Source organism: Odocoileus virginianus, chromosome 16, assembly GCF_023699985.2.
Source record: "Odocoileus virginianus isolate 20LAN1187 ecotype Illinois chromosome 16, Ovbor_1.2, whole genome shotgun sequence".
Taxonomy (NCBI): Eukaryota; Metazoa; Chordata; class Mammalia; order Artiodactyla; family Cervidae; genus Odocoileus; species Odocoileus virginianus.
Window position 1 is genome coordinate 58,446,333 of NC_069689.1, and position 144,179 is coordinate 58,590,511.

Sequence of the window (144,179 nt, forward strand, 5' to 3'; positions counted from 1 at the left end):
ACTCTATGTGCTTAAGGGTCTCTCCACGCTTTAAAAATGAAGTCAGAACATGGCCAGAATTCATCATCCCATCCTTGCCATTAGCATCCTTTCGGTCTAATGTTCAATTCAGAGATGCAGCTTCTCAGCACTACATGTTATTTTTATGAAGACAGAGCTAACCACTTCTGCATAAACCATAATTCTTCTCCAGTGATGAGGGTGAAGTCTTATTCAAAAGAGTCAATCGTATTTCATGATGGATTTAACCACTTGTCTCACATTATCCCAATTAGAGAGACCTCGCTTGTCACCGAAGATCAAATTTCTTTCATTCTTCTGCAAAGAATATTAACAATGTTGAAAGCTACTACACATTTGATCATAACACCTTATCTTAGAATCATCCTCCTGATGAACTGTCTTCATTGTTGCTTATGAAACTGAGACCTAATTTCCCCCACTGAGCATCCAGAAAACAGATTTGTGGTTTTTAAAATATATTCTTCTTTACTTTAATAAAAGACACAAATATCTCCAAATGTATGCAATAAAGTAATGACAACTTTGAAGAGTAAATAATTTTAAGATCTTAAAAATAAAGTGATCAGAAAAAGAAATGACACATGAACATGTTTTTGGATCACTATGAAGTCCTAGAACAGCATTGTGCCTTTTAAATTGTCTGCATTCTTATTTCAGTTTAGCAGAAGTTTTGCTTTATAGGAATTGTGTTTTTTTAAATGCAAAGCAGTTTGTGATTTTTTAAATCAATATTTCATTTATGATTCATGTTTTGCTAAAATGGATAATGTAATGTCTTAATGGATAGAAATGGATCACTGCAAGGAGGTCAGAAAGCAATGACTGCCATTAATAATACATGTCCTACAAGGTAATTGACAGACAATGAGTAGGCGAGTCACTTGGTTCCTGCACAGGCTTGCTATATGGGATGTATACAGAAATAGCTGCTGATTTTAAGATCAGCACATGTCAGAGAGGCACACACATTTGTGTGCATCTTATCGAGTCTTTGCCCTCAGCAAATACTTTCTCTACTCATTCAAAAACCAAACACAGTTAATTATAGAAGAACTGCATATGATTAGAGAAATCCTGAAAATAAAATGTGCTAGCAGCCCTAATTGCGTGAGGCACTGGGCATGATGTACCTTTGCTAGATGATTACATTTTCTGGGTTTCCTACATACAACTCAAGCGTTTATAGTTTACCCTTCTGACAATGCTCCAGAGTCCAACTTTGAGAAATATGTGCACATGCAAAATAGTATATATATATATATATATATATATATATATATATGCACAAATAACACACTTTATATGAACACATTTTTTATTTATTTACTTTTTTGCCACACTGTGCAGTGTATGTGATCTTAGTTCCCTGACCAAAGGTTGAACCTGGGCGCATTGTGGCGGAAGTGTGGAGTCCTAACTACTGGACTGCTAGGGAAGTGCCTGGACACACATATTTAATATGCACCCTATATACACTCATACTTTCAAAATTATATATATCCACACAGTAAATATGTCTCATTAAATATAACTATCATTGAAATTATGGCTTCCCAGGTAGCTCAGTGGTAAAGAATCTGCCTGCCAATGCGGTAGACACAGAAAACATGAGCTTGATCCCTGGGTCAGGAAGATCTCCTGGAATGGGAAATGGTAACCTGCTCCAGTACTCTTGCCTGGAAAATTCTATGGACAGAGGAGGATGGCAGGCTACAGTCTGTGGGGTTGCAAAGAGTTGGGCATGACTAAGCACACACAACAGAATTGTATATGTAATCACATCACACACAAAATTTTGAATACAAGCCTTAATTGAACTTTATGGAGAGTGTGGCCTCTTCACTGTGAGTAAAACTGCCCTGGCCTCCCTGGAATGGCATGACTCCTTTTTTAAAAAGTCAATATAAATGATTATTTTTTTAAAAAATTGAAGTATAATTGATTTACAATGTTGTATTAGTTTCAGATGTACAGCACAGTGACTCAGTTATGTATCTTTTTCAGATTCCTTTCCCTTATAGCTTATTACAAAATACTAAGTATAGTTCCCTGTGCATATCAAAACAAAACAAACAACCCAATCAAAAACTAGGCAGAAGATATAAACAAACATTTCTCCAAAGAAGGCATAGAGATGGCCAGTGAGCACATTTTAAAAAATGCTCAACATCGCTAATTAGAGAGTAAAAATTACAATGCAGTATCACCTCGCACCAGTCAGAATGGCCATCATCAAAAAAATGTACAAATAATAAATGCTGGAGAGAGTGTGGAGGAAAAGGAACCCTCCTACACTGCTGATGGAAACGTAAGTTGGTACAGCCCATTAAAGAACTTGAAGAGCCAAACCAATGTTCTGTATTCGAGTGTTGTTTCTTCCTGGTATTTAAATTCAGTAATACTCTTCATACTCTGCTGCTATGAAAGTGTGTTGCTTAGTCATGTCCAACTCTTTGTAACCCTATGGACTATAGCCCACCAGGCTACTCTGTTCATGGATTTCTCCAGGCAAGAATACTGGAGTGGGTTGCATGCCCTCCTCCAGGGGATATTCTCGACCCAGGGATCAAACCCAGGTATCCTGCATTGTGGGCAGATTCTTTACCATTTGAGCCACCAGGGAAGCCTGATCACAATTAAACATGCTTCTGGGATGAGCTTTGGATAGAGAGCTATCAAAGAAGGTGGGGTAAACAGGAAGGAAATCCTAAAGGGAGTGAATATATAAGTATAGCTGATTCACTTTGCTGTACAACAGAAACTAACACAACATTTTAAGCAATCATATTCCAATAAAAAGTTAATAATGAAAAGAATTTGGCTCAGGGTTAATTCAACACTCTCTGGTTCACAGCAGAGATCTATAACATATTTCTGTAAAGGGCCAGAAATTTAATATTTTAGGCTTTGTGGGCCATTTAATCTTGGTCACATGTTGTTGTTCCTTGTCTTTGTTTTCAAACACCTTGAAAATGGCACAAGCCACCCTTAGCTTCAAGACTGAACAAAAACAGCTGTAGTTTTCCTACCTGTGGTTTGGAGTGTAAACTCTGAAAGACTGCCTGGGTCCAAAACCTGTCACTTCCTAAGTCAGATACATGTATGTGTAAAACTGAATCACTTTGTTGTACACCTGAAACTAACACAACATTGTTAATCAATCAACTATATTCCAATAAAAATAAAAAGCTGAAAATAATTTTAAAATAAAACTAAAAATATATCTGAATCACTTTGCTATATAGCAGAAATTAACCCAACATTGTAAATCAACTACACTTCAATAAAATAAATTTTAAAACTAACCAGACACTTTAAAACTAAATTTAAAAACTAACAAGCTATGTTACCTTTGGTGAGTTACTTAACTATTCTGTGCCTTAGGAAGATGAGCAGTCGTAATAGCACTTCCCTCATAGGATATGGTGAGGATTTAACAATTTAACACATAGGAAATACTTAGGAGAGCAATAAATTGATGCTCTTATCAATAGGTTTAGGAGGAAGGGTTGGTTTCCCCAGTTGTTCAGGGCCCCAAACTTCCCCATAGAAGCCATAGCAAAATGTCAACCAATTGTTCTTTTCTTATGGCATATAGTGCACGGGAAGGATAAATACTGTCTGCTCAGAGTATTAAAATAGTTCCCATATGCAGAGTGGGACAAAAATAGCTCTTACCTTACAGGGCTGTTTTGCAGAATAAATGGGCTGATGAATATGAATTTGCTCATTATGATGTATAGTCTAGTTATTATTGTGGAAGAGGCCTGATTATAATTACTAATTAGGCAAGAGCTTTTGGCAGAACCTTCTTCTGGGTAATACCCCTGATGTAATATATTTGAAGCATGTGCAGCTGATCCATGCCTCTTCCTCTTTTTCCTTCCACTCTGCATTTTCTTAGATTGAGAGCTGGGTTCTAGTCACCCCTGTGACCTCGACACCCAGTAAAGGACCAAGAGCAGTGCTGTAGCTGAGTAAAAAATATTTTTTAAATGAAATAACTTTATTTTTAAGACACAGTAGGAAGATTTTCACATTTGTGTGCTTGCTTGAGCTTTCTCTTTTTTAGTGACATTTTTAAATCAAAAAACACATGCAGTACAAGATGGCTGTCAGAATAAACACACATGCAACACCCAATATACCTAGTAACTACAGAAGAAATACATGCAAACGAACACACCATCCATGCCCACACTGGAAAACAGGATGAGGCTGACAATCAGACATGTGCTGTGCTTAATTTCTCAGTCATGTCCAACTCTTTGCGACCCCATGGACTGCAGCCTGTGAGGCTCCTCTGTCCATGGGGATTCTCCAGGAAAAAATACTAGAGTGGATTTCCATGCCCTTCTCCAGGGGATCTTCCCAAACCAGGGATTGAACCCAGGTCTCCTGCATTGCAGGTGGATTCTTTACCATCTGAGCCACCAATCAGACCTCACAAAGTTAAAAATAAATAAATAAATAAGGTCAGCATGACACCACCTCAAGGCCTTTGAGCTTGCTCTCCCATCTCTCAAATCCATTTATATAGTTCTATTTCCATGGGCGCGTGTTCAGTTGCTTTAGTCATGTCTGAATCTTTGCGACCCCATGGATTGCAGCCCGCTAGTCTCTTCTGTCCGTGGGAATTCTCCAGGCAAGAATACTGGAGTAGGTTGCCACTTCCTTCTCCAGGGGATCTTCCCGGCTCAGGGATCGAACCCGTTTATCCTGTAGCTCCTGCATTGCAGGTAGATTCTTTACCACTGAGCCATTGGGGAAGCCCTCCCTGTTTAAATATCAAAAAATCAAAAATGAAATGAAATGAAATGAAATAAAAAAGAGAGAGAGAAACTCTAAAGATTCCTGAAAGGAGAAGAGAATATGGGATCCAATAGGAAATGGAAATCATAGGCTCAAGTGTGTGCAGGGAGGATGGTTGAAAAGATGGAGCTGCTCTGGAGGTGCTGCCAGCCCAGAGAGCAGACAGCAGAGGTGTAGATAGGCAGGTGATCTAAGGCGTTCATCTGGATGCTTGTCTGGGATAGCAGAGAAGAGCTGAATGTGTTGGCCACTCTGTTTCATTGCCTTGGGCCAAGCATCACATGACAGGGTGCTAGCATCTGAGAGACAAGACAATATATTGTTCCACTGGCAGCCTTAGGAGGATTGGGGAGCTCCTCTTCCCAAAGGAATCGTGACTGGAAGGACATCCCACTCATACAAGATCTAAGACCACTTTATTTGGATGTGGAAAGTAAACCATCTGTGGTTCCTATCTGAATGCATTATGAAAGTGTATCCTTCAACAAAGCAAAATTATTATTTGGAATATACAAAGATATTTGTTTCAAAAAGAAATTAAAAATCTCAGTGGAAACATGGGCAGAAGTTATGAACAGGTAGTCCTGTTTCTAAAAATGAAATACAAATGACCAATGAATGCATGGCAAGATGCCCAGCTTCCCCAGTAAGGAGGAAATACCAATTAGAACCAAGAAATGCAATTTTGTACTCATCAGAGTAACAAACTCGTATAAAATTTGGATGATGTTGCAAAGAAATGAATATTTTTATTTATCACTTTTGTGAATGTAAATTTTCATAGCTACTCCACAGTCCAATGTTGGCAATGTCTTATTAGAATGAAACAGTGAATATTCTCTGTGACTCAGCAACTCCCTCGGTTTTGACCTTAGAGATACACTTGCAGGTGCCCAATGTGAAAGTTCAAGCAAGTTCATTCCAGCAGTGTTGGAGCAGATAAGACCAGTAACAAATGTAAACACTGGAATAAATGCACCACAGTACATCCTGACTCTGCAGGGCTTATAAGGAAATGGTCTCAGACCTATGTGCGTGAAGGTGGGAAGTTCTTCAGACGTATTATTAAGTGAGGAAAATAGAATTCATGGAACAAGAAGTATAGTATAACATGATTTAGGTATAAGAGCAAACTCTCCATACAAAATGTAAAGAGAAAGAGATAGAGAGTGAGAGAGAGGACAGGAGGGGTGGGGAGTGGAGGGGGTGTTAGAATTTGATTTAAATTTAAAAATAAATCATTTTTAAGTGAATTAAGTCAGAAAGACAAAGATGAATACTACATGTCACTTATAAGTGGAATCTGAAGTATGACACAAATGAACCTATCTATGAAACAGAAACAAAATCAGGGACTAGTGGTTGCCAAGGGGGAAGGGAGTGGAAGAGGGTAGAAAGGGAGCTTGGGATGAACAGAGGCAAATCATTACATACAAAGAGATAAATGGCAAAGTCCTACTGTACAGCACAGGGAACTATTTTCAATATCCTGTGATAAACCATAATGGAAAAGAATATGAAAGAAGAATGTGTACATATACATTCTTATATATATAACTGAATCACTTTGTGGTGCAGCAGTAATTAACACAACATTGCAATTCAACTATAGGTCAATAAAAATTAAATTGTCTAGAAAAATGGTATAGATGATCTTATTTGCAAAACAGAAACACAGATGTATAGAACAAACGTATGGACACCATGTGGGGAAAGGGGATGGGGATGTGAGATGAATTGGGAGATTGGAGTTGACATATATACTTTACTGTGTATAAAAGAGATAACTAATGAGAACCTACTGTATACCACAGGAAGCGCTCCTTGGTGCTCTGTGGTGACCTAAATGACAGAGAAATCCAAAAAAGAGGGGCCATGTGTATGCATATAGCTGACTTGCTTTGCTGTACATCAGAAACTAACACAACATTGTCATTCAACTACACACCAATAAAGAAATAAATTTAAAAATAGTTTTCATAGTGTAATATGGCCTCAAGATAGACAACTGAAAAACACAAAGAGAAAGGAAACATCTCTAATCTCGTTCCACAGAGAAAACCCCATTGAGCATTTTGCTGTATAGTCTTTTAGTCAGTTTTCTATGTAGGTACAGGTTGAATTGGAAATGTTGATCTGCTGGGGAAATTCTTATTTTGGAGGGAAAAATATACTCAGGTTAGTGAATAGAGGCAGAGGAAATTGTGTGAACCTGGAGCATTCAGGGGAACACATGTGGATCGCCAACACCTTGTGGAGAAAGAGGAAACAATAGGAACACAACTGGAAAATGTTCCCAGTCCAGGGAACTTGGGGAGCGGGTAAGGCTGAGATTCATGGAGTCAAAGGGGACGGTGCAGAGAATGCTGATGTTTAGTTGCTCAGTCGTATTGCAACGCTTTTCGAACCCATGGACTGCAGTATGCCAGGCTTCCCTGACCTCCCAGAGCTTGTTCAAACTCAAGTCCATTGACTCAGTGACGCCATCCAACCATCTCAGTCTCTGTGGCTCCCTTCTCCTCTTGCCCTCCATCCTTCCCAGAAATAGGGTCTTTTCCAATGAGTCAGCTCTTTGCATCAGGTGGCCAAAGTACTGAGTGCCCCCAAAGTGCGCATGCATCCTCTGTTCACTCCATCAATGCCATTTATAATAATAAAACTATGAGAACAATCAGATATAATTGGAGCAATCAATTATAACACCTGAACAGGTGTTTGGCAGAGTTTGTGCTGCAGATAACATGAGATTCAGAGCCAAAAAATTGGAACAGGAAATACAAGGGTTAAATCTAGTAACTCTAGACCCTGCATGTGTAAGAATCTGAGCCAAGTTTGATTTTCTATGTCCAAGAAACATTGCCTATTTCAACACTGTTTTCAAATTTGTCATAGGAGTTTTTCATAGTATCTTCTTATAATTTTCAAACCTTTTCTGTATCTCTGTGTTCATGTTTCATGTTATTTGCACCTCATGTTTCTTGATCCTATTTGCCTAAGGTTTTTCTGTTTTATGAGTCATTTCAAAGTTTTCAGTTTTGCTGATCAAATCATTTCTTGGGAAGGAGAAATCTTTTTCATGAACTTCAGCTTTTATCTCAACTATTTCCTTCTTTCCAATTTTCCCACCCACTAATGAGATTTTTTTGGATTTCCTCCTTACCACATTGCCTGTGTGTTGCCCAGAGGTGGCAGGGCATATGGTTAGTAAAAAATGACAATGAATGAGAAAACGTCTTGGTCCCTAGAAACACGGAGAAGGGCTTTCCATAGAAACAAGTGGAAGTCAGAGAGACCCTGACAATGTCTAGTCTAGGAGGGAGCTGACTGAATGAGGGGTGGGGCTTGTCATAACATCTCAGATCAGAGGAATAACCTTCAGAAGGGAACTTAGATAGATCAGGTGGTCAGCCGTTAAATCAGGTGGAGGAAAATATTTGTGGTTATCTGCTGAGACTTTCCAGCCCCCAAACTATTCACAGAAATCTTAATATCAATTATTTTGATGATTACATTTACTAAGAATGCTCTTGTACTAAGAGTAAATCAAAATTTCCAAGAGCTCCAAATGTAACACCCAGAGGCACAAGGAGACCAAGTTAGTAATTCTGGAGAGCAAGAAGTCTATGCTCAGTCGAATCCAGTCTGTCTTCCTTTGAGTTTTTTATTAGTTTAACGTTAGTCATTGTTGCTGTTTAGTTACTAAGTCCTGTCCAACTCTTTTGAGGCCCCCTGGACTATAGTCCACCAGGCTCCTCTGTCCATAGGATTTTCCAGGCAAGAATACTGGAGTGGTTGCCCAACCCAGGGATAAAACCTGAGTGTCCTTGGCAGGTGGATACTTTACCATTGAACCACCTGGGAAGCCTTGGTTAGCCTATTTTTTAAATGCCTGTTTCTACCGACCCTCCAAGAATCACTGGGAGCATTTATCCATCCTTGCAGTTTAGGAGTCTGAAAATCTCACCTGCAGAAAACAAAAATGTGAGATCTCCAAGACATTTGACCATTACAGTTCAGTTCAGTTTCAGTCACTCAGTCGTCTCCAACTCTCTGTGACCCCGTGGATTGCAGCACACCAGGCCTCCCTGTGCATGCATTCTTCAAACTCATGTCCATCAAATCAGTGATGCCATTCAACCATCTCATTCTCTGTAACCCATTTCTCCTCCATCCTTCAATCTTGCCCAGCATCAGCGTATTTTTTAATGAGTCAGTTCTTCCAATCAGGTGGCCACAGTATTGGAGTTTCAGCTTCAACATCAGTCCTTCCAATGAATATTCAGGACTGATTTCCTTTAGGAAGGACTGGTTTGGTAACCTTGCAGTCCAAGGGACTCTCAAGAGTCTTCTCCAACACCACAGTTCAAAAGCATCAATTCTTCAGCACTCAGCCTTCTTCATAGTCCAACACTCACATCCATACATGACTAGTGGAAAACCATAGCTTTGACTAGACAGACTTTTGTTGGCAAAGTAATGTCTCTGCTTTTTAATATGATATATAGGTTGATCATAGTTTTTCTTCCAAAGAGCAAGCACCTTTTAATCTCATGGCCACTGTCACCATCTGCAGTGATTTTGGAGACCCCAAAAATAAAGCCTTTCACTGTTTCCATTTTTTCTCCATCTATTTGCCATGAAGTGATGGGACCAGATGACATGATCTTAATTTTCTGAATGTTGAGTTTTAAGCCAACTTTTTCACTCTCCTCTTTCACTTTCATGAAGAGGCTCTTTAGTTCCTCTTCACTTTCTGCCATAAGGGTGGTGCCATCTGCATATCTGAGGTTATTTATATTTCTCCTGGCAATCTTGATTCCAGCTTGTGCTTCATCCAGCCAAGCATTTCACATGATGTACTCTGCATAAAAGTTAAATAAGCAGGGTGACAATATACAGCCTTGATGTACTCTTTTCCTATTTGGAACCAGTCTGTCTTTCCATGTCCAGTTCTAACTGTTCCTTCTTGACCTGCATACAGATTTCTCAAGACGCAGGTCAGGTGGTCTGGTATTCCCATCTCTTGAAGAATTTTCCACAGTTTGCTGTGATCCACACAGTCAAAGGCTTCAGCATAGTCAATAAAGCAGAAATAGATGTTTTTCTGGAACTCTCTTGCCTTTTCAATGATCCAGCGGATGTTGGCAATTTGATCTCTGGTTCCTCTGCCTTTTCTAAAACCAGCTTGAACATCTGGAAGTTCACAGTTCATGTATTGCTGAAGCCTGGCTTGGAGAATTTTGAGCATTACTTTACTAGAGTGTGAGATGAGTACAATTGTACAGTAGTTTGAACATTCCTTGGCATTACATTTCTTTGGGATTGGAATGAAAACAGCTTTTCCAGTCCTGTGGAAACTGCTGAGTTTTCCAAATTTGCTGGCATATTGAGTGTAGCACTTTCACAGCATCATCTTTCAAGATTTGAAATAGCTCAACTGGAATTCCATCACCTCCACTAACTTTGTTCATAGTGATGCTTCCTAAGGCCCACTTGACTTTGCATTCCAAGATGTCTGGCTCTAGGTGAGAGTTAACACCCTCATGATTATCTGGGTCATGAAGATCTTTTTTGTATAGTTCTGTGTATTGTTGCCACCTCTTCTTAATATCTTCTGCTTCTGTTAGGTCCATGCCATTTCTGTCCTTTATTGTGCCCATCGTTGCATGAAATGGTCCCTTGGTATCTCTAATATTCTTGAAGAGATCTCTAGTCTTTCCATAGTATTGTTTTCCTCCATTTCTTTGCACTGATCACTGAGGAAGGCTTTCTAATCTCTCCTTGCTATTCTTTGGAACTTTGCATTCAAATGGGTATGCTTTTTCTTTCTTTGCCTTTAGCTTCTTTTCTCAGCTATTTTTAAGGTCTCCTCAAACAACCATTTTGCCTTTTTGCCTTTCTTTTTCTTGGGGATGGTCTTGATCACTGCCTCCTGTACAATATCATGAACCTCCATCCATAGTTCTTCAAGCACTCTGTCTATCAGATCTAATCCCTTGAACCTTTTTGTCACTTTCACTGTATAATCGTAAGGGATTTGATTTAGGTCATACCTGAACGGTCAAGTGGTTTTGCCTACTTTCTTCAGTTTATGTCTGAATTTGGCAATAAGGAGTTCATGATCTGAGCCACAGTCAGCTCCCAGTCTTGTTTTTGCTGACTGTATAGAGCTTCTCCATCTTTGGCTGCAAAGAATATAGTCAATCTGATTCTGGTATTGACCATTTGGTAATGTCCATGTGTAGAGTCTTCTCTTGTGTTGTTGGAAAAGGGTGTTTGCTATGACCAGTGCATTCTCTTGGCAAAACTATTAGCTTTTGCCCTGCTTCATTCTGTACTCCAAGGCCAAATTTGCCTGTTACTCCAGGTGTTTCTTGACTTCCTACTTTTGCATTCTAGTCCCCTATGATGAAAAAGAGATCTTTTTTAGGTGTTAGCTCTAGAAGGTCATGTAGGTCTTCATAGAATTGTTCAACTTCAACTTCTTCAGCATTACTGATTGGAGCATAGACTAGGATTACTGTGATATTGAATGGTTTGCCTTGGAAACGAAGAGAGATCATTTTTCATTTTTGACATTGCACCCAGCAACTGTATTTCTGACTCTTTTGTTGACTATGAGGGCTACTCCATTTCTTCTAAGGGATTCTTGCCCACAGTAGTAGATATAATGGTCATCTGAGTTAAATTCACCCATTCCAGTCCATTTTAGTTCACTGATTCCTAAAATGTTGATGGTTATTCTTACCATCTCCTATTTGACCACTTTCAATTTACCTTGATTCATGGACCTAACATTCAACATTCCTATGCAATATTGCTCTTTACAGCACTGGACTTTACTTCCTTCACATTCACAGCTTGGTGTTGTTTTTGCTTTGGGTCCATTTCTTCTTTCTTTCTGGAGTTATTTCTCCACTCTTCTCCAGTAGCACATTGGGCATCTACTGACCTGGGGAGTTCATCTTTCAGTGTCATACCTTTTGTCTCTTCATACTGTTCATGGGGTTCTCAAGGCAAGAATACTGAAGTGGTTTGCCATTGCCTTCTTCAGTGAACCACCTTTTGTCAGAACTCTCCACCATGACCCATCCGTCTTGGGTAGCCCTACATGGCATGGCGCATAGTGTCATTGAGTTAGACAAGGCTGTGGTCCATGTAATCAGTTTGATTAATTTTCTGTGATTGTGATTTTCATTCTGTCCACCCTCTTATGGAAGCTTCTTGATGGGAGAGACTGAATGTAGGGGAAACTGGGTCTTGTTCTGATGGGCAGGGCCATGCTCAGTAAATCTTTAATCCAATTTTCTATTGATGGGCAGGGCTGTGTTCCCTCCCTGTTGTTGACCTGAGACCAAACTATGGTGGAGGTAATGAAGATAATGGTGACCTCCTTCAAAAGGTCCCATGCATGTACTGCTACGCTTAATGCCCCTGACCCTGCAGCAGGCCACTGCCAACCCACGCATCTGCTGGTGACTCCTGGACACTCACAGGCAGGAGACAAAAATTTTCATCCAAACAGGATGAATAATTCCACTCACTGTTAATGCAATTATTCCTCTGATTTTGAATTCCTTTGCTCAAGAGTTAAAATCATGTGTGATGCCTTTGTGCTAAACTTGCAGCCTTAAGCAGCTTTTCTCCCTCCAGTTTTCTACACACCCTCCATAACAGTCTCCAATCAGCCTGTTGCTCTCAGGACTGGTTTTCACATTAGCATGTTTTTATAGTACACAATGGTTTCCTCAGTTACACAACAGACCCAGGGCCAATAAACTCTTTTCTGGGTAATGTAAAGCATATTTGAGCACAAGAATGAATGCCTTTTTGTAGCTAAAAATAAGCACTTGTTTTTAATTTTCCAGGAGAATGTGGTCTCTCAACCTGAGAGGCCACCTCCTACCTATTGAAACCTTTATGGTAAAGTTGTTCCTCCTTGGCTGGAAGTGCGGGATTCAAGTTTTGTTGTGTAACACAAAGGGAAAAGCCCATATGCAAATCTCTCTTTAATTCCACCATATCCCTACAATACTTTAAAAACAGGTTCTTCTGTTGTTGGGATTTTCCAGGCAAGAATACTGGAGTGGGTCACCATGCACTCCTCTCAGGGATCTTCCTAACCCAAGGAAACAACCAATGACTCCTGTGTCTCCTAAATTGCAGGTAGATTTTTTTTTTTTTTTTTTTACCACTGAGCCACTCAGAAACCCCATAAAAAAAAAAAAGATATCAAATAACAAAAACAGATGACAGCAAATTCATTATAGAAGCAACTCCCACCACAGCCAATCAGCATGGAAAGAGTATCTAATTTTTATACTACTAACAATAGCTGGCATTACCTTGTTTAAGCATCATAATAGCATTATGAAGTTAGTAAGATTATATCCACATAAGGAAGTCAGTTACTTTTCATTTCCACCCAAATGCTGTAAGCTTACCCTGCTGCATCACCTATGCTTATTGGAGGAATTTTCCTTTTCTCCAAATGTTTGTTTTTGACTGCGATGGTGTCCTGTGCCTCACACGAACCACTGATCAACCTTAAAAGGATGTTTAAAAACCATCCACATCTAGGGACTTCCTCAGTGGTCCAGTGGTTATATCTCCACCTTTCAATGCAGAGGGTGTGGGTTTGATCCTTGGTAGGGGAGCTAAGATCCCACATGCCTCATGGCTGAAAAGACCAAAAACATAAACAGAAGCAATATTGTAACAGACTCAATAAACACTTTAAAAATGATGCACATCAGAAAATCTTTATAAAACCATCCACATCTACATTTTTCTCACTATTGTTGAATACAAAACCTTTCTTTTCAAGAAGCAAAGTCTTTATATCTGTTGAAGATTGGGCTATCGTTACAGGATAGAGCCCATCCTTGAAGAAAGCCTCTCCTTTAAATGATCTATTGCAAAAATTTAGAAAAGATGCTTTTAAAAAATGAGCTAAGAGAAGCTGTCATTAGGAGTGAAGGCACTTGAATCAGACAAACCCAGGTCAAAGTATTATTAGACCAATGTAATCTGTTATTATCATCTTGGTCTCCATCATCCAAGAATATCCAATATATCTTCTATTAATCCTAAGGATCTAATGGTCTACACAATTACAGAATGCGAAGGTCATGCTTCATAGGCTGGTGAAGACAAAGGACTCCAGTCTCAGTCTCTAACAGGGAAGGGAAATAGAAGTAGTATTTACTAAGCACCTACAGTGAGCCTGGGATCTTTGTCAGAAAGTTAAAATGCATTGTCTAATGGAATCCCTTCACCAATCTCAGAAGGTAGATATTAGCCTAACTTTTCATTTTAGTAAAAATTGCTGAGAAAAGTTAAGTTTATGTTTGTACTGTGTTATGTTGAATCGCTCAGTTGTTTCTGACTCTTTGCAACCCCATGACTGTGTAGCCCTACAGGCTCCTCTGTCCACAGGATTTCCCAGGCAAGAATACTGGAGTGGGTTGCCATTTCCTTCTCCAGGGGATCATCCTGACCCCACATCTCCTGTATTGGCAGGCATAGTGTTTACCACTGAGACCCTTGGCAAGTCCACACCTATCCTATCATCCAGGAATTCCACCCTTAGATTTTTATTCAAAAGACATGAAAATATATGTTTGTAGAAAGCCTTCTACAGAAAGAGTCTTAGCAATTATATTCATAATAATAAGAAGATGAAAACAACCCAAATAACCACTCACAGAAGAATGGATAAACAAACTTGGTATATTTGCAAAGTGGTATACTACTCAGTAATAAAGAAGAATGAGCAGTGTGATTGATTTTCAAAAACAGTGTGTTTCACCAAGGAAACCAGATCTGAAAGAGACATGTGTACCCCAATGTTCATCACAGCACTGTTTATAATAGCCAGGACATGGAAGCAACCTAGATGTCCATCAGCAGACAAATGGATAAGAAAGCTGTGGTACATATACACAATGGAATATTACTCAGCCATTAAAAAGAATACATTTGAATCAGTTCTAATGAGATGGATAAAACTGGAGCCCATTATACAGAGTGAAGTAAGTCAGAAAGATAAACACCAATACAGTATACTAATCCATATATATGGAATTTAGGAAGATGGTAACGATAACCCTATATGCAAGACAGAAAAAGAGACACAGATGTATAGAACAGACTTTGGACTCAATGGGAGAAGGCTAGGGTGGGATGATCTGAGAGAACAGCATCGAAACATGTATATTATCAAGTGTGAAACAGATCACCAGTCCAGGTTGGATGCAAGAGACAAGTGCTCAGGGCTGGTGCACTGGGATGACCCAGAGGGATGGGATGGGGAGGGAAGTGAGAGGGGGGTTCAGGATGGGGAACACATGTAAATCCATGGCTGATTCATGTCAATGTATGGCAAAAACCACTACAATATTGTAAAGTAATTAGCCTCCAACTAATAAAAATAAATGGACAAAAACAAAAACAGTGTGTTTAATGATAAGAACTCAAATGTAAAAGATGACACCTGATGTCACTGACAGGAAGTTGCACAACAGACACAACCCTTCCATAATGATGGAAATTAGAAGAGGTTGCCTGTGGGGAAATGAAGCTTGAGAAAGAGAGTGAAAGAAGTTTCTGGAGGGTTGGAAATGTTCTATAGAGTGATTTGAGTGGTGGGTGCATAAGTATTGATAACACAGAATTGTATCATGAAGATCTCTGTGCATTTCGACAGATATAAATTTTACCTCAGTTTTAAAATGAACTCTGGAAATACAGCACAGTCCATAGGAAATAGAGCCAATAATGCAATAGGCATCCTCATGTCAGTACATAGACATCTGATCTTACCAGAAGCATCTAGTCTCTGGATTTTCTGAGTTAGGTCAAAACTTCAAAGAAATTCTAATTCTTAAAAATGAAGGTGGTCCCCAGAGTAGTAACAGGGAAGAAAAAGGTCCAAAGATAGTGATTTGACATGATTCCTGGAAAATAAACCAGGAATCATTTGAAAATTTGCAAATAGTGGCAATCAGAAAACCAGTGACAAAATGAAGTTGTAAAAAGCAGTATTTTCTTATAAAGCATAAGCTATTAAAATATGAGGGAAATATTTTCCTAACACCAAAAATATAAAATGTCTACCAGTAAATTTAAAGGAAATATATAGAATGCATTTGAAAAAAAAGTTACTAAACCATACCAAGCGGCATAAAAGAATAAATGGAGAAGCACAATGTTTCTGGATGAAAAGACGCATTAGAAAAACATCAATTCTCCTTAAATTAACATAGAAAACATTTTCCTAATCAAAAATCTCAAAGTGATTTTTCTTTAACTTTTTTACACAATTGTTATTTACAACAATAAAGATACAATGAAACTGTCACCAGATAAACAAATCAATAGAAAAAGCAGAAACCCCAGAAACAATTCTAAATATATGTAGCAATGTAGAATATAATGAGTTTGCTACTTCAAAAGTTGGAAAGGTGGGGAATACATGTAAATCCATGGCTGATTCATGTCAATGTATGACAAAAACCACTACAATATTGTAAAGTAATTAGCCTCCAACTAATAAAAATAAATGAAGAAAAATTTGGAAAGAGAATAGAGTTTATTCAATATATGTGACTAGAACAACAAAAACCAAAGCAATCAAGAAAGTGGGGAATGGGGAAGTGAAGAAGGGAAGGAGGAAAGAGAAAAAGAAAGAAAAGGGAAAAAAACTGGAAGTAGATAAAGGTCTTGAAGATGTCCAAATTTGTAGGTACCAAGAAGAAATCTTCCAATTCCTCATGTCAAATGGATGCAGTGAAAAAAAAAAATATGGATGCACTGATCTGCCAATTTAAGATCATTCTTTCCCAATTTAAAAAGAACCACAATCACTCATCTACAGTATTGTACCCATTCTAGCCCCTGAACTGCCTTTGAATCAACTGTAACTAAAACTCAATGGCTATAAAGATGTGGCTGAGATGCTGAGGGCTTCCCTGGTGGCTCAGATGGTAAAGAATGTGCCTGCAATGTATGAGACCTGGGTTCGATCCCTGAGGTGCTGAAGGAGAAGGAGGATGGAGAGACAAGGTAAGGAAATGCAGCCAGTTGAAAAGTGAAAGTGAAAGTCACACAGTTGTGTCCAACTTTTTGAGACCCCATGGACTATACAGTCCATGGAATTTTCCAGGCCAGGATACTGGAGTGGGTAGCCTCTCCCTTCTCCAGGGGATTTTCCCAAACCCAGGTCTCCCACATTGTGGGTGGATTCTTTACCAGCTGAGCTATGGGGGAAGCCCAAGAATACTGGAGTGGGCAACCTATCCCTTCTCCAGCAGATCTTCCTGACCCAGATATCGAACCAGGGTCTTCTGCATTGCAGGTGTATTCTTTACCAACTTCTATCACGGAAGCCAGACAAAAGGGCATGTAAAAAAGACATGGAGGGTAGAGAGAAAGAGTTTGTCCAAGTGGAAGGTTGTAAGTAGTGAAGAGTGGTTACTAACAGGTCTATTTTGGTCAAACTGTGAAAGATGATTCTAGAAAGGTAGGCAGAGGCCACCACGTGAACAATCTTGTAGACTTTGCCTTGAACACTATGGGAAGTCAAAGAAGAATTTTGAGAAGAACAAAGAGAGTTGACCTTGGTGGACAGATGGGGGACTAGATCTGCTTAAGGTTCCAGAACTGATGACAGTATCAAGTCTAGGAACTCAGCTCATTATAATTCCATATTGCTTATCTTCCTTTCATGCTTTGCACTCTGTGTGTGTGGGTGTAGGTGTGTGTGTATGTGTCTATGTGTGTAGAGAGAGAAGGGGCAACACCGACAAAGTCTGGAGAGAGATGATCTCATTAATTAACACAACAACCATTTGCTGCTAGGTGGAGCAAACTTGAGTGGTGATACAAAAAGGGCAAAAGTGCTTACAAATCTGGGAAAGGGGATCCATCTCTGGTGCATTGGTTTTGATTATTTCTCAGCTATATAAACATCCAAAGAGATGACCTCATATATTCCACAGGCATGACCAAAGATTATGGCACAGATGTTCTGAAATAAACAATGTCAGTGCAAGCACATAGCCGCACAGTTCTGTAATGGCTCCAAGAAGAGCTTAGTCCACTTTTTTTTTTTTTACATAAACCGCAAGTTGAGGCTAAGTCAGAAAGAAAATAGAAACTTTTCTTCATCTGCTCTCTACTTGGTTTCATGTTTTATTGACAGCCTGGGAGGCTCTCTGAACCCCTTCCTCCCCTCAGGAATTTGTGGAAGTTGCATTTCTCTTGTTGACAGGATTCTGCTGAGAACTGAATTTTTGGCCATTTTCATTATGTTTTTTGTCAAGTTTCCACAGTCCTGCTTTTTACAGGCTTCCACTTGATACTGGCTGTAGCTACACTAAAAGTACTACATTTGGACTACATTTATGTCCAAAAGCCTGTAAATTGTATGTTTTTGATCCTGGAATTCTTCCTGCATTTCACTGAGAGCAAAGATTATGCCCTGCTGTTTTGTTTTGTTTTGTTTTTCTCCTTTTTTTAATTTCCCACAATGCTCAGCTCTTGCCACAACATGTACTAGGTGCTTTATTCTCAGCACTGCTCTATGTCTTCCTGGATCAGAATGCCAGAAGTGACGGTTACAAAAATGGGTGGATTGGGACAGGATTTGCAAAGACAGATGAGACCTGGATTTGTTTCACACTGAAATGGAATTGGAACAGAGCCCAGTTTTGATGAATAATTAAACACTCTGTCATTCAGGTTGGTGAGGGCTCAGAACCAGATTTAAATTATTTAAATAAACAACCATGACAAAATGTTTTACTGAGAACAAACTCTTCCCTCCAACAGCTAAGGGTGCAGTTCCTACCATCACCTGCTGTTATAAGCCGAGCTCTGCATGGCCTTCTCAGAGTTGAGACCTTAGTTACAAAAAGAACTTTGTTCACTCAAGGAAAATGTTCCCCACAACATTACTATAAGTCACTTAACTCTGAGGGACCTACAATTACAAATCTTTTATTAGTGATACTATTATACTAGCCAATGGTCAGATTTTAGACTATTATAATGCTTTCCTAGAAATGGCTCCAGGAAAAATATTTTTATTACCTAGCAAAGAAACCTGATTTTAGACCAAGGCATTTCTGCAGAATTTTTCAGTATAACTATTATTCATAAGTATACATAAATATTAATAAATATACATAAAATTATGGCTGATTCCCTGGTGGCTTAGTGGTAAAGAATCCACCTACAATGCAGGAGAAGAGTGTTTGATCCCTAAGTTGAGAAGATACCCTGGAGAAGGAAATGGCAACCCATTCCAGTATTCTTGCCTGGAAAATCCCCTGGACAGAGGATCCTGGTGGGTCATGGGGTCTCTAAGAGTCAGACACAATCTAGCGACTGAACAATAACAGCATAAAACTATATTTATTTATACAGTAATAACGAGTACACAAAGACCATAAAAATAGAAGTGCTGACTCTAAATACTATCAAAATTACCATCAAAATTAAGCTAATGTCACTCCATTCCTAGGAACATGGGTATTAATAAAGTAGATTTCAGTCTGTAGACAGAGTAATAAAATATCCCTACTCTGAAAAAATAGCTTAATATATGTACAACTTTTACCTTAGTACTGCCTACAATCAGAAGTAAGTCTATTTATTTGTGGTATAAACACTTCTGTGACAACAAAAATGATCTATATTGGTAGCCTCCAAGATAAATAAAATGCAGACCTAACCCTTGAATGAGTCATGTGATAATGAGTTGGAACAGAGAAATGGACATTTAAGAGTGCTAATCTTTGGGGGGCATGATCAACCCTGTTATCAAGAATGAGGAGGAGCTCAGAGATGTCAAATTACTTACTCAAAGAGACATTTACCAAGCCCATGAGTCTAGATAGAAATTCATGACTGAAAACATACAATTCATCAAAAATGGAAGTACCAAAAAACCTTTATTCATTAAAAAAAATTTTTTTAATTCACTTTTTTCTAAGAATTAAGTTGCATCTTTATTATTTGGGCATTTCCCACATTTCTATTATATAATATGTGTTCAATAAAAGCACATTGGAAGGATTAATTAGTGTACAAATGAGCAACAAGCATTTATAATATCAAACACAGGCAAGAAAAATTGGCCTTAGGGATGCAAAATTTGAATACATTAGCTGTGGGTCCTGAGCCCCCTTTAAAGTTTTTTACCGGAGTATAGCTGCCTTACAATGTTGTGTTACTTTCTACTATACAGAGAAGTGAATCAGCTATACATATACATATATCCCCCCTTCAAAAAAGACAAAGATACAGATGCTTATTTCAAAATAAATTCTTCTCTCCATCTTCTTCTTTTTCTACCCCAATGACCTCACTCCCAACCTAGGTTTTGGGACTAGATGTTTTTCTACATGAATTATTTTTAACATTTGAGAAATAGATTACATTTTCAGTAATGGCTGAGTGGCTCCCTGTTAGACAAAATCTGCAGAAAACTGTAAACTCTGGACAAAATTTGTAAAACAACTTCATGGAGGTACCAGAGAGGTACTCCAAACTCAAGAGAGTGGACACTTGGAAGAAGGGAATCAGACCAGGTGTTTTCTATTTTTACTGCTCTTTGCTTATGGGAAGACTCTGGTCAGCACCGTGTGAAGCTGCTAAAGCACACAGAAACCCACAAGCTTACACTAGCAACTCTCAGTCTTACTGGCTAAAGAATGGGAGTATGATCACAGCAGATAAGAAGTAGCCAAAGGAAGAAAGAGCCAGAGAGGAGGAGTCACAACATTTTGTGTGTAAGCCTTTGAACTACAAATGTACAAGCTGATTCTCATTAGCTCAGCTAAGAATAAAATAACAAAAAGAGATTCTTAAGTACCTCTCACAGAGGGGAGAAAGAGTTTGGAGCTTGAGTTCAGACAAATTAAATGCCTGGTAAAAGAAAGCAAAAGGCAAAAACCAAAGCTCTTTAGAGGCATGTGAAAGAGTATAAAGTAAAAAAAGTAAAGTCGCTTCAGTCATGTCTGACTCTTTGTGACCCTATGGACCTGTAGCCCTCCAGGCTCCTCTGTCCACGGGATTCTCTAGGCAAGAATACTGGAGTGGGTTGCCATGCTGTCTCTAGGCAAGAATACTGGAGTGTGTTGCCATGCTGTCCTCCAGGGGATCTTCCCAACCCAGGAACTGAACCCTCGTCTCCCACATTGCGGGTAGATTCTTTACCATCTGAACCACCAGGGAAGCCTGAAAGGGTATGGTAGTCTCCTAAACACATCTTTCACAATGTTAAGGATGCTAACCAATGCTACTCAACATATAAAAAAACAGGAAAATGTGACCCATATGGAGACTGTGATAAAGTCTCAGATGATGTAGGTCCCCCATATGACAAACTTAACCTTCCTCAGGATTTCTCCATCTCCTCAGACCTGCAGACTAGTACTTAGGGTTGTTGTCCAGCATAAGCCCACTGAGCTAACAATGGTGGTACAAAGATGTAAACACATAATTCCAGAGTCCATGCTTTTAACCGTTTTACTATACTGCCTTAAACAATCTTGTTACAAAGCATCAATTATCACTTAGGACTATGTCTTCCCATGTTGAAGCCTATAGCCAGGTGTGACATTTAAATTTACATTAATTAAAATGAAATACAATGTAAAAATTCAGTTCCTCAATGACACTAACTCCATTTCAAATGTTTAGTAACCACATGAGCCACATGGCTAGTGGCAGCCTTATTGATCAGTGCAAATATAGAACATTTCCATCATCACAGAAATTTTATTAGACAACACTAGCCTAGAGCAAATAATGGCAAAAATAAAATCACAGTTACATTAGCAATAATGTAAAGTGTGCATGTGTGCGTGCTAAGCCGCTTCAGTCACGTGTGACTCTTTGTGACCCTATGGACTATTGCCTGTCAGGCTCCTCTGTCCATGGGATTCATCAGGGGTGAGTTGCCATGCCCTCCTCCAGGGGATCTTTCTGACCCAGGGATCAAACCCAAGGTTCTTAAGTCTCCTACATTGGCAGGTGAGTTCTTTACCACTAGTGCCACCTGGTAAACCCAATTTATACTATAAAATATTAATTAAAATACTGTGGAAGAACCAAGAATAATCCAGGCTCTCAAGGAAATGAAACAGGAGGCAGAATACAAGAGGAAGGCAGGGGCCAGTGAGCATATACAACGTTAATCTCACAAATATTCATAATTTAAAAATACTGAATGGTGGGGAATTCCATGGCGATCCAGTGGTTAGGAGTCGGGAATTCCATGGCGATCCAGTGGTTAGGAGTCCAAGCTTCTACTGCAGAGGGTGTGGGTTCGATTTCAGGCTGGTGAACCAGGATCCTGCAAGGGGCACAGCAAAAAATAAATTAATGAATTTTCTAAAAACTAAACAGACCTGCTTTTTTAAAAAATAAAATACTGAATGTTTTCTTTGCTTTTGTCATCATCAAATATTTTACTTTTAATTAAATATCCAAGGCTGGCAATGGTATAAGAGCTATCAGCTATTATACTCCTCATAAAAGTACACATAGAGACATTTACAAAGATATCCTTGGAGGCATTTTGGGAACATTAATCAAAGTTCTATAAAGTACATATCCTTCAATCCAGCCAAGTAACCTAAGAAATGTATTAGACAAAGGTAATCATAGCTCAAATATTTTTAAAAGTAAAACTGAGAGCCTAAATGTCTGATGATGGGCAACTTCTTGTTAAACAATAAGATGTCCACTTAATGATGTTGTGAAGAATATAAAATAACAGAAGAGAATGTCATGATATATTTCTGTATGTAAAAGGATATGCTTCAAAACAATGTACAGAATGATTCAATTAGTACAAGTTACATACCCATGCTGTTATGTATCATGTGTATAGAATTTATTTACAGAATATACACCTGGAACCAAAGAATAGAAGGGGATATACTAAATATTAATGGAATTAATTTGAGCGTGAGTGCTAAGTCAATTCAGTCATGTCAGAGTCTTTGTGACCCTATGAACTGTAGCCCACCAGGCTCTTCTGTCCATGGAATTCTCCAGGCAAGAATACTGCAGTGAGTTGCCACTCCCCTCTCCAGGGGATCTTTGAGACCCAGAGATCAATCTCCTGCATTGGTTCTTTACCACTAGCGTCACCTGGGATGCCCCAATGGAATTATTACATTTACTAATTCATTGTAAATTCACTGCATTTCTTAAAACAAAATTCGTGGCTTGAGTAATGATCAAATTCAATAAATATATGACTTGGAATTAATAACTCAATGAACAGCCTTCTGCAGAAAAGAAAATTGATGTCACTCAGAACCAGATGTCAGATAACAACAAAGTGTGCTTCATCTCATTTCTATACAGTTTAGGTGCTTTAGATCAATTCGGTCCTCGAAGACCTTTATGAAGCAATTTTAAAAGGCTCACAGAAAAGCAGAAGTAAATGTTTATATTAAAATTTAAGGAGAGATGCATGATAAATATGTACAGGTGCTAAGAACTGTCACTATGTAAAACTGTATTTTCAAGAAGACAGCAGGAAACAAAAAAGTGAACATTTATTTTAATGGAGCAGAACAATTATTTTGCAAAACCATTCTCTGGGTTTTATTGATTCTCTGTGATGCTTCCAAACATGTGCAAAAGGCCCATTGCTTCATTCCAGCCTTTGCCTACCTGCTTATGCAGAAACCATTTCTGTGCACTCAGCATTGGCCATTGGGTTACTTAACCGCTCTGTTCACCTTGAAAGTGAAATTGTCAGTCACTCAAAGTGTCTGACTCTTTGCCACCCCGTGGACTGTAGCCCACCAGGCTCTTCTGTCCATGGGATTCTCCAGGCAAGAACACTGGAGTGGGTAGCCTTTCCCTTCTCCAGGGAATCTTCCCAAACCAGGGACCAAACCTGCATCTCCTACATTGCAGGCAGACTCCTTACCATTTGAGCCACCAGGGAAGCCCCTCTGTTCACTTTAGAACAGAAGCAAATGGCCTTCTTAGGCTTCCCAGGTGATGCAGAGGTAAAGACTCTGCTGCCAATGCAGGAAATGAAATGGCAACCTACTCCAGTATTTTTGCTTGGGAAATCTAATGGACAGAGGAACCTGGTGGGCTACATATAGTCCATGGGGTCACAAAGAGTTGGACACAACTTGAGCATGCATGCACATGGCCATGCACACATCCAAGAGCTCTTTTAAATATAATATATTCCAATGGAGACAACTGAACTACCTCTTTGAAAACAGTACTCCTCTTATTATAAGCAGAATTCAAGGAGACTGGAGGGACAATTGTGTAGAGTAAAGAAGGAAATCATGAAAATACTTAATGATTTTGTTTCCTACAAGTCATGATATGGAGTAATTCATTAGAGTTCCCTGGGTCTTTGTTTTTTCACCTCTGAAAACAGAATTGAACTATTATATCAGAGGTCTCCTTATTTTAACTGCATGCTCATGCACACACTCAGATATTCATGATGGAAGTCATAATGATAATTATTAGGAAGCTGACCCATGTGAAAAAAAATAAGGCAATCCAAAATAGATTTTTGGAAACCACTGGATTTGAGTAGGTACTCTTCTGGGACATCTTGTGTCCAGAGAAATGGAGCCAGCACTCAGTTACACAGTACATTCTGAGTATCAGTTCAGTCAGTTCAGTCACTCAGTCGGGTCCACCTCTGCAACCCCATGGGCTGCAGCACACCAAGTCTCCCTGTCCATCACCAACTTATGGAGTCTACTCAAATTCATGTCCATCACGTCAGTGATGCCATCCAACCATCTCATCTTCTGTCGTCCCCTTCTCCTCCTGCCTTCAATCTTTCCCAGCATCAGAGTCTCTTCCAATGAGTCAGTTCTTCACATTAGGTGGCCAAAGTATTGGAGTTTCAGCTTCAGCATCAGTCCTTCCAATGAATATTCAGGACTGATTTCCTTTAAGATGGACTGGTTTGATCTCCTTGCAGTCCAAGGCACTCCCAAGAGTCTTTTCCAACATCACAGTTCAAAAGTATCAATTTTCAGCACTCAGCCGTCTTCGTAGTCCAACACTCACATCTATACATGAATACTGGAAAAACCATAGCTTTGACCAGATGGACCTTTGTTGGTATAGTAATGTCTCTGCTTTTTAATATGCTGTCTAGGTTGATCATAGTTTTCTTCCAAGGAGCAAGCATCTTTTAATTTCATGGCTGCAGTCACCATCTGCAGTGATTTTGGAGCCCATAAAAATAAAGTCTCTCAGCTTCCACTGTTTCCCCATCTATTTGCCATGAAGTGATGGGACCAGATGACATGATCTTAGTTTTCTGAATGTTGAGTTTTAAACCAACTTTTTAACTCTCCTCTTTCACTTTCAACAAGAGGCTCTTTAGCTCTTCTTCGCTTTCTGCCTTAAGGGTAGTGTCATCTGTGTATCTGAGGTTATTTATATTTCTCCCAGCAATCTTGATTCCAGCTTGTGCTTCATCCAGCTTGGCATTTCGCATGATGTACTCTGCATAAAAGTTAAATAAGCAGGGTGACAGTATACAGCCTTGATGTACTACTTTCCCTATTTGGAACCAGTCTGTTGTTCCACGTCCTGTTCTAACTGTTGCTTCTTGAACTGCATACAGATTTCTCTGGAGGCAGGTCAGGTGGTCTGGTATTCCCATCTCTTGAAGAATTTTCCACAGTTTGTTGTGATCCACACAGTCAAAGGCTTTGGCGTAGTCAATAAAGCAAAAGTAGATGTTTTTATGGAACTCTCTTGCTTTTTCAATGATCCAGTGGATGTTGGCAATTTGATCTCTGGTTCCTCTGTCTTTTCTAAATCCAGCTTGAACATCTGGAAGTTCATGGTTCATGTACTGTTAAAGCCTGGCTTGGAGAATTTTGAGCATTACTTTGCTAGCATTCTGAGTATACTGAATACAATTCTTTGGGTTTGGTTTGGAGAGCTCCCCTGCTACCAGCAGCCATGGTGGTGGAAAAATAAAACAAACATAGTGATTTCAAAAAGCTTGAAGCCATCTGTGTTTTATTTCCTGGACTTTGCAGGTTCATTTCATAATCCCTGAGTCACCTGAGCCACAGTTTTTCTGCATTTTTCATGGACTCAACAGACACTTTGTCATCATTCCCCTGGTGCCCCTTGTCCTAAGAATCAGGTAAGGACTTTATAGATTGCTGCCTAAAAGTTTCTCAAGATTTAAAAAAAAAAACTCTTTAAAAATGTATGTAAGTTTCCTCAGTTTTGTCTTTAGATTCATTTCAACTTTCTAGGTCTGTTTTTTCTCATTTGAAAAATGAAGATACAAATGATTGTTTCACCTTCGTGTCTGGGTTTTCATGAAAGTGGAATGCTTGGGGAAGGGCAATGTGTTCCAAACAAGATATAAGATGTTACATGCACAGAGGGGAAATAAAGCTTTTCTTGACAGGTAAACAACATTGCTCAACATATTGTTGCACAATTAGATATGAAATTGTGGTTTTCTTGGTGCACTTATGGTCATTGAGGAAGACCAGCAATAGAATGAGAACGTTCTAAAATTAAAGAGGGCCAGTTTCATTTTTTAACAAGTAGTTGACCAGTTTTCCCAGCACCACTTGTTAAAGAGATTGTCTTTTCTCCATTGTATATTCTTGCCTCCTTTGTCGAAAATAAGGTGTCCATAGGTGCGTGGATTTATCACTGGACTTATTTTGTTCCATTGATCTATATTTCTGTCTTTGTGCCAGTACCATACTATCTTGATGACTGTGGCTTTGTAGTAGAGACTGAAGTCAGGCAGGTTGATTCCTCCAGTTCCATTATTCTTTCTCAAGATTGCTTTGGCTATTCAAGGTTTGTTTGTAGTTCCATACAAATTGTGAAATTATTTGTTCTAGTTCTGTGAAAAATACCGTTGGTAGCTTGATAGGGATTTGCATTGAATCTATAGATTGCTTTGGATGGTATACTCATTTTCACTATATTGATTCTTCCAATCCATGAACATGGTATATTTCTCCATCTATTTGTGTCCTCTTTGATTTCTTTCACCAGTGTTTTACAGTTTTCTATAGATAGGTCTTTTGTTTCTTTAGGTAGATATATTCCTAAGTATTTTATTCTTTTTGTTGCAATGGTGAATGGAATTGTTTCCTTAATTTCTCTTTATGTTTTCTCATTGTTAGTGTATAGGAATGCAAGGGATTTCTGTGTGTTGATTTTATATCCTGCAACTTTACTATATTCATTGATTAGCTCTAGTATTTTTCTGGTGGAGTCTTTAGGGTTTTCTGTGTAGAGGATCATATCATCTGCAAACAGTAAGAGTTTTTCTTCTCTTTTCCAATCTGGATTCCTTTTATTTCTTTTTCTGCTCTGACTGCTGTGTCCAAAACTTCCAAAACTATGTTGAACAGTAGTGGTGAGAGTGGGCACCCTTGTCTTGTTCCTGACTTTAGAGGAAATGCTTTCAATTTTTCACCATTGAGGATAATGTTTGCTGTGGGTTTGTCATATATAGCTTTTAATATGTTGAGGTATGTTCCTTCTATTCCTGCTTTCTGGAGGGTTTTTATAATAAATGGATGTTGAATTTTGTCAAAGGCTTTCTCTGCATCTGTTGAGATAATCATATGGTTTTTCTTTTTCAATTTGTTAATGTGGTGTATTACATTGATTGCTTTGCAGATATTGAAGAATCCTTGCATCCCTGGGATAAAGCCCACTTGGTCATGATGTATGATCTTTTTAATATGTTGTTGGATTCTGTTTGCTATAATTTTGTTACACCATACATAAAAATAAGCTCAAAATGGATTAAAGATCTAAACGTAAGACCAGAAACTATAAAACTCCTAGAGGAGAACATAGACAAAACACTCTCCGACATAAATCACAGCAGGATCCTCTATGACCCACCTCCCAGAATATTGGAAATAAAGCAAAAATAAACAAATGGGCACTAATTAAAATTAAAAGCTTCTGCGCAACAAAGGAAACTATAAGCAAGGTGAAAAGACAGCCCTCAGAATGGGAGAAAATAATAGCAAATGAAGCAACAGATAAAGAATTAATCTCAAAAATATACAAGCAACTCCTGCAGCTCAATTCCAGAAAAATAAATGACCCAATCAAAAAAATGGGCCAAAGAACTAAATGGACATTTCTCCCAAGAAGACATACAGATGGCTAACAAACACATGAAAAGATGCTCAACATCACTCATTATCAGAGAAATGCAAATCAAAACCACAGTGAGGTACCATTTCATGCTAGTCAGAATGGCTGCTATCCAAAAGTCTACAAGCAATAAATGCTGGAGAGGGTGTGGAGAAAAGGGAACCCTCTTACACTGTTGGTGGCAATGCAAACTAGTACAGCCACTATGGAGAACAGTGTGGAGATTCCTTTAAAAACTGGAAATAGAACTGCCATATGACCCAGCAATCCCACTGCTGGGCATACACCCCGAGGAAACCAGATCTGAAAGAGACATGTATACCCCAGTGTTCATCACAGCACTGTTTATAATAGCCAGGACGTGGAAGCAACCTAGATGTCCATCAGCAGATGAATGGATAAGAAAGCTGTGGTACATATACACAATGGCCATTAAAAAGAATACAGGAATTCCCTGGTGGTCCAGAGGTTAAGAATCTGCCTGCCAATGCAGGGGACACAGGTTCGATCCCTGGTTCAGGAAGATTCTACATATCATGGGGCAATTAAGCCTGTGTGCCACAGCTACTGAGCCTGCGCTCCGTAATGAGAAGCTTGTGAACCGCAACTAGAGAGAAGCCTCCACTCTCCATAACTAGAGAAAGCCCACGCTCAGCCATGAAAACCCAGCACAGCCAAAAATAAAAATATAAATTATTTTTAAAAAATTAAAAAATTAAAAAAAAAATAAAAAGAATACATTTGAATCAGTTCTAATGAGGTGGTTGAAACTGGAACCTATTATACAGAGTGAAGTAAGCCAGAAAGAAAAACACCAATACGTATACTAATGCATATATATGGAATTTAGAAAGATGGTAATGATAACCCTGTATGTGAGACAGCAAAAGAGACACAGATGCATAGAACAGTCTTTCGGACTCTGTGGGAGAGGGCGAGGGTGGGATGATTTGGGAGAATGGCACTGAAACATGTATATTATCATATGTGAAATAAATTGTCAATCCAGGTTTGATGCATGATACAGGGTGCTTGGGGCTGGTGCACTGGGATGACCCAGAGGGGTGGGATGGGCAGGGAGGTGGGAGGGGGATTCAGGATGGGGAACACATGTACACCCATGGCAGATTCATGTCAATGTATGGCAAAACTAATACAATATTGTAATCAGCCTCCAATTAAAATAAATAAATTTATATAAAAAATAAATTAAAATATACTAAAAATAAATAAATAAAATTAAAGAGGGCTTTCAAGATTTCCCCTGTAATTCCTTCATGGCAATGTCAGGTCTGGAGGGACAATGGGACATGGGACTGCAGTCTGGAGGAACAATGCCACCTGCTGATGGCTGATACTAGGACATAACCCAAAGAATGGAAAAACAATTCTCTTAAAAGTCAATTGATCAAAAAATAAGTTTCCAGAACCACCAATTCACTTCATCATTGTTTTACCAAATGATTCAAGCCCACCCCTGTATGTCCATTGCCCCTTGTCATTCTGCATTGATTCCTACCCCATGCCTCCTGGTCTCTGCCTTTGCTCTGGCTTTTAGCGGCCAGATAATTACAGCAAACCGTCCTAGACTTTGTTTCAGGAATCTGTCTTAGTTTTTGGTGAATAGGTGATTTTCAGAAAAACTATTTTATTTTGGGGGGATATTGACTTTGAACCTATGAGTTCCTTTTGGTCTTTAAAATACACAGTTTTAAGAAAAAATCTGCCAATAATATTCATGACAAAATTAGGACGCAACTGTCAGGAAACTAACATTCAAGAAAAAAGTTTTGAAGAGAAAAGGCAATGGTTTGAGAGAGACTTGCCACATTTTATAGGGTCTTATATGCAAAGCCCAAAGACACATAACTGTCAATTTTCAATTTTCAGCCCCTTTTGACATAGGCTTTTCTTTCCCCCCACTGGCAAAGAAGTCATATCAGTTGTGCAAGGAAAAAAAAAAAAAAAAAACAACAAGAGAGAGAGAAATAAAAAAATGACCTGCCTTTATTGTGTGTCTTTTAAAACTTCAGACACGCTTTTCACATCCATAGTGACTTAATGGAGTCTAACAACCAATTAATGGCTTTAAAACCAGTGGGGATCCTGTGCTACCCCATAACCTGAAATGAATTATTGATAGATGCTTTCAGCCCTGTGTCCTGTCAGATATTTCAAAGTCAATGTCAGCCTGTGCATTTTCTCATTCAGTCTCCACTGAGGTCAAGAGTTGTGAAGAGATGCTGTCCCCAAAGGAAAAAAAAAAGAGAGAGAGAGAGATAGTTCGCTCCCTGCAAAGTGTGGAGCTAGACATAATTGGCCTCTCTTTAAATCAAGTCTCTGTAAGATATTAGCAACCTCTACACGCATTAGCGGGACCAGTGGCATTATTCCTTCAAGGCAGGTGGAACACAGCACATTTACAAGGGGAATGACATTAATAAGTCCTTTACAGTTACAATAACTTTTCACTGAAGTTCACATTTTCTTTTATTTGAGCCTTAGAACTATCCTGTGAAGTGGTCAGGGCAAGTGTCACTATTTAGAGCTGATATGAAAAAAAGAAAAACTTGAAACTCCTTTCCTTTTCTCTTCTCTTTCTCCTCTTCCTCCTGTTATGCGTTTAACTGTGGTGCAAGTTTTATGGGTCTGTTTGACAAAACAACAGTTCTAAAAAGGTGATTTTTTTTTTAATAACTCGGATTTTAATGTCATTCTGCTACGGAAATCTCTGAATTAGCCATTTCCTAGCAAAATAATTAGTACACTATTAAAGTGTTCCTTTTAAGTGTTTCAAACTGACTAGTGGGAAAGGATAAAATCATAATAAAATATAATGGGTAAATATGTGACAAATTACTAACCTTTAGAGAACTTCCAAATAAAAGGCATTTAGGGGTATGACAATATTTTATATACACAGTTTAAAACTTTGAAAAATATTTTGCTAAACTAATCTCTTAAAAAGGAACAAAAATTAGTCATTGCTAACTACCTATAAGTGTATATGCTTCCTACACATATGTTGTAGCATTTTTTTTAATTTTAATTGGAGGCTAATTACTTTACAATATTGCAGTGGGTTTTGCCACATATTCACATGAATCAGCCATGGGTGTACATGTGTTCCCCATCCTGAACCCTCCCCCCCACCTCCCTTCCCATCCCATCCCTCAGGGTCATCCCAGTGCACCAGCCCTGAGCACCCCGTCTCATGCATTGAACCTGGACTGGCGATCTGTTTCACATATGATAATATACATGTTTCAATGCTATTCTCTCAAATCATCCCACCCTCGCCTTCTCCCACAGACTCCAAAAGTCTGTTCTTTACATCGTGTCTGTTTGCTGTCTCACATATAGGAATATCATTACCATCTTTCAAATTTCATATATGCTTTTTAGTTAATCCATAATTTTTACTGGTATGCTACATGACTTTCATAGCTTTTATTTTAATGAGTAGATATTATTTCATTCAGATTTCCCAAAATTAATTACTGATTTCCTTATTACTGTCCATTTAGACTCTTACCAGTTTTTCCCTATAATAAGTAATACAACAGAGAATGTCTCCATACATATAAAATGTTCATTTATTTTAATTATTTCTCTTGATAGCTTATAAGAATACTATTACTGAATCAAAGGATAAGACTAACTTTTATGGACTTGGCTGCATTTTTTTTTTTTTACTGATCTCTAAAATTCCAAAGTAAAACACCAGTCATGGACATGTCACAATGCCCCATCAATATCAGCAACATCAGTTGTTATTATGTATACCTTTTGGAATCACACATACTACACATTACATATCTTCCTTAATCTGTACCAAATATAAAAGTGTAATATCAGCCCATTAACAAAAGAATGTGATATTGACATAGGAAGAAACAGGCTAGTAAAACAGAATAGACATTCCATAAGTAGACCCCCCCAAAATGGAACATTCTCTAATAGTCCCTATAGGGGAATCTAAAACCATTAGGAGAAAAGACTGCCTATTAAATAAGGACGAAAATATGAGCTATTTTATAAATTCAGAATTAAAAATAGTTTCAGTGATGATGTATGTACTAATAAACATAATTACATAAAAATACAAAATTTCTGCATAGTTAAAACAACTAGAAGCAAAATTAAAAGTTAGATAAAATCAGAGGGTTAATTACTGCAAATTATATGGGACTTCTCTGGTGGCCTCTCAGATGGTAAAAATCTGTCTGCGATGCAGGAGTCCTGGGTTTGATCCCTGGGTTGGGAAGATCCCCTGGAGAAGGACCCACTCCAATATTCTTGCCTGGAGAATAGACAGAGGAGCCTGGCGGTCTACAGTCCATGGGGTTGCAAAGAGTTGGACACGACTGAGCAACTAACATACAAGCACACACATACACACACATCAATTTTTCCCATGCACTACTAGGCCCTACAAATTCATAACAAATGAACCAAAACTTCAATTAAAACATGGGCAATGTATATAAACAGATTGCTCACCAAAAATAAACATAACTGAAAGAGAGGATCTAGGGAAATTCTCTCTACTATGTTCAAAATTTTTCTCTAAATGTAGAACTATTCTAAAAGATAAAGTTTATTTTTCTAAAGTTAGTTAACAAATTCCAAACATGCAGCCAATTTAATTTAGTATCTGTATTATAATCTCTCTGATCATCACATGTGACCTGGTATTTTACAAACACATGGAAGACTAATCTGTAAGTTTTTTTAAAAGTAAATGCAGAAGTCATTTCAATTTCCTGAGACTGAGAGACTGTTGTTTCTCAATGACCATCACTTTAAAGAAATACTAAAGAACGTTCTTCAGCAAAATGGAAATGGAATCCCTCAGGAAAGAACAGGATGAGAAGAAAGGATCTACTCAAGAAATTGGTTAATACTAATCTTCTTCCTCATGGGAAATAGATGGTGAGACAGTGGAAACAGTGTCAGACTTCATTTTTTGGGACTCCAAAATCACTGCGAATGGTGACTGCAGCCATGAAAATAAAAGATGCTTACTCCCTGGAAGGAAAGTTATGACCAACCTTGATAGCATATTAAAAAGCAGAGACATTACTTTGCCAAAAAAATGTTTGTCTATTCAAGGCTATGGTTTCTCCAGTGGTCATAGGAGATTAGTCCTGGGTGTTCATTGGAAGGACTGATACTGAAGCTGAAACTCCAGTACTTTGGCCACCTCATGTGAAGAGTTGACTCATTGGAAAAGACCTTGATGCTGGGAGGAATTGGGGGCAGGAGGAGGAGGGGACGACAGAGAATGAGATGGCTGGATGGCATCACTGACTTGATGGTCATGAGTTTGAGTAAACTCCGGGAGTTAGTGATAGACAGAGAGGCCTGGCATGCTGCGATTCATGGGGTCGCAAAGAGTCGAACACAACTGAGCAACTGAACTGACCGAATCTTCTTCACTGAATGACAGTGGAGAATATCATATTTATGGGCCTGTATCTGGACATAGTGTTGATGTTTATCTCAACTTTATCATCTACTAGCTGTGTGACTCTGGGCAAGCTACTTAACCAACCTGGGCCACAGTTTCCTCATTTTTAAAGTGGAGATAGCGCCTGTATACTTAATAGGGTTGTTGTACTGATGAATCAAGGTTGTACACTTAGAGCAGGTACTCAGTGAAAGTGAAAGCTGCTCAGTCGTGTCCGACTCTTTGCAACCCCATGGACTATACAGTCCATGGAATTCTCTAAGCCAGAATACTGGAGCCGGTAGCCTTTCCTTTCTCCAGGGAATCTTCCCAACCCAGGGACTGAACCCAGGTTTCCCACGTGGCAGGTGGATTCTTTACCAGTTAAGCCACAAGGGAAGCCCAGAGCAGGTACTAAGTTTACAGTAAACATTCATTGTTGTCCAATATTATAGCTTTCGATATTTATCCTCTATTATTTTTTTTATTGTTTAAATGCTAACCCTCTATTTGATTCTTTTGTTAATGTAAATCCATGTTCTTCTCGTTTTACTTTCAGAGACTATAATTTTTGGCCCAATAAAAGCATTTCCTCTTGTTTCCTTGTGAGTGCAGAAATTGTTAACCTTGGCTTTCTGTGACTAGTAGGCTCTGGGGGACTTTCATTTGCTGGATTATACTTATTCACTGAGTTTTTTATTTTTTCAAAGAATATATCAGTTTTTAAAGATTTTTTAATGTGGATTTTTTAAAAAAAATCTTTATTGAATTTGTTATGACATTGTTTCTGTTTTATGTTTTGTTTTTTTGGCCACAAGGCACATGGGATCTTAGCTCCCCAACCAGGAATTGAAGCTGCACCCCCTGATTGGAAGGTAAAGTCCTAACCACTGGACCTGCCAAGGAAGTCCCTATCAGTTTTTTATAGAAAGGAAAAACAAACATTTAAAAACTCCAACAACCAAAATTTCAAACCACCTATTCCTTTTGGCTTATAATCAGCCTGAGAGTAGACAATGTATTGAATTCAACAAGGTCTGGTCAATCCTGTTTGAGTCTCATCTTTATCTTACCTTGATCTTCGAAAAACAATTCAGGGATCATTTTTATTTCAGGAAACAGCAACAGCTCACATCTACAGATGAGAAGGAAATGGCATACCGCCCCTCTCCCCCACCTCCAGTGTTCTTGCCTGGGAAATCCCATGGACAGAGGAGCCAGACAGGCTACAGTGCATGGGGTTGCAGAGAGTCAGACACAACTTAGTGGCTCAAACACACAAACACACGTATCTACAGAATATTTGAGGCATAGCCATTTCTAGGACAGGGTGATACTCAGATGAGTATAATCTGGCCTCAGTCCTCAGGGGATTACAATTCAAGAGGAAAATACTAAGAACTCATGAGGGACCACACCGGTGACTGTCTAATGGATTCCGTGACAGTGAAGCCCATGACTCCAAGTTATGATATTCCACAACCCGGAGAACTCAGGCAACCCCTTTGTCAAGGGAACTTAGTACACTCTCTGAAGCTGTATTATAGACACCCAACTCAATATTACCTATCTTTCAAAGGAGTAAGTGTTTTGTATGTGTATTTATTTTTCTCACATGTGTGTGTGTTTTGCAGGCTCTGCACTAGAGACTTTTTTAATTTAATGAATTAATTGATATATACATACATACATAAATATATACATATTTATTTTATGGTTGTGCTGGGTCTCCACTGCTGCACAGGCTTTTCTCTAGTTGCAGCCAGTGGGGGCTACTCTTCATTTCAGTACATGGGCTTCTCGTTGCAATGGCTTCTCTTGTTTTGGAGCACAGGGTCTAGGGCATGCAGGCTTCAGCAGTTGCCACAAATGGCTCAGTAGTTGTGGCTCCCACGCACTAGAGCACAGGCCCAGTAGTTGTGGTACACAGGCTCAGTTGCCCCCTCCGCATATGGGATCTGCCGAGACCAAGGATCAAACCCATGCCTCCTGCATTGGTAGATGGATTCTTTACCATTAAGTCACCAGGGAAGCCCAAGACGTTTTTAAAAGATATTTTTGATGTGGCCCACATTAAAGCCTTTACTAAGTTTATTACAATATTCCTTTTGTCTCATATTTTGGTTTTTTGGCCCCAAGACATGTGGGATCTGAGCTCCCTGACCAGGAATTGAACCTGCACTGCCAGCATTGAAAGGTGAAGTCTTAACCAGTGGACTGCCTAAGAAGTCTCTAGGGAGACTTCTTTTGAAATTCATGAAACAATCAAGCGCTGAGGCAGCCTAGAGAGGGCAAGAACTATCGGACCTATATTTAGTCCTCATCTCACTGGAACAAAAAGCCATTTTCCCCATGGGCCAGTTATTAGAAGGAATCCTTAATAGAGAGACATGGGACCAGATTTAAGGGATTTCTCCTAGTATAAGGGATGCAGAGCAGAAAGGGATGTTGCTGCCACCGATGCTGTTGGCCCTGGAGGGTCCCAGGGGAGCTGCCAGCCAGAGGAGGCCCCCAGCCACCTCTGGGAGATGTTTGGGGGTCCGTGCTGGTGAACTTTCATCCTCATTATGTTTAAAAGCCTTTTGCCTTGAAGAGTTTGTAAATTAGCTCTGAGAACCATGCTACTCCTTTATGGTTAATTTCTCCAAGGCTGCCTTGTTAAGTATATGCAAATCACATCATTAATATGCTAAGCCTCTCTCCAGGGGGCTGGTCTTCCAACCTGCTCTGCTGTTGACTGACAGCTGTGCTTGTCCCTCTGGGCTTGTGGCACAGGGGTTTCCTGAGGTGGGCACTTTGGGAAACTTCTTAATGGCGGGACTTCATGGTCAGGTCTCCACATCTTTCACTTTCCTCATCAATTCACTTCTCTTTCTGAAGACTCTGGCCTGAGCATGAGGAGTCTCAGACCCAAGTCTTAACTCCTCATCTCTCTGGTCCTTCTTGAATTTTCTCCATTGCAAAATTAGCAAAAGAGTTTGGGGGCACCATTGAGGAATAGCTGAAAAATCAAAACAGCCCCAAGAAAAATATACTCCATCATCAACTCAATGGACATTTTAGTCAAGCACAGTAAAGCCTGACATGCTGCGGTCCATGAGGTTGCAAAGAGTTGGACACAACTGAGCGACTGAATGACAACAAATATACTCCAATAAAAATTAATTTAAAAAAGACTGAACTGAAAAAAAAGCACCGAATTACTCAGCAGAAATGATTAATCTCTACTCTATAACCGTGTATCAGCACATCTCTGTATATTGAACATCCACCGTATATTTCAGTTCCTCTGATGACTGCTTCATGGCTTGTCACTGTCCAACATCACTCCCCATCCAGACCACACCTGTTGATAGGTCCACAAAGCAAGGCATTTGCTTTCACTCTGATGCTGAATGAGGTGGAGGTGAGAGCTTTGACTTCCCCATCTTCATGTTTCTGAGAGAGAACTTGGTCTTCCAGAATGAAGCAGTTTGAAATAATGATTGCATTGTTCTTTTCTACCTTCTTCATTCCCTCCCCATGGTAAAAGTAGAAAAAAACTGGTGTGTGTGTTTGTGTGTGTGTGACAGCTCTTCTGATATGTTTTGTTTTTTAAAAAAATTAATATATTTATTTGGCTGCATCAGGTCTTAGTTGTGACGCACAGGATCTTTATTCCATCACGCACATGGACTCTCTAGTTATAGCTCGGGCTCAGTATTTGTGGCACACACACTTAGTTGCCCCACGGCATGTGGGATATTAGTTCCCTGACCAGGGATCAAACCCACATACCCTGCTTTGCAAGGCTGATTCTAAATCACTGGACCACCAGGAAAGTCCTGGATCAGCCTGTCTGCAGGCAATGGCCATTCTCTGACTTTCCATGAGGTTGACTAACCAAGGCAGGTATTGTCCTTGAGAAGGCAAGGCAGGGGCTGGGGGTGGGTGTAGTAGGTCTGGGAGGATATCTTCAGGATCCACTGCATGGCAGATGTAAGACCTAGTTCTTCAATCGGATGCTGCAGTCATAAAACTGCTATTTTTTTTTAATCTCTATCTTCCTGACTCCTGTACCATGTTTCTCAACAATAAACAAACTAAGGAGGAGAAAAAAGAATATAATTATTCCTCTGAACCCCAGGAACCAGTTCTTACTCTCAGCAGGGGTACCAGCCTTTGTTCAACCCATTTAGTTTAATGGTCCTTCTAAAAGATTTCTCAGAGAGAGTCAACAGCCTCGGTTTCAACAAATACTCACTTTACACAGTGAGCAAGACGTAGTGGGGCTGAGCAGAGCTTTGATGTAAACTTGGAGCCACTAAAAGAATATTTAACACGGGAATTACCCGTCACAGGATGACAACACCCAGGTGTGCTGTATCATCAGTTCTGTGTTCATCCCAATTTTTCATGCTCAATGTCAAATACTAAAATCATGAAAGACACTTATCTAAAATGAAGCCTGACATTTGTGAAGGACCCATTACATGGGCTTTCGAATTGATGCTTTTGAATTGTGGTGCTGAAGAAGACTCTTGAGAGTCCCTTGGACCACAAGGAGATCAAACCAGTCAATCCTGAAGGAAAACAACACTGACTATTTATTGGAAGCACTAATGCTAAAGCTGAAGCTCCAATCCTTTGGCCACCTGATGCAAAGAGATCACTCACTGGAAAAGACCCTGATGCTGGGAAAGATTGAAGGCAAAAGGAGAAAGGGGGCAACAAAGGATGAGATGGTTGAATGGCATCACAGACTCAATGGGCATGAGTTTGAACACATTCTTGGAGACAAGCCTGGCAAACTGCAGGCCATGGGGTCACAAAAAGTCTGATATGACTTAGCAATTGAACAACAAGAACAACATTGCATGGGAGGTATATGATATGCGATCTATCTAATCCTCAGAGAACCTCATAAACAGGAGTTATTCTTGTTCCCATTTTGCAGTGAGAAAACTGAGTTTCTGATGGATTGAGAACATTAGCCCACAGTTACCTGTCTGGTGAATAGTAGAGACAGAACCCAAACCCACATCTCCCACAGTCCCTGTTTTCCCATAAAACACATTGCTCATCCCCCACCCCATCTACTGACTGTTGGAAGATACTCCAGTATTTAGGTGGAGAGATTCTGTGTTCCTGAGGGCAGTTTACAACTATTCTGTTATGCCACGTTGGAGATGCAGTTCCCTCTAAAACTGAAATATAAGCACAGATGCCTTTTAACGACATTTCAAGACACTTATCAGTGAACACTCCCCAAGTAAAGGATATTTCCAGTCTCTCTCCACTAAGACGTCTTCTGAGGAAATGCCTTTCCTTTTACCAAAGGCCAACCCCTTCACCTGTGCTCTGACTCACACCCTTACCCCACCTCCCCAGGAGAGGTTTGTCTTTCCATCAGCACCTCAATGTGACCACGGATCCAATTTCTCCTCTCCTTCAACAGACACTCCCACACCAGGTTCCATTTCCATCTCCATTGCTATCCTGACTAGCTTTATTTTTTCACAGATGAATTATCTACTACCTCATCTCTTAATCCCTCTTCAATCCACCCAGAGATTGAGATGTTTTTTTGCCTCTATATGAAAGAAAGAGAGGAAGGAAGGAAAAAAGAGAGAGAAGGAAGGAAGGGAAGGAAGCTTAATGCAAGTTTCTGTGCCTGGTGCATAGTGAGACCAAACAAACAGAAATGTCTGAGTTTGGAGCAGAGAAAGGTTTACTGCAGGGCCATGCAAGGAGGCTAGTTGCTCATGCCCTAAAAAGCCTCAAGCTCCCGGAAGGATTTGGGCAAGTTACTTTTAAAATCCAGGTAGGGGTCACAGGGTCTGTGATCAGCTTGTGCACAACTCTCTGATTGGCTGATGGTGAGGTAACATGTGGTGTCACAAGGGTGAACTTGATCAATCCTTAGGCTCCAGGAGGCCTGGGGCTCTGTGCTTATGGGTATCAAGTAGTTAACATCTTCTATTTGTTGCAGAGGGGAGGTTTTCTACATCTGCAAAACAACTCTGGAAATGTGAATTATATACTATTATCTAGATACTTCAGTCCTCTCCCTATCTCCGCTCAGTCCAGTTAACTCTTTGAGACCCCAGGCAAGGGGTAGCCCACCAGGCTCCTCAGTTCTTGGGAATTCCCAGGCAAGAATACTGGAATGGGCTGCCATTTCCTCTTCCAGGGGATCTTCCTGACCCAGGGATGGAACCCACATCTCCTGTACTGGGAGGCAAATTATTTTACCCGCTGAGCCACCTGGGAAGCCAGGTACTTTAGAGAGGAATTAAAGCAGAGGATATGGGAGAAGGCCCTATAGGGTCCTGCTTGGGAACCCTTGTGAGCCAACTGGCACACAGGTAATCTAGGATGGTCTGTGACCTGGTGTGGCTGGGCCCATGGGAACACGGGAAAGGTTGTGTGATGTAGGAGGTGGGGTGTCAGCGGGAACCCAGTGCCATCCTTCACCACTGAGCTGAGAATTGGGATTTGATTCTTTTGATCCTCTTGACATTGGGAGCCAGTGAATCAGTTTGGACTGGGATGACAGTCCCCGGGCTGTGATTTGGATGCTCACTCTAGTTATGCAGTAAAGTTGTGGAAAGCAAAGACCAGCAACCAAAAAACCCATAAGGCTGATATGAAGCGATAATAAAGGCATGAGCAAGGGTGGTAGAGACTGGAAAGAGAGCAAGAAAACTGCAATTAATAAGCCTTGGTTTACCTGGATATGAGGGGAGAGGAATAGGAGAAACCGAAGCTAAATGATGCTCAAGTGGCTGGCAGGAGGGAGAATCCCTGAAAGGACCAGGGAACAGCTGTGCACTTATGTGCTGGTCAGAACTTCCATAACATCTTACAGAAAAACCTGAATGAACAACCAAATATTTGGAACACCTAGCGCATAGTCCAGCACCTAGTCCAGCGCTTATTTACATCTTCCTTTCCCCCTAGACTATGAACTTTTTGAGAGATTTTTGGGTGGAGCCATCTTATTTTTGTACAACCCAGATGAAAGAGCCTACTGAGTCGTAGATGTTCAACCAAATAAACCAAGTAAGCATCAGAGGGATGACTGGTGACGAGCTCAGTTTTCAAGATTGTATTTGAAGGAGAAGCAGCAAGTCATTATAAGAAGGTCTAGCAGGCAGGAAGAACTTTTATTTGCTTTTAGGAAGTGTTTGGGGTAGTTGAAGAAGGGGTATTTGCCAATATGAGAGGTGAAGATGATGAGATCTCATAACAAGCCCTACATTTTACAGTTTTTTTTTTTTAATTTAGGAAAGGACATTCGGTTAAATATTTCATGTCCTTTAAACATTTTGGAAAGTGCAAATGAAGGAAAAGTTAAATCACCAAAGCACCATGGCTAATAATAGCTACTACATATTTAGATAAATGTTTTGTTAAATATTGTATTTAACTGATAAGGGAACTGAAATAAGAACTAGCTTTCAGCTATACCGCTAGTTAGTGGTATAAGCAGATGTAGAACCTAGCTAGTTCTTTTAACCCAAGCACTATTGTCATCTCTATGCAAAACTGTTTCTCCATTAAAGATTAGTGATAAATATACCAACATGCATATAGTGTTTCATTTCTTTTGAACTTCAAGGTTATTTATTTTCCTACTTGAAAACCACACATGTGTCTATGTGCATACCCAGGATACTTTGTGACGTCAACTAGACCTTTTTTTTTTCTTATGCTTTTTAATACTGTTGTCTTTTCTCCACTAGTCAGGAAGTCATGATAACTTGTTTCATGGACTGGTCTCAGAGATCTCAAGCCCTGGAATTACAGTAACAACAGACATCAGTGAAGTTACTGAATGGATTTGTTAAACTCATAAATAATAGTTTTTAAAGCCAAGGTTTTCAGTTCCAGGATATAAGTCTTTTGTTTGATTATTTGCTTTTGAGAGAGAAAGGAGCTCTTTTGAAGCTAAAAAGACTAAGAGCTCTAAAGAAGGAAGACATAAAATTTCTAAAATAAAATAAATAATTTGGAAAGAGAATGCAGACTGTTATAAGATCTAGTTTCTGCCCAAAAAAAATAAAAATCCAACACTCTGGCAGAAGAAGGACATGCTGCCTCCCAGATGGGTTTGGCAAGGAATTCAGAGGATTGTAGGAAGAACCCAAGAGCAGAGGTGATTTATGTCTTACTTCCTGGGGTGACATCTGTGCATGCCTCATAAAACCAGAGGGATAGATTAGTAATAAATGAGGAAGGTGCTCAGGGAAAAGGGGCAGAGACACCTCCAGAGTCCTAAACACCCAGGAATGAATCAAAACAACCCACTGAAGTAGGAATTAGGTCAAGGAGGCAATTTATCTGCCACTGACTATTCGTTAGAGGTCATGGCTGAGGGTGCACATCAAAATCGAACACTATAGATCAAAAGATATTGGAACAAGATAGAGATCCCAGAAATAGGCCCACAAAAATTTTGTCAACTGATTTTTTACAAAGGAGCAAAGGCTATACAAGGAAGAAAAGGTAGTCTTTTCAACAAATGCTGTTTGAACAACTGGACATCTACATGCAAAAAAAATAAAAGAATTCAGACACAGATCTTATTATCCCTTACAAAAATTAACTCAAAATGGATCATAGACCCAATGTAAAATGCAGAACTGCAAAAATCCTTTAAGATAATAAAGGACAAAATCTAGATGACCTGGAGTATAGCTATGATTTTTTTTTTTTTTTAGATACAACCCCAAAAGTGCAGTCCATGAAAGAAATAATTGGTAAATTGAACTTCTTTAAAATTCAAATCTTCTGCCCTGCAAAAGACACTGTCAAGAGAATGAGACTATAAACTACAGTCTAGAAGAGAACATTTGGAAAATATATATCTGATATATTTTTTAAAAAAACCTCTTATCCCAAATATGTAAAGAACTCTAAAAACTCAACTTAAGAAACCACTTAGTTGAAAAATGGACAAAAGACCTGAATAGGCACATCACCATATACAGATGACAATAAGCATTAAAAATGGTCCACATCATATGTCATCAGGCTGCAAGTTAAAACAACATTAAGATACCACGGCACACCTATTTTTTTGAAAATGAAACACTCAGTCATGTCCAACCCTTTGAGATCCCATGGATTATAGAGCCCATGGAATTCTCCAGGCCAGAATACTGGAGTGGGTATTCTCCAGGGGATCTTCCCAACCCAGGGATTGAACCTAGGTCTCCTGCATTGCAGGCAGATTCTTTACCAGATAAGCTATCAAGGAAGTCCTTTTAGAACACACCTAGAGAATAACCAAAATCCGAATTCTGAGACCTTCCAAATGACCTAATGGTTGTCCAACAGACTGACTCTAAAAAGGGGGGTGGCTGAGTCTATTTCAAGTTGGTGAGGTCATCTCTTCTGGTATCAGCAATATCAAAGGCTTAAGAATCAAAATAACTGGATAGAGTTCAATGACAGAGCAAAATAAAGAATATCCCACACCTGGATTTTATCGCTCTGTGTAGTAGTCCAGCCTACTCTTTGTGTTTTCATAGATTGCATGGAAAAGTTTGATCTTAAAAAAGAGTTCTCAAAAAAAAAAATTGCACAGGACTTATCCTCTCGGCAGCAAATACCACTTATGAGCTGACAATCTGGCAGGTGAGACACACCAACACACCTTTATGACAGCATCTTCTGCACCAGTCAGGGTGAAGTCACCCTTTTGCCATTGAGCCTGCCGTTCTAGTGCACACCATCTTCACTGGGAAGTCCATCTGAACTGGAATACAAAACTAAGCTTGGAGTCTTGAGGTGACATGGGCATCTCATCACCAGTCAGCCCAGAAGTAAAAAAAACTCCAGGCAAGGAACCAGATAGGGTCAGCCTTGCTCCTCAGCGAGGTGGGGCACATGGCAGGCTGGAGAGCAGTGAGCAGAAGCTTCTCTCCTTCTGCATGTCCCTGGAGACAGGATGCTCATATCCCTAGATTATAGTCTTTCTGCCTTTGTGTCTATGCTCATTCCAAATCCTCCTGAACCAGCTCCAGGATTTGGACCTGTTAGGTAGTTGGAATAGGAAAAAGGAGTCCAGAATAGCCGTGACTAAAAGACAAAGAAAGGAAAAAGCCTGCAAAAATAAAAAAGAGAAAGGTCTGAGGACCAGAGTGAGAACCTCAGGTGAAACAAACAGCCCTCCTCGCTAGCCCAGTTCATATAGGTCAGGCTCAGTGGGAGGAGAAAACAACATATAAAAAGAGGAGCCAAAATTGAGCTGCTCTCTTCTTTTGGGTCAGCCTGCCCTCAGGCCTCAAGGATGTATTTTCCTTCACTTGCAAAATAAAACTGAACTGTAACAGAGCTGTAACACTGGTCCACTGTTTAAAATGAGCTGTAACCAAGCTGTAACACTGGTCCACCACTTCAAATTTTTGCTGCAACGAGACAGAACCAAGGAAATTACACACTCCCCTAACAGACCTTTGGGCAACAAAAAAGTTCTTTGGATTAGATCTAACTGAGCCATGGCAGTCAGGCGGACTTAAGTCTTAGAAAGGCAGGAACGTGGGCTGTTGTTCCAGGAGCCAAACTTTTAACTGTATAAGGAAACTTGCTTAAATGTTTGCAGACTGGAAAAGGGAAGGAGGAATCAAGAAAACTCACAGAGGGTGGTTAAAAAAAAAAAACCCTCAAGAAATTACTCTTGAAGGGATGAAAAATCATTTGCAATTTCCAAGGGTTCTCTCTTCCTGAATCTTCTCTCTCCAAAGAAAACTTATCCGAAATGGCTGCCTCACAGAGGGCAAGGGCAGTCTTGGAGCTATAATTGTCATATGAGGTGGTGTTGAATGCAAGATTGCACTCTTGGCTGAAGAAATCTCTTTTATCTAAAGAATTTTACTGTTAATATATGGCACATGCCCTCTAAGTGCAGCAAGAGTTAGCAATGGGCAAAAGATCTTCCCATGCTAAGACATGACTTGAGTGATGGCTGGAATTGGAGGGGGTGACAGGCTGACCTTCTCATGAAGGTAGTCTAACAAAGTGATGTAATAATATGGCATATGAGACACATTTAATAATAAGAAAGATTACAAATCCATAATAGAGAGCTGAGTAAAATTTAAGGGAGATAGAGACAGAGAGAGGCAGTGGAGACTGAAAACACAAAAACCTATCAGACGGAAAATTCTGATGAAACTTCTCTTAAAAAATAGAAACAAGCATATTAACACATGTACATGGAATCTAGAAAAATGGTAGAGATGATCTTATTTGCAAAGCAGAGATAGAAAAACTGATGTAGAAAACAGAGGAGAAAGAGGATGGAATGAATTGGGAGATTGGGATTGACATATATATACTACTGATACTATGTGTAAAATAGATAACTAAATGACAACCTGCATATAGCACAGGAAACTCGATTCAATGCTCTGTGGTGACCTCAAAGGGAAGGAAATCCAAAAAAGAGAGGATATGTTTATTCATGCAGCTGATTCACTTTGCTGTACAGTATGAGAATACAAATTAATTGTAGGAAAAAAAAGGGAAATTTTAAAAAGCAAAAACAAAATAAGAATGGGCAGGGAAATAAATGGAGGTATGATGTAGAAATGGGTCAGAACCAATGGTAAATCTAACACCATTTAACCAAAGGTTTAGGTACATGCTTAAAAGAGAAAAGTAAAAGATAAAGGGAAATATTTGACCAATATTTGAAAAAAAACTCAAAGTGGGGAAAAAATTGGCTACAGTTGGAAGTGAATTGAACACAAAATGGATCACAAAGTTGGTGAACAAACAGATGTCCAGTTGGCACAGGTTTGAATGATGACTGAGTTTCCAAAGATTATTAACCACAATAATTTTACTCAAATGCAAGACAAAAAAGTACAGACACAGGATGCACAGTGAGAAATGTCTACCGAAGGGGTATGGTGGGAAGGCTTTGGTGGCGGGGAGGAACCAGACTGTGAACATTGAGGCCATCACTTGACAAACAGTTGCTGGCAATATTTGTGGATTTGTATTTCATATCTGATAGTGTTAGTGTTAGTCACTCTGTCACGTCCAACTCTTTGTGAAACCACGAACTGCAGCATGCCAGTCTGCTCTGTTCATGGAATTCTCTAGGCAAGAATACAGGATTGGGTTGTCATTCCCTTTTCCAGGGAATCTTCCTGACTCAGGGATCAAACCGGGGCCTCTTGTATTGCAGGCAGATTCTTTACCACTGAGACACTAGGGAAGAACCTCATATCTAATAAGGATTTGGAAACCCTCAGGCACAGTTCTTTCCTGGAGAGCTGATAGCATGTAGGCCACATTACCAACCCTGAATAAAATAAATACAATGTTCCACTGCAGATCTGTCTCTGTAAAATCTCTTCTATAATATGGAAATTTTAGAGCATAACATGAACCAGACCAGAATTATCATAAAATATATAAGGACACCAAGAACAGGAGATTCGTTTAAATATCAATGTCTGTCATCTTTGGGACTGTACACACCCAAGATAGAAAGAGCACCCTCCCTGAGTTATGAGATCTGTCTATGAAACAGCTGGAATTTCAGAAACTTGGGTACATGCATGCTGAGTCACTTCAGTTGTGTTCAACTCTTTGTGACCCTAAGGACTGTAGCCCGCCAGGCTCCTCTGTCCATGGGATTTTCCAGGCAAGAATGCTGGAGTGGGTTGCCATTCCCTACTCCAGGGGATCTTCCTGACCCAAAGATCAAACCCGCATCTCTTTTGTCTCCTGCATTGGCAGGTGAGTTCTTTACCACTAGGGTCACCTGGGAAATCCCATGCTTGATCCAAAGGATAACTGTTTCTCCCTTTGTCCTTAAGGTCGCTGAGGTTGGAGATATGAAAGTTGTGCTGACAGGTGAGACACACCAAGACAGGCATAAGAAAACCTTATAGGACTTTTAACCTCTGTGGGAAATGTGGCTCATGGCAACTCTGCCCCATGAAACACTGCCCAGAGATCTTTGTTCTTCTCCATGTGGCTGAGAGGCAGCTGGCTTTTCCAGTGTTCCGGCTCTGCTCCAGACGGGTGCTAATGTAATACGACCTCCCAGGCAGCCTGCCTGAAGGCGTCTCAGTGGGGAAGAATGATGACCTAGCTTACCATTAAGCCCCAGCTGCCCTTCACACAATTGAGGCTTTGGGACTCTTCGTAGGTGCTCCAATTAGATTACGCTTGGGAGGGAGCCATCAGATATCTATTATTTTCTAACAAAAGTCAAGTGAAGCCCTAGAGGAACCTTTTACCTCCTCTATGCATCTCAGCAAAGAACACATTGTGCTGATTGTTTTCTATTTGTCCTCCTCCCCACCCCTACAAGGGCTTCCCAAGTGGCCCAGTGCTAAAGAACCCACCTGCCAATGCAGGAGACGCGGAAGACACGGGTTCAATCCCTGGGTTAAGAAGATCCCCTGGACGAGGAAATGGGAACCCACTCCAGTATTCTTGACTGGAAAATTCCAAAGACAGGGGAGCCTAGTGGTCTCTAGTCCATGGGGCTGCAAAGAGACACGACTTAGTGACTAAACAATAAATGACATAAAGAGAAGAGCAGAGCAAGAGTAGACACCTTGCAACTCAGCCTGGACCAGGGCAAAGGCACTGTACTTCATTTTTTTAACAAGTTTTTTGTAAAACATTTACTTATTTGGCTGTGTTTGGTTTTCATTGAGGCATGCAGGCTCTTTTTGCGCAGGGTTAGTTGTTCTGCAGCATGTGGGATCTTCGTTCCCAAGCCAGGGAGTGAAGCTGCATCCCCTGCGTTGGAAAGTGGATTCTTAACCACTGGACTATGAGGAAAGTCCCTGCATTCTATTCTGATAGTGAGGAGGAGGTTGAGACCTGGCTGGGTAAAGGAGAAGAAAGGGATCCAGAGTGAGAGCCTGTTGCCTCTGGATGCACTCTAAAATAAGGTTATTTGTTATTTTGTTACAAAAGAGTACAATAAAGACCAGGTTGAGGCTTGGAGAAATGGCCACAGGCAGGCTTGGTGTTTCCTTTTTAGGCAAAGCAGAACTGACTCTAATAATTAAGCTTTTCTTATCCAATATGTAATTAATTCTGCAACTGAAAAACCAATGAACTAGACACTGTCTCTACTAGGGATGGTTAAAGAAACTATGAAGATTTAACCAGAAGAAAACAGACATGACGTTCATCTTCAAATATCTGAGAACTTGCCATACGGAAGTGAAGATGCACTTCTGACCAATGGATAGAATTAACAAAGAGACAAACTTTGACTCCATATAAGGCACATTTTCTAATTACTATAATCATCACACTGTGGAATGGATAATCTGGGGAATGTTGAGACCCTTGCACACTGGAAGTGTTCAGGTTGGCAGACCATCTGCCAGAAATGTGATCAAACCAGATGATCCCCTTTTAAAGATAACATTTTCTAATCATTATTAGAGTAGAATATATGCATAGGAGGCTATGTGGAAAACAAAATAGTAAGAAGAAAAGATGAATCCTTAACCCCATTGCCCATGCATGCAAGCATGCTCAGTTGTGTCTGACTCTGACCCCATGGACTGTATCCTGTCAGGCTCCTCTGTCCATGTGATTCTCCAGGCAAGAATACTGGAGTAGGTTTACATTTCCTCCTCCAGGGGATCTTCCTAACCTAGGGATCAAAGCCATGTCTTGTGCATTGGCCAGGACAGTCTTTAACACTGAGCCACCGGGGAAGCTCTCCCACTGTCCATAATTGACCTCTACTAACACTGATGTCATAAGGGATTTGATTTAGGTCATACCTGAATGGCCTAGTGGTTTTCCCCACTTTCTTCAATTTAAGTCTGAATTTGGCAATAAGGAGTTCATGATCTGAGCCACAGTCAGCTCCCGGTCTTGTTTTTGCTGACTGTATAGAGCTTCTCCATCTTTGGCTGCAAAGAATATAATCAATCTGATTTCAGTGTTGACCATCTGGTGATGTCCATGTGAAGAGTCTTCTCTTGTGTTGTTGGAAGAGGGTGTTTGCTATGACCAGTGTGTTCTCTTGGCAAAACTCGATTAGCCTTTGCCCTACTTCATTCCGTACTCCAAGGCCAAATTTGCCTGTTACTCCAGGTGTTTCTTGACTTCCTACTTTTGCATTCCAGCCCCCTATAATGAAAAAGACATCTATTTTGGGTGTTAGTTCTAAAAGGTCTTGTGGGTCTTCATAGAACCATTCAACTTCAGCTTCTTCAGCGTTACTGGTTGGGGCATAGGCTTGGATTACCTGTGATATTGAATGGTTTGCCTTGGAAACGAACAGACATCATTCTGTCATTTTTGAGATTGCATCTAAGTACTGCATTTTGGACTCTTTTGTTGACCATGATGGCTACTCCATTTCTTCTAAGGGATTCTTAGCCCACAGTAGTAGATATAATGGTCATCTGAGTTAAATTCACCCATTCCAGTCCATTTTAGTTCGCTGATTCCTAGAATGTTGACATTCACTCTTGCCATCTCCTGTTTGACCACTTCCAATTTGCCTTGATTCATGAATCTAACATTCCAGGTTCCTATGCAATATTGCTCTTCACAGCATCATACAGTGGAAGTGAGAAATAGATTTAAGGGACTAGATCTGATAGACGGAGAGCCTGATGAACTATGGATGGAGGTTTGTGACGCTGTACAGGAGACAGGGATCAAGACCATCCCCATGGGAAAGAAATGCTAAAAGGCAAAATGGTTGTCTGAGGAGGCCTTACAAATAGCTGTGGAAAGAAGAGAAGCGAAAAGCAAAGGAGAAAAGGAAAGATATTCCCATTTGAATGCAGAGTTCCAAAGAATAGCCAGGAGAGGTAAGAAAGCCTTCTCAGCGATCAATGCAAAGAAATAGAAGAAAACAACAGAATGGGAAAGACTAGAGATCTCTTCAAGAAAATTAGAGATACCAAGGGAACATTTCATGCAAAGATGGGTTCGATAAAGGACAGAAATGGTATGGACCTAACAGAAGCAGAAGATACTAAGAAGAGGTGGCAACAATACACAGAAAAACTGCATAGAAAAAATCTTCATGACCCAGATAATCACAATGGTGTGATCACTCACCTAGAGCCAGACATCCTGGAATGTGAAGTCAAGTGGGCCTTAGAAAGCATCACTAGGAACAAAGCTAGTGGATGTGATGAAATTCTAGTTGAGCTATTTCAAATCCTGAAAGATGATGCTGTGAAAGTGCTGCACTCAATATGCCAGCAAATTTGGAAAACTCAGCAGTGACCACAGGACTGGAAAAGGTCAGTTTTCATTCCAATCCCTGAGAAAGACAATCCCAAAGAATGCTCAAACTACCGCACAATTGCACTCATCTCACATGCTAGTAAAGTAATGCTCAAAATTCTCCAAGCCAGGCTTCAGCAATACATCAACTGTGAACTTCCAGATGTTCAAGCTGGTTTTAGGAAAGGCAGAGGAACCAGAGATCAAATTGCCAACATCTGCTGGATCATCAAAAAAGCAAGAGAGTTCCAGAAAAACATCTATTTCTGCTTTATTGACTACACCAAAACCTTCGACAGTGTGGATCACAACAAACTGTGGAAAATTCTGAAGGAGTTGGGAATACCAGACCACCTGACCTGCCTCTTGAGAAACCTGTATGCAGGTCAGGAAGCAACAGTTAGCACTGGACATGGAACACAGACTGGTTCCAAATCAGAGAGTAGTACGTCAAGGCTGTATATTGTCACCCTGCTTGTTTAACTTTTATGCAGAGTACATCATGAGAAACGCTGGGCTGGAAGAAGCACAAGCTGGAATCAAGATTGCTGAGAGAAATATCAATAACCTCAGATATGCAGATGACACCACCCTTATGGCAGAAAGTGAAGAGGAACTAAAAAGCCTCTTGATGAAAGTGAAAGAGGAGAGCGAAAAAGTTGGCTTAAAGCTCAACATTCAGAAAACTAAGATCATGGCATCTGGTCCCATCACCTCATGGGAAATAGATGGGGAGACAGTGGAAACAGTGTCAGACTTTATTTTGGGGGGCTACAAAATCACTGCAGATGGTGACTGCATCCTTGAAATTAAAAGATGCTTACTCCTTGGAAGGAAAGTTATGACCAACCTTGATAGCATATTAAAAAGCAGAGACATTACTTTGCCAACAAAGGTCCCGTCTAGTCAAGGTTATGGTTTTTCCAGTGGTCATGTATGGATGTGAGAGTTGGACTGTGAAGAAATCTGAGCACCAAAGAATTGATGATTTTGAACTGTGGTATTGGAGAAGACTCTTGAGAGTCCCTTGGACTGCAAGGAGATCCAACCAGTCCATCCTAAAGTGGATCAGTCCTGGGTGTTCATTGGAAGGACTGATGCTGAAGCTGAAACTCCAATACTTTGGCCACCTCATGCAAAGAGTTGACTCATTGGAAAAGACCCTGATGCTGGGAGGGATTGGGGGCAGGAGAAGGGGATGGCAGAGGATGAGATGGCTGGATGGCATCACCAACTTGATGGGCATGAGTTTGAGTAAACTCCAGGAGTTAGTGATAGACAGGGAGGCCTGGCGTACTGCGGTTCATGGGGTTGCAAAGAGTCGGACACAACTGAGCGACTGAATAGAACACTGATGTATTACCATTTGGTACTTTTTCCTGGGCAATAGAAATCAACATGAACTTTGTAAAAGCATGTGGTACATATATATATATACATATATATATATATATATATATATATACACACACACACATACATACACACACACACACACACATACCACATGCTTTACACAATGTGGCTTTTGTATTTTCTTTAAGTTATGTAAGATTTTTCTGTTGTTAAATAATCTTCAGAAACATGATTTCTAGACACGGCATGACTTAATTTCTATGGATGAAAGTGTCTGTGTAATGTTCATACAATTAATGTTCCATTGAACACACACACACACATCATACATGCATACTTTATTAGTTCTGTTTCTTCTGGAGAATCTGACTGATGTGCCAATAACGTTACTTCTAACATTTGAATAATTGTGTTAAATCTCATACATATTGGCAATACATAAACATTTAAATAAAAATATTTTTCTGTTTTATTATTTCCTTACCACATCCTTCCCATATCTCAGTCTTTAACTTTGCAGTTCACAAAGACTCCCCCTGCCAATGTAAGAGATGCAAGAGATGCAGTTTTGATTCCTGGGCTGGGAAGATCCCTTGAGGAAGAAATGGCAACCCACTCCAATAGTCTTGCCTGGAAAATTCCAGGGACAGAGAAGCCTGGTGGGTTACAATCCATAGGGTCACAAAACAGTCAGACAAGACTGAGGACAGACACACACAAGGCTGTGACATGTCCTTGAGGGATTGGTTTGTGAAGAATAAATACATGAAGGGAGATAATACGTGAATCCTCGCAGGTTACAAGATGGCTTAAGACTGACTTCACACACATCCTAATAACTCTCCAATGCCAACAGCCCCTTCCAAGAGAACTTTTCTAAATTTTAGGGAAAAGTTCTTCCATGACTTCCTTAATCATGCCTTCTCTGTCTGCCCCAATTTCTCTTTTGGGGATTCATTTTATTTATTTATTTTTTTGGCAATCCTTGGCAGCATGTGGGATCTTAGTTCCCCAACCAGGGATCGAATCTGTGACCCCTTCATTGGAAATGCCAAGTTTTAACCACTGGTTCACCAGGGAGGTCCCAAGACGCTCTTCTCTGCGGCACATCAACCGAACTTTCCTCCCTGAGACTTTTGCCAATGACTTGCACATGTTTTGCACATGACTTGCCAAAATAGCTGCTATCCTTAGTAAAACAGGAACTTGGGGAGAAAAGTGTCAAAATATCTAAGACAATCTCCATACAAGAAAGAACATATATTGTTGAGTTTTTATGGAGAAAGAAAAAGCTGGAATGTAAAATAAATATAGAAATTAGTTTTAACAGCAAATTTTGGTAGCATGAAATAGAAACAAGCAGTTATATGATAAAAACAATTATAGATACCAGATATGAAAAATACAAGAATTTTGGATAACAAACACAATGCCTGAAGTGAATAACAAAATAGGTACAGCTGAAGAACAAATTAATAAGCAGAAGAGTAGGTTAAGACCCTGTTTCAAAGGCATTGGAAAAGCAGAGCAACAGAAAATAACAAGGGAAAAGTTAATGTAGCTGATTAAGTACCATGACAATGACAAATGGAAAATGCAATTTATATAGCACATACTTAAAACAGCAATGAAAACAATAAAATCCTTAGTAATGAATCTGACAAATGTAGAGGATGTGCACGTATCAATGATAAAAGTTCACTAAAAGACATAAAGAAGTTGCTCAGTCGTGTCTGACTCTTTGAGACCTTGGACTGTAGCCCTCCAGACTCTCCTGTCCATGGGATTTCCCAGGCAAGAATACTGGAGTGGGTTGCCATTTCCTTCTCATCTCATGGTTAGGAAGATTTTATATAAAAATGATGCCAATTTTCCATAAACTAATCTAGATTTAACATAACTCCAATTAAGAGAGTTTTCCATGGAACCTGACAAAATGCTACTAAAAAGCCAGACTCGTCTGAAAAAAAAAAAAAGAATAAGGGCAGGATGTGTGCTTGACTAGAACTCAGGAATTACTGTGCAGCTATATTATCTGGAATACTGTGTCGTAACACAAGGATGAACAAATTACCCAGTGGAATAGAATAGAGAACTCAGAAACTAACTGCTACATTATGGAATTTTATGAATGATGCATAACAGCATCACTGGGGGATAAAGTGACTAGTCAATAAATTAAGCTGGAAAATATATTTATTTATATGGAGGAAAAATTAAGTTGTATCCTTACTTTACATCAAAAACCAAAAATCAACTCTAAAAGGGTTAAAAACTTAAATATCAAAAGAAGGTGGTACTTTAGTAGAAATACAGATGAATATCTTTATATCCTTGGGATTCCAAAAGTGTCCTTGAACAGGAACAAGAAGGAATAAACATAAAAGATTGCTGAAGTTGGGTATTTGAAATCTTGATCTTATAAAAAGTAAAAGATACTACAAACTTGGGGAAGAAATTATTGCTGGGGGGAAAATTACTTACTTAGTGAAGGAAAATCATTTTGGGTTTCTATCACACAATATGGGTTGCCCTGGTGGTTCAGATGGTAAAAAATCTGCCTGCAACAGGTCAGGAAGATCTCCTGGAGAAGGGAATGGCAACTCCATTCTTCTTGGAGTACCGGCAATTGGAATACTGTCAATTCCAGTATTCCCTGCACAATTCCATGGACAGAAGAGCTTGGCAGGTTTAGGTCCACACAGTATATGCAAATTTCAACTCTAAGTGGATTAATAATAATCTGAATTTTTTTCTTACCTTTAGGTGGCAAAGGTTTTCTTAAGCTTCCAAAAGCACAAAACTTTAAAAGGCATTATTTTTATATGACTAAATAAAACTTAAAGCTATCTGCATTAATAAAGAACAGCTGAAAAGTTAACAGAAAGCTGACAGACTGGGAGAATGTATTTACTCATTAAGAAAAATAAAGGAGAGGGACTTCCCTTGTGGTGCCACAGCTAAGACTTCAGGTTTCAGCATGGAAACCATCTCTGCCCTGTCCCCTCTGAGTCAAACCCCAGGTCTGCACACTTGGTCCTCTGTCCAGCCTCTTGTCTTCCTAAAGTCCCTTCCAGATGTCCTGCCCTGGGTGAAGACAGCCCTGCCACATCCCGCCTTCTGCTTGTTGATGGTTTGCTTGCCCTTCTCCCTTTAGATGGAGAAGGACATGGCAACCCACTCCAGTATTCTTGCCTGGAAAATCCCATGGACAGAGGAGCCTGGCAAGCTATGGTCCACGAGGTCAAAAAGAGTTGGACAGAACTGAGCGACTGATCACACACCCCCTTTAGATTCTGGTTACTGTTTCTGAGTGAGATGGTCCCTGTGCACATACCCATTGAAGCAGCCTTTCCACCTGATGATGTGAACACTGTCTCTGCTATACTCCCACTTTACCAGGAGATAATGTGGAGTGGTCCTTCAGCCTGGCCCCACAGGCAGTGGACGCCTGGACTCCCTTGAGGACTTGTAGACGCATGACATTCTTCCTTGGTTTTCGGTGCTAGGGCAGATTTTCCTCTGTATGCACTACTGTGGTCATTGCCATCCATGTTTGGGAAGAGCAAGGGAACCAACACCCCTCGGGTAGAATCACCTTTATTTAAAATAGTTATTCATTTAGTCCATCCTAAAGGAAATCAGTCCTGAATATTCAATGGAAGGGCTGATGTTGAAGCTGAATCTCCAGTACTTTGGCCACCTGATTTGAAGAACTGGCTCTTTTGAAAAGACCCTGATGCCGGGAAAGATTGAAGGTGGGAGGAGAAGGGGACAACAGAGGATAAGACAGTTGGATGGCATCACCAATTCAATGGACATAAGTTTGAGTAAACTCTGGGAGTTGGTGATAGACAGGAAGGCCTGGAGTGCTGCAGTCCATAGGGTCGCAAAGAGTCAGACACAACTGAGCAACTGAACTGAACTGAACTGAACTGATGCTGGGTCTCCACTGCTGCATGGGCTTTTCACTAGTTGTGGTGAGCAGAGGTTACTCTCCATTTGCGGTGCAAGGCTTTCTCGTTGCCATGGCTTCTCTTGCTCTGGAGAAGGCTCTAGGATGCATGGGCTCAGTAACTGTGGCTCCTGGACTCTAGACACCTTTTTCCTCTTAAGTCCTTCTAACTTTCCATAAAGCAATCTTTTTTAGCATGTACTCCTGGGAAACACAAAGCATACCTCTTCCTGCAGCTTATCTGCATCCACTTTTTAATATTCCCAGCATGTAAGTGTTAGTTCCAAAAGAAAAACTGCCATCAGCTTCCTTTAAAAAATAATACTTTGCTTATTGAACTGCAAAATAACACATCTTCATTTTTAAAAGGCAACACTACAGAGATACTTAAAGGGAAGAGTAATCTTCCTCCACCTACTCTCCAATTTCACCCACTCTCCTCCACCTCTAAGATAACAAATGTGAAGTATATGTTTTCATAGTTTCCTCTCTGTCTGTTCACATATACAGTTGGTTTATGTTAAACATTTAAATGTCTATGACCTCATCTCCGTGGACTAATGGGAAACCATAGTTCCTGTCTGGTATCCCTTTGTTTCATGATTAATTTTACTGGTCAAGTAGTGAATAAAGACCCCAAAAAATGCGTGGCCAAGTAACCAACTGAACCATGAGACCACATCCCAGGGAGATCACCCTCTTTGGTTTTAACATAGAACTTCCAGTGAATGGGCAGAATTAGCTAGACTAGTGACTCAAAACGTTTTTCACTAGAAAACAGAACAGGTCAGAAAATTTTTGAGTAAAACTCACTTTTCCACTACCAACAGCTCACCAGGTTCAAGAGAAAAACTTTTCAGGTGATACTATTAATAACAAAGTGACAGACATCTGGTGTGTAATCAATGTGAAATCAAAACCAAAGCATTCACTGTTAAAAAACTGTCACTTTTGGGACTTCCCTGGCAGTCCAGTGGTTAAGTCTTTGCCTTCCAATACAGGGGATGCAGGTTTGATCCCTGGTCAGGGACATAAGATCCCACTTGCCTTGCAGTGAAAAAAACCAAAACATGAAACAGAAGAAATATTGCAACAAATTCAATAAAGATTTTAAAAACGGTCCACATGAAAAGAATATTTTTAAAAATTGTCACTTGTTGAACATTTACACTGCTAATATGAATGACCCCTATAGGCCACCCCAGCCTTGTCATAAACTTCCACGGGAAAGACAGAAGGATGAGAATTTCAGTCAAGAAGAAGTGATTACAAGGTTACAAGGACCAGATTTCACAGCCATCCTCCCTCCTGGGGCTCTGATCGTTTCAGTGGAATCACTCCAATTCAGGCCTGATATTTGCCAAAGCTTACTTATTCTCCATGGCACAAAACCAAACTGCAATGAGATGGCTTCACTACACGCTCGTCTGGACAGGTATGAATATTTGAGAGGCTCCTTGGTGCATCTATTCCTTGCACATGAAATGAATGTGAGCTTGTGAGGTTTGAAAATGTCAATGCGAAAAAAAAAAGAAAATGTCAATGCATAGAATTGCCTGATCACCCAAAGGATTGTTATTGTGGGTGTGCAGAGAAGTGGAGAGGTGTGATGTGACTTATCAGCAAAGGGAGTGTCCATGGCAACCAGCCCCAGGTTTCCTTGGAGATGCTGTGCTTTGGCAGGGAGCCAATGCAAGTGCATTGGATTGGAGTCCAGAGAAGAACAATGACACAGCCTCTGCATGGGGACAGATTGCTCCAGACATGCATATCATGCTATAAACGGACTAGAGCTCCATACATAGAAACCATAGAGCAAACATGAGGATTCTAAAACAGAGAGTCTTGAAACAGGGTTGATACTGGGCCTTAATTTCAATTGAGCAAAGGAAGCTATTGATTAAAAGTGAAAATGTTAATCGACTCTTTGCAACCCCATGGACTATAGCCCACCAGGCTCATCTATCCATGGGATTTTTCAGGCAACAATGCTGGAGTGGGTGCCCTTCCCTACTTCAGGGCATCTTTCCAACCCAGGGATCAAACCCTAGTCTCCTGCATTGTAGGTGGATCCTTTACCATCAAAGCCACCATGGATGATGACTAAAGCTTTCAGGCAATTCCTCCAAAGATCACCATTTACCAGGTAAATAAATAAATATTTTTCCAAAATATAAAAATGTGAAATACAAACATGTTAGGGAACCAAAAAGAAATGAACATAATGATCTTGATATTAAAGATTTTTAGATGCAGCTAGGTCTCTTTTCTAAGGAAAGCAACTGCTTACATCCTCATGTCTCTTTTATTTTTCTGCCTTTTACATTAGATAGCTTCTCTATTTAGAAACAAAACAGGAGAAAGGGATTGAGATTTGGGACATTAAAATAGCTGAAGAGGCTCTGAGGAATATATAAGATCTCAGATGAGAATTGAACGGTGATGTAGATGAAAGCAGAGTTAACAGCCTGGCTACCCAGTACACCCAGTTTCTCTTGTGACTAATACAAAATTATTAGTGCTAAATTGAAACAAAGTTTATGCTGTTCAAATGGTCCAGGAGACTCCAGGTTAAATTCCTTTATATAGACTTAAAGCCCCATTGAATTCACTGTATATTCCATGTGTGTGTGGTTTGAGCAAAATCCAAGAGATAGTGAAGGACAGGGGAACATGATGTGCTGCAGCCCATGGGGTCGCAAAGAGCTGAACACAACTTAATGGCTGAAGAACAACAACAACAACAAATGTGTGTTTTCTTCTTTTGAAAAAAGAGAAGAAAACAAATTACGACTGTTAACCATTATTCTCAACTTGAGACCATAATGATCTGTGTGCATAGTTCTCAGAAAAGTCAATGCTACATTTTAGGAACAAATGGACATGAAACACCTGACCAAGCTTCTGGAAGGACACTCGTTCAATACACGCACCAGCTTGCTCTTTACTGCCAGCTACTAGAGAAGAGTAAAGGACCTGCCCAGTAAGCAAGCTCTCTTCAACTGGGGGGATAATGTTCTGATTGGGTAGCATCACTGCCCATCTTTCATTATGGCGTTCTCATTGGATAGCATCACTACCATCATTTTTGCCTTCAGAAGGGTATTAGAAGGAAAAGAACACCTCTCCGGTTTGAACTTAACATTACCTAAGTCCTCGGTATCTGTCCTACCCACAGAAAGCAGAGGTTTTAGCTCCACTCAGATATAAGAAATAGGAATTAATCTCAAAAGTAGATGGCTGAGTACTCAGGGAGAGTATTTGACTATTATCAAACACACTATAAGGTGTGTGGATATTTGTGTGTAAAATAAATGAGCAATGGCACAACTATTTGGTCTCTAAGCTTCTTGGCAGCTTGAAATTTTGTCTCATTGCTCATTAAAATACTCAAATATGAGTAGGCCACAGAATAAAATCCCCTCTGATTTTGTCAAGCACCTAATATTATAAATCATGCATAGAGCAGGGCTGCATTCCAAATGCTTTCTTGGTTAACCAAACACATGAAGGATTATGCTACTCAGAGTTAAAGGCCATGCCTTTTAACTGCCCAGGGGAATAGCCCATCGTTCATGCCTGCTTCAGTGGTATACTGGTAGTTGTTTAACAGTCAGCTCTCTAGTGGGGGAAGGGGAGGGGGAAGTGTCCAGATTTGTAGAATTTGCCAATTTCTATGGTGTGAAACTTTCACCAGAGCTGATTTCAAGCTACTGAGGGTTTCACAAATGACTTGCAAAATTCCTGAATATATGACATTCAACTCTTGCAAACTGTCACAAGGCAGTCCCAGCACACCACTGCAGTTGGGTTTCAAATGACTGGGGAAGTAATGGCAGGATATTCTAACTGCAGACAAATTTACCAAAGGCAACAAGAAATAAACACCCCCTTATAGCCGGAGCTTAAATTCCAAACTGAACTAGCCTGTCCTAGAACTGGTTTCCACAAAAGGTCCAAAGTGTGTGAAGACCCATTCTATTTGGATGTATGCTTTATTTTTGATCCTGAAAGAAATGGCATGCTCATTATAAAACAGTTGGAAAATGCAGAAAATAATTTTCTCAGGAAGCCCATAGCAATGTCTCTTGGGAACTAATCTGAAAATCACTGACAGGAACTGAGAAATGACCCAGGGCTTAGAAAATCTGAAACACATTTTCTGATCTGTCCCGTTCTCTGTAAATTGATTTCACCCACCCGCCAAACCCACGTCTCCTGTATTGCAGGCAGATCCTTTACTGTCTGAGCCACCAGAGAAGCCCAGCTAAGATCCAGCACTGCTAAATAAATATTTTTAAGTTATTATTAATATTAAGCAAAGAAGTACCTCCAGCTAATAACCAATGAAATTGGTAACATACAGATGGAGTTTCAAGTCCCCATTAGTATGACTATATAAATTAATATTTAAGTATAAATCCTTCATGTATTCAACCAAAAAAATGATTTGAAGGTAAAGGCATCATCAAAACACAGTCTCTTCCCATGTGGAATTCATAGACTACTGGAGAAAACAGACAGCATATAATTATGCACAGGTAAGTATATAATTGGGGCCTCCCAGGGGGCACCAGTGGTAAAGAATTTGCCTGCCAGTACAGGAGATGCAAGAGACTCTGGTTCAGACCCATCCATTCCCTGGGTCAGGAAGATCCCCTGGAGGAGGAAATGGCAACCCACTCCAGTATTCTTGCCTGAAAAATCCCATGGACAGAGGAGCCTGGAGGGCTACAGTCTATGGGGTTGCAAAGAGTCAGACATGATTGAGTGACTTAGAATACACACAAGTATATATTAATAATGACCAATTCTAGTAAACACCAAAACTGAAATAGGACAAAATATTGTCAGAGTATGCAAGAGTGATATTATTTGAGATATAGAGGATGGATGGGAATTAATTAGGGAAAAGGGAGAAAGGGGGAAATACCCCAAGTAGAAGGCATGGTTTGTGCCAGGACCCTGAGATGGGGACATGGGAGGTGCCTCTCCGGAACTGGCCCATTGCTGGTGTAGCTGGAGAAGAAGTGGGGAGGAGGGAAGAGGGGGAAGGGAAGAGGTGGATGGGGGAGCCGGGCAGACAGAACTAAAGAAGTAGAGGTAGGGGCCAGGCCAAGAGGGCCATGAATAGAAAGGCTGAGAAGTCCAAATGTAGCTGATATTCATCTTAGAAATCTAATGTTACAGAACTGTGGTGTGTGTGCTCAATCTTGTGTAGCTCTTTGCGACTCCGTGGCCAGGCTGTTCTGTCCATGGGATTTCCAGGCAAGAATGCTAGAGCAGTTTGCTATTTCTCCTCCAGAGGACCTTCCCAACTCAGGGATTGAACTTGTGTCCCTTGCACCTCCTGGATTAGCAGGCAGATTATTTACCACTGCGCCACCTGGGAAGCCCTAGATCATAGCCACGAAAGCTGCTCTGTAGAGTAGGTCAGGATGAAGGGATTTATCATCAGTCAACCAGGGGGATTGAGAAGTACTATAGTGACTTAGAGAAAGAATTTATGGTTATCAGTGGGAAAGGGGAGAGGAGAGGGATAGTTAGGGAATTTGGGATTGACATGTGCACACTGCTATATTTAAAATGTATAGCACAGGGAACACTGCTCAATACTATGTAACAACCTAAATGTGAAAAATATTGAAAAAGAATAGATACATGTATATGTATAACTGAATAACTTTGCTTTACACTTGAAACACAACATTGTTAATCAACTTATTCCAGTATAAAATAAAAAGTTGGAAAAAAAAAAAGAAGTACTATAGCATTTACTGTTGAAAAGAATCTGAATATAAGTGGAACTTCAGTTCAAACTCATGTTGTTAATTCTGCTGGTAAGTCAGAAAGCTAAGAACCCAGCAGTGACCTAGTATTCAGCACTGTGCACGTTACTGGTGACTATGACAAGCCTGGTTGTGTGGTGCTAATCAGAAGATTGAAAGATCAACATCATTAGAGCAAAACTCATTACACTAAGTCCATGGTTGGTAAAGAATCTGCCTGCAGTGCAGGAGACCCAGGGTTTGATCCCTGGGTGGGGAAGATCCCCTGGAGAAGGAAATGGCAGACCACTCCAGTATCCTTGCCTGGAAAATCTCATGGACAGAGGAGCCTGGTGGGTGGCTGTCCATGGGGTCGCAAAGAGTCGGGCACAACTGAGCAACTAACACTTACTTACTTACTTATGGTTCTCAAAGTAGGGTCCCAGGACCTGAAGGGTCAGCATCACCATGGACCTTGTTAAGTAAGCAGATGTGGGGGTCCTGCTGAGCTCTACAAAATCAGAAACTCTGGGGATGGGGCCTCATACTCTGTTTTAACAAGCTTCCCAAGTGGCGCTAGTGGTAAAGAACTCACCTGCCGATGCAGGTTAGATGTAACAGATGCAGGATTGATCCCTAGGTCTGGAAGATCCCCTGGAGGAGGCCATGGCAACCCACCCCAGTATTCTTGCCTGGAGAATCCCATGGACAGAGGAGTCTGGCAAGCTGCAGTCATAGGGTCATACAGAGTCGGGCATGGCTGAAGCAGCTTAGCACACAGGCACACACAGGTTCAGGGTCAAGTTTGAGAACAGCCACTATAAGGTGATGGGATTGCTGTAGATTTTTATTTTCTTTTTCTCCTATTAATCAAATAGATTTTTGTCTTGAGTATCACTGTTAAATACCCTCAATAAGAGTCTCCATTTTTAAAGGATGCAATGTCATTTATCTGAGTTGAAGTTGCTGTGTGACCCAATTGAAGTGTTGATATATTCTTTGCAGAAGAGCTAAGTGAAGGTAGTGCTAGTTGCTCAGTCGTGTCTGACTCTTTGTGACCCCATAGACTTTAGCCTGCCAGGCTCCTCTGTCCATGGGATTTCCCAGGCAAGAATACTGGAGTGGATTGTCATTTCCTTCTCCAGGGGACCTTCCCTACCCAGGGACTGAAACTGAGTCTCTTGAACCGTGGGCAGATTTTTTACTGTCTGAGCCACCAAGGATATATTCTTTGTAGAGAGAGCTAAGTTATTGAAAATGGTTAATTGTATACTTCATAGACGTGCTCACGTGAGGGTGACAGTGCTTATCAAATCACCACATATGTCATAGAACATCCTTCTGTCAGCAGTGCGTACACATCACTCTGAAAGGATGAGTGTATCTGACAAGCTTTGGAATCCCCAGGAGAAAAGGCAAACTTCCTGTTTAAAAGTCTTTTCTATCTTCATTTTGACTGTCACAGGGCAATCTGTGTGCCTTTACCTGGTAAGTGGCTATCAGAAAAAAATTTTAAAGGTAAATGTTATACCCTTCACACTGAGACAAGAGACAGAGTGAAGGCTTTCTATATTTTGGGTATTACATCACATTTTGGTTTTGTGGTTCATTCATCTTGAACTTCTAAAAAGTTATCCAGAAGCTCTGACTTTATTACATAAACCATCTGGGAATGTTAAAAATGCCAAGACATCATTTCCAAGCCTTTCTCCAGCCTCCCCACTCCCAAAGAGACATCATAACAAAGAAATAGCTTTTGTTTTAGCAAATATTTATTTTTTCCCACTAGAAAAATAAATAAAGGATTTGGAATAACTACTTCAGATGCTACTTTGGTAAAATTTTAATCTTAGTTAGGATTAAGTTTGCCTATGACAAGGAAAAAAAAAGATATCTTAAACAAGATAAAAGTTTTTCTTCTTTCTTAAGAAATGGAAAGAGACAGTTCTGAACTGACACAGTGCTTGTTGGTGCAGAACCCTGTTCTTCTCTCTGCTGGGTGGGTCTTTATTCCCAGGATCTGTCTCCCTGTGGTCTCAAATGCCTGCTGTGACTCCTGCCATCACATCTCTATTCCAGCACATAAAGAGGAGAAAATGGAAGGATAATACACACCCATCATTTAATAATGTTTTCCAAAGTTATGAAACCCAATTCCACTTATACAACATTGGCAAAACTTGTTCACAAGAAACCACATGGCTGCCAAATCATTTCAATTAATGCAGAAAAGAATTGTTCAACTCCTAAAGACAAAACATACACACACACATACATATACTTAGCAACTTAGAAATAGAAGGAAATTACCTAGATGGTGAAAAACCGTGAAAATGTTAGTCGCTCAGTTGTGTCCGACTCTTTGCAATCCCATGGACTATAGTCTGCCAGGCTCCTCTGTCTATGGAATTCTTCAGGCAAGAATACTGGAGTGGATAGCCATTCCCTTCTTCAGGGGATATTCCCAACCCAGGGATCAAACCCAAGTCTCCTGCATTGCGCGCAGATTCTTTACAGCCTGAGCCACCAGGGACACGTCACCTAGATGGTAAATATATGTGTGTGTGTGTGTGTGTGTGTGTGTGTGTGTGTGTGTGTGTGTATAAACCCTATAGTGAATATCATCATCGATGGAAAAACTTAAAAACATTTTCTTTAGAAGCAGGGGGAAATAGAACATCCATCACTCAAAAAATGTGCTAGCCATATAGTAGATAAGAGGATAAGGATTAGAAAGAAACAAAATAAATCATCATTATTTATAAATGATATGGTTATCTCATAAAAAGCCCTTTGGGATATTTTAGATTATGTCTCATTTTTAAAAAAAAGATTGAAAAATGAAACAACATTAAAATTCAATACTTATATCAAGCAAAGACATCATAAATTTTTTTGTGGGACAAATAAGGAGATGTTCACAAAACATAACAGAGTTTGTTTTGGAATAAAGTAATAAATCAATAAGAAACAACTAACACAATTTAAAACTGAGCAAGCCAAGTTATTAGACATTTCACAAAAGAGGAAACGTGAATGAATGTCCAGTAAAACATATGAAAAGATGCTCCACTAGATTAGTCATTAAAGAAATATAAATCAAAATCACAACAAGACACTATTTCATACCAAGGAAACTGGCCAAAATCTCACGGTTAGATGTTACCACCAGTCTCAGACACTGGTGGAGACATACATGAGTTTAAAAAGCAGTCTGGTGTTAACCAGTGACAGTGACTGTGAAACCCACTTGAAACAGCAGTTCCACTCTCAGAATTATATATCCTCGACAAGATCCTCCACATTCCAGGAGGCATATTTAAGAATAAGTAATGGTTAGTTTTAGGTGTCAGCTTGCCGGGGCGAAGGGATGCCCAGGAAGCCAGTGAAACATTCTTGCTGGGTGTGCCTGGGAAGGTGTTTCCACAAGAGATTACATTTGAATTAGTAGCTTGAGTGCAGAGGATTATCCTCACCAGAGCTGGAGGGCTTCATGGCACCTGCTGAGAGCCTTCATAGATCAAAAGGCGGAGGAAGGGAGGGTCTGCTCTCTTTGCTTGAGCTGGGACATCTACCTCTTCCTTCGCTTGGACGTCAGGGATCTGAGTTCCTTCAGACTCTGACGTCACTTTCATCCATCAGCTCCCTTGGATGTCAGGTTTTTGGACTCAGACTGAGCTATAAACCACTGGCTTCCCTCCTCCAGCTTGTGGACAGCAGATTGTGGGACTTCTCACCCTGCCTGCCTAATTGTGAGCCAACTGCTAAAAGAAGCCTGTATCCCTGTCTGTCTGTCTCTCTCTGTGTATATATACAAATACACAAATCTTTATATATATATATACACACACACACACACACACACACACATATATATACACACACACACACACACACACACACACATATATATATATGGCTCCCCCGGTGGCTCAGTTGATAAAGAATCTGCCTGCAATGAAGGAGACACAGGTTTGATCCCTGGGTCAGGAAGATGCCCTGAAGAAGGAAATGGCAACCCACTCCAGTTTTCTTCCCTGGAGAACCCCATGGACAGATGAGCTTGGCGGGCTACAGTCCATGGGGGTCACAAAGAGTTGGACAGGACTTAGCGACTAGCCAGCACCGTATATTTATATATATATATGTGTGTGTGTGTGTGTGTGTGTGTATGTGTGTATATATATATATATATATATATATTCAGGAATAGAAGGAATGCATACACATTGTGTGTGTGTGTGTGTGTGTGTGTGTGTGTGTGTGCTCAGTCATGTGAGCACATGGATTATAGCCTGCCAGGCTCCTTTGTCCATGGGAATTCCCAAGCAAGAATACTGGAAAGGGTCGCCATTTCCTACCCCAGGAGATCTACCTGACCTAGGGGTCAAACCCACATTTCTTGCATCTCCTGCATTGGCAGGTGGATTCTATATCACTGCACCATATTTCCTAATACATAATGTCATCTTGGTGTTTTCATTAAAGCAAAAACAATTGCACATAATCTTAATGTTTGACAGAAAGATGCATAAATAAATGTGGGTAGATTCACAGAATCAAACAGCAGTGAAAATAGGGGAAATAGGGGAATTTCAGCAACCTGAATCCAAATGGATTACGCTCTCAAAATGGAAAAAAGAAGTCATAGAATATATATTCCATATTCCATATATAGCTGTATAAGGACTTCTACATAGAGTTGAAAGACATGCAAAACTAAAATATACTCTTTATCAATACAAACCTATGTGCTTAGATTTAAAGAAATGTGAAGGGATAATAAGCACAAGATTCAGGTCAGAGGTTAATTCTGGGGGGTTAATGCAATAAGGGTTCATAGGAGACCTCAAAAGTATCAATACTGTTCTAATTCTTTTGCTGTGTAGGCATCCATGTTTTCTTTGTACCGTGCACATACTTCGTTTTGATGTATAGAACCTTTTCATAACAAAAGGATGCATAACGTAGAGTGTGTTGAATGCATATTGCTGCTCTGTCCTTATTACTAGTCTTTACTCAGAATTGTTTGAGAAGTCAGACTAAATCTTACCTCAACCTCATCTGCAACCCACCACTTTCCCACAATGAGGAGAAGCTGGAAGGGACCAAAGGTACCTGAGAAAGCACAGGATTGACCCTCCAGAGCCAAGGCAGTGAGAAAGAAAACACACGATTACAGATCTGAAGAAAGCAGTCCTGGCTTCAAAAAGTTGAGATGACAGGACGTATGCTGGGGGGGGGGGGGGGGGGGAATGTTTAAAAAGAATTTCCTAGGACTTCCCTGGTGGTCCAGTGGGTAAGAGTCCACCCGCCAGTGCCGGACCCCATGTACTCAGCCCGCCAGGCTGCTCTGTCCACGGGATTCCCCAGGCAAGCATACTGGAGTGGGTTGCCATGCCCTCCTCCAGGGGATCTTCCCAACCAGGGGTTGAACCCACGTCTAACCTGCACTGGCAAGCAGGCTCTTTACCACTAGCACCACCTGGGAAGCCCTTCTCCCTTGTAACTACACTTAAAATCTGTAGGTACATTTTGCTTTCAACTACATAATTCTTTACCTGAAACACAGCTTCTTTACCTGCAATGCAGGAACTATAGAATACTACATTAAAAAATAAGAAAATATAAGAAAATGTTTACTGTGGGAGGTGGGAACCTGGATGATTTTTCAACTTTTCTTTATGATCTTTACTTCCTCCAATTTTCTACCTTAAACAAATAGATATTAGAGGGAACATGTCCTACATAGGTGGTCATAAAAGTGACTTAAAACCAATAAATACAATTATATATTGGCCACATTAGAACCATGTAAACAATGTACTTTAAAAAGCCCACAAAGTAGATACAACCAGGGCTTAACAACAGTTACTTCTGGGTTGGGCAAACTGGTTGGGAGATTGTTTTCATATCTTGAATACTATTTCTGTATTTCTCAAATGTTCTTGATGAACACACAGTATTTTCATAGAGGGAAGTAAAACAACAATAAAATAAAATAAATCCAGGGAGTCTGGCCCAGCAGAGCTGAGCTAGGGGAACTGCTCTAGTTTTAAAAGTGAAAGATGCTCTCAAGGAATTTCTGGGCATCCCCTGCCCTAGTCTTCCCTCCTATTGCTGTGACAGTTAGTTTCCCTCCTGCTGCTCCTGGGAGCATGTGTACATACATGTCAGTTTTGTATCTGTTGCGTGTGCCTAATTACATTAGTGCTCAGACGCTCAGCCATGTCCAAATCTTTGCCCTCTCATGGACTGTAACCTGCCAGGCACCTCTGTCCATGGGATTCTCCAGGCAAGAATACTGGAGTGGAACTGGGTAGCCATTTCCTCCTCTAGGGGATCTTTCCAACCCAGGGATCAAACCTGTGTCTCCTGTATTTGCGGGCAGATAATTACATTGGTAATACACCTATACAATCTCATTACAGAAATTCAGTTTACAGTTAAATCTAATGCCTTTCTTGATCTCCAGCCCCAATCTGTTTCTGCAATCCAGAAGTCCGTTTGATGGTTGTACTTTATAGACATATAAATTTGCCAGAGTGTTCACTATTATCCAACTCACAGAAAATTCCAACTCATGCAGACTTTCTTATCTTCAATTGTACAAATATGTGTCCATACAGAATTTTATAATATTGATTCATAGCATCACCAACTCAATGGACATGAGTTTTAACAATTCCCAGGAGATAGTGAAGGACGTGGAAGCCTAGTGTGCTGCAGTCCATGCGGTTGCAAAGAGTCAGACAGGACTGAGTGACTAAACAACAACAGGGGCATGTGTTTGCATAAATGGCATTCTTTAAAACAAAATTTTAATATGAACTATATTTAAAGGCTTTATTGAATTTGATCCAATATTGTTACAATATTCTGCTTTATGTTTCGGTTTTTTGACCCCAAGACATGTAGGATCTTAGCTCCCCAACGAGGGAACCAGGGAACCCACATCTCCTGCATTGGAATCTTAACCACTGGACACCAGGGAAGTTCCTGATGTTGTTGCTTTAGTCACTAAGTTTGTCAGACTCTTTCGATCCCAAGGACTGTAGTCTGCTAGACTCCTCTGTTCATGGGATTTCCCAGGCAAGAATACTGGAATGGGTTGCTATTTCCTTCTCCAGGGCGTGTTCCTGACCCAGGGATTGAACCTGTGTCTCCTGCAGGAAGATTCATTACCGCTGAGCCGCCAGGGAAGCCCCATCCTCTATATTATGATGCCTTTAAGTCTAGCCCTGTCACAGAAGCTGTGTCTCTTATAAAACTAGTTCATTTCGCCTACATTACTTTGGATGCTCTGTTCAGTAAAAGGACAGAATCTAGAAGTTCGCTGAGTACTCAAGCCAAGGTTGTAGAATTGTCTTGGACAAAGCAGAGCTAAGATGGAAAGCTTCCTGGGATGGGAGTGTCCTGACTTCTTGTTCAACTTAAACATTTTTTCAGCAATAGAAAAGTGTCTGGCTGTTGTATTTAAGGTTATGTTCACTAAACCCAAATCAAAGTTTAGAACAAAAATGACATAATACACTCAACACTCCATTATCTATTCTCAGATAACCCCAACATCTTTTATAGGGAATGCATTTTCCACTTTTGGCAGAAGATTTTTCTTCATAATTATGCTTGGCTTTGAATAAGGTTTCAATTTATATCCAGGAGAAGATAGCAGGGGTGCCAAGATGCTCCTTCCCACAAGCCTCTTTAAAATACCAGAAGGTCATTGAAAAACAAAACATTTTTGCAGCAGCAGCAATAAGAGAAATGAGCTTACCTTCTGAAAACCCTGGCTTAACTCCCTCTCATAACTCATGCAGCAAGAAAATTACCTGTAAATGGACCACTGATCCCAACGTCCCACGTTCACCTATCAGCTCCATCCCCTCCATACTCACATTCATTGAGAGTATGGTGCTCAGTCACTCAGGCATGTCTGACTCTTTGCAATCCCTTGGACTGTAGCTCACCAGTCTGCTCTGTCCTTGGGGTTCTCAAGCAAAATTACTAGAGTGGGTTGCCATGCTCTTCTCCAGGGACTTCCCAACCCAGGGATGAAACCCATATCTCTTACGTCTCCTGTATTGGCAGGCAGGTTCTTTACCACCAGAGCCACCGGGGAAGCCCTATTGAAAGTGTGGACTCTGGAAAAATATTGAGTTCTGATCCAAATTCTCAACTTGGAAGCAGTGTGATCTTCAGGCAAATCACTCACCATTTTTTATAAAAACCTCATATGGAAAGTATTTAAATTTTCTTGTAATCAAAAAAAAAAAAAAACTGGCAACCGGACTGCGACTTCTACCTATGATGAAAGAGCTTATATGAAACCAAATCTCTCACTGGGGACAAATATAAACACATGTGCTAATTTAACAAAGAGATGCATGAAACATCTACCTAAAAACTACAATAGGGCTTTCCTGGTGGTTCAGTGGTAAAGAATCTGCCTGCCAATGCAGGAGGTGCCAGTTTGATCCCTGGGTGGGGGCGGTGGGGGCTGGGGGGTGGGGGAGATTCCCTGGAAAAGGAAATGCCAACCCTCTCCAGTCCTCTTACCTGGGAAATCTCATGGACAAAGGAGCCTGACAGACTACAGTCCATGGGATCACAAAAGAGTTGGACATGACTTAGTGACTAAACAATAACAACAACAAAAACAACAATATGTTATTGACATTAAACAAGGAGAATATACCATTGCAATGGATTAGAAGAGTCAGTGTTATAAAAAATAAGTCAATTTGTACTAATTGACCTGTAGATTTAGTACACTATCAGTCAAAATCCCACTATTTCAAGTAGAAATTGAAAATGGAAGATTCAAATGGATATATTAAAGAGTCCAGAAACAGACCAAACACACACGTGATCAGTTGATTTATAACCAAGATGACATAATATTGCTGAACTGGTGTTCAAGAAATCACACTTATTTGACTAGATGTCCATATGGGAAAATACTCAAACTTGACCATTCTTCCTTCACAAGAATTAAAGATGACTTGTAGATAAATCAACAATCCTTTTAATCAGATGACATTGATAGGTAAAGTTTTCTTAGAGCACAAAAAGTGCTAACAGATAATAAATTAGATTGCATTAAAATTAAGAACTTCTGATTATCATAATAGATCATTAGGAAAATGAAAGGACAAACCTCGGGTTAGGGGAAGATATTTTCAATATACATATTTGAAAAGAAGTTGCATCTGGAATATGATGAATTTGTTTAAAAAAAAAAAAGGAAAAGGAAAAAATTCAAAAGGGAAAAAAAAGGGTAAAAACTTTGAACAGATACTTCTTGTAAGAAGGTGTTGGAAACAGCCAATAAGCACATGAAAAAGTGTTCATCACTGTTCAATGTCAGGGTTTTTTAAACCATCATTAAAATGTCAGTGGTTTTAATTTGAATTTTAAGACCACTATGAAAAACCACTACCCGTCTGCTAGAGGTGCTACAGCATAAGAATATCTGTGATGAAAAAGGTCGAAACTGCATAGTGCCAGCATTGGTCAGGAGCAACTGGACTTCTCAAGCATCTGGTGGGGATGTAATCACAGCCATTTGGGGAACTGTTTGGCAGTAGCTATTAAAGCCAAACAATTGCATTCTATATGACCCAGAAATTCCACTCTCAGGAATAGCCCCCCCAGAAATTCATATTATGTATACATCTAAAGGCATGTACATGTTCACGGCAGGGTTATTTATAAGAGCCAAATTTGGAAACTTCTCCAAGTTTATCAATACTGGAATGGATCAATAAAATGTGATCTATTTAGACTGCCGCATAAATGAACTACAGGGCTTCCCTGGTGGCTCAGTTGTAAAGAATCCACCAGCACAGCAGGAGGCTCAGAAAACTTGAGTTCCATCCCTGAAACAGGAAGATCTCCTGGAAGAGGAAATGGCAACCCACTCCATTATTGCTGCCTGAGAAATCCCATGGACAGAGGAGCCTGGTGGGCTGCAGTCATGGGGCCACAAAGAGTTGGACACGACTGAGCACACACGAGGAAGGATATTTGCAACCTGGATTTCATAAACATAGTGAGCGATCTAATGTAAAACAGAAGAACTTGCTATATGAGGCCACTCGTAAAAACTTCAAAAACTAACAAAATTAATCTATACCAATAGAAGTTAGAATGTTGGTTACCTTTGGTCATAAGGTATGTCGGGGCTAGTATGATTCAGATAATAATATTCTATTGTTTTATGTATATATATACTTTATAAAAATTCATTGGACTACACATTTCTGACTTTTGCATTGCTGTATATAAATTATATTTTGATTTTAAAGTTACTCAAAAATCACAGGACTAAGCAACAGTGAACGCCTCATCAATCTTCAAAATATAAAACATATAAATAATATTTGTGAGATTTTAGTGACATGAGTACTCCCACACAATACTGGTAGTGGTAGAGATGTCTGTGTTTCTTGAGATGTAATTTGGCAGAAAAGCACCAATCAGATTCTAGTAAGGATCTACTCCACACTAGTTTTCAGGTTATATGCTTTCATAATCAATCATACTTTATCTTCACAATAAGTGTGGAAAGCAGAAATTAATATCAACTTTGTATGGGTGTGAGAACAGGTTCTGAAAATGCTTGTTCAGTGTCATAGGACTAGGAAGCAAATGAGCTGGAATTCTCACCTGGTGCTACTATAACCAGAATAACTCCACAAAGATATTTCATCAAAATTTACCCAATCAGGATGTGAAATAGGGAACTGCTGATATAAGAAAGGGACTAGGGACTTTTCTGGAGGTCCAGTGGTTTGGAATCTGCACTTCCATTGCAGGGGCCACAGGTTTGATCCTTTGTTAGGGAACTAAGATCCCACATGGCTTGTAGTGAGGCCAAAAAATAAAATAAATAAATAAAAGGAAATTAAAAAAAAAAAAAACAAGAAAAAAGCTGGATGCAGGAAGACTTACTTTAAAGCTTTACTTATAACACAGAACATTGAAAACCTAAACATTCAATAAAAGCATATGCTTCAGTGATGCTTCTTTATGGCATACTCTGCAGACATTAGAGAAGGAAATGGCAACCCACTCCAGTATTCTTGCCTGGAGAATCCCATGGACGGAGGAACCTGGTGGGCTGCAGTCCATGGGGTCGCAAAGAGTCGGACACGACTGAGCGACTTCACTTTCACTTTCTTTCTATGCAGACACTGCGTAGCCTTTTAAAAAGGTAATTATGCCTTTTATATTAACTGACTCATAGAAGCCCATATTGGGGCTTCTCTGGCGGCTCAGCAGTGAAGAATCTGTGTGTTAGTGCAGGAGACTCAGGTTTGATCACTGGGTTGGGAAGATGCCCTGGAAAAGGAAATGACAACCCACTCCAGTATTCTTGCCTGGAGAATCCCATGGACAGAGGAGCCTGGAGGGCTACAGTCCATGGGGTCACAAAAAGAGTCAGGCACAACTGAGCGACTAAACAAGAAGTCCATGTTAGAGATATGGTTAAGTGAATACATTTCCAAGAAACACAGAGGATGCTTAGAATATAATATGAAGTGAAGGGCAAAATGAATTCTACTAAAACTCTGAGTATATCTATCCATTTCCTTCTCCAGTGCATGAAAGTGAAAAGTGAAAGTGAAGTCACTCAGTCATGTCCGACTCTTCGCGACCCCATGGACTGTAGCCTACCAGGCTACTCCGTCCATGGGATTTTCCAGGCAAGAGTACTGGAGTGGGCTGCCATTGCCTTCTCCATGTAAAATTATGTGCGTGCACATATGAAAACCTGGTGAAGAAATTCCAAGACATGTAAAAACGGTGATATACAATGATAGTGGGCACTTCAAGGAAATTTTCTTATTTTTTTCTCTTCTTCTTTTGTTCCTGCTAAAATGGTGTTTGAACCATGTATTAAAATGTAAAAAGAAGAAAGCAACTGGTAAGCAAGAATGGGTAGCCCTGGTTATTGGGGATAAGGCAGATCTTATTAAGATGTGTAATTTAATGCACTGAGAATGAAGCAGGAGGTAGGTGCCCCCCAGGGTAAAGCAACTGGAGACTTGCTGTGGATCAAAGCTCCAAGATAAGAATAGCAGCACAATTAAGAGAGGAGGCTGGGCCCTGCCCAGACCTCATATTTATCATTCTCAAGGTGAGGAGACCTCCCTGACAACACATGTGCAGACAGGTTCCTTGGGGATCAAAGGGGATTGATGCCAAGGAATGTTCTACCCATAGGCTTTTGCAGTAGACTCTGTCTTAGCTAACAGATGAGTATGAACATATCAGAGGATCCTGAGATATACCCAATACAGACTCTGAATCAGGCAAATCAAAATGATCAGTCAAAGGAAACTGGAAGGAATGCCCCTTAAAGTAATTCAAACTGTCACAAAGGTGTGACTCAGCAATTCTCCCTCTGAGTCTGCCCATGTGTCTATCCACATGTGCATGCACACATGTGTGTGAAGTCGCTTCAGTCATGTCTGACTCTGTGCGACCCCCATGGACTATAGCCCACCAGGCTCCTCTGTCCAGGAGATTCTCCAGGCAAGAATACTGGAGTGGGTTGCCATGCCCTCCTCCAGGGGATCTTCCCAACCCAAGAATCAAACCCACATCTCTTTCATCTCCTGCATTGGCCGGCATGTTCTTTACCACTAGTGCCACTTGAGAAGTTCCTATCCACATGTACTGTTCTCTTTTTCTTCCTAATAAATATGTTACTTGCTTCACTACTTTCTATCTTTGTGGAAATTCTTTTCTGCAAAGCTGAAGGGCCAGGGCCTTGTCACTGACCACTGGTCTAGTGGTTAGGTTTAGTGCTCTCACCACCAAGACTCGGCCTCAGTCTCTGGCTGGGAATACAAGCCCCATTCCAAGACATGGCAGGCTGAGTGAGGCCACCCAAGATCAAGGATAACAGAATCATGACTTAAAGAATAAAAGTATCTTTGGGGAACCAGAAAGAATGTGTAAGCAAGTCTGCCAAAGTTAATTAGTGGATTATTGGCAATCAGATCTACAACACAGCCATTTTGACCACAATAAATGAATTTTAAAATTGGACAGTTTAAATAATAAGAATATTTTAAAAAAAACAAAGCAACAACTATCTACAAAAGCAAAACTTGGCCAGGGATCAATCATTAAATTGATAATTCATGTTTAGGTAATATAAGTAATATGTAGTATATCATATTTATCTGATGACATTTTTATTGCAATGTCTCTTCCAAAATTTTTAGCATTCTTAATAATTTTCCACAAGGTATACATGCATTAAGAAGATGCAGACAAGATAATGTTATAATTTGCTGAAATGTGTCATTTTTGTGTGTCTGATGTCATTTTTGTCTGATTTGCTGAAATGTGTCTATTTTGTCTATCTGTTCAGAGGCTACTCACCCTACAACCCTTTGTCCTCATGTTGTATCTTTATTAGTTTTATTTCTTCCACTCAAACACTTGGCATCACCTTGTCAGTGTCACCAACAAAACCATTACCATTTGCTTTGGTTCCTGAGAATGAAATAAACAAGCCCACTTCCTCCCTGTCTGAAGTTATGTTTAATGAGAAATGTTGTTGTTGCCCAGTCACTAAGTCATTTCTGACTCTTTGTGACCTCATGGACTGCAACACATCAGGCTTCCCTGTCCTTCACTATCTTCCAAAGTTGACTCAAACTCATGTCCATTGAGAGCTGGTGATGCTAACCAACCATCTCCTCCTCTGTCACCCTCTTCTCTTCCTGCCCTCAGTCTTTCCCAGTATCAGGGTCTTTTCCAGTGAGTCAGCTCTTCACATCAGGTAGCCAAAGTCGCAGAGCTTCGACTTTACCATCAGTCCTTCCAGTGAACATTCAGAGTTGACTTCCTTTAGGAGTGACTGGTTTGATCTCCTTGCTGTCCAAGGGGCTCTCAAGAGTCTTCTCCAGTACCACAGTTTGCAATCATCAATTTTTCGGTTCCTGAGAATATGACAAGCTAAAAAATAATCTAGCTGCATTAAAAAACATCATTTTAATTTACAGTAGCAGTTACCCTTCACAGGATTCAAAGGGAGTTGGGGCAAAACTTCATTAGAAAAGCAATGAACATACTGGAAAGAAAATCGGGGGGCATTGCTAAAAAGGTGATTAAAAGTTATATTTCCACACTCCGTGCCAGTGGGTACTGAGGGAGGAGGGGGCTGGGAGTGTACAGTGGCTAGACAGACCATTAAATTGGTATTAAACACTTTTCCATATGAAGGAAGTGTCCTCCTGCCAAAAGCCAGGAGCTGAGAGATCCATTTCCATGCAAACGCTGCTGGAAGAGTGGTGGGTAAACTTGGAAAGATTGAGAGGTCACTGGGGTGAGAACCCAGGACGCAGTCACGTCTGGCTCCACTTCCTCGCAGACTCGGGAAACTTGGCACAGAGCAGCAAGATGAAGGGCTTGTATAAACACACAAACCCACTGACTCTTTTTTTCCGTAGAATCAACTCAACCAGAAATATACTACAAAAATAGAACAAAACTGGCTTCCATCAGTTTTCACCGCACCAGCCCATAAAGGATTTCTTGTCCCTTGTCCAAAGCAAAGCGGAGCAACGACTGCTCAGGGCCCAGACTTCTCAGCGGTGGTTTCCTCCACTGACCACCGCCTGACCTCTTTGCAGAGTTGAGCTGGAACAAAGACCCCATTGAGCCAAATGCAGCCCATATGCAACAGGAGGGTCTCCCTGACCGATTTCCTCTTCTAAAATCCTCAAAGCGATTCATTTGCACAAATCTTTCTAATAAGTACCACGTGGGTTCCTAGTTACCCCTGGGATCCTAGTAAGCATTTCCTGATGGTGCTCAGACCTTGACCTGTCTGTCCTAACCCTAGCTAGGAAAGAGCAGCATCAGTCTTGCAAAGCAACCTTGGGCTGTCTGAAATAAAGTGTGTTATAAACCTTCGGAATTCTTTTAAAAATCGGTCCCCAAGCCTCTTCACCTTTACAGTTCTGGTAAATGCATTATGTTTAGCAGGGAAAGGATCATTTTAGAATCTTGGACAGACTTCGACAATCCCGTTGGAGAGTGACCTAAAAAACTTATGTAAGCGGTTCTTTATTAGAAAAATGGGAATCATACCTGCTTCAGAGGGTTGTTAAGAGAATTCTTAATAAATAAGAGAAGGAAGTCTAGTGTCCGACATATTGGGGATTCAATAAAACTGAGCGCTTTCCTCTCCCACACAGAATCTGACATAGATTTAACGTGCATGTCCAGCATATCCAGTAAGATTAGAAAGTGGTAGGCATTTCATCTTGAGATTGTAAATAACGGTCTGAAACCATTATTCATGGGCCAAAAGTTCCTTGCAGAGTAGCATTGTAAAATGTCTTTAGTCTAAGATTACGCGATCAACGCAGACCTGTTTTTAGATTAGGTTCTTTCAACATTTTGAAAGGAGTTGAGGTTAACACACACACACACACACACACACACACACACACACAAAGCCAAAGGGAAACCATCACATGCTAAAACCAGGGTAATACTGAGAAGAGAGAAGCTGAGAGTATCATAAAATCAATGACTTCCGCACCAAGCGTGACTTTCCACATTGAACTCTTCCCAGAATCTGTTGTCTTTTCACAAAAGCCAGAGTGGTTTTATAGCCACATAAAATCCCTGCCTCTGCCAGGGCACAGCTCAGAGGAAGATAAAGTGTGAATTAAAGAACACACAGACCAGAGCAGAGACACGGCCGAGGGAGGGAGGTCACGTCTGCGTTCAACAGGTCTGTTTTGAAGTGTGCACACTGCCAGCCCCAGGGTCTGCAGAGATCTGTCAAGTTCCTGGCTGAACAAAAGAGATGCTTAAGCAATGGAGATGCAGACCTAGAGAACAAACTTGTGGACACAGTGTAGGAGGGAGAGGGTGGGACGAATTGAGAGAGCATCATAGAAACATATACTCTATCATATGTGAAACAGATAGCCAGTGAGAATTTGCTGTGTGACTCAGGAAGCTCAACCCACTGCTCTGTGACCACCTAGAGGAGTTGGAATAGGGTGGGAGATGGGAGGGAGGTTCAAGAGAGAGGGGACATGTGTATACCTGTGGTTGATTCATGTTGATGTATGGCAGAAACCAACACAATATTGTAAAGCAATTATCCTCCAAATTTAAAAAAAAAAAATAGAGAGACGCTGAAAGATTCAGAAAAGTTTGCCTAAGACTCTTCATTTGATGTGGATTAATCTTGGGTTACTGACAATGGAGAAACTGAGTTGCTTATTTGTTTTTTAACACCAGGAGCTGATCGTGGAATGACAATTGGCAAATGCACTTTGGGGAGACAAAGGACATTCCATAGTTAATGCAGAATTAAAAGCCCTACAGGACAAGATTCAGTCTGGGCCAAAGAAAAAACATTTCTCTCTACCACATCTGGATCAGGAATTTGCCAATTCTCTAGAGAGAAAGGGTTGGGAGCTAATACCAGAACTGTATTTTATGCTATGTGTCATCTTTTGTAAATGTATGCTGCAATTAACTCTTCAAACAAACTGTGTATACAGTTGGGTCCCTAATGAGGGTGCTGTCATTTTCACTTAAATTTTCTGGTATTCCTGCAGAAGGAATTCCTTCAGGAATTGATGAAGATCTTTATCTGAAGTTAACAGGCATAAGAAATCATTTAAGTTAGAATCCTCTAACTAAGTTAGGAGATTGACACAGACCCTCAGACATATCAAGTTTGCACCATGGGAACTTGAATTACACTGTCCGCAAAGCCTCAAAATGTCCCCAAGATATAGGACCCTCTTGAGTGAATTATTTTAGGGGATATTCCCTTAAACATTATTCCAGACATTTTTCTATTACTTGCATTTAGATGGATAAAATCATCAACACAATGAAACTGAAAGGTATATACCAGGAGACTGTGGGCCTGTGAGAATGTTAATAGTCACATCTTTAATTGCAGGGCGTTAACCAACATTGGACTTCCCTGGTAGCTCAGAGGGTAAAGAATCTGCCTGGAGAAGGGAATAGCTACCCACTCCAGTATTCTTGCCTGGAGAATCCCATGGACAGAGGAGCTTGGCAGGCTACAGTCCACAAAGCTGCAAAGAGTCAGGTACTGAAGCGACTTAGCATGTGTGCATGAAGCGTAGGCAATATTATACGGTATTTCTCTTTCTCAGACTTACTTCGCTCAGTATGATGATCTCTAGATCCAAAAGGATCATACTTTATTTCTTTGTTTATACCAACACTGCCTGCTACTTGGGGTAGTAAGCCAAGTTTACCAGCACCACACAATTCCAAATGTTGTGGGAAAGGAGTCTTCCCTGATCACTCAGATACACCATGGAATTGAAACTTGTTGGTTCTGATTGGTCCACTGGAAAACAAATCATTGTAGCCAGGGGAATGGAGGGCACCAATTGGCTTAAGTAGAGGTCACATGTCCCAGGCTTGGAGCTGAATAAGGTACCAGGTTCCAAAGACCACGACTGACGTTAACAGAGGCATCTGGAACCTTATTCAACAGCCATTATCCCTGATCTTCTTGAATGAATGAATGAATGATGCTCTATACTCTGCTCCAGCATAATGATGAAGGTGATTGATCAGTATTTCATATGCACTCTTTCTCACTTCAGCATGAAGTGAAAAACTGAAGATTTGGAATGCCATCATTGAAGGGTTGCTGAGTAAACCTTTGTTTCCACATAACAATATTCTTTATGTGTCATATCTATTTCAGATTTCTCTTTAAGCGTGAAGAAGTTTTTCCCTGCTTCTCCCTTCACTTTCCAAATGTATAGTCTTAAAGAAAAAAAAAAAACCTACTGCATTAGCACAATGAGATTTATTTCAGTTATATAGTTGAGACCCATTGGGTCTTTAGCTTCAACTTGTTATCTACTTCGCTGTCTGGTTTAGTTTTTATTTTGGCCATGCCCCATGGCATGTGGGGTCCTAGTTCCCTCACCAAGATGGAACGCTCACCCCCCGCATTGGAAGAGTCTTAACCAATGGACCGCCAAGGAAGTCCCTCCATCTAGTTTAATATTTCATCTCATATCAAATTTCTTTGTTCTTTCCTATCATCATAAGCAGATTTTCTAATCAGTAACACCTTCTCTTTTTGCTTAGTCATTAAAGCTATGTCAGTTTTTCTGAATTCAGAGAGTCTTCCCTATCTCCAAGGACCTATTTGAATCTCCTGAATGAACAACCTCTCCTGTTTCTTTCAAGGTGTTTCTCTATAGCTTGTCACCTTGACGTGCAGTTCCCAACTCTGGAGCCTACCTTTTAACAACCATCCTGGTATACCAGAACTCTTAAATAGCATGAGGTATAGCATCATTCATTGCAAATGCATTCTTTAGGAAAACAATTTCCAGCCCTTATAATGGTTTTCTTTCCAAATATTTTTCCAAGTTTCCTGTTTTGAACTCCCCTTTAGACCTGAAATAATATGCCCCATCAATCTCTTTAGACTTATGTTGAGAAAAAAAATTTTTTGTTTCTTCGATATTTGGGACAATTTTTCTTTTTCCTGACAGGTATGATTTCTCAGCCTAATTTTGTCCATCTCAAATATTCCATGTCTCCCTGGACTATTTAATGTTGACCAAGTTACTTACTAGATATCAACTGTTTTCGACCCTACCCTGTTGACGCACAGTATTTCCTTGATCCATTCCTATTTAATTGATTTATATGCCCAATATCAGAATTTTTTATACTACAGTAGGCTTCTCAGGTGGCTCAGTGGGTGAAGAGTTTGCCTGCAATGTAGGAGTCTCAGGAAATGTGGATTCGATCCCTAGGTCAGGAAGATCCCCTGGAGGAGGGCATAGCAACCCACTCTAGTATTCTTGCCTGGAGAATCTCATGGACAGAGGAGCCTGGTGGGCTACAGTTCATAGGGTCTCAAAGAATCAGGCATGACTGAAGCAACTGAGCACCCACATGCAACCTTATTCTTAAACTCATAAATTGACTTTATCTCTTTAGAAGAATTATCTTTTGAAACAAAAATTTTAAGCAAAGTGCATGATGTGTTTTTTGAGTACTTACATACCTGGGAATGTCTCTACTTCCATCAGTCATGAACGTGAAAGATCTTAGATGTATATTCTGAAATGTCACAACCTTTTCTTTCTCCTCCAGGACACCTATAATTGCTCTATTTTATTTCTAATATTATTATTACACTAGAGAAGTATGTGGCACATAACTGTGAAACTAACAATCTGTTTCATTTCTGTCTAATCCTTATTGGACTCTTACTTTGTATTTTAAAAGCATCTTAGTATTTAAAAAATTTTTTGTCTCACCTGAACCCAAAAGCGAGTGCTAAGTCACTTCAGTTGTATCCGACTCTTTGCAACCCCTATAGGCTATAGCCCACCAGGCATCCAAGAGAGTCTACCTTTTAACTGAATTGCCCGAAATTCAGGAAACAATGTTCTTTTAGTTTTCACAATTTCTCCTATATCTTCAGCTATTCTATTTTTATTCCTAAAGTTGCTTATTCTGCATTTTTGTTTCAGCACAGAAATTTAACTGTTTTTATTTCTTTTACGCCTTTTGTAGAAACAGCTATCAATTTTATCCTCTATTTTAAGAAAAAAATTATCCTTTCTATTGCTTTTTAATCTTAGTTATTTCCTTTTTCTGCTTTCTTTGGGTACCAGTGCATGTTCTTCCTCCTATCCTTATGAGTTGAATTTTTATTTTCTTTGATTCAGAAAAAAAGTTCTCCTATTCTATCTCTGTATATCTATTATCCACCTATTCTTGTATTTGTTCTAGAACTACTGTTGGTAATGCTTTTTCTGTCATTAATACTTAAAATCTCTTATCTCACAGTTTCCCGTGAGATTCATAATGTACTCTGAAATCTGGAAGAGTTACAAAGTTTTTTCCCACTTTGCTTATTTAACTTCTCTCTCTGTTATCTCATTCTTTTAATGCCTCCAACAAATACTTTTTAATGTTGCAGAGATACTCTTGGTTTGTGATCATCCTTACCTCTTTCAGTTATACATGTCATCTATTTTCATCTTTTCATTTCAGCCTATTACAATTCTATTTTTTCCCCAGAGAATCTATATTAGTTTCAATTGTTTTCATGATGCAAAAAGTTTCCAGGGTTTTTGTTTTGAATACTGAAATATATCCCTTTTATTACAGCACTCTCACTTGTGTAATTGTAACTGTAACTGACCAGTTCTCCTCAAGTCTGTTCTTGATAGCACTGTCTTTTGATGAAATTTTTAGAATTACTGATTTGTGTGTTGTGCCTTTTCCTAGAATTGAATAATATTGTGGATGGTTTCCTGTTATATAATAGTAGTAAGAATACTACTACTGCTAATAACAACAACAAGTTACATTTCAGTTTAAATTTTAGAACCATAATAGCTAAAAGGATTTGCAGACATTGCCATCTTAAAATCCAAAGGGGTGTGGTCAGATTTCTCATGAGTAGCATTGCCAAAATTATAAAATACAACTGCACAATTTACTTAGGAGATTGCTGTGAGTTGACTTTGCCTTCATAATGTAAGGATTGCATTTTAAAAAATAGGTCTTCTAGCAGTTCAGATAAAATCATTGTTCTTCTCTATCTTCCCCTTTATTATTCTACTTTTTGGAGGCAAGTATTTATATATTAGTCATAAGTGCTTCATCACAAAATGTGACATAATTGGCAACTCCTTGAAGACATGGGAACTTTCTCTTGTCTGAAGAGTAATAGTTTCTTATAATAAGAAACACATGTGAGGAATTTTTTTTAACTATGTCTAGACTTGGGATCTTTCCCAAGAGAGACTCCAGGTGTTTATCTAAGCATAACAGGCCAAATTACTACATTTTAGAGGCTGGGAAATAGAAATGGCATAACAGAAGTATAAACGTGACTGGACAGCCTCATAATTCTAAAATGAATTTGGAAACTAGAGAACATTGAATGAAATTAATACGCTGGAACTATGGGTTGAATTTAATGTGAATTTCTATTCATTAATCTTTAATGGATGCGACTTCTCTGAGTTCTTTTTCACATCCGATTCTGTTTTGTCATTTATAAAATGTAAATTTCCCTAACTTCATGTGAAACATTCACAGTAGACCTGTGATCTCAAGTCATTTCATACCATTGCACTAATTCAATGATAAATTCGCAAGGCACATTTAGATCCTGATTCAGAAAAACCCCAAGAGGACACAAGGCTCATTCATCAGAGAAAGCTTATTCATAAATCTCTCTTTTCTTCCTTGAATGAACAAATTAAACTCTTCAAGGTTCTCAAAGGAAAATTGGCTGTGACAGTCACTTACCTATTGTCTTCCACCCAAAACTACTCTTCTAGGCTATGTCTTGTGATTCTGGGTCTTGGAGTATGTATTTCTTTTCCAGATGACTTCATTGTAGGTCCTGCCAATATGGAGGATGAGGGGGATCTCAGAAGGCATACTGTTTTTCTTTCTTTCTTCTCTGCATTCCATTCTTGCTAGTGTCACCTCCCCAGCAGCAAAAATTGTAGGGACTTCGCTGATGGTCCAGTGGCTAAGACTCCAAGCTCCCAATGTAGGGGCCCCGGTCCCATCCCTGGCCAGGGAACTAGATCCCATATTCAACAACTGAAGATCTGGTAGGCCACATGAAGATCTCATATGCTGCAACTAAGACTTGGCACAGCCAGACAAATAAACTAATGAAAATTTTTTCCCAAGCTCATACTTCTTTTGTTGTTCAATAGACCAACTGTTGTATAACTAATTTTATATATTAAATTCTCTCAGTTGAAAATGTATTAGGGTTTTCACTTTTATGACTAAACCCCAAAAGATACAACATTAGTAACAGTCTTAGAAAACAGATCTCCAAGGATGGGATACTGGTTTGCAGCTTTTTTTTTTTTGTAAAAATAAGCCTCCAATATCAATTTGCGACTTCCACTAGAAGAAGCTTGCTTCCACCTGGTATACAGCATATTCAGTCTTGCCTCAGATTGATTCCAATTCTCCTGACCTCTGTCAGAGGTCCTCAGAGATCTTAATCATCTTGCTGTTTCACAGACATCACACTGGCCTACTACTAGGATATCACACTGCTTGTACCCAATGCATAACAATTATTAATAGCAAGTATTTTAGATGGCTTAAAAAGATATACGCGAGGGCTTTCCTGGTGGCTCAGTGGTAAGGAACATCCACCTGCCAATGCAGGAGACATGAGTTCAATCCCTGATCTGAAAAGACCCCAGATGTTGTGTGGGGCAATGAAACCCTTGTGACACAACTATTGAGCCTGTGCTCTGGTGCCTGGGAGCCACAACTACTGAAACCCAAGTGTTCTAGAGCCCATGATCAGCAACAAGAGATGCCACCACAATGAGATGCCCATGTACCACAGCTAGAGAGTAGCCCCCACTCACTGAAACTAGAGAAAAAGCCCACATAGCAAGGGGACCCAGCACAGCTGGGGGGAAAAAAAACTTTTAAAAAGATACATGTAAGCCAGAAGGTAGGAAAGTAAACCCGTAAAAATTCAGGTGACTGTCACCGCAATGAAGTTATTCCAAGACTCTCAAAGTGCCTCAAACAAAAATGAATGCCCTATGGAGCCTCTTGCCAAGTGCAGTAAGACAATCATGGTGAAAATTTTTACAAAGCCACACCCTTTATTCTCACCTGGAAAATTCCATGGACAGAGGTGCCTGGCAGGCTACAGTCCACAGGTTCGCGGAGTCTGACATGATGGAAGCGACTTAGCATGAACGCATGCACCTGATTACTGAAATTAATATATGTGCAGTGATCAGGGTTGGACATAATGTTTCAGTGTCTAAAGGCTATGGGGATTATATTGGTACTTGGAACCAAGAAATTTTGGCCTTATTTCTGGAAAGATATGGACACAAACTAATATCAACAAAGAACACTTCCATGTGCTGTATTACAAGATTACTTTGCCAGGGTTTAAAGATTTTTGAAAGGTTTGAAAATATATCACTACATTTTTAATTTTCATGTCAAAATGGCTATAAATGATAACTTTAAAAAAAGATCTATTTGTTAAAAGATTTGCCAAAAGAATCACATTTGTTAAACAAGAGATAGCAATTTGTCTTTTCAGTTGTGAGATAAGCATAGCTCAAGGCAGGAAATGTGACTTATATTCATCCAAGGAACTCAATTAACTTCCCATTCTGTAGCATCTAGTGCTTCAACTGAATAAATTTCCAAAGATAAGACTCAGGTAAAATGAGGCTTGTTACCCAGAATGTGGACAAGGGAAGCCCGGCAGTTGCACACCACATTGCAAAACTCAGTCACAGTTACAAATTTTTCTATTATACTCAGAGATGTGTTGGTAGAAGTGCATTAACCAGCTAGCCAAAAAGAAAGTCTTTGATTTCTAGAATCTGCCATTGTCCCTGATATAAATATTTTAAACATGGTTCATTTCAAGATACCAAGTTGATGTCACTGGAAAGAAATTTGCACAATTTACTCTCATGAGCCTGAGTCCATCAGCCTCACCATGCTGCTAACTTTAGATAAACTTTCACATTCTCTAAAACTGAATTTTCAGTGTTGCAAACAAAACACAAAATTATCATGAAATACAATAATTTTTTCTCCATAAGTTGAAAATATTTTATATTAGGAATTGGATGACATTTTATGTTTAACCATTGTGAAACATCTGTCTTGCCCCAAAAGTCAGCATATTAGCTTAAAATGTTAATAAGAAAGATCTAGTAAGACAACCATGTGTTAATAAGATATCTGTACTTTTAAAAATTAATGTAGATGTAATTTTGATAACATTCATTTTTTATACTTTCAATAAAAGCAGAGATATTGGAATCATTTTTGTGTTTTGTTTTGAATTTCTCAGTTGCATCTGGCTTTTTGCAACCCCATGGATGTAGCCTGCCGAGGTCCTCTGTCCATGGGATTTCCCAGCCAAGAATACTGGAGTGGGTTGCAATTTTCTTCTCCAGGGGATCTTTCTGACCCAGGGATCGAACATGTGTCTCCTACTTGGCAGGTGGATTCTTTACCATGGTGCCACCAGAAGTCCATGCCTTGTATAACTACTTGTACCAATATTTAGAATAAAGACAAAAATGCTGAATTTTCCTGATTTGGCATTCTTCAATTAAGGAATAAAATTGTCAAGGAAAAAAATATTTATTGCATTTTGAATCAGGTTCATCAGGTAAATGAGAGTTAGATTTTTGAGTCTTCTGGAATCTATTCTGTGGCCACAGATCCATGAGGGGCTAGGGAGTTATTATACTTGAGACTCCATATGTCTTATGAATGCTTTTCATCCACATATGTTACAAGTTCTTTAGTATCATGTTGAAATCTATACATTTCTTATGTTAAAAAGTGGTCTTCTTTATTGAACTTTGAGTACATTAGAAACCACATCTATGGTCCTTTCAAAGCAAATTTGAAAACCTCTGTTAATTTTTCAGGAATCAGTTCAAAGTAAGACTGTGAATGGACTTTGCCCAAGGAAGAAAAGGAATTTTGTAAATGTGCTTTCCATATTTCACGTATTTATGCATTCATCTATAGATACATTCATTATCCACATGTTAAATTCGGTCAATAAAAGTTTTTTAATCTCTGCTGTACACAGGGGCCAGGCTGAGGCTAAAGCTAAAGACCAGAGGGACACGGTCCCTGTTCCCCTGTTCTCATGCTCATTCAGGCCAGTCTGAAGGAGAAGTAATAAAAAAAAATCATTGCCATTGATGAGCTTATCTAATGGAGTAATTGCAAGACCCTGAGAGGGTCCCGTTACCATCTTTCAGATGGCAAAGAATCTGCCTGCAATGTGGGAGACTCAGTTCAATTGTTGGGTTGGGAAGATTCCCCAGAGAAGGGAAAGGCTACCCACTCTAGTATTCTTGCCTGGAGAATTCCACAGACAGAGGAGCCTAGTGGGTTACAGTCCATGGGGTCGCAAAGAGTTGCACATGACTAAAGTGACTTTGCATGCAAATTCTTTTTCAGATTATTTCTTAATATATTTTATTAAAAGGTATTGAATATAGGTCCCTATGCCATACAGTTGGACCTTGTTGTTGGTCTATTTTATATACAGTGATTTGTAGCTTTTAATCCCAAACTTCAAATTTATCCCTCTCCAGCCCTCTTCCCCTTTGGTAAGCATAAGTATGTTGGTTTTTCTTTTGTTTGTTTGTTTTGATGTGGACCATTTTTAACATCTTTGTTGAATTTATTACAATATTGCTTCTGTTTTATGCCCTTAGGCATAAGGGATCCTAGCTCCTGCACCAGGGATGGAACTGTACCCCTGCATAAGAAGGCAAAGTCAAAACCACCGGACCACCTGGAAAGTCCCTACAAGTGTGTTTTCTATATCTGTGAGTCTGTGTCTGTTATGTAAATAAGTTCATTTATATCATTTCTTTAGCTTCCATATATAAGGGATATCATATGATATTTGTCTTTCTGTGCAATTTTAATGGCTGCTTAGTATTTACTAATATGAATAGAGCTTCAGTTCAGTTCAGTTGCTCAGTTGTGTCCGACTCTTTCCGACCCCGTGGACTGCATCACAGGAGGCTTCTCTGTTCATCACCATCTCCCGGAGCTTGCTCAAATTCATGTTCAAGTCAGTGATGTCATCCAACCATCTCATCCTCTGTCATCCCCTTCTCCTCCCGCCTTTAAACATTCTCAGCATCAAGGTTGTTTCAAATGAGTCAGTTCTTCGCATCAGGTGGCCAAGGTATTGGAGTTTCAGCTTTAGCATCAGTCCTTCCAATGAATATTCAGGACTGATTTCCTTTAGGATGGAATGGTTGGATCTCCTTGCAGTCCAAGGGACTCTCAAGAGTCTTCTCCAACACCACAATTCAAAAGCATCAATTCTTTGGCGCTCAGCTTTCTTTATATAGTCGAACTCTCACATTCATACATGACTACTGGAAAAACCATAGCTTTGACTAGACAGACCTTTGTTGGCAAAGTAATGTCTCTGCTTTTTAATATGCTGTCTAGGTTGGTCATAGCTTTTCTTCCAAGAAGCAAGCATCTTTTAATTTCATGGCTACAGTCACCATCCACAGTGATTTTGGAGTCCCAAAAAATTAAGTCTCGCACCATTTCCATTGTTTCCCCATCTGTTTGCCATGAAATGATGGGATTGGATGCCATGATCGTAGTTTTCTGAATGTTGAGTTTTAAGCCAACTTTTTCACTCTCCTTTCACTTTCAACAAGAGGTTCTTTAGCTCTTCTTCACTTTCTGCCATAAGGGTGTTGTCAGCTGCATATCTGAGGTTATTGACATTTCTCCCGGCAATCTTGATTCCAGCTTGTGCTTCATCCAGCCCGGCATTTCACATAATGTACTCTGCATATGAGTTAAATAAGCAGGGTGACAATATACAGCCTTGACGTACTCCTTTTCCTATTTGGAACCAGTCTGTTGTTCCATGTCCAGTTCTAACTGTTGCTTCTTGACCAGCATACAGACTTCTCAGGAGGCATGTCAGGTGGTCTGGTATTCCCTTCTCTTTAAGAATTTTCCACAGTTTGCTGTGATCCACACAGTCAAAGGCTTTGGCATAGTTAATAAAGCAGAAGCAGATGTTTTTATGGAGCTCTCTTGCTTTTTTGATGATCTGACAGATGTCGGCAATTTGATCTCTGGTTCCTCTGCGTTTTCTAAATCCAGCTTGAACATCTGGAAATTTACGGTTCATGTACTGTTGAAGCCTGGCTTGGAGAATTTTGATCGTTACTTTGCTAGCATGTGAGATAAGTGCATTCTTTGGCAATGCCTTTCTTTGGGATTGGAATGAAAACTGACCTTTTCCAGTCCTGTGGCCACTGCTGAGTTTTCCAAAATTTCCAAAATTTCCATATTGAGTGCGGCACTTTCACAGCATCATCTTTTAGGATTTGAAATAGCTCAACTGGAATCCCATCACCTCCACTAGCTTTGTTCGTAGTGATGCTTCCTAAGGCCCACTTAACTTCACATTCCAGGATGTCTAGCTCTAGGTGAGTGATCATACCATCATGGTTATCTGGGTCATGAAGATCTTTTTTGTACAGTTCTTCTGTGTATTCTTGCCACCTCTTCTTAGTATCTTCTGCTTCTGTTAGGTCCATACCATTTCTGTCCTTTATTGTGCCCATCTTTGCATGAAATGTTCCCTTTGTATCTCTAATTTTCTTGAAGAGATCACTAGTCTTTCCTATTCTATTGTTTTCCTCTATTTCTTTGCATTGATCACTGAGGAAATCTTTCTTATCTCTCCTTGCTATTCTTTGGAACTCTGCATTCAAATGGGTACATAAATAAATCTTAAAATATCAGGTGGAGATTTTTTTTACCTGAGAAGAGCTCAAATAATTTACAGTTTCTGTAGTCTTTAAAAAGACAATTCACAGTACATCACTCCACATGATTTAAATTCTATAGTTTTATGATACTCTGTTTAAATAGCTTTGTTAATCAGAAACATATATATTTATGATAGCATTTATTTTTGTATTATGTCTCCAGAGACTCAGAATGAATAGAATGCTTAAGATAGACAAAAAAGTTTGGGACAAGATTTGTTTAGCTACTCCACCTGGCAGAGCAAACCAAGAGCCAAGGTTTTAGAACTTAATGCCAGACCACACTGCCTTCTCCAGCCTCTATAACTTCAGATACATTTCAATGTGTTTTTTAGTTTTTTTTCTTTTTTTTTTTTTTTTTTTGCCATACACATGTGACTGTGGTTATGAAGCAAGGTCAACTTTGCTTCAGAGTTGATTTTCTTTTTTCCCCTCTTCTGTCTCTCTCCTTTGCTTTTTCTTGTTCTCGTGAGTGTGTGTGTGTGTGTTTGCACAGCTCTTCCAAGGCCACAATGCAAAACCTGAGACAGCCAACATAGTAGTTAAATGTAGGGGGCTTAGTGTTGGCCAGGAGCCCACAGAAAGCTCCCAGTAACCTCAGAGCAGACTCCAAGTCTTTGTCTTTCATGGCTTGTGGCTCCTAATAAATATTTATGAGATTGAACTGCATTGTTCTCCATTGTTATTCATGTAATCTGGTTCCACAAACATTGACTTCCATATATTTGCAAAAATATGCATTTCAGATGGGCAAAGGTAGTTTCTACATTAAAATAATTTTATTCATGTATTCAAAAAAAGGGGTTATTGAATGTCGACCCTCTACAGGGACTGATGTTGTAAGCAGTAGAGATACAGCAATGAACAAAATCGGCAAATCACTCACTTCTTGAAGTCTGATGCTTGCAGAGGGAGCAGAAGATGTAAAAATAAGCAAATACATGTATATAAACTATCAGATGGTAGTGAGCATGACACTGGTATGTGGAACAAGTACCAATGTCTACCCTCTCTTTCTCTCTTTTTCCTGGTTCAAATATATTCAGAGAGGAATGTGTCTACATCTTGCCCCTAGATGAATATTCCACTGAGTTTGAGACTTTTCTGTTCACACTCAGGCAAAAAACAAGCAACAAGCCAACAAATAAAGCCTTCTGATTCCCTGAGGTCACAAATATAATCTCAATTTAGTAGTTAACATGTCTATTCTTATGCAAGAGTCAAAACTCCAGACTTGAATCAGAGTCACCCCTTCTCCGACTGGGGACGACTGTGCTGGCCACAGCAATGGCTGGGCAGTGAAATAGAGTTCCTCTCTCTCTATCTACGTGTTCTCCAGATCAGAACTTGAGTTTCAGGCCCTCTGATCTGAAGAGAACCAATCTCATCACTCATCCTGAGCCTGGTGAATGGACAGTTACAGCTGAGTCTGCCTTTCAGGGGGTGTATCTTTAGGTTCATGTTAGATCCTGAGTGAGGGCCTCCGTTGCAGCTCCTGAGTCCTGGGGAAAGTCATGCTTCTGGGGAAGGACTTCAAGAGTCTACTGCTTTCCGCCCCTTCATCCACATCTTCACTGTGAATAGTCATGCATCATTTATTATGATAAACTCTGCAGGGCATCGTGATCCTAAATCACACAGCTGCATCCTGCCGCCTTGGGCCACCTTGGGATGCTCAGGCAGGAGTCTGTAATTCGTTCCCCATATATTATCCTCACCCCCACCCTGGACACAGGAAGCCCAGAGATTCCTCTATCACTAAGCTTCAGATCAGAAGGCAAGGAGGATTCACAGTGTCTCCACAGGGGAGGAGGTGGAAAAGGTCTTCCCCAAACCCTCTCTGACACCTTTGAATATTCTTGATATGGTTGAATCACTGAGCCATTTTTCCTACGCGTTCACTTTAGTTTCTCTCAATGGTGTGGGGAGGAGGTGATCTGTCTTGCACGCATGTTGCCAAAAACCCTTGTACTCTGTTGAAAGTGCGCTGGGAGAAACATGTTCAAGACACGGACAGGGCTGGGAAGAAGGGTCATCGCGGATGGATAGGGCGTGGCAGGGAGGCGAGATCACACAGGTAGTCAGACGTCCTCTCTGAGAAGATGAAAATTGAGAGGAGACTGAAGTAAGGAATTAAGCCCCGAGGATGTCTCTGGAAAGAATATTCTAGACAAAGGGAACCATGAGGGCAGAAGCCCTGGGGCAGGAGTGTCTGGAACACATCAAGAAAAGAGCAGGCGGTCAGGAGGAGGAGCCTAGTGAGAAGGGACACAGGAGGCGTGTCACAGAAGTGGCAGGAAGACAGCTCACGTCCAGCCTCCATAAGTCAGGGCAACAGTCTTTGGATTTTATTTGAATGACAAGAGAGTCCTTATTTCTTTGTTTTAAGTGGCAGGAAAACACAAGAGAGGAACTCTGCCACTATAACTGAGCATAAAACATAATGAAGTGTAATGAATTCTCCAGGCCGCTGGAGTGGGTAGCCTTTCCCTTCTCCAAGGGATCTTCCCAACCCAGGGATCGAACCTAGGTCTCCTGCATTGCAGGCGGATTCTTTACCAGCTGAGCCATCAGGGAAGCCCAGTGAAATGTAGTATTACTTGGGACAGCCACTTAGCTGATCAGTTGATGACTAAGACTGTTTTATTTCAGCATCCTTAGCACATGAAAGAGACTGAAGACCGGGTCAATGAATAAATAAATGTTATCTGGTCCAATGCTATCTATTTCATGGATTTCCTTTATCTATAATAACATATTTAATATAATACAATATATAATAATAAAATTATTATAATTATACATATAAAATATGATACAAATGAACTTATTTAAGAAGCAGAAACAGACTCACAGATGTAGAGAACAAACTTATGGTTACCAAATGGGGAAAGAGGTCAGGAGGGGTTAATAAGAAGTTTGGGATTAACAGATACAAACTACTGCATATGAACTAGATAAACAACAGGGCTACTGTATAGCTGAGGGAACTATATTCAGCATCTTCCAATAAACTATAATAGAAAAGAATATGAAGAATATATATATATATATCCAAATCACTTTGCTGTATACCAGAAACTGACACAACACTGTAACTCAACTGTATTTCATTAATCAATTAATTAATTATTATTTAAAAGGTCATGTACATACTGCTATATTCAAAGTGGATAACCAACAGACATTGTACAGCACATGGCACTCTGCTCAATATTATGTGCCGGCCTGGATGGGAGGGGAGTTCGGGGGAGAATGGATACATGTGTATGTATGGGTGAGTCCCTTCTCTGTGCGCCTGAAACTACCACAACATTGTTAATCGGCTATACTCCAATATAAAATAAAAAAATTTAAAGTAAAAAAAAAAAAGATAATCTTGAATGGAGACTCATAGTTCTGCTATTTTAGGTTCTTTTCTTAAATACCGGTTAATGTTGTTCTACAGCCAGGCCCTTTCTCTCCCCCAGACATCCAGATCCAGATGAAATGAGCTGGAAATGATCCACACTGAGTGAACACAAGCTGACAGAGAGGGTGCAGTCACGGGCCACGTCCTCCTCGGAGTTGGGATGTGGACATGCTTAGAAGAGATACAGTCCAGGGGGGCCCAGTCCCGGCTCCTGTGTGGACCAGGCTCCTATGCTGCCCTGGAACCACTGGTCCTTGGTCTGGAAAGCCCAAGACCATCCTGCCTGCTGGCCTCCCCTGAGCCTGGCTCTGAGCACAGGCATTCAGAAATGCCCATCTGCCAGGGCAACCACAGAGGGCCTACAGCGTGGTGGGGCTGGATATGTTTCCAGGTGGGTGGAGAGGAGAACTCCATGGTGGGAAATTGCTTCCAGGACAGGGAGGAGTTCTGTTTCAGCTGCAGCGAGAGGCCAGGTAGGGAGGAAAGCGCTGGTGAGGATGGCAGAGGCATGGCTATAAGCATGCGTGTACCTCACCTTAGTCCCAAGAGATAGCAGCTGCTAGGTGTGAGCTCGTGTCTTCTGTGCTCCCTTAGAAGGTGGTGCGGGGGACAGGGGAGAAATCCAGGGCTTCCAGGCATGGTCCTCTACCTTACCACATGCCAGGATCACCTGAGAACTTCACTGGGCAAATGTGTGAACTCCGGTACCAGATTTCCTGGCTTAAATAGTCTGGGGTGCAAGCTGACCATGGGGATTTAGGGAAGCCTCCCCAAAGATGCAGTCAAAGTTGAAGTGGATAGCTGCCAGCTGATTAGAACTTTGCCTACCAATTGTGTGCTTAAGGTCACATCCCTTAATACTCAGGGTCAACTGACAGAGTGGCAGGCACAATGCTATGACCCAGGACACTTTTAGGGCCCTACCCAAACATTATAATTTTATTTTTTCTAATTAATTTATTTATTTATTGGCTATGCTGGGTCTTCATTGCTGCATGTGGGCTTTTTCTAATTGTAGTTAGTGGGGGTTGCTCCCTAGTTGCGATGTGCAGGCTAGTCATAGCAGTGACTTCTCTTGTTACAGGGCACGGGCTCTAGGCACATGGGCTCAGTAGTTGTGGCGCACTGGCTTAGTTATGTGGAAACATCCTAGACAGGGGTCGAACCCCTGTCCCTTGGGTTGACAGGTGGTTTCTTAACCACTGGACCCCCAGGGAAGTCTTATTATTTTATTTTAAACAGAAGAAAAAAATGAATATGACCCAGCCTGGGTTATAGCCACCTTTAAACCCACATAGTTGTAAAAATGTCACTTTTTTTTCTTTAATGGAAGAAGGAACTGATGAAAGTATAAATGTCTGGAAGCCCTGGAAAGTCACAGTGCAGCCCCTGCTGGCCTTCACCCTGCAGGTCTGTGAAGTGAGTTCATACAGAATCACCCACCCCAGCCAGTTGCTATGAGGGCATACAGAAACGCCACTTCTGTCTCCAGCACCAAAATTTGTCTAAAATCAACTTTGGACTTCACTGCCCTCTTATACTATTTCCCCAATCATTGCTTTGAGGTTTTATGAAAATACTTTATTCTTACAGAATCTGTATCTTATATGCATTTGTGGGAGGTAGAAAGCAAATTCCATGCAGGAAAGGCAACCACAGGCTTTGCCCATCACAGATGTTCAACCCGGACTGGTTGTTTTGAACTGGGTGGGGGGTAGTGGGGCAAACACTTCAAGACATCACATCGGATCTTTGCAGTACATGTGTTGCTGCAAACCTGTTACACACCAGGGGATGGGAGCACTTTAGAGAACATCTTCTTGTGGGTCCCAGATCTGTGTGACCATCAAGATCACCAGGGGAACCTCTTGCTACACCAGATCTCCTAAATTAGCATATCTAAGGGCAAGGCTGTATATGCTGAAAATACCCTAAGCATCTGGGTGTCCTCTGTGTGTGTGTGTGTGTGTGTGTCCCCAGAGGAACAGAAGAATCAGCCAGACTTGCAAATTGCTGCTTTTGAAGGTCTCGTGAGCCAGATATTCTGTGTTTGCATCCCCAGAGCCGTTCTCATCCCTCCTCCACCCCACAGGCAGACTCTTAACAACAGCATCCCTAGGTTCACTTGCCTTCTGGGTTCCAGCTGGGTTCAGCCCATGGAGACACTGACAGGAGCGACAGTGTGATGACAATAAGCATTTCTCTACGTGGCCCACGTCCCACAAGTCCCTCTATCTCTGGGCACTCTACTCCTGTAGCTCTCTCCAGGTTCTGAGAAATACTCCCTGTCCCTGCTCCTCTGTCAGAGTGCTAAGTCACTTCAGTCGCGTCCAATTCTTTGCAACCCTATGGACTGTCGCCCACCAGGCTCCTCTGTCCACAGGATTCTCCAGGCAAGAATACTAGAGTTGCCATGCCCTCCTCCAGGGGATCTTCCCAACCCAAGGATCGAACTGGCATCTCTAACTGTTTGCATTGGCAGACGGATTCTTTACCACTAGTGCGACCTAGGAAGAAGCCTCTAGGCAGAGAACCCCAGAGTTCTTCACCTTCCTTTGCTTGGCCTCCATGACCTACTCTATCCTTGGAAATAAGCCCTTCATTAAATTTAGCTCAAATGCCTCCCCTGCGATTCTGCCATCTCTTCCCTGCTGGGACCCCAAATATTCTCATCCTTTAGTCTAACTTTCTTGCAGGTAATCCTACTATCCAAATATGATCACCTCCGGGGTCCTGAAATGCAATACCACCATTTATGCTATGTTGTTACAGTGTACTCTCTGTGGATTCAAAACAAAAGCAAAAGAAAGCTAACACTGGGGCTTCCCTTGAGCCCGACAGCACTGTATGAGATTGTTATTGTCAGCACTGTGATAGCTGAAGACACTGAAGCACCATGAAAGGAAGTTAACTTGGTCACACTGCCCCAACATAGCAGCTGCACCTCTCGTGGGCCCACATGCTCCTCATTGAGCGAACTCCTCAACGTACCAGGGAGGAGGCAGCCCTCAGACCTGGCATGAAGAATTTACTTCTCATCAGCTGGCCAGTCATGGCTCCTAGACTGTAGCCTTCTCAACTGCACCCCAGCCTTGCTGCGAATTCTGGAAAGGCCCTTAGTGAAATAAATTTTTCCCTGTGATTGATGGGCCTGAAATTCATGCCATGGATCCGGGGCCGTCGGCTTTTTCTTCTTCTTGTTGCTGAGACAGCACTATAAAACATAATGTATAGCCACATCAGAGTGGGTATTTTCCAGGAAAAATGCTTGCTTCTACTTAAGTTTTATGGGGGTCCTCACTTCACATCTCCTTTGGAGAGCTCACAAAGCTTTTCTGGTTGATTCTGTCCCAAAGAAATCTATGGGACCAAAAGCCACATCATCTACTCCAACAGATGAAGGGGAGGAGGAGCTCTTTTGAGAGGAAATGGTATACTTTTTGCTTTGCTTTAACTCTTTGTGGGCAAGAGAAGAGGGGGACTGTGTGTTGTGCCTTAGAAGTAATTATCTTCCTTCCCGGAAATCACTTATAGACTTGGATATTGAGATGAGATCTGCTGGAACAGAGGATCTTTCCCATTTGGAGAGAGAAACATTGGATCTACAGCATGCCTGGTCGTTTCTCTCTTGTTATTTAGCTTTTTCTGGGTTTCAGTTACCTCATTGAAATTCGAGATAATGATGTCCACTTAAAGAGAAATTGGAAGGATTATGGTGGCTGATAAAAGTCAACATGCTACACAAATGTAAACTATCTTTTTACTTTGTGATCCTTTGGACCTCATAATTTGAAAATATTTTTATGTTGAGTCTTTTATTCAGGCCCCATAGATTTGGTCCCTTGAGGACATTTCTATTTTTTTCTCTATAAATATACATCCCAGTAAAGCTGAGCCTGATGACCAAGCCAATATCTTCATTCAATCCAATCACTTCGGGGTTGAGAGTGAACATGGCACCCAGATTTATGAAAAGACCACTAGGGTCAGACAGAGTTGGGTTGAGTCTCACCTCTCCCCGGATGGGCTGTGTAATCAAGACCAAATCTTTGTTCAAAATGTATTAAGATTCTTCCAAGGAATGACAACAGAGCATGAAACCCAGCATAAGTGGGGGGAGAAAGGGTCTTTAGGAGTGTAGGACTCTGTACTCTTGCATGTAACCTTGTATGTGACCTTGAGGGGTTCATTTAACTGCTCTGGTTTTCTGCTTTGGTTTTCTCATCTTTAAATGAAGGGAGAGTGACTGTCAAGGCTAGGGAGCATAGCACAGGTCTTGGAACAAAGAGAAGCTCAGAAAGCAGAGTTACTGTTCTGTCATTCACAGTCCTTCCCAATATCCTTTGGCTTAGGGATTATAAGCAACGTTGCTGGTGCTTAAGCTTATTCCTTGCATCAAACACTTTTTATTAATAGAATAAAAGGAGAAATAGATGTAGGTGAAGTGGAGTGGGATTAACTGTCATTATCTGATGTTGATTATTCTGAAATATTACATGTGCATGCTCAGTCGTGTCCAACTCTTTGTGACCACATGGACTGTAGCCCACCAGGCTCCTCTGTCCATGTGGTTTCCCAGCCAAGGACACTGGAGTGAGTTGCCATTTCCTCGTCTAGGGGATCTTCCTGACCCAGGGATTGAACCAGTGTCTCCTGTTTCTCCTGCACTGGCAGACAAATTCTTTACCACTGAGCCATCAAGGAAGCCCATGCACTATTACAGTTGAGTCCAAATTGAGCAGCAGGAAAAAAAATTCTTTTAAAAATGAGTTAGAGTGTAAATAGACTAAACAAACAGAGAAACAAGACAGAATCTCTTCGATCATTATACTCCTAGTGGGCAACGTCAGGTCATCAATATTCAGGGATCAGCCAGCTATGGCCCACAGACTAAGTCCAGCTCACCACCTGTTTTTATAAATAAAGTTTTATTAGAACACAACCACATTCATTCATTAACCCATTGCCCACGGCTGCTTTCATGCCACAGGGTAGAGCTGAGTAGTTGGAACAAGGACCATTTGATGACAGAGGCTCCACATAAAAAATTCTCAATCCCTGGTTAATATAGTCTTTGCAGGGTTGATGTGTGTGTGCAGGTGATAGATGAGAATAAATGTACTTTGTAAAAGGAATAGCACTGCAGAAATATGGGGCTTCCCTGGTGGCTCAGTAGTAAAGAACCCACCTCCCAAAGCAGGAGACCAGGTTTCGATCCCTGAGTTGGGAAGATCCCTTGGAGAAGGAAATGGCAACACACTCCAGTATTTTTGCCTGGAGAATCCCCTGGATGGAGGAGCCTGGTGGGCTACAGTCCATGGGATTGCAAAGAGTCAGATACAACTGAGCAACTAAACCACCACCCAAGGCAGAAATACAAGAGCGGATTAGTCCTTAACACAGACCCACTGTGTTGTTGAGTTCGCTAAAGGCTGCTTGAAGAAAAAAAAAGAGAGAGAGAGAAATACACAGGAGGTAATTAAGTGATCAGTCAACACTTTTATTGGGTGCCAATTATGGGCAAAGAGCCTTGGTAGCTATCACCTCAGCGATGGAGTCTGGCTGGCAAACAGCTGGAGTGTCATGCCATGGCTGCAGGGTATAAAACAAAAGAAAAAGAAAATGAAGGAAAACATAGACTTTGTTCAAAACAGAAAAATCAAACCTTCTCAGTTTCTTCCAGTAGTCCCTCCAGCTCTGATATAGTTAAATTCTCAGCTGTGGTTTCTTAGGGGAAGAAAAAAAAAAAAACACTGCTTTAGGAAAGCTGCCAGTCCCTGACATTGGAGCACTTGGGTTTTGGGGGTAGTGATCAAGAGACCCATATTCTCCTCCGTCGTGAAAGGTTAAGCCTCCACATTGCACTTTTAGGAGTACACGTTTAATGTTGCTGCTCAGCTGCAGAAATGCTAGGAGCCTTAATAAAGGTATTTAACGTGGGCTTATTCAGCCCCCAACACATGCCTCCCTGTTGAGATCAGGGCGAATGTTCTTCAGCACACACACAAAAGCCAGACTGTGTGAGCAAGCCAGTCGGCTGCAAGGCTCTTGGCAGATTTCCATCATTGTTATGATGGGCGGAGTGCCACGGGGTGATTTGCTGCGGGGAGGCTGTGGCCAGGGCTTCTGCCCAAAGAGCATCAAATTCTCCCATCTCTAATCACTTGACTGCCGGCCTTTCATCTACAAACCCGGCCCCCACACCGGACCATCCATCCTGCCAAATTTGAATAACCAGCTCCAGAGCGGCTCCCGTTGCTGGATAAAGCACACCTTCCTCTAAGCGGGGATTCGTGTTTCCTCTCTGGGCACAAAGCCATGAGCTGAAGCCTCCTTTCATCCTGAAATGGGGCTGTGCCGACTGATGGTTAGAGCTCCCTTCTGGGTCTCTGTCAGCACATGCAAATGAGATGGTTAAATTCTGAGGGAGACAATTGTCTTTGTAAAACCTCTTGCATTCTTGTCTCAATGATGACAGTCTTTTATTTTAAAATAATGATCCCCTTCTCTTTAAAGGGCTCCCCTGGTGGCTCAGTGGTAAAGAATCTGCCTGCCAATCAGGAGATGTGGGTTCGATCCCTGGGGCAGAAGATTTCCTGGAGGAGGAAATGGCAATCAACTCCAGTATTCTTGTCTGGGAAATACTATGGAAAGAGGAGCCTGGCAGGCTACAGTCCATGCGGTCGCAGAGTCAGACACGACTTCGCTTTAAGAGGTCTTCTCTTTCACCCTGGAGGTCTCCCTTTCAGACATCTGAGTGGACATCTGAGGCTACTAACCCACCTTATGATATTCCTGATTATTGTAACAAATCACCTCTCAGATTCTGATCTCTGTGGACCCCAACAGCTCTCATCTCTCTGTCTAGTTTAGATGATGACAACCACTTCCTGCTCATCTTATAAGGACATTATAAAAACAAATGAGATCATGTCTCTGAATAGAGCTCTAGAGGTGAAGCCCAGAGCCTGTTATCACATCCTCTTTTCCTCCATTCTCTCTTTTTCTCAGCTTTTGCTCACCGAATTTTCTACTCCCAAAGAGAAGAAAATTCCCCATGGCAATCTCAGAAAGCCCACACCCAGCATCTCCCCTATGTCTTTCATTATAAACCAAAGATGCACCCCAAAATGGTACATAGTAACCAGCACTCACATGTTTACATTGGAATAAAGAATTTTGTTCTTGGAGTGCCAGCAAGCCCATGCATTATTAAAATGTTATATCATAAAATCAAAACCATACCAACTTCCTGATGGATAAGCTCCAGATTCTAATATCATTGTGTGCTCACTAGGCTCTTTTAGGTGTGGCTTCTCTGTGAAAAAATGTTTTTCCCTTTTTTTTCTGTTTTTAAATATTCCATTTTATTTTAATATAGGAGGATAATTGCTTTGCGATGCTGTGTTAGTTTCTGCTGTGCAACAGAGCGAATCAGCCGTATGTGTACACACATCCCCTCCCTCTTCAGCATCCCTCCCACCCCCATCCCACCCCTGTAGGTCATCACAGAGCACTGAGCTGAGCTCCCTGTGCTTCCTAGTAGCTATTTCACACATGGCGGTTGATGTATGTCAATACTAATCCCCCAATTCATCCCACCCTACCCTCCCCACCACTGTGTTCACCTGTCCATTCTCTATGTCAGTGTCCCTATTCCTGCCTTGCAAATAGGTTCATCAGTACCATTTTTCTAGATTCCACATATATTCATTAATATTTAGTGTTTGTTTTTCTCTTTCTGACATACTTCACTCTGTATGACAGACTCTAAGTATGTCCACATCTCTACAAATGACGCCATTTTGTTCCTTTTTATGGCTGAGTAATATTCCACGGTGTATATGTGCCACATCTTCTCTATCCATTCTTCAGGTTTCTTCCTCATCTTGGCTATTGTAACTAGTGCTGCAATTAACATTGGGGTATATGTGTCTTTCTGAATTATGGTTTGCAAAAAAAAGAAAAGTAAGTGCTCTTTCTTTTCTATCATGATTTTCCTGATATGGCTCAGCCAGTAAAAATCCGCCTGCCAGTGCAGGAGATGGGGAGACACAGTTTCTATCCCTGGGTTGGGAAGATCATCTGGGGAAGGAAATGGCAACCCACTCCAGTACTCTTGCCTGGGAAATCCCATGGACAGAGGAGCCTGGCAGGCTACAGTATGTGATCACAAAAGAGTCAGACACGACTGAGGAATTAAGCATCCATGCATGCATTGATCTCTATTATTCCCAAAACACTTCTATTTCCCTGCAAAATGCCCCCCTTGTGACACAACTTCTGTTGAAATTCTCTCCTGTGGACCCAGCTTCTTTTGATGTGGGTTGAGCAGCACCTCATCTCCCAGCTCACTAGGACGAGCACCGTGTTGTAGGCTGGCCCCTTGGACTCCCTCCTGTGCAGGCTCATGGCTGTTGTCCTCCTTCTTTGTCTCCTCCTCCCCTGATATCAAAGCCATCTTATGTAACTTTTTCAAAACTGATCCATACAACTCGGATATCATCAAGTAAATTTTGCCCTATGTCCTTGGAATCTTGTAGAAGACTCTTGAGAGTCCCTTGGACATCAAGCCAGTCAATTCTAAAGGAAATCAACACTGAATATTCATTGGAAGGACTGTTACTGAAGCTGAAGCTCCAATGCTTTGGTCCCCTGATATGAAGACCTGACTCACTGGAAAACACTCTGATTCTGGGAAAGATTGAAGGCAAGAGGATAAGATGGTTAGATAGCATCACTGACTCAATGGACATGAATTTGAGCAAACTCTGGGAGTTACTGGAGGACAGGGGAGCCTGGCATGCAAAGAGCTGGATGTGACTTAGCGAATGAACAACAACAACTTGGAATCCTAACCTATTTCACTCCCCAGTGAATCATCCCTTAAGCTTAACAAATATCTTACAAATATGCGCATGTATCTACACTTACACCTATACTTACATGTATACCTATATCAAGATCTTCTGAAAATTTACAAAGTTGACTTAGGAAAACAAACTAAAGATGTATTTAAAATTGAAAAGGAGGTGCATTTGAGGTTGGTAAATATTACTAGATATAGAAATATGTTCTAAAGCAGTAACAATTAAAATTCATGCTAATAAAACAAGCACATAGCCCACTGAAACTTCCAATAAACTGCATTGAATGAATGAAGCCATTAATGAATGAATGTCCATTAATACAGGGGTCCCCAGTCTCTGAGATCTAATGGCTGATGATCTGAGGTGGAGCTGATGTAATAATAAGAGCAATAAAGTGCACAATGAACGTAATGTTCTTGAATCATCCTGAAACCTTCCCCTCAGTCCCAATCAGTGGAAAAACTGTCTTCCATGAAACCAGTCCCTGATCCCAAAAACGTTGGGGACTGCTGCATTAATGTATGATAGGAAAAGATAGACAAAGGAAAAACAACTAGGGCATTATTTTATAACTATTAAGACCCAAACCAGGACAAAATTAGCTCTACATCTCATAGCATGGAAAATAATTTCCAAATATTCACATTGCAGAATAAAAATTAAAATATAGAAACTATAGAAAACAAAATATTTTCAAAACTTAAATTGACCATCAAATATCTAGAATTTAGACAAAAAGTCACAAAGTTAAAGCTCAATGAATTACTTCTATATAAAACTAAAATATTTTATGTAAGAAATGATAAAAAACTAAAAGAAAATTAAAATAACTAAAAGTAAAGCATCTATGATAAATATGACAGAGAGAATATTGTACATATCATAAAAAATAATTTTCATTTATTTATGAGAGAACTTATTTTTCATTTGCAAACTGATTATTATTCACCAATTTTTCTCTATTTTTCATATTAATTTGTAGAAGCTTTTAATATAGTATGCATAGTAAATCATTGTCTGCCATATGTTTTACAAACATGTGTATTATTTTTTCAGCTGTTTTAAAAATTACTTAATGGTTTTATAAATATTTATGAAATACAAATCAATCAATCATTTTGATTATAATTTCTGCCTTTAGTTCATGCTTAGAAAGACCTTCCTGAGGTCATAGTTATAGAAATCCACCTATCTTGTTGGAGAAGGAAATGGCAAACCACTCCACTGTTCTTGCCTGGAGAATTCCATGGACAAGAAGCCTGGAAGGCTGAATTCCATGGTGTCACAAAGAGTTGGACACAACTGAAGTGACTGAACACAGCACACCTATGTTGTATTTTGGGGTCTAAATTTCACTTTATTTAGCATATTCTTTTTTGTTTTGTTGAAGGTTGAAGAGAGATATTGCTTAATTCTTTCTATAATATTATTATCTAGCATTAATTTTTGATTATTTTTGCCCCATCAATATGCAATTCTGTGCTTAGCACACACTAGATTATAGCAAACACATGCACATAAACAACATACATGCCCTAGTGATGTTTAGGGTCTGATGAATTGATTCCGGAGCCAGTGCCAGTCATTCAGGTTGTTTGAAGCTTAGTAATAAATTTTAATACCCTGCAGGGTAAGCCCTGTCTTATCCTGAACATTCTTGCACACTCACTTATAAACTTTGGGCTCATTGAGTAAAATTCCTCCTAATATTTTTTTTTAGAACTTGAAAAAGAATTCTGCTAAACTTATTGGTTAAGTTTAGGGAGAATTAAAGAGAATCAGGCACGATTATATACTGCCTGTGAATATATAACTAGCTCCAGCTCTTCTGGAGTTCAACTTGGCAATATAGATCAAGGACTTTGAAACTATAAACATCCTGAGACCAAGCCATTCTGGTCTTCATCATGGTTCTAAGTAAATAATAAAAGATGTCACAAAATAGATGTCTATAAATGTCTTATAGTTGGTCACATGAAAATATTAGAAATATTAGAAACACACCTATGTCCAGGGGCAGGATGGATAAACCATGGTGCATCCATATCATGAAATTCAACAGAAATGTACTAAATACCATGAACAGCTGTTCACCTAGAAAGTAAAAGTGTTAGTCACTCAGTCGAGTCCACCTCTTATGGCCCCATGGACTGCAGCCCACCAGGCTCCTCTGTCCGTGGGATTTCCCAGGCAAGAATACTGGAGTGGGTTGCCATTTCTTCCTCCACGGGATTTTCATGTCTTCTTCAGCAATGTGCTTAACCACTCTGAGCTTCCCTTCCCCATCTATAAACTGGGCTGATAACAACAATGCTTACCTCAAAGGGCTGTTAAGAGGATTCAAGGGCTAAAATTTGCAATGTCCCTGGAAAAGTGCCTGAACACTCCCTGAGTTTTATCACTATTCATTCAATAAATGCTCCCTTCTATAAAGACTGACCATCTAGCTTTTCCTAGGCTGATGGAAATTTATGTTTGCTAATACTTGACAAATAACGAAGAGAATTCTTTTCAATGAGATAGGATTCGATTTATTATCTTAAGTACAAAAGACAGAACTAGGCATGGTATTGAGTTGTGTTGATTGATTTTTTTTTTCATAGGTATTTCCCTTTTTTTCCTTTTCTGTTTTTCCTCTTTTTAAACTGTTTGTTTTAAATTGGAATATAGTTGATTAATAATACTGTGATAGTTTCACTTTGTACCGCAAAGTGATTCAATTATACATATATGTATATCTATTCTTTTTCTAATTCTTTTCCCATTTATGTTGTTACATAATATTGAGCAGAGTTCCCTGTGCTATACAGTAGGTCCTTGTTTGTTATCCATTGTGGATATAGCAGAGTGTTCATGCCCATCCCAAACTCCTTAACTATCCCTTCCATCATTCCCCTTAGCAACCGTAAGTTCACTTCATTCTCTAGGCCTATGAGCCTGTTTCTGTTTTATAAATAAGTTCATATGTATCATTTCTTTTTAGCTTCCACCTGTAAGCAATAACATATCATTAGATATTTCTGTTTGTCTGATTTACTTCACTAGGTATGACAATCTCCTGGTCCATCCATATTTCAGCAGATATTACTTGAGAGCCCCTGTATCCTTCTCTGGGGTTATGACACTGAACAAAACAAACAAAATTTCCTACCTTTGTGATGACATCTTATAGCAGGAATTGGAGGGAGATGATGAACGCAGAGACTAAGATAAGCATCCATAATGTGTTAAATGGAGAAAACTGGAAAGAAGAAAAGCAGATCAGGAAAGGGAGAAACCGTCATCCACTTAGATGAGTGTGGCTAGCGAGTGTAAGACCAGCTTAGGGAGACAGATCCTTAAGGCAGGTTGTAGCCAACAACCTCTTGTACAACTTAGACAGTCAATGATTTGAAAATCAAGTTCGCCTCTTTCTTAAGCCTCCAATCTCAGGTGAGGCAAGGCAAACACATGAGTGTCTCAACTTGCAGCATATTCCCAAGATGAACACTGAACTTGGAAATTCTTCTATGAACATGGCGGCCGGCCCAGGGTAAGCAAACCAAATGAACCACATCTACGTTTGCTGAATTTCATTTTGAAGAGATCTCAATTAGAAGCTCCTGTGTCTGAAAGTTCCCTGCCCAGGGACAGTTGGCTAAACAATTCACGGGGAAACAGAGAGCCTGAAGGAGGGGTTGCAGATAACTTCTCCTCCCGAACTCCGCATATGGACGTCTCAGGGTGCTCAGGAAGAGCAACACAAGAAGAGCCCTTCCAAAAGGCGCGCGGGTCCCTCCACTGCTCTCAGCTTCTCACACTAATAGGAATCAACCCTGCTGCTGTGATTGGATAGCTTCTATTATTTATCATTTCTTCTGCAGATCTCTGGGCTTCCCTGGTGGCTCAGCTGGTAAAGAATCCGCCTGCATTACGGGAGACCTGGGTTCAATCCCTGGGTTGGGAAGATCCCCTGGAGAAGGGAAAGGCTACCCACTCCAGTATTCTTGCCTGGAGAATTCCATGGACTGTATAGTAACAAAGAGTCGGACATGGCTGAGTGATTTTCACTACAGATCTCACTGGGATCCCAGTTCTAGAACCTCTGTCACTTGTCATTAAGAGTACTTGTTCATGGGAAAGGAGCCTGGCTTCAGAGGGAAAGTTGTGAAGGGCAGGCTGGCTTAGGCTGAACTAGGTGTGTAGCTCTCTTTCCTGGACCTCTGTTCCTGATGGAAGTAGGGAGAGGAAAAAGGGCTCCCTCTGACATTGCTCTGGGAAGACTTGACACCATGGCTCCCAAAGCAAGAGGAGCTGCCAGCCCATGGGGACCCATGATGACCTAACCGGTGCCTCTGTGGGAACAACCCACAGGCTGCGGCATCCTCAGGAAGCATGCTCAGGACCACAAGTGCTATGGAGCAAAACACCCTGCCCTCTTTAGACTGTGGCTGAGGAAGGATGCTAGCAACATCAGAGGAGAGGTCAGTGGGCTTTTCTCTAGGAAGGGTGAGCAAGGCGGTTCTACCAACTGGACTGTAATGACCTACATTGAATTAATTTCACCTGAACCAGATGTTGTGTCCTAATTTTCCTGCATCAGAACCCAAAATGGGAACAGAAAATATTGAGAATATACACAATCTTTTTTTGTTTTTTTTAACATAGTCTGCCTTTATTGTAGGTTGTACCTTTAAAACCAATAACAGGCCACTGCTTCTAGCTGGGTGTGCTGGTTTCAGGTAACAAAACATAAGAAGACCTTAAAGGGTGTGCAGACAAAGGCACCATATTGAAGGCATTGAAACAGACCAAACCCATATAAGAGATGCAAGCTTCTGTCTTCAGTAGTGTGTGTGTGCGTGTGTGTGTGTGTGTGTGTGTGTGTGTGTGAGAAATCTGCCATTATACATGAAAATTCAAATTTTGTCCAGTATACCAAAAGAATCCAAAATCTGTGAGACCTCCTCTTGCTCTTAGAGAAGCTGAAATTCCTTATTTTTCTTTATAAATTCTCTCAATGGGATCCTAATTTTCTCTAGTTGGCCAAGTGAAGCAAAACCGAAATAGCACCCGCCCAGAGTCAGGACCCCTCGTGTCTCCTATACTCCATCTCCTGAGCATCTGCTGGAACGAGTCCTTTCGAAACTCTTAGGGACCTCACAACCAGCACCAACATCAACCTATCTTGGGTGCTGCCTGGGATTGTTGATTTTATGTGTCAACTTTTCTTAGCCACAGTGTCCAGATATTTTCCCAAGTATTATTCTGCACATTTCTGTAAAGATATTCTTTGGATGACATTAACATCTAAATCTCTCTCTAGTTGTATATATATGTATATACACACACACACAGATGTAAGTGTATACATATACATGCATACATTGGGTTGGCCAAAACATTCATTTGGGTTTTTCATAACATTTTAGGGAAAAACCTGTATGAACCTTTTGGCCAATCCTATATATATATATAGGATGGTGGGTTACTCATTAAGTCCTCTCCGATTCTTGCGACCCCATGGACTGTAGCCCTCCAGAGTCCTCTGTCCATGGGTTTTTCCAGGCAAGAATACTGGAGTGGGTTGCCATTTCCTTTTCTTGGGTATCTTCCTGACCCAGGGCTTGAACCAAGGTCTCCTGCATTGCAAGGGGATTCTTTACCAACTGAGCCATCAAGGCAGCTTAAATATCCATACACATATCTAGATCTTTCTGTTTCTCCAGGTACCCTAATACACTGCGCAGGAGTTTTTATAAAAATAGTATGCACATGGTGATTAACATATACATACTACGATATATAAAATAGAAAACCAACAGGACCTACTGTATTGGACAGGGAGCAATACTCAATATTTTCTAATAACTTATAAGGGAAAAAATTGAAATAATGAGAGAGATATATGTATGTATAACTGAATCACTTTGCTGTACACTTGAAACTAACACAACATTGTAAATCAACTATTCTTCAATTTAAAAGAAGAATGAACACAGTACATGAAATAAAAAGAAAAGCATCACTTACCTCTGTTAATGTTTTGGCAGCTGTCTATGGGCACGTGTTTCAGACAGCTCTCTATGGGCACGTGTTCTTCATTCACACATGTAACATCTCTTAAAAGGAATCACTGTTTTGCTCTTCTAGAGCTTACCTATTGCATCGGACAACATATCATGAACCCTTAACTATGATACATATTACTTTTCGTTCAATGGTTCCTGTGTATCATTATTTATTGGAGTTGCACTGGGCTTCCCCAGTGGCTCAGGTGGCAGAGAACCTGCCTGCCAATGAAGGAGTCACGGATTCGATCCCTGGGTCAGGAAGATACCCTGGCAAAGGAAATGGCAACCCACTCCAATATTCCCGCCTGGAGAATTCCATGGACAGAGGAGCCCGGTGGGCTACAGTCCATGAGGTCACACAGAGTTGCGCACAACTGAGCAACTGACACTTTCACTTTCACAGCTGATTCACTTTGCTAACTAACAACTTGGAAAACTAATAACATCGTAAAGCAACTATAATTCAATAAGTTTTTTTTTAAAAAGAACAGGCTGGAAGCTGGTGTCCAAGCCTCCCTGTGGGGACACTGAGGCATGGCCTCTTAGAGTGGCTGCCGGGAGGCACAGAGGTCACGCACTCCGTGCAGGACTCCAGCCTCTACCGGCTTGCTCTTCTGTCTTCTGCAGACATGGATTCCAGGTTTTAATGATTTTGCAAATCCAGGCTCAACTCAGCTTGTGGCAGAGTGTATATTTGACTATGCAAATACTGTCCCCTAGTGGGGATTTAACATAAAACACTGGGAAATCTCCAACTTCCTAGCAGTGTATTTGGAAGAGATCGTGGAATCCAGTTCAGCCCTCTCATCTCGTAATTGAGGTAACTGAGGCCCAGATAAGAGAAAGCGAGCATCTCTCTGTCACACATGAAGTGGAACATTTAGGATGAAAACAGAAACTTTCATTCACTGCCACCCTGTAGTTTGTAGCATACGGGCTTCCCTGGTGACTCAGTGGTAAAGAATCTGCCTGCCAATGCAGGAGACATAAGAGATGAGGGTTCAGTCCCTTGGTTGGGAAGATAGCCTGGTGAAGGAAATTGCAACCCACTTTACTATTATTGCCTGGAGAATCCCATGGACAGAAGAGCCCCGTGGGCTATAGTCCATGGGGTCGCAAAGAATGAGACACAACTGAACAAGTATTTTGTTGTTGTTCAGTGACTAAGTCATAGCTGACTTTGCACCCCCATGAACTGCAGCGTGTCAGGATTCCCTGTCCTTCACTATCTCCTGGAGTTTGTGCAAACTCGTGTCCATTGAGTCAATAATACCATCCTACCATCTCATTCTCTGTCACCCTCTTCTCCTCCTGCCCTCGGTCTTTCCCAGAACCAGGGTCTTTCCCAGTGAGCTGGCTCTTCACATCAGGTGGCCAAAGTATTGGAGCTTCAGCTTCAGCATCAGTCCTTCCAACGGATATTCACGTTGATTTCCTTTAAGATTGACTGGTTTGATCTCCTTGCTGTTCAAGGGCCTCTCAAGAGTTTTTTCCAGCACCACAATTCAGAAGCATCAGTTCTTCAGCGCTCACCCTTTTTATGGTCCAGCTCTCACATCTGTACATGATTACTGGAAAAACCATAGCTTCAACTAGATGGACCTTTGTCAGCAAAGTGATGTCTCTGCCTTTTAATATGTTGTCTAGGTTTGTCGTAGCTTTTCTTGCAAGGAAGCATCTTTTAATTTTGTGGCTACAGTCACCATCCACAGTGACTTTGGAGCCCAAGAAAATAAAATCTGTCACTGTTTCCACTTTTCCCCCATCTGTCTGTCATGAAGTGATGGGACCGGATGCTATGATCTTAGTTTTTTGAGTGTTGAGTTTTAAGCCAGATTTTTCACTCTCCTCTTTCACCCTCATCAAGAGGCTCTTCAGTTCCTCTTTACTTTCTGCCACTAGACAAGTATTTGGATCCCACTAATTCCAGGTCTTTGTCTAAATGCTAGAAACACACAGTGAATTAGGCAGAAGTGAGTCTTGATGCTTTTATTCTGTTTGAGGAGATAGGCCATAGAGAGGTAAACAAATGATACCTAGAATAATTTCAGATGCTAATAAGTGAGATGACAAGTTAACAAGAGTCAGTTGATGAAGAGTAGATTGATGGAGTGCCTCTCACAGTTTTGGAGCAGAAGGCACTTCTCTCTGCTGTGATGTTTCAAATGAAACATGAATGATGAGAAGGAGCCCACAGGTGGTGGATTGCAGAAGAGAGTTCTGGGCAAAGGGAGGAGAAAATCTGAAGGGTCCTACCAGAAAGAAGCTTGGAGTATTGGAGGAAACCAACAAATTCCAGTGAGGCTTGAGGCCAGAGGAGGACAGGAAGTAAAATAGAGACATGGACAGTAACTAGTCACATAGGGTCTTGGAGGATATGAGGAGGACAATGAATCATATGTGAATTTAATAAAGTTCCAAACAGAATCCCATCAGTTTGGATTAATAAAATTCATACCGAAAAAAAAAACATTTAAAATAAATAGCAAGATTATGAAAACTAGGAGAGATCTTTCTGACTCAGACAAGAAATTCAGAGTAACAAATGAAAACCAGTGAGCAGAACTTTGCTGATGATCCAGTGGCTAAGACTCTGCACTCCAATGCAGGGAACTCGAGTTTGATCCCTGGTCAGGGAACTAGATCCCATATGCCCCAACTAAGTCCTAGTGCAGCCAAACAAATATTTTAAAAAGAAAAACAATGGGAATATTTGATCACATTTTTTTTTTACTATGGAAAATAGTTGTATGAAGATTCAAACATCTTAAAGAGTGTATCATTATAATATTTTAGACCGCAAAATATATCTTGACCTTTCCTCTAATGAGAGGCTATGTGATAGTTGCTCAGTAATGTCCAGTTCTATTGCAACCCCATGGGCTATAGCCCGCCAGTCTCTTCTGTCCATGGAATTCTCTAGGCAAGAATACTGGGTTGAGTAGCCATTTCTTCTTCCAGGGGATCTCCCCTGCCCCACCTCATGTGTCAAGCCCATGTCTCCTGCGGCTCCAGCACTGGCAGCCAGATTCTTTACCACTAGCTCCACCTAGGAAGCCCAAGTGCTATGTAAATGTTAAAAAAAAAAAAAAGTATTCTATGTAAATAGCACATGATAAGTTCAAGTTTTGCTTTTTGGAACTTTCTGTATTTTTTCAAATGTTTTCTAGTCATGGTTAGTTTAATCCATGGGTGTAGAACCCATGAATGCAAATGGTCAACTGTATACATATAAATCTGTAATTGACAAGCTGGAGAACCAGGGAGAGCAGATAGTTATTTTATATATTATATTACAAAGAGATTCATTACAAGGAATTGATTATTGGTTCTGTTTCTCTGATTTCCCCAGCCATGGATAGGATTATAATTTAGGATTACGTTTTATACAGATAGGATTTTAACTTAGGCTTTCAAAATAAAGATATTTTTCAATCAAATATATGGCAGGATAATATTTTCAAAATATGTGTAGATTCATCCCCACTTGGCCAATATTTCCATCATCTTTGTGTTTCACCCCCAACCCTTTCTATGCAGGAGCTGATTTGTTCTCTGCTCATTATTTCTGAAGGAGAGTGTGACAGTAGAAAGAGATAGAAGTAGCTGCTATCAGCTTTGATATCAAAGCCACACATCTGGAGAGAAAACAGAGTGAAAGATTAGACAGTCTTTACAAAGAAAAAAAAAGCCAACCCACAAAGGCAACACTTTCTCCTTTGACCCCATCCCACACACACACATACACACATACATTGACCCGGGACCTGAAGGATGGGGGAACGCCAGGAGGGAAGTGATGGGCAGAGGAGCCAGCAGAGGCTGGGGCAGGGCGCACCAAGTGTAGCAACCAGGTCACTTGCACAGATTGTCTGACTTGCCCATAAGCAGGGAGCCTGACCACCACGCGAGCCCAGGGCAGCATCTGTTGCCTTTTTGATCAGTGTTCCTCTGACCACAGGTAGCACTTTGCCCATTTAATCAAGCAAGAGGGCTTCCCCGGGGCTCAGTGGTAAAGAACCTGCCTCCAATGGAGGAGCCACAGAAGACGTGGGTTCAATCCCTGGATCAGGAAGATCCCCTGGAAGAGGGCATAGCAACCCATTCCAGTATTCTTGCCTGGAGAATCCCATGGACAGAGGAGCCTGGTGGGCTACAGTCCATAGGGTCGCAAAGAGTTGGAGATGACTGAAGTGACTGAACACACATGCAACTGAGCAAGAAGGATGCCCTTTGAGCCTGACACCTTAAAACCCTGGCATCATCCAAGGACACTTACATGTCTACTGAAGCCCATGACCCTGGTCACCCAGTTCAGTGAGGCTAGGGATGATATGCAAATTCAGAGCTGCGTTCAATTCAGTTCAGTTGCTCAGTCGTGTCTGACTCTTTGAGACCCCATGAACCACAGGAAACCAGACCTCCCTGTCCATCACCAACTGCCGGAGTTTACCCAAAATCATGTTCATTGAGTCAGTGATACCATCCAACCATCTCATCCTCTGTCACCCCCTCCTTCTCCTGCCCTCAATCTTTCCCAGAATCAGGGTCTTTTCAAATGAGTCAGCCCTTCGCATCAGGTGGCCAAAGTATTGGAGTTTCAGCTTCAACATCAGTCCTTCCAATGAACACCCAGGACTGATCTCCTTTAGGATGGACTGGTTGGATCTCCTTGCAGTCCAAGGGACTCCCACGAGTCTTCTTCAACACCACAGTTCAAAAGCATCAATTCTTCTGTGCTCAGCTTTTTTTACCTTCCAACTCTCACATCCATAACATGACCACTGGAAAAACCATAGCCTTGACCAGACGGACCTTTGTCGGCAAAGTAATGTCTCTGCTTTTTAATATGCTGTCTAGGTTGGTTATAACTTTCCTTCCAAGGAGTAAGCGTCTATTTTCATGGCTGCAATCACCACCTGCAGTGATCTTGGAGCCCCCAAAAATAAAGTCAGCCACTGTGTCCACTGTTTCCCCATCTATTTGCCATGAAGTGATGGGACCAGATGCCATGATCGTAGTTTTCTGAATGTTGAGCTTTAAGCCAACTTTTTCACTCTCCTCTTTCACTTTCATCAGGAGGATTTTTAGTTCCTCTTCACTTTCTGCCATAAGGGTGGTGTCATCTGAAGTTATTGCCATTTCTCCCAACTATCTTGATTCCAGCTTGTGCTTCATCCAGTCCAACGTTTCTCATGATGTACTCTGCATATACGTTATATAAGCAGGGTGACAATATACAGCCTTGACATACTCCTTTTCCTATTTGGAACCAGTCTGTTGTTCCATGTCCAGTTCTAACTGTTGCTTCCTGACCTGCATACAGGTTTTTCAAGAGGCAGGTCAGGTGGTCTGGTATTCCCATCTCTTTCAGAATTTTCCAGAGTTTATTGTGATCCACACAGTCAAAGGCTTTGGCATAGTCAATAAAGCAGAGATAGATGTTTTTCTGGAACTCTCTTGCTTTTTTGATGATCCAACAGATATTGGCAATTTGATCTCTGGTTCCTCTACCTTTTCTTTAAAACCAGCATGAACACCTGGAAATTCACGGTTCACATATTGCTGAAGCCTGACTTGGAGAATTTTGAGCATTACTTTACTAGCATGTGAGATGAGTGCTGGGTTACTCAAATTCAATCCAGGGTAAGAAGTAGAGATGAACACCTCTTCTTAGGGTCACAGATGGCTACTCACAGCCTGCTATTCTGTTATCGTTGTTGGTTTAGCTGTCAGTCACTAAGTCGTGTCTGACTCTTTGCAACCCCGTGGACTACAGCACGCCAGGCTTCCCCGTCCTTCACTATTGCCTGCAGTTTACTCAAACTCATGTCCATTGAGTCAGTGATGCCACCCAACCATTTCATCCTTTGTCACCCCCTTCTCCTCCTGCCCTCAATCTTTCCCAGCATCAGAGTCTTTTCCAGCGAGGCAGCTCATCACATCAGGTGGCCAAAGTATTGGAGCTTCAGCTTCAGCATCAGTCCTTCCAAAGAATATTCAGGGTTGATTTAATTTAGGATTGACTGGTTTGATCTCCTTGTTACCCAAGGGACTGTTAAGAGTCTCCTCTAGCACCACAGTTTGAAAGCATCAAATCTTGCAAAAAGGCAGATAAAGATGACCCTCTTCTTCCCATCAGCACCAAGCATTTCGCTGAGGTTCTGGAGATACCCACCTTGTCTCTCCAGTGGCCCATGGTTCCATCATTCCCAATCTAAGCTGTGAACTTAAGGCTTTCAAAGGTTGCAGGGTGGTCAGTGCTCCCTCAATCTGGTTCTGTGTGTGTCTGTCATGTAGGAGTTCCCCAAAGTTTCTGGCATACTGAGGTCATTTTCCCTTTCTAAGTCCTGAGACTGGTATTCTTCGCCTATTTCAATATTTCTCTGGTTATTTCAATGAAACTTGGAAGGGACAGACTTTACCCAGGTAGACTAAATTCCTTTTCCTGAAATTTGACTATGCATTGTTTCCCCTTAAAGGAAATTCAACCATGCATTGAGTTGTCACCTTAACTTCATCATGGTTTGTAAAATGTTTTTGAAGTTTGGAATACAAGCGATGGTACAATCCCTTCCTCATCCATGGTCATTTTAGGCACACATGTGAGAAGAATACATTTATGAATGTGTGGCCTCAGATTGCCATATCTCCATGTTTTCACCAGATTCAAGAGATTTCATTTACAGCTTCCAGCTGTACGTCGACAAAGTAGGCAGGATCTCTGAACTGGGATAATTTCTGCTGTTTTAAACATGACTGATAGGTGCTCTCTGAAGAATTCTGACACTGAGAGAAACTAATAAAACTTTTAAAATAGAATAAAGAAAATACATTTTCTTGTGCAATGCCAACACATATATCTGCCTGCTTCATTTTCTCCAGTGCTGTGTGGACAGCAAACTAGAATTCATTCCCTCTTTGTACCTCCTTGAACTCTTTCATTTTCTTTATTGGCACTTTGCATGAGAGAAAATGTGCAGAGTTAAGAAGGCACTTTAGGATCTTTCTCTCTGCCAAATTTGCTTGCAAATTCTGCTTCTGCTGGAGAATAAAATGGAAAACTCTTGACATTGCCAATATTCCTGACTGTAAGATCACTTAAGATATTACTTTCCCACTTAGCAACCCCTGAAAGTTGTTTTCCTCTGTGATTTGAGACAGACCTTTGCCAATTTGCTCTCTTTTTTTCACTTTTAACATATTTCCATGCTGTATATAAATGTCCATGTACAAATCGTCCTGAAGTATCCATATCCTAAGATCAAGCTCCTTTTCTTTTCCTGTGAGATTGTAAAGCTGAAAGTAAAGTTTAGGGAAAAGAGCAAGAAAACAGCAGGCCCAGATGGACTGTTTTCATTTGTCTCTGCTCGCTTAGTAGAACAGGGGGTGATTTTTGCAGTCTGCACTGACCATGTGGTGAAACTCCTTGCAGACTGACACTGAGCAAGACACGCAAAGGAAGGGTGTGGGGGGTTTGTTTCCTTTTTTGACTTTTCCTTTTATATTGGAGTATAGCTCATTAACAATGTTGTGATAGTTTCAGGTGGACAGCAAAGGGACTCAATTCAACAATACATGTACATGTATCCATTCTCCCCCAAACTCCTCTCCCATCCAGGCTGCCACATAACATTGAGCAGAGTTCCCTGTGCTATACAGTAGGTCCTTGTGGATTGCATGCATGCGTGCTAAGTCGCTTCAGTCGTGTCCGACTCTGTGAACCTATGGACCAAAACACATCAGGTTTCTCTGTCCATGGGATTCTCCATGGAAGAATACCAGAGTGGGTGGCCATGCCCTCCTCCAGGGGATCTTCCTGACCCAGGGATCAAACCTGCATTTCCTACATCTCTTGCATTGGCAGGCAGATTCTTTACCACTGAACCACGTGGAAGCCCATCCTATAGTTTCCAAAATTAGTCATTTGGGATTTATTTTAGGGAATGATTAACTGTTGTCAAGAGCTGACCTCAGCCAGGCACTGGGTTCATTGCTCTATATCTGTGACCTCACTTGATCCCCACAACCCACACCGCTCCCAAATAGGAACCATGATTATATCCACTTTTTGCAAATCTGACAAATAGGAGGCAGATGAGTGGTGTGCTCGTGGCCATACCACCAGTAAGTGATCACTCTCAAAGTGTGCTCTTACCACTAAGCTTTTTGTTTTCTTAATGTTGGACTAATATATTTATTTTAAAGTGCCTTAATTTGTCTCATCTCACTTTAACCTATTAAGCTTTCAGGATTTCATAATCCCTTTTATCTCTCATTTTTACAATCCTTTAAAATTTGTGTCTATTTGTCCTTTAAATATTTTATATCTTATTATTTACCCTTTAATAATTTAATCTCGGCATCATTTTTATGTCCTTTGATGTCTGAGCTTTCATTTCTGGCAGTGAGCACTTTTCCTGGGACAGACAAAAATTCAAATACTTATTTTTTTGAATAATAAGTGAGCTCCTCATATTTTTAATTTGTTAATTTGCTTTATGCTTCCTTTTAATTATTTATCTTCTTTTAATTTTTATTATTCACCCTTCGGTAGTTTAACCTTGACATAATTAGATCACTGTAAGTTCTGAGCAAGTGGTTTTATCTCTTGTGATTGTTTTAATTTCTCCATAGACTGTTAATGTTTTAAACTTTTAATATTACCCGTCGAGGTCCTGATATAGCATTCTTTTGCCCCACACCTCAATTTCCTTATATTTAACTTCTAAATTCTTAACTTTTGTTTTCCTTAAATTTTTAGTTTCTTTCTTTTCCCAAGTTACTATACTGTCTCATCTTTTTACTTACTTATTTTTTAATTAGTTCTACAAAAACACTTTACTTTATCACATATGCCACAATATGCTTTTATTAATGAGAACTCTAATTTTTTCACTGTATATCAGAAGCTGTTAATTGCCTTTCATAGTATCTCAATATTTACTCATATTTTCTTCTTCTTGTTGTTTAGTCACTTCAGTCATGTCTGACTCTGCAACTCCGTGGACGGTAGCCCGCCAGGTTCCTTTGTGCATAGGATTTCCCAGGAAAGAATACTGCAGTGTGTTGCCATTTCCTTCTCCAAGGGATCTTCCAGACCCAGGGATCAAATCTGATTTTCCTGCATTGGCAGGTGGATCTTTTTAAAACTGAGCCATCTGGGAAGCCTCTTTCTATTTGATACCTGTTCAAAATTTTGCCTATTTTTTCTATGAGCAATTTTCTTTTTCTAATTCATCAGTTAAAACTATTTATATATTCTGGATTGTATACATTGCCCCATCACTTTGTTAATGGGCCTTTCGTTAAACACAAATTCTTAATTTAATGTAGTGAAGAGTATCAGCCTTGTTCTCTGGAGTGTGTGTTGTGTCTTGGGTAAGAATTCTTCCCATATGCCCAAGTCATAACCATATTCTCTTGTACTTTCCTTTAAAAGATTTATAGCTTTGTCTTCTACATATAAGACTTCATCTATTGAAGAACTAAATTTTGACCTCATTCTTTCTATTATACACTTTATTTCTACTTTACTAATCTCTCTTTCTGTGTAATATAAACATTGATGATTCTAAACATGATATAAATGAGTCTATAACACACACAGAGAAAATGAGCCTATACACAAATAAAAATTTTTCAAGTTCTGAAGTAGTCATTTGTTTTGAGGATATAAAAGGGCTTTCTTAATACACCTACAAGTATAGATAATAACATCTCACTTAATTCTTCAGACTATGGAGAATTACCAAAATCTACCCAACCTTTTAGTGACCAGAACTGCATTTTAAAAAATATAACTCTGGGACTTCCTGGTGGTCCAGTGGTTAAGACTTCATGATTTCAGCGCTCCCACTGCAGTGGGCATAGGTTCGATCCCTGATCAGGGAACTAAGATCCCACATGCTGTGTGGCATGGCCAAAAAAAATTAAAATTAATAAATAAGTGACAAAAATATACCTCTGGCTGAAATGAGTGAGATCATGGAATTCTGAATGATGTCACTGACAACAGACAGTCAAGAAGAGGATTTAGCCAGGTCTTACTGGGTGTGAGGTATGCCAGAGAATGGGCCAGTATCCAGTTTCAATCTTGGTATAGTATATGCTTAGTGACTATTATTTGGGAAAGGAAATGCAGTAAACTAAAGCCTCTGTTCTCATATTATGAAAAATCATTTATTTTTTTGCAGTAGGTATTTACTTCTTATTTTTTGTAAACTGGAACATAATTGCTTTACAATGGTGTGTTAGTTTCTGGTGTACAACAAAGTGAATTGGCTATATATATATATATATTCCCTCCCTCTTGAACCTAACACCCAACACCCCCCATCCCACTAGGTCATGACCTTGTAGGTCATCACAGAGCACCAAGCTGATCTCCCCGTGTTATGCAGCAGCTTCCCACTAGCTGTCTACTTAACCACGGCAGCATATATATATATATATGTGTGTGTCAATACTGCTCTCTCAATTCATCCCTACTCTCCTTCCCAACCACTGTGTCCACAAGTCCATTTTCTACGTCTGCATCTCTATTCTTGCCCTGCAAATAGGTTTTTTGAAATTCTGCAAAATATAAGGAAGAAGAAGAACAAAGAGCAGAAGAAAGAGGAGGAGGGACCTGTAATTCTAGTGGTCCCATTAAAGTTAAATCTTGTATACACGCTATAGTCAGTATGTGTTTTGCTTTCTCACTGTGAGAAGTTCCTGTTAGTGCTTAATGAAAGCACTATAATAGCTGAGGAGAGAATATAACCAGCCTCAGAAAAAGATGTGAGGAAGCAGAGACAAAATGAAAGTCTAACCATTAGATTGTTGGTGAGCAGATAGGGGAAGAGATAGTTCCACGGAAACGAGGACAAAGAGTAGCCTTGTTGAGCATCAGCCCACACGAGCAGGAGGGAGGATGATCAAATGCTGCCAAGTGTTGAAGGAGAAATAGCAGCCCCAGAAGATACTGTCCTGTTCTCCAAGGTAAGCGGTGGTCAGGTTGGAAAGTAGGGTGGAGGTGAAGCTTCCCATGGAGCTGGACTAACATCCTCCTGGTAAGACTCACCAATATTTTCTGCCTCAAATCCCCTGAATACCCACCCTCATGGGTGATGCCTGGGGTTCCTGGACTATCTCATTATTTCAGTTTGGTTTTAAATTTCCAAAAAATATTTATTTCCTTAAGAAATTAAATTTCCTAATTTCCTATTTCCTAATTTCCTTAAGAAATTAGATGTAGAAACCAATGTAGGCTCAACATCAGTGATGAGTCAAGTCTTACCAAGATTGGATTCTGAGTTAGATGGTGTAGCTTAGATATGTTCATTGAGATCCAGATCAGAATCACAAAAGTGACAGACTTCTTCTAAAGCTGTATATAGATAGATAGATAGGTATAGATGATATAGATACAGATAGGGGCTTCCCAGGTGGCTCAGTGATAAAGAATCTGACTGCTAATCAGGAGACACAGCTTCCATCCCTGGGTTGGGAAGATCCCCTGGAGAAGATAATGGCAACCCACTCCAGTATTCTTGCCCGGAAAATCCCATGGAAAGAGGTGCCCTGTGGTTGCAAAATGTCAGACGTGACTTAGCGACTAAACAACAACAACATAGGTATATATGTGTAGATACAGATATAGCTTTCTCATTCTGTAGGTTAATGTTTATGCACACAGAATTTGGTGTCAGATAAATCTGAATTTAAATTCTAAATACTAATTGTTGGCAAGTTGTTTAATTGTATCAGAAAAGGAAGGGCATCATAGATGTATCTAATTTACAAGGTTGTTGAGATTAAATGCAGAGAAAGCAGTAGGAAATAGTGAAGATCTCAATGGATATTATCTGTGATTAATTTATCACTATCTTTGAATACCAAATGTGCTAGGCATTTTAACCTACATTTTATTTGGTCTTTGTAATAATCATCAAATTATGCCAAATCACTTTAACATTCAGTGAACCAGGCTCAATTTGTTAAATAAATCCTCTATTATTCAGTTAGGAAATTGGGGGATCACAGTTTAAATCTGGGTCTATTTGATTCAGAAACCATTGGGAATTTTCACTACATGTGGCTGAATTATATTTGAGGTGATCCAGAGAATTTATTTCAAAATGAAGCAGTGCCTAGATATGGATTAATTTTATTAAGTACTGAGTTCAATTTCTGTCTGAGTATTGTTTTTCCTGCTTTAATGAAAATGTGAGTTTTTAAAGGAAATGTGAAAAGTCAGGAATGAAAGGAACAAACTTCATGGATTAATAAACAAGTGAATGGAACTTACTCTTTAAAATATAGTTTTATTATGAAGGCTTTCAAATATTCAAATGATACAGAGAATGTGTGTGTGTGTTAGTTGCTCAGTTGTGTCCATTAGTTGCTCAGTAATGTCCGACTCTTTGAAACCCCATGGATTGTAGCCCCCCAGGCACCTCTGTCCAAGGAATTCTCCAGGCAAGAGTACTGGAGTGAGGCACCATTCCCTTCTCCAGGGAATCTTCCTGACCCAAGGGTCAAACCCAGGTCTCCTCAATTGCAGGAGGATTCTTCACCATCTGAGCCTCCAGGGAAGCCCATGATACAGAGAATAGTATTTGACACACGTCAACAATTTTCCATATTTTTTAAGCAACAAATCATCACTGGTAGAGTTGAACCTTTAATCTCATTGTCTATCTTACCTTTCTTCCCCAGTAGTAATCACCCCATCTTGAAACTGGTATATATCTTTGTCCAGCTTCTCTTTGTAGAAATAATTGTTTCCTTGACTTTAAATTTCATATAAACTCTCAGACTGTACATATTCTACAACTTGCTTTCCTTTGTCCAATATCTGTTATAGTTAATATATGTTTTATATATAATTGTAATGTATTCATTTTTTTACTGTGTTATACTATCCATACAAAATGTAGTATATCTGTACATTTTGCTACAAATTAGCTTGTTCTACTATCGTTTGGCCTTGGAGCTGTTTTCAGATTTTGCATTATGACAGTAACAGTGCACACCTTGGCGAATGTCTCCTTGAATATGTGTCTCTAACTGTGGGGTGCTAGGGTCCTAGTGCATTTCCTTCTTCGGGTGAACTGAGTGTTTCTTGGATATTGTAACTTTGTTCCAAATTTTAACCCTTATAATGAGAGTCAGAGATGTATATTTTTGTTTTTTTTTTCCCATGACTTTCTTAATTGGTTTACTTGTTTTTCCCCTACCTCCCAACTCCCTGCCAAGTCTGTCAGTGTTCAGTTGCTAAGTCATGTCCTACTCTTTGTGATTAAAAAAGCAATTCTTTTTAGGGACTTTCTCCAACATTATTGAATATTAAATAACCTATACTTTCCCACAGTAGGCAAAGTGAAGCCACCCCACTACTTTTTTATGACATTTAATAAATATGTAAATTTTGCAGTATCCCATCATCTAACTCAATAAAAGAAGAGTGCACAGCGGTGACCAGGTGGTCCAGTGTCCCGTTTAAAGATGCTCTCTGCTCCGTCTTCCCCCGAAGCTGTCCTGTGCTCTGTTATTTCCTGGAAAGAACACTCAGTCTTGTAAACTTGAGAAACATTGCCATGTTTCATTTCACCAAGATAGTGAGTCTTCAGGTAGTCACATGAAATTTAATCTGGAGGAGAATAAAAATCTCTCCAATGCATTTTGTGTCTGGTGTGTAAGGAAGTCAGAACGTGCACATTTTTTCCTGAGCCTTCACCATCTGTGTGTTGTGAACATAATCTAAGAAGAGAAATCAGGGCAAAGTTACAAGGCTTTTCCTCAAAGTAAATTTTTCTGTTGCAGGTGGTCTGACGACTCTATTTCCAGCACTGTGAAATCATCTAGTTTTTTCCTGAAGCCACCCAACCAACCTTTTATCCTGTTAATGTGTACTTTCAACTTTATTAACAAGAATGACTTATACCAAATAAAGCTTTTCGAAAGCAGCAAAATCAATGACTTTCCTTCACTCTGAATCTTGGAGGTTGAAAAAAAATGGAGCCTGATTAATCATGTTCCTACCACGTGTATTTCTTGGAAAGCTAGGCAGGGGTGTGTGAACTTTAAAAATGGTTATTAAGAAGAGCTAGTGCACATTTTCATCTGCATACATAATTTGTGCTAATGGAATATATTTTCCATGGGTATGAACAAAAATCTAGCATGTTGGATTGTGTTAGTGGATAGATAAAATCAAGACATTGTGTCTAGGGCATTTTCCTCTCCTGCAATTTCAAATTTGTAATAGAAAATCCAGAATGACTGAACAATGACTATAAATGCGTACTACACGGCAGAGATAACTGCTTTTGCATTTTGTCTGTTATTTGCTAGCATAATCTTCTCTCGATGTGAATTTCTTCCCAAATGACTTCCAAATGAGTATTTAAAGTCACCATTTACAACTCACCATAAGCTCCCACTCCACTGCAGTCAGGCGATATTAGAACACTTTATGCACCGGCATTTCTCAAATTCTGTGTGGAGAGAAAGAAGTCTTTTTCCACCCAATGCATCACTGACCAATCATCTTGGAAAAGATAACAAAAGTGAATTGTTATAGAGGTGAAATTTAAAAGATACAAAATAGGGACTTCCCTGGTTGGTCCAATGGTTGAGACTTCATTTTCCGATGCTGGAGATGTGGGTTCGATTCATGGTCGGGGAGGGAGCTGTGGTCTCACATGCCTCATGGCCAAAACACCATAAACCATAAAAAGCAGAAGCAATATTATAGCAAAATTCAATAAAGACTTTAAAAATGGTCCACATAAAAAAGTCTTCTAAAAAAAAGGTACAAAATATAGTCCTCAGAGATTTGTTTTGATGTTTAAACAGACATAAAATTACTCTGTCCGATTACTGCAAAAGTTCTAACAATTACTTCCAATTCCTATATTTATCTCACTGCAGGTCAGTGACAAATATTTCAGGAGGGGCTCAAAGCCCTATTTTGAGAAGCACTGCCCTAGATAATGACTGATAAAAGAACACGTGTGACTTTCAATGTCTACTCTGTTGGGCGATGCTTAGAAAGTTAGTAAAAATGTCCCCATCTTTATCTAAACCATGAAAGCTTACAGGAGCTGTTAATTTGCCCTTGACTCTATTTCTGATGAGCTAGCTGAGATCAGAAAGCCACTAGGTTCAGGATTTTTTTTCCCAAGCCATGTTTGGATAACCATATGAGGATGTGAATGCATTTCTTTGAGATCTTGTTAAAGAAGCAGAATTTAGGGGGGAAAAAAAGCTTCCTGAGACTGGGTGTTCAAGTATAAGTCGTTGTTGTTTACTCGCTAAGTTGTGTTCAACTTTTTGTGACTCCCAATGGGCTGCAGCCTGCCAAGCTTCTCTATCCATGGGATGTCCCAGGCAAGAATACTGGAGTGGGTTGCCATTTTCATCTTTCTGAAGCTCCTCTGGAGAAGGAAATGGCAACCCACTCCAGTATTCTTGTCTGGGACATCCCATAGACAGAGGAGCCTGGTGGTCACAGAAGGCTCAGATACAACTTAGTGACTAAACAATAACACACAGGATGTGATAGGAGCAGGGAGGTGAGCACAGTTTCTATTCTTCTGGGGGGACTGGCAAGCATTAGTGAGATGATACATGTCATCTGCCCTTGAAGAGGGAGCCTGCTTCTCTAGCAAATGTGCTAAAGCACAGCATGGCCCTGACCTGGCCCTCTGATCCCAGCGCCCCTGGCGTCTTTTTCCTTCCTAAATGTATGCCTCAGTTAGGTGAGGGAGTAAAGATTACATTTCACTCTTGGCTACAAAAATCATAGAAACAGCCTTTTAAAAGGCTTCTGAGGAATTCAACACTACAATGGACTGCATCTGATGCTGGGGTGAGAATCTAAACTTGGTGCAAAAGGTTGAAAGAAAAAGTGTGCAGCCAAATCCACCCTGGGGGGAAAAAATTGTCTCCTTCAAATTATTAGAAATCAGGCCCTTGAAGTTCAAAAGACATGATTTACTTTTTCCTTTATTGTTCTGTACATTTAAAGTGATGCCTTTCTTCTCCTTCTGGCATTTGGGGAAAAGTCCTTGGGAAGGCAAATGAGCAGATAAAAGGATTCTCTCAGCCTCTTTCTCTCCAGTCTCAGAAATGAATTTGCCTGAACTGGATACTCAAGTGATGTGATTTCACTCACTTCACTTGCAAAATATAAAGCAAGTAATTGAAAACATTTAAAGAATTTAAAGCAAAAAAGAAGACAAAAATATATATTAATACCATGAACCAAGATACAAACCAAAGGGAACCATGAAACACATAAATCATATGAAGTCATATAAAAGGAAATACAAGGGATATCAGCATATGAACACATTTAAATACACAGTATATTTGCATATGCATAAACAGAAAATCCACTCTATGTAAATCCATGGCTGATTAATGTCAATGTATGGCAAAAACCACTACAATATTGTAAAGTAATTAGCCTCCAACTAATAAAAATAAATGGAAAAAAAAAGTGTTAACAGTGCCTTTATCTGTGAAATATAAACAGAAAGAAAAATAGAAGAGCATTCATTTTTAACTGTATCTAATATCATATTACCTGAGTTTAAAAGCATGGCTTACATCTTCAGGTTAAATAATTATTCAAAGTATGAACACTTAGTGTAAGCTTTTAAATAGTTCTGCATTTGTTGTCAGAGCATCTTTGCTCTTTGTTTTTGTTTTAGAAATATTGCTTTATTAGAGGAACTTACTTCCAAATTACTTTTATGTGTTTTAAAAACTCTCATAGATAATCTAAGAAGGGTGTTCTGTCCCTCACATTCATATAAGTGGGTAGAGATTGAATTTGAAAAATTAACCATTTAACCAAAAGAAAAGGGAATATGCATGAAATTTTATTAAGTTCCTTACCTGCCTCCAGCAATTCAGTGAAAGTGGGGGAGCCAGAAAAACTAGATAAAAACTAAAATTAAATTTTTCACTGCAAATCTGATTATAATTGAGTAGAGACCTAATATACATATATATCTACCTAAACAAACTTTTCAAAAGATATCAGAAAAACAAATGTAAAATAGATGAAAACATTTATGTAAAAGACAACCTCATAGACTTGTGAAAAATGTAAACCTAACTTTATACTATTTAAAAAAGAATATTTAAAAACAAGGGAAACAAATGGATTTGTATTAGACAGATGAGTATTACATTTGAAAATAAAGGTGAAAAGTTTAATGATATAAATGAAGTAATTTATTGGAAAGAGATCAATTGAAATGAGAAACTATTTATTGTCATAAACTTTTATGCAATGAATAATATATCCTCAAAGTAAATAAAGCATTTTTTTAAATTTTATTTAAAAAAATTCACAGCAAAATTCAATGTCTTGATTTCATTTTTCTTCCTGAAAAAAAAAAAATTTCCAGAAGTATGTTTCTATCATGACACTTGCATGCTATTTGTATATTTATACCCTGGAATGTTTTGTTGTTTCCGCCTTTGGTCCTTAAATGTGTGTAGCCTTATATCCTCCCCTGTGTTTTCCTCAGAAATAGGTGAATGGATTCTTACTGATCACTTGAAAACAGCTGAGGCTCTCCCTATAGATAACCAGACCCTATTCCATCTGACCAGTCCCAGGACTTCCCTGGAGGTCCAGTGGTTAAGACTCTGCTCTTGCAATGCAAGGGGCACAGGTTCGATCCCTGGTCAGGGAATTAAAATCCCACATGCTGCAGAGTGAGGCCAGAAAAAATCAGATTCTGTTCACATTTGACTGGCCCCGAGGGAGGAGATGGACCTGGGGCCCATGGGAACCCCTGTAACAGCCCTTTTCTCGGGCAGTTTTCCCTCACTTTTGGCCTGTGCCTTGTGCTCTGCCTGATATGGCAGGGCCTCCTTCCTGGTGCAGGAATCGTCTCACACTATCTTGGACTTTTTACACAAGCTATCAAACTTTGCCACAGAAAAGGAGTCTCTTTGAGAGCCATTCCCTAGAGTCACCACTGTGGCTTTAGCTAGTTCTGTGATCATCTGCAGCCAGAGTCCTCAGACCCAACTCACAATAACAATGAAAATGAATCAAAGTACAAGGCAAAACTTCACAGAAGTTGAAAATCATACAGAATTTAGAGGGGACATTTTTAAGCCTTTTACTGGAGGACATGAAAGATCTAGGGAAAAAAAAGAAAATATTTTATATATGGAAAGACACACCATATTCCTACATGCAGAAAGTCAACATCCTTAATCAATTATTGTTCTTCTAAAAAATAATCTATTCTTTAATGCAACTCCTGTCACACTTCCAGCTATTTTTGGGGGGATGGGGATGGGAATGGGGGTGGAGGCGAAATGTAGGAAGGTTGGATACAAAACTTTTTTTAAAGCAAAAAAAATATGGCATTTTCTCGAAGCAACAAAAAGACAGTATTGTAGAGCAATTATCCTTTGATTAAAAATAAATGAATTTTTAAAAAGGAAAAAATAGAAAATTTAAAGGAATTTAGAAAGTTCTCATAAACAAATATAAATTTAAAATGTAAAATAAAATTAAGGGTAAGGCCAGCAATATAATACTAATAAAAAAAAAGATTTCAAGAGAAAAGGCACTGAATGGAACAAGGTGATATTAATTTTCTAAGATAAACTTGGAAATGAAGATGTAATATTTATGACTCTTTGAATTAAATAAAATCATTTTCATGTTTTACCCTCCTGAAGATTACTCTCCATCTTGACTAGAGTTGTGGGTGTCTCTCAAATTCCCATTATGGGAACACAGGTAAGACTTGATACCTCAGATGACTAATTATAACCCGTGTGCATGTGTGGCTCTTACCAATTTATATCCAAGTGTTGAAGAGGACTTTTATTTCCCCCTCCAGATAATGACAACAGGTGTCAAAGTATATACTTTTTTTCTGAAATGTGATTGCCCTGTCATTGTTGTTTAGTTGCTAAGTCGTGTCCAACTTCTTTGAGATCCCATAGACTTTAGCCCTCTCCTCTGTCCATAGGATTCCTCAGCAAGAATACTAGATTGGGTTGTCATTTCCTTCTCCAGGGGATCTTCTGGACCCAGGCATTGAACCTGCATCTCCTGCATTGGCAGGTGGATTCTTTACCACTGAGCCACCTGGGAAACCTCAAGGTTGCCCTAGATGGAATCAATCAATCAATTTTTGAATAGTGTAAGCCAGGCTTCACATCCTCTGTGTTATTTTTCTGAATAGGAAGAAAGACGGTAATAAGGAAGAATTGTTGGTCTGCGGTTCACTTCCAATGAGGTGACACTGTTAGATAGTTATATCAGAATACCACTGAGATGAGTCAGAAGAAATCAAAGAAAGAAACAAAGAATCATGTTAGATTCATGTTGGGGTGGACGGGGAATGGAGGCAGCTGGATTGTCTTGCAGAAGACATACATTGCTTTCAGGAATTGCCACAAACATAATCCTCTTTTACATCATTGAAACATGTTCAGACCTTAGTTATTGCAGATGTATTTTGCAACAGTAGCAGAAACTGCTACAGGAAATAAAAACCTTGAAAAGAGAATTTAAAAAGCCATATCTAGGTTAGGTGAGCATTTCGTTTTCAGCAGAAAAAAATCCAGAACAGTGAAAGAAGCCTGCTGGCTTTTTCATCTTTTTTTCCTACCGCATTGATTCAAGCATCTCTGAGAGTTATTTCAAGAACTATTTTCACACATTCACTGATTTTTGTTTCTTTTTTTAAGCTTTCTGGAAGCAAAATCCAAGCTGTCAGTTGCAGCCATGGAGATAAACAGAGATCTGAAAGCTATCATTTTGAAGTCTTCTTCTCTTTTAACTATTTGTAACAGGATGAAGCTACCCTGGCTGCCTAAGAGGTCACCTGGAGAGTTTTTCAAAAACCCCAGATGCTCAGAAAACATTCAAGGCCAATTAAATCTGAACCTTTGAGGTGTGCATGAGGCATGGTAGGAGTAGACACCTCCTGGTAGCAACATTCACTGGGGACCCAGATTCGGGGATATTTTCTAGGTCATCTTAATAAGTCCTTCTGTTGGAATAGTTTTCACTTCTCTCACAAATATTATCTCATTTAATCCTCACCACAAGCTGTGCAGTAGGTCATACGCCCCAGTTTTACAAATGAGGAGATTAAGGTTCAAATGAACTTGTAAGCATCAGACTCAAGCGTGTAACCCAGTGACCTAAATCTAAGGGAAAACTAAATCTTCCTGACCTTTCCCTGGTGACTTTATTCTCACGATCCTGGCCTCCCACGTGGCTCAGTGTTAAAGAATCCTCCTGCATGCTAGAGGCTCAAGTTTGATCCTGAGGTCAGGAAGATCCCCTGGAGAAGGCAATGGCAACCCACTCTCATATTGTTGCCTAGAAAATCTGATGGACAGAGAAACCTGGAGGGTCACAGTCCATGGAGTCGCAAGAGTCAGATATGACTTAGCAACTAAACCACCACCACACACACTGCTGGTGGGAATGGAACACAGCGCAGTTGCTTTAAAAACCAAGTGAGGCAGTTCTTCAAATGGTCAAATACAGAGTTCTAGGGACATTCCTGGTGGTCCGTGGTTAAGACTTCGCCTTCCAGTGAAGGGGGTGTGGGTTCAATCCCTGGTCAGGGAGCTGAGATCCCACAGGTCTCAGTGCTAAAAATCCAGAACAGAAACAACAGACACAATATTGTAACGAGTTCAATGAGGACTTTGAAATGGTCCACACCAAAAAATAAAAATCTTTAAAAATAAATAAATAAATATAGAGTTCCATATGATCCAGCATTTCCACACCTTAGCTCCTACCTAAGAGAAATGTAAATATATATGCATGCAGAAACTTTCATGCAAATGCTTATAGCAGCATTATTCCTAATATCCTCCAAAGTGGAAATGACCCAAAAGTCCATCCCCTCATGAATGGATAAGTATAATGTGGTATGTCCTTACAACTCAATGTTACTCAGTCACAGAAAGAAATCAAGTTCTAATATCACTATAAAATGAGTTACCTTAAAAATGGTATATGAAGTGAAAGAAGCCAGATACCAAAGTCACATACTGTATGATTCCTTTTATATCCAGGAATATCCAGAAGAGGCAAATCCACAAGGACAGAAGGTGGATTAGTAATTGCCAGAAGCTGGGGGAAATGAGAAACAGGGAGCGACTGCTAATGGGTATGGCTTCCCAGGTGGTTCAGTGGTAAAGAACCCACCTGCCAATGCAGCAGGCACAGGAGACTTGGGTTCGATCCCTGGGTGGGGAGGATCCCCTGGAGAAGGGAACGGCAACCCACTCCAGTATTCTTACCTGGAGAATCCCACGGACAGAGGAGGCTGGCAGCAGGCTGAAGTCCACGGAGTCATAAAGAGTCAGGCGTGACTGAGCACACACAGCACACTAACGCATGTAGGGTTTCTCTGGGGGAAATGTTCTGGAATTCGTGATGATGGCCTGAGCAACTTTGAAATGATACTAAAAACCACTGACTTGTACACTTTAAATAGATTAATTTTATGGCACCTGTATTATTTCTCAATTTTTAAAAAAAGGAAATAATTTGTGTTGAGCAGAAGTATACAGACAAAAAAATCCCATTTAAATAGAATTTAAAAGACAAAGCTAAACTATAGGGTCGAGGAATACATACATAGGTAATAAAACCATAACAAAACTATTTTAAGTGATTATCATAAAATTCAGACTAATGATTATTTTAGACTTTAGAGGTTTGGGGTCTGGAGGGAATATATGAAGAGAGTTAATGAGGTGCTGGTAGCATTTCATTTTTTGGTGTAGTTGGTGGTTATCGGGCTGTTCATTTTATGATAATTCAGTAAATTGCACACACATTTATGTAGTGTACACTTTTCTGTTATGTGCTATGTTTCACAATACATGTTCTTTTTGATTTGTTAGGGGGAAAAAAAAACCAGAATTAGATGCTCTACAATTTACTTAATCATTCCCATATTGTTGACATTTCAATTGCTTCCAATTTTTCATTATTCTTAACAACACTGCAATTAACATTTTTGGGCAAAAATCTCCTCCCATATTTTTTATTACTAACTGGGGATAGATTTACATATGTGGGCCTGCAGAGTCAAAGGATTCAAATATTTTGCAATGGATACTATGAGCCCTCAGATGTAGTTTTCCTTTTTTGTGTGACATGTGGTTTCTTTCAGCCCAGTGTTCCAGTTTTCCAGGCCTTTCTGAATTCTGATTCTGTCCTCAGATATTGAGTGATCCTCTCTCCCTACAAGGCGTTTCCATCTTCCTCTCAAGGAGGCTCTCAGTCTCTCATTGCAAGCCCAGGTTCTGCTGTGAGCTTGGTTCTGCCCCCTCCCAGTTACTTACATCAATATTCATGACCAATGGCAGAGCACTTCTGATAACAGAGTTGCTCTCCTGCATCTGAGATCTGTAGCCCGTGGTTTCCAGGCAAACTCTGCTCTGCAAAGGACTCTTCAAATCACGATGCAGTACCATCCACATGTCAAATTACAGCATTTGCGACTCTCGTACAAATATAGAAGGACCACGTGCCAAATATTTTTTTAACTTAATTCATGAGAGACCAGTAAGATGATGAAACTGGTTTATAGAACAATTCAAAGACTGAAGATTGATGGAGTCAGTCAGTCCAAGAAAGGTTGAAATGAATTTGTTAATAGATATAAAACTATGTAGGCTTCCCAGGTAGATCAGTGGTAAAAAAAATCCTCCTGCCAATGCAGGGGATGAGGGAGACGCAGGTCTGATTTCTGGGCCTCGAAGATCCCCTGGAGTAGTAAATGGCAACCTGCTCTAGTATTCTTGCCTGGACAACCCTATGAACAGAGGCGCCTGGCGGGCTACAGTCCACGGTAGCAAAGAATTGGACACAACTGAGCACACACACACAAAAACACACACACACACACACAAAACTATGTAGAACTGTACAGGCTAATTAAACAAAAGTAATCTTTAGAACTGTCTTTTTACCAAATGCAAAAATACACAAGTCAGCATGTAACTGCACAGTGTGTGGGTTCTATTTAATGGGTAACAAAGTCAGATTTAGGTGTATTTTGCTAGATGATAAATAACCTTTAGGGGAAAGATTGTGAAACAGTGTCCTAGGATGACATTTAAAGGACTCCTAACCATCCTCTGTCTTTATTTACAAGTGTTGGATATTTTTCTAACCACATTTTTTCAGTGGCCCTGAAAATAATTACTGGGTCTGTCTTTTGCTATTTCAAAAATGCTGAAAGACTTGGGTAGATTACACTGTAAAATCTAAGTCACTACATAGAAAAAATTTTTTTTTCTTTCTAAGGCCAGCTCAGTTCATTTTGCATTATCTGAAAGCTCACAAAAAACCAGTTCTGTTTTGTTGAAATCATCAGTGCTTTGCAAAATGTAAGAAACCTCACATCTTCAAGCATCCATGGAGGGGGCATATACCCATGAGTCTCCTGAAATTGTGTTCAGATTATTGGTACAGGCACACGTGTGCATTTTGCTTAAAAAGGAAACAAATTTCCATGATTTCAGAGCATTAAGAAACACTGCCAAGTACAGCTTCTGCAACTAGTATTTCCATGGAATTAGCCACCTTATTGCAGGGTGCATTTTCTTCATGCATGTCCTATTTCCTTCTTTAGAATCACTGGTTATAAACGCTGCTTTTAGTCACATCCCTCCCACCCACCAGCCTGTGAGCAGCTCCATCCTTCCTATGGGGGAAAAAAAGGCATCCATGATGCTCCGCTGCACCAACCCAGACATGCGTAGAGCAACATCACTAAAGACACACAAAGGTAACATATTCTTGGCTGTTACATTTTGTAAAACAAACTAGCTAATCAACCAATAGCTCAGCTGCTAATGAAGCATTGCTCATTTGTTACTGTAATTCCTTCTCTTTTAAATTTTATTTGAAGCCTTTGTTAAGAATTCAAACGTAGTCTATCATTTGCATTTATGTGAATATATATTTTACATAAAGCTATTCCGATATACCAAGAGTAATGGATGGTAAGGTTAGATTTCCTATGTAAGCTATGAAATAACAGTCCAAACTCCATCTCAAGGCAGGAACAATCCATCAGCCTGCTGCTTGTACAGGGTAGCCATGATGTCCTTTGGTCAATCCCAAATACCTCAGGAAAAGTCATTAAAGGCTTCTTTCAACTTACAAATTTTATTTTAATTAGAGACTAGAGTTGGTTACTGAATGAATTATGCTTACAGTAAGTTTTATATTTAAATACACTCTGAGATACTATTTTTACCATGTTTACTATTTTTTAAATTTGAAAAAGAGGGTTAGCATTACAGGGACCCAGAAGATAGGTGATAGGAAAGATAAAAGTGACAAAAAGCAAGATTTCAATTTCTCTCCAGTGATGGATAAATAACATTTCACAGTGTAGCAAAAATAATAGCAGGTACTGTTTACTGGAAACTTAATATATGGCAGTCATTGTGCTCTATGCCTGACATATATTTAGTAATTTATTTGTTTAATTATCTATTAAATACTTAATAAATATGTGTCTTAGCCTATAAAATACATTTTCTGCCTGATAGTATTTATATGCTATAGAGAGGAGAGACCATAAACACAGAAAGAAATACAAATACACACACACACACTTTTTAAGACCACTTTATTAATCCTGAATATTCATTGAAAGAACTGAAGCTAAAGCTGAAGCTCCAATACTTTAACCACCTGATGCAAAGAACTAACGCATTGGGAAAGACTCTGATGCCGGTAAAGATTGAAAGCAGGAGAAGAAGGGAACGACAGAGGATGAGATGTTTGGATGGCATCACCGACTCCATGGACATGAGTTTAAGCAAGCTCTAAGAGTTGGTGATAGACAAGGAAGCCTGGTGTGCTGCAGTCCATGGGGTCACAAAGAGTTGGACATGACGGAGCAACTCAACTGAACTGATTGAGTGCATAATTGACATACAAAATACTGTACCTACTTAGTGTATACAATTGGGTGAATCTGAAGATAGGCATATACCCACAAAACTATCACCACAATCCATGCCATAAATATATCCATCACCTTCAAAAATTTCCTCCTCTCATTATTATTATTATTACTATTATTATTTAAGATAAAACAGTTAACATAAGATCTACCTTCTTAACAAAATTTTAAGTAGATACCACTAACAATAGTAGTATTGTTAACTATAGGCACAATGCTGAGCAGGAAATCTCTAGGAATTTTTCATCTTACATCAATGAAAGCTTGTACCTTTTGACTATGCATTTATGCTCAATCGCTTCAGCTGTGTCCGAGTCTTTGAGACTATAGCTATGGACTATAGCCTGCCAGGCTCCTCCATCCATGGGGATTGTCCAAGCAAGAACACTGGAGTGGGCTGCCATGCCCTCCTCCAGGGGATCTTCCTGACCCAAGGATAGAACCCACGTCTCAGCTCTCCTGCATTGGCAGGTGGGTTCTTTACCACTAATGCCACCTCCCAATTACCCATGTCCCCACTACAGCACTCTACTCTCTGCTTTTGTGGGTTTCACTATTTTAGATTACGCATGTAAGTGAGATCTGGGCTTCCCAGGTGGCGCTAGTGGTAAAGAACCTGCCTGAAAATGCAGGAGACATCAGAAACATGGGTTGGATCTCTGGGTCAGGAAGATTTGTAATGATATATATCAGAATTAGCTAACACTTAAGGAATCACCTTCACATCCCAATAGCAAAATGTAAAAGAAACCAAATATTCTAAAGGGAGATTTGAAATTTTATTTTCAATCACCTTCACAATATACAGTTTGGATTGGAACAAAAGCTGACTTTTTCCAGTTCTGTGGCCGCTGCTGAGTTTTCCAAATTTGTTGACATGTCGAGTGCAGCACTTTCACAGCATCATCGTTTAAGATTTGAAATATTTCAACTGGAATTCCGTCACCTTCACTAGCTTTGTTCGTAGTGATGCTTCCTAAGACCCCCTTGACTTCTCATTCCAGGATGTCTGGCTCTAGGTGAGTGATCACACCATTGTGATTATTTGGGTCATGAAGATCTTTTTTGTATAGTTCTTCTGTGTATTCTTGCCACCTCTTCTTAATATCTTCTGCTTCTGTTAGGTCCTTGAAATTTCTTTCCTTTATTGAGCCCATCTTTGCATGAAATGTTCCCTTGGTATCTCTAATTTTCTTGAAGAGATCTCTAGTCTTTCCCATTCTGTTGTTTTCTTCTATTTCTTTGCACTGATCACTGAGGAAGGCTTTCTTATCTCTCCTTGCTATTCTTTGGAACTCTGCATTCAAATGGGTACATCTTTCCTTTTCTCCTTTGCTTTTTGCTTCTCTTCTTTTCACAGATATTTGTAAGGCCTCCTCAGACAACGATTTTGCCTTTTTGCATTACTTTTTCTTGGGGATGGTCTTGACCCCTGTCTCCTGTAAAATATCATGAACCTCCATCCATAGTTCTTCAGGCACTCTGTCTATCAGATCTAAACACTTGAATCTATTTCTCACTTCCACTGTATAATCATAACGGATTTGATTTTTGTCATATCTGAATGGTCTAGTGGTTTTCCCGACTTTCTTCAATTTAAGTCTGAATTTTGCATAAGGAGTTCATGATCCAAGACACAGTCAGCTCCAGGTCTTGTTTTTGTTGACTGTATAGAGCTTCTCCATCTTTGGCTGCAAAGAATATAATCAGTCTGATTTTGGTGTTGACCATATGGTGATGTCCATGTGTAGGGTCTTCTCTTGCATTGTTGGAAGAGGGTGTTGCTATGACCAGTGTGTTCTCTTAGCAAAACTCTATCAGGCTTTGCCCTGCTTCATTCTGTGCTCCAAAGCCAAATTTGCCTGTTATTCCAGGTGTTTCTTGACTTCCTACTTTTGCATTCCAGTCACCTATAATGAAAATGACATCTTTTTTGGGGTGTTCATTCTAGGAGGTCTTGTATGTCTTCATAGAAGCATTCAACTTCAGCTTCTTCAGCATAACTGATTGGGGCATAGACTTGGATTACTGTGATACTGAATGGTTTGCCAAAGAAAGGCAATGCCAAAGAATGCTCAAACTACCGTACAATTACACTCATCTCACAAACTAGTAAAGTAATGCTCAAAATTCTCCAAGCCAGACTTCAATAGTACATGAACCATGAACTTCCAGATGTTCAATCTGGGTTTAGAAAAGGCAGAGGAAGCAGAGATCAAATTGCCAACATCCATTGGGTCATTGAAAAAGCAAGAGAGTTCCAGAAAAACATATATTTCTGCTTTATTGACTATGCCAAAGCCTTTGACTGTGTGGATCACAACAAACTGTGGAAAATTCTGAAAGAGATGGAAATACCAGACCACCTGACCTGCTTCCTGAGAAATCTGTATGCAGGTCAGGAAGCAACAGTTAGAACTAGCCATGGAACAACAGACTGGTTCCAAATAGGAAAAGGAGAATGTCAAGGCTGTGTATTGTCACCCTGCTTATTTAACTTATATGCCGAGTACATCATGAGAAACACTGGGCTGGAAGAAGCACAAGCTGGAATCAAGATTGCCGGGAGAAATATCAATAACCTCAGATGACACCACGCTTATGGCAGAAAGTGAAGAAGAACTAAAGAGCCTCTTGATGAAAGTGAAAGAAGAGAGTGAAAAAGTTGGCTTAAAACTCAACATTCAGAAAAGTAAGATCATGGCATTTGGTCCCATCACTTCATGGCAAATAGATGGGAAACAATGGAAACAGTGAGAGACTTAATTTCTTGGGTCTCCAAAATCACTGCAGATGGTAACCGCAACCATGAAATTAAAAGATGCTTGCTCCTTGGAAGAAAAGCTATGACCAACCTGGACAGCATATTAAAAAGTAGAGACATTACTTTGACAACAAAGCCCATCTAGTCAAAGTTATGGTTTTTCCGGTAGTGATGTATGGATGGCAAGGGTGGGATGTTCTGAGAGAATAGCATTGAAACAAGTATACTATCAAGGGTGAAACAGATCACCAGCCCAGGTTAGATGCATGAGACAAGTGCTCAGGGCTGGTGCACTGGGAAGACCCAGAGGGATGGGATGGGGAGGGAGGTGGGAGGGGGGATCGGGATGGGGAACACATGTGGATCCATAGCTGATTCATGTCAATGTATGGCAAAAATCACTACAATATTGTAAAGTAATTATCCTCCAACTAATAAAAATAAATGAAAAAAATAAATAAAGTGAAGCTATTGTGAGTCAAGAAAAAAAAAGAAAAGAATGCTGACTGCCAAAGAATTTATGCTTTTGAACTGTGGTATTGGAGAAGACTCTTGAGAGTCCCTTGGACTGCAAGGAGACCCAACCAGTCCATCCTAAAGGAAATCAGTCCTGAATATTCATTGGAAGGACTGATGCTGAAGCTGAAACTCCAATATTTTGGCCACCTGATGAGAAGAGCTGACTCATTTGAAAGAGCCTGATGCTGGGAAAGATTGAAGGTGGGAGAAGGGGATGACAGAGGATGAGATGGTTGGATGGCATCACCAACTCAATAGACACGAGTCTGAGTAAACTCCAGGAGTTGGTGATGCACCAGGGAAGCCTGGCGTGCTGTGGTTCATGGGGTCGCAAAGAGTCAGACACAACTGAGCAACTGAACTGAACTGAACTGAATATACACTTTCTCCAGCAATTCTGTCTCTTGGAAAATATTCTTTAAAAATCATCAAATATGAGCTAGCTGTTCATTCAAAAATCATTCATTGCTATAATAATAAAGGAAACTTAGAAACAATTTAAATATCCAATGATAGCAAAAATCATTTAAAAATATTATGATACATTTATACAGTCATTGCAATCATATTTTGTAACAATTTTTGTGATTATAAAGGATCGTGATGTAAATAATAAGTTCAAAAAGCATGATAAAAAATTTTACATCACTGGGACTTCCCTGGTGGTCCAGTGGTTAAGATATCACCTTCCGATGCAATGGGTGCAGATTCAATTCCTGGTGGGGGAAATAAGATCCCACATACCTCGTGGCCAAAAAACCAAAACAGAAAACAGAAACAATACTATAACAAATAAAGACTTTTAAAATGGTTCCACACAACAGCAATGACAACAGAAATTTTACATATATGAACATGTCTATGCCTGCAAATAACAGGAAGTAGAAAGCTAACAGGTTACTAATGACTTTCTCCAAGAGGTCAGATTATAGCTGATCATTTTCAAAATATCCACAGTGAATATGTGTTACTGTTTTCTACAGTGAATATGAATTACTGTTTTCCCCAGCTTTACTGAGGTATGACTGACAAATAATAATTATATATATTTAAGGTGTACAATGTGATGTTTTGATATATGTGTACACTGTGACATGATGGAGCTTTTATCATCCCAAATTGTACAACCCTCAAGAAATCCAGGGAAATTTCTGGGCTGCAATATCATGACACTTGCTTTCAAACAAAGCCTGGCAATTTCCATGGACCCCTGAGGATAGTGCTTCTGCCTGAGTCTCTCTCTGTAATCTCAGGGAAGCTGGCAGGGATCTCCAGGGAGACCCTCACACCCACTCTTGTGTTGGATTCTCTTTCTCATGTGACTTAGGTGTATTGATTGACTTTTCCCTTCATCTGACCTTGGCTGAAAAAATTGTGCTAAAATGTCTTGGAGGCATGCTTCCCTGAGGCTCATGCTGGCGGAAAACTTTCCCTCTTATGTGCTTCTCCTGATTTAAGTGGAAACACATGAGAGGTGGAATCAATTCGCTGAGTCCATTTGCATATGGTACTCTAGTAGCCAGGCCTCTCCACATTTCCTATCCGCCAAGTTCCCTCATGTATCAGCAAGATAACAGGGGAAAAAGAGTGGAGAGTCATTTTATGAGGATCCAGGACACGTGTTTTTGCTACTGTCTCTACTGCTATCTCACCAAATCAGGGTTCCTTTATTTTCTAATACGTGTAAAGCTGAGAAACCAATGAAACCAAAGATATACTACAAACATCTTTTGTCACAACAGCCATATCTAGCCAGCTGCAGAAGTGTATATATAATTGATTCTTTGGTGTCCAAACAAACAACAGAAACCAAATTTTCAACCTATTTTGGATGCATGTGTTATTTAGTGGCTAAGTCTTATCCAGCTCTTTGAGACCCCATAGACTATAGCCTGCCAGGCTTCTCTGTCCATGGGATTTTGCAGGCAAGAATACTAGTGTGGGTTGCTATTTCTTCCTCCAGGGGATTTTCCTGACCCAGAGATAGAACATGAAGCTCCTGCATTGCAGGCAGATTCTTTACCAATGAGCCATCTGGGAATAGTCTGACTTAAAGGATCATGAGGGTAAATCAGTAAATTTTCCCAGGATGATCACGCCTAATGATTGCAATGTTCCTTGTATCAATTCTAAAATTTTACTTGATTTTATTTTATTAAAGCCTTTTGTGAAAAGCTTTCCTTGCATGATCATGACAGCTCGTGTGGGTTTTGGAGAAGTGATACCATGAAAAGGTGGTTGCTGAAGGGTAATTTAGTCAGCATTCTCATAAATCACACATGTTTTCTGTCTGATTTGCCAAGAAGGGAATGTATCAGGACACAAAGAGCATCCTCCATATTTTAGTTGGATTTTCAGGCCTAATTATGTTTGCTTAAACTCAACACACTTGTGATTCCACAAGGAGGATGTTGTTGTATGATGTTATTTCAGCTTTTTTAAATGTCTGAGGTTGATTTCCTTTCCTGGAAATTGAACTCCTACTGTCATCCAAAGATATAGGCATCTAAGGGAATTTACTTTGATCACATATGAAAGAAAAGATTTTGTCATACAGAGTGAAGTAGGTCAGAAAGAGAAAAATAAATATCGTATGTTAATGCATATGTGTGGAATCTAGGGAAATGGTACTAATGAACCTATTTACAAAGCAGAAATAGAGACAGGGACATAGAGAACAAACGTATGGACATCCAGGGAGGAAGAGGAGGCGAGATGAGTTGGGAGATTGGGATTGATGCATATACACTACTCTGGATAAGATAGGTAACTAATGAGAACCCGCTGAACAGCACAGGGAACTGTGGTGAGCTGGATGGGAAGGAAATCCAAAACAGGGGATTCACAAACTGAAGACTGGTTCGCTTGGTATACAGCAGAAACTAACAAAACATTGTAAATAAACTATATGCCAATAACAAGTGATTAAAAATAAAAAGTAAAATTAATACTCCTAGAATGAGACCAAAAAAAAGATTTAACATGAAGTTGATCAATTTAACAATAGCCTTTTGCAAAAAAATTATAATGGAATATATAACTAGAATTATCAAATAAGAGCAATAGATTAAAAAGGGCCAACTCTGTCAGTTCTTCCACATACACAAGCTTACATCCTCTCCCAAAAGGCACCAGTTATTATCACAAAAGGTTTTCAAATCCTGTCAATTTCTTTTTTTTTATTATTAGTTGGAGGCTAATTACTTTACATCATTGCAGTGGTTTTTGTCATACATTGACATGAATTAGCCATGGATTTCTTTTGAAATGCATTGCAGAATTTCTCAGACCTTTGCATTACCAAATTCTATATCAAACCTTCAGTATTTTTTGAAAGCTTTAACTATTACAGCATCTTTTATTTCCTTTATCTAGTCTCTCACATATTAATCTATCTGACTCCTAAATCCTCAGTTTTGTTAAAATAAGTTACCTAATTAAAATATCCATCATCATCTCCCCAGTCAAAATCTTCTCAACACTGGTTAATTCCAGTGTACCAGATCCACAGCTGAGGAAGTAATGTGACAGTGGGTGATGGAGTCTTTGCAGGAAAACAGACCAGGTCTCCATTTTCCGTGACGAGGGGGAGCTACCTGAACTCTGAGCTACAGGGCTTCAGGAACCAATGTTTCATTTCCTTGGTCTTGGTCATGTTCAGAAATATGAACTCAAACTCCAGGAACTGCCCCACTGAGATCATTCCAGCAGTCGAAGAGTAAGGAGATGTCACGGTAACCAGAGTCTCATGTTACAGTTTGAAGCCAAAAGTTAAGAAGAAAAGGCAGATTAGTGGAGTAAAACCTTTTTCTTGCATCTCCCATATGTGCCCATCCAGGAGGGAACGGGTAATGTTATTTTTGAAATCATTTCCAATGAAATAAGGGTTAAATAGGACCCACTACAGCACTTGCTGTTGCCCTTTCTTTCTTAGAAAGTGGACAAGAAAATATTTAATTTTTCAATGAGAACACATATGGAAACCACCTGGAAAACTGGGACATACGCTTACTTAGTGTGAGTCAGCTGGGGCTGTCACAGCAGAATTCCACACATGGGGTGGCTTAAAAATCAGAGACTTATTTTTCACAATTCTGGAGGCTGTGAATCAGATTGAGGTGCTGGGCAGGTTTCATTTCTTCCAAGCCCCCTCTCCTTGGTTTGCCAGTGCAGGAGATGCAGATGTGGTTTTGATCCCTGAGTCGGGAAGATCCCCTGTAGCAAGAAATGGCAGCCCACTCCAGGATTCTTGCCTGGGAAATCCCATGGGCAAAGGAGCCTGGCGGGCTACAGTCCATAGGGTTGCAAAGAGGTGGACGTGACCGAGCAACTGAGCTCTCAGCATGCATAGCTTCTCACTATATCCTCACATGGTTTGGGGGGGGGGGGGGGGGTGTCCTACTCTGTTTTTATTTTATTTATTAGACTTTTTATTTTGTATTGGTGTATAGCCAACTGACAGTGTTGTGATAGTTTCAAGTGAACAGTGAAGGGACTCAGTCATACATATGCATGCATCCATTCTTCCCCAAATTCCCCTCCCATCCAGGCTGCCACGTGACATTGAGCAGAGCTCCCTGTGCTATACAGGTCCTTGCTGGTTATTCTTTTTTATTTTTTTATTGAAGGATAATTGCTTTACAGAATTTTTTTGTTTTCTTTCAAACCTATAAGCCATAGGTATACATATACCCCCTCACTTCTGACCCTCCCTCCCATCTCCCTCCCCATCCCACCCCTCTAGGTTGATACAGAGCCCCTGTTTGAGTTTCCTGAGCCACACAGCAAATTCCTGTTGGCCATCTATTTTACATATGGTGATGTAAGTTTCCGTGTTATTCTTTCCATACATCTCACCCTCTCCTCCCCTTCCCCCATGTCCATAAGTCTATTTCTCTATGTCTGTTTCTCCATTGCTGCCCTGTAAGTAAATTCTTCAGTACCATTTTTCTAGATTCCATATATATTTGTTAGAACATGATATTTATCTTTCTCTTTATGACTTACTTCACTCTGTATAATAGGTTCTGGGTTCATCCACCTCATTAGAACTGACTCAAATGCATTCCTTTTTATGGCTGAGTAATATTCCATTGTGAATATGTACCACAACTTCTTTATCAATTCATCTGTTGATGAACATCTAGGTTGCTTGCACGTTCTAGGTATTGTAAATAGTGCTGAATGAACAATGGGATATATGTGCCTTTTTAAATTTTGGTTTCCTCAGGGTATATGCCTAGGAGTGGGATTGCTGGTTATTCATTTTAAATAGAGCAGTGTGCACATGTCCCTCCCAGACTCTCTAGCTATCCCTTCACCCATCCTTCTTCCCAACAAATTGTTTTCATGGATTTACAGTTTTATCAGGTAGATGACAAGTGACATTATCAGAGGAAAAAGATCTCAGATCTCTCATACTAGTATATCAGGAGTCAGATCTTAACACCTGTTAGGATGAACAGTAACTTCTCATTAGTTACCTCTTTTACACATAGTGTCACTGGTGTACATGTATCAATCCCAAATCCCAGTTCACCCCGCCCCCCTCACTCTTGGTGTCCATATGTTTGTTCTCTACATCTGTGTCTCTATTTCTGTTTTTATGAGGACATCAGTCAGGTTAGGTTAGGGTCCACACTAATGGCCTCTTCTCATTTTACTTTTATTGCCCCTTTAAATGTCTTATCTCCAAATACAGCCACATTGTAAGGTGTTGGGGGTTAAGACTTCAACATATGAACTTGGAGAGGATACAAATCAGCCCATATCATGAAGTTAGCAGTGGTGCTATCAGAGCTGGTATCCTGAAATAAAAATCATGCCAAGATGGGCATCAGTTCATGATAAAACAGACAGCTTGAAGCATTCGAGCCTTGAAGGATGTGTCCCTAAGATTTGCCTAAATTGTCCCAAATCTGTTTTTATTTTCATAATCTCAGAGGTTAAATCATCAAAATGTCATATGGTAATGTGATTGTAGTGCCTTTATTAGCCTTCAATGCTAATGTGTTTATAGAATTCCATGTGGGGGTATTTGATCCATGAGTTTTTAAATTCCTAAGCACATGGTGCATATTTCATTATCATTGTGCTATTACTCTCAAGTTTCATTGCACTATGATGACACAATGTGTCCTGTATGAAAATAATTATTTTAAAAGTGCTGAGGCTTGCTTTATGGCTTAGGACTTATCTGAATTTTGTAACTGTTCCATGTGTATGTGAGGAAAATTGTATTCTTTGTTAGATGAAAAATATGTCCATTGAAATCTACCTGATTAGCTGTGTTAGCAAAGTATCCAATTTGTGTGATGTGTCTATGTGTGTCTGTGTGTTTGGCTTACAATTACTACTGATATGGGCAGTGAAAATGTCCTAATATAATGATGAATTGGTCACAATTTCCTTATTATTAGTTTTAAATCAGGGAGAGATAATTCTAAGCATAATCAAAAAATATATATTTTGATGCAATTTTAGGTGATAGCATTTCAAATTATCTCTCTCTCATGAAATGACACTTTTTGTCATTCGTTAGTTAAATTCTACACTTACTGACATTTTGTCTTAAAACCCTTTTTGTTTGATATTCGTAGACATCAGCTTTCTTTTGGTTAACATTTGCCTGGGGTATCTCTTTTCACCCTTTACTTTTGTTATTTCTCTCATTTCAATGTCCTTACATGGTATTTTAACCTTTTATAGTCAGCAGATAGCTAAACTTGGTGTCTTTTTAATCTTACAGCCCAATTTGTGCCTTTTAACTATGGGTTTAGATCCCTCATCTTTTTTAAATTTTTGGTTATTTATTTTGGCTGTGCTGGGTCTTCATTGCTGCACAGGCTTTTCTGCAGTTGCAGTCAGCGGGGGCTGCTCTCTAGCTGAAGTGTGTGGGCTTCTCATTGCGGTGGCTTCTCTTGCTGCAGAGAGCGGGGTCTAGGGCACGTGGACTTCAGCAGTTGCAGCTCCAGACCTCTAGCGCACCTAGTTGTGATGCACGGGATTAGTTGCTCCATGGCATGTGGGATCTTTCCAGATTAGGGATGGAACCTGTGTCTCCTGCATCGGCAGGTAGATTCTTTACTGGGGAAGCCCAAGACCCTTCATCTTTTTATGTTACCAATTATTTACTTGTATTTATCTGAAAATATTTTGTTATGCTAATATTTTTGTATTCTTTTCTCTTTTTGCTTTCATTCCATTCATTGCCCACATGCACACCCTCATTCTACCGTCTTTTGTCTGTGTGCTGTGTTTAGTCTCTCAGTCGTGTCTGACTGTGTGAGACCCCATGGATTGTAGCCCACCAGGCTCCTCTGTCCATGGGGATTCTCCAGGCAAGAATACTAGAGTAAGTTGCCATGTTCTCCACACTGGAGTGGGTTACCATGTCCTCCTCAGGGGATCTTTCCAACCCAGGGATTGAACCTAGGTCTCCCGCATTGCAGGCAGATTCTTTATCATTTGAGCCACCAGGGAAGCCCAAGAATACTGGGGTGGGTAGCCTATCCCTTCTCCAGGGGAATCGAACCTGGAGTCTCCTGAATTGCAGGCAGATTCTTTACCAGCTGAGCTACCAGGGAAGCCCCATCTTTTGTCTACTCTTGGAAAATGTATACACTATTTTTATCCTTTTAAGAATTCTGCCAATCCTCAAATTCATAGCAGTTGGTTTGGCACATTTTTTTTGTTTCTGAGGTTGTTCTTGGCTAAATGTATCCTCCGGGAACCCTGAGGGCTCGAAGTGGAACATCCTTTTCTCCAGAGAGGACCTGCCTTTGCTTCTGTTTAGTGCCAAGGCCACTGCCAACCTGACACCACTGTAATTTCATTTTCTTAGCTTGGAATTGTCATGGCCCTGCCAGCAGCAACTATTCACACCCCAGGTTCCAATGAGGTCTCCCTTTGGGTTACAGTTTTTCTGAGTGGAAAAGGTTGTTTCGTTTTGAGTTTTGGTTTCTTGTCTGTTTGTTCTCTGTCTTCCAGAGCCTTGTGGAGATGAGCAGATTTCCTCACTGATGCTCTGCCACAGCAGGCGTAGAGGTTTTCACTCCCTTTTTGAAGGACTATCCCTTTGAAGGACCCTAATTTGCCAACAAAGGTCTGTCTGGTCAAGGCTATGGTTTTTCCAGGGGTCATGTATGGGTGTGAGATTTGGACTGTGAAGAAAGCTGAGCACTGAAAAATTGATGCTTTTGAACTGTGGTGTTGGAGAAGAGTCCCCTGGACTGCAAGGAGATCCAACCAGTCCATCCTAAAGGAGATCAGTCCTGGGTGTTCATTGGAAGGACTGATGCTGAAGCTGAAACTCCAATTCTTTGGCCTCCTCATGCGATGAGTTGACTCATTGGAAAAGACCCTGATGCTGGGAGGGATTGGGGGCAGGAGGAGAAGGGGACGACAGAGGATGAGATAGACGGCTGGATGGCATCACCGACTCGATGGGCATGAGTTTGAGTAAACTCCGGGAGTTGGTGATGGACAGGAAGGCCTGGCGTGCTGCGATTCATGGGGTCACAAAGAGTCGGACACGACCGAGCGACTGAAATGACCTGAACTGAACTGAATGTGTCAGGTTCATCTCCCTTCCTCTTGGTGCAATGTGTTAATCTCTTGTTCTCCCCTTTGCTGTCCTCAGGGATTCTCCCAGGTCTGTGCACTCTTATATCCTGGATTCAGTCTCCACTAGGTAAGTTTAACCCTTTAGTTTCTGGAAAGTTCAGCAATGCTGATACAATATGCTCATTCTCATTTATCCAGCAACTAGTTTATTTTGCCAGAGAAGGCAAGAGCACCCCACTCCAGTACTCTTGCCTGGAAAATCCCATGGATGGAGGAGCCTGGTAGGCTGCAGTCCATGGGGTTGCTAAGAGTCGGACACAACTGGGCGACTTCACTTTCACTTTTCACTTTCACGCATTGGAGAAGGAAATGGCAACCCACTCCAGTGTTCTTGCCTGGAGAATCCCAGGGACTGGGGAGCCTGGTGGGCTGCCGTCTATGGGGTCGCATAGTGTCAGAAACGACTGAAGCGACTTAGCAGCAGCAGCAGCAGTTTATTTTGCAATAGCGGAAGTTTTCTAGTTTCTAGACCACCAACTGACGGAGGTAGAAGTGTAAGAAGCAGACTTTTTTGATGATGGATTCATGTTGATGCATGGCAGAAACCAACACGAGATTGTAATTATCCTCCAATTAAAAACAACTACTTTTTAACTTTAAAAAAAAAGTGTAAGAAGCACTTTTCATCTGGTTGGATGTTAAATCTGGTCAAATGCCTTTTCATCCTCTATTGAGAGAAGTTTCCTCCCCTTCCATCGACTAATTAATTATTAATAACAAATTAATTATTAATTA